General features: G+C 34.8%; 5 protein-coding genes across 5 annotated transcripts; 4 read left to right on the plus strand and 1 right to left on the minus strand.

Annotated features, from left to right (window-relative positions):
- The first annotated feature begins 18,152 nt into the window (after window positions 1-18,152).
- On the plus strand, window positions 18,153-28,261 carry LOC110373327 (tektin-B1). The gene is made up of 7 exons (XM_021330569.3): window positions 18,153-18,343; window positions 22,000-22,124; window positions 22,502-22,718; window positions 23,914-24,128; window positions 25,161-25,383; window positions 26,800-27,023; window positions 27,636-28,261. Exons 1-7 carry the CDS (start codon window positions 18,263-18,265, stop codon window positions 27,829-27,831), a joined length of 1,281 nt encoding a protein of 426 aa, XP_021186244.1. The 5' UTR covers window positions 18,153-18,262; the 3' UTR covers window positions 27,832-28,261.
- A 4,708-nt stretch (window positions 28,262-32,969) lies between these two features.
- LOC110373310 (eclosion hormone) lies at window positions 32,970-38,120 on the plus strand. The gene is made up of 3 exons (XM_021330546.3): window positions 32,970-33,140; window positions 33,991-34,090; window positions 37,432-38,120. The coding sequence occupies exons 2-3, from the start codon at window positions 34,000-34,002 to the stop codon at window positions 37,605-37,607; spliced, it is 267 nt and encodes an 88-aa protein (XP_021186221.1). The 5' UTR covers window positions 32,970-33,140; window positions 33,991-33,999; the 3' UTR covers window positions 37,608-38,120.
- LOC110373309 (chromobox protein homolog 1) lies at window positions 38,104-49,876 on the minus strand. Its single transcript, XM_021330545.3, has 7 exons — window positions 49,720-49,876; window positions 49,273-49,501; window positions 48,705-48,936; window positions 48,287-48,393; window positions 40,238-40,379; window positions 39,790-39,868; window positions 38,104-39,330 (listed from the first exon to the last, which is right to left on the minus strand). The coding sequence occupies exons 2-7, from the start codon at window positions 49,491-49,493 to the stop codon at window positions 39,257-39,259; spliced, it is 855 nt and encodes a 284-aa protein (XP_021186220.3). The 5' UTR covers window positions 49,494-49,501; window positions 49,720-49,876; the 3' UTR covers window positions 38,104-39,256.
- A 917-nt stretch (window positions 49,877-50,793) lies between these two features.
- On the plus strand, window positions 50,794-53,986 carry LOC110373307 (DNA-directed RNA polymerase I subunit RPA12). Its single transcript, XM_064037891.1, has 4 exons — window positions 50,794-51,093; window positions 51,789-51,918; window positions 53,265-53,475; window positions 53,904-53,986. The coding sequence occupies exons 2-4, from the start codon at window positions 51,792-51,794 to the stop codon at window positions 53,926-53,928; spliced, it is 363 nt and encodes a 120-aa protein (XP_063893961.1). The 5' UTR covers window positions 50,794-51,093; window positions 51,789-51,791; the 3' UTR covers window positions 53,929-53,986.
- A 1,129-nt stretch (window positions 53,987-55,115) lies between these two features.
- LOC110373313 (uncharacterized) lies at window positions 55,116-119,574 on the plus strand. The gene is made up of 12 exons (XM_049837175.2): window positions 55,116-55,289; window positions 70,324-70,501; window positions 80,404-80,479; window positions 102,516-102,663; window positions 105,410-105,508; window positions 109,678-109,854; window positions 111,219-111,341; window positions 117,288-117,396; window positions 117,668-117,892; window positions 118,385-118,595; window positions 118,839-119,120; window positions 119,282-119,574. The coding sequence occupies exons 2-12, from the start codon at window positions 70,452-70,454 to the stop codon at window positions 119,519-119,521; spliced, it is 1,740 nt and encodes a 579-aa protein (XP_049693132.1). The 5' UTR covers window positions 55,116-55,289; window positions 70,324-70,451; the 3' UTR covers window positions 119,522-119,574.
- Window positions 119,575-121,896: the final 2,322 nt, after the last annotated feature.

Genomic DNA, 121,896 nt, shown 5'->3' on the forward strand with positions numbered 1-121,896 from the left:
ATGGAATGCTGGAAGATCATGACTTGACTGTGATTTATATGCAGATTGTTAATACAGATACATAATTATTTCCACACACGCGCAGCTATGTAACTTTGTCGGTCTTGTGGCCTTCGGTTCTCTATGCAATTTAATAGCATCATCATCTGCCTAGCCTTTTCCCAACTATGTTAGGGTCGGCTTCCAGTCTAACCTGAGACAGCTGAGGGTATACAATATTACATGGCAAAGTATTTACAGTGATACTTCTTCCTCCTGGCCTGTTCCCAATTTTATTTGGGGTCGGCGCAATATGCTCTTGCATTTTCCCCTGTCACTCACACTCACACTTCAGGCAATCCATCCATCTTGTCTTAGGTCTTCCTCTTCCTCTCCATCCATCTACATTCATACTTAGCACACACTTACTATACTATATAGTTACTATACTATTTTCATAAAATAATTATTTCTGTTCTAATAAAACTTTCGGGATGTAACTAAAATAGAGTCACAAAATTCTATTCAAATAGAATTTCATCATCCAACTTTTAGTGGAAGCTTGCAGCTATGAAGGTATTCGTAATGAAAATTTTGCATGAGAATGAATCATCCTTTCATGTTGAAATTCAAGAAAAATGTCCCTTTGTTCCCAGTCTTCCTGTTTGTCAAAACATTATTCATTTGATTTCATAATACTGGTTCATTTTTAGGTCACAGATACTAACAATATTTAAGAAAACTTTTTCATGGTAATAAAAAAAAATATATTTTTACTACTTTTGCTTTTAGATATCTGCAGTAACAAAATGTTCTGTAAGTGCACAATCATCCAAGTGACAAAGCTTAATAATAGAGGTAGTTTCGAATAAAACCTATATATATGTTATGGACCAAGTGATAAATTGGGCAGTATACATAATGCCCGGTCATTATGAATAATGCCCAATATGAGAGTGCAATTTGATAATAATTATTCAAACAATCAAATTGACCGGGCACTATACATATTGCCCGTGACCTTTTGGGCAAAGTAATACAAACATATTCACACATCCCATATCAATTGACAGAGCATAGAAGTAAGCATGCAACATGCAGCAAGCATGGCTTCTGTCACGGCTCCGGCGCTGCGGGGCTCCGGCGGTCCCATGCGAGCTTATCGTCGCAGATGGTTTTCACGCTCACCGCCGCAGCTTCGGCTAGCTGGCCGGCTGGGCCGGCCAGCCTCAGCCGCGGCGGCGAGCGTTTCAACTATCTACGCCTCAGCTCGCAGGCCGCCTCGCCCCTCCGTGCCTACGCGGTTTTGAATTGCACTCTAGGGGTAGGGCAGACAAGACTACGTGGAGTCGGTTTTGCAGCGATTCGTTTTCGTCACTAAGTTCAGTTTTTAATACAATGTTTTGAATCCAAATTAAATTCTACCATAAAATAAACCGGCCAAGTGCGAGTCGGACTCGCGCACCGAGGGTTCCGTACAAATCCTGTATAGATAAAAAGTGAGTCTCGCGCCAACCGCAACTTTCCACATAGATAGGTTTTGACTGCCATTGTGGGATCGATAGCAAAGATAAGTTATGGGAACTCCTTTACAATTTATAACGTAACCTTGTGTTGGAGCTTATTTTATTTTAGGTGATAAGAATTCAGTACTAATGGGATCTTTAATTTTTGAGAGATTAATCACCTAACGAGCCCCAGTTTCAGGTTTTTTTCGAAACTGCCGGACGACTTGTAACTGTCGAATTGTAACAACGACTGCTAGAGAGTAGGATTCGGGGCTGCTGGCTTTATGTTTCTAGAGCGTTGACAAAAGTGTAATTCTGTCCCTTTCTTTGTTTTATAAAGTCGGCTTTATTTTATTTTGTAGCATTTTACAAACAAATCCAACTTCAAACATATAAAAAAGCAACAAGAAAACAAAAGCAAGAAAGAAATTAAAAAGATGTTAAGTGCATCGGTCTAGAAGTCGGTGTCTAGAGGATGCATCTATATTTATTTAACCACCGAGATCTAGACCGATGCATATAAACAGTTTTCTTGTTGTTTTTAGTAGTTGTTTTTTTTTGTAAAACGTTTTTATTTTTAACTTTTGTGAAAAGTTCTCGTCAATACGAATAATATAAGCCCAAACACGACGTTACTAAATCATACCGTTGAGGAGTTCTCTCGACTTTCTCACGTCTCCATCATCAAGTAAGCTCTAAGCCTTCACTGTTTGATAGTATCACCAGACATACATCTAAGAATCAAGTTTTAATCCTATGCATGCCTACAATTTCTGATAGTTGCCCTCGATTTCTCAGGATTTCCATCATCAGATCCTGACCTGATGACAATGGAAATAAACGGCGAGTATACTCTTTTACTACAAAGAAATTATTTCTCAAATCCGTCAAACTTGGTCGTTTAAATTCCCCATTGAAATGAGGAAAATATTTGATTTGATTTGATAATATTTTAATATTTTATGTAACTTCAAATTTATCATTTTTTCACTGCCTAAAGGGACAATAGACCTAGGTATTTGGTATAAATTTCAATTTGATACCTTTATTCGTTCGTGAGAAATAAGGTAGTAAGTTTCATTTTATTAAAATATTTTTTTTTACATTATATAACTAAAAAAATGAGATTTTCGTAATTTTTCCTATATTTGCATTATATGACAATACTTCATGCCAAATTTCAAGACTCTGAGTTTACGGGAAGTATCCTGTAGGTTTTGATTCCTTTGCGAGTGTCGAAAATTTGTTGAAAATATCGACATAATCGGCTGTATCTTTTGATTGGCTTGGCTTAGAAGTTTGATATTTTCACAGCTTAAAGGGACAATAGACCTGAGTATTTCATGTGAATTTCAGCTTGATACGTCCACGCGTTCTTGAGATAAAAGGTCTTGACAGACAGACAGACAGACAGACAGACAGACAGACAGACGGACAACAAAGTGATCCTATAAGGGTTCCGTTTTTTCCTTTTGAGGTACGGAACCCTAAAAACGAGCCAAGAAAAATGAGATCAAGAAAAACGAGGCCGAGTTGGTAAATTAGATGACAATTGTCCATAATTTTCTGGCTAGACTTATAATTTCCCATTAAAATAGAACATTAAATTTAAAACAATAATCATAAAATATGTAGCAAGTAACAGGATTTATTTATTAGAACAACTGCCACCCTCGCACCGCATAAAATATAGCTTTATTATCAAATTGCCCAACTATCATGTAGCAATATAATAATGCCCTTGCCAAGTGATAAATAATGAAATTAAGATAGTTATTAATCATGTGGCCCGATAAAGCTAGACATTATTCATAATGCTCGGGCATTATAAATAATGCCCGAATTAATCACATGGTCCATAACATATAAACTCTTTTGCAAAAAAAGCGGGCACCTATGCGAAATCTGAGTTTTAAGGACTTTACGTGTATTTCGAAGGGTTTTAATGATTGTAGTATGTTTCTAGCATCAAAAGGGTTAGCCAAGCATGCGTGAGAGTGTATTCTAAATTTGAATTTTGTACAATTGCTAAGAAATTGGTTAAACCTTGTTTTGGACTAATTGCTGGCATAAAGTTCGTCGGTGTTTTGAAAAGTTTTTGAAGTGATTTTCAGAAAACTGATAATGCAGTTTTAATTAATGATTAATGTACTTTTTTGTTAGATAAAACATTTTTGAAAAACTATGCGTATTTGATAACATTTTCACCTGCTCTAAATGGACTATACTGATGATTGATGGCAATGTTAAGAGTTTCGGTATTTTAGTGTAAAGCGTTCTACTGTTTAGATATTGTACCCACGTGTTTTAAAATATCGCTTTTTCATAATTAAACACTATTTAGAGGTGTATCAGTACATTGGGCTGCGACAAAACCAATTTAAAGTAAGCAGTGCCGATCACAACTCGTCTCCTTTCGGACTTTAACATTTTAAAATCTTGAAATTCTACAAAATACAGAAAATAGCGCATAGACTGTGAGCACGAGGTCTTAAGGTCTCGTAACCACTAATTTTCAAACAACCTCGTCTCTTGGGAAACTCCGTAGACCTCCGAAGATCTATGAGTCTGAGCGTTCAAATAGCGTGTTTTCAGCCCACTAACATTTTATTAAATAAACTTGCCTGCACCGAGATTTTCTAGCATCTACAGCACTTTCCTGCTTAAATCATAACAATAATTGGCTATCTGCTCATTTCTTAAGAAACATACGTTTGGTCAATACTTTTGAATTCTTGTTTCGCTTTCAGCGAAATCATCGTTTAGTAACCCGATACCTATGGAGTTATAGACAGCTTCAACGCGGCAATAATTAGACTTTTTGGATAGCTTTAAGTCTTCTCATAATTTTTCATGTGGTTAATTTTAACATTTATCACAAAATTTGGTATTTTTTTATGTCAAAGTCCGATATGAGACGAGTTGCGATCGGCACTGCTTACTTTAAATTGGTTTTGTCGCAGCCCAATGTACTGATACTCCTCTAAATAGTGTTTAATTATGGAAAAACGATATTTTAAAACACGTGGGTACAATATCTAAACAGTAGAACGCATTACACTAAAATACCGAAACTCTTAACATTGCCATCAATCATCAGTATAGCCCATTTAGAGCAGGTGAAAATTTTATCAAATACGCATAGTTTTTCAAAAATGTTTTATCTAAAAAAAAGGTACATTAATCATTAATTAAAACTGCATTATCAGTTTTATGAAAATCACTTCAAAAACTTTTCAAAACACCGACGAACTTTCTGCCAGCAATTAGTCCAAAACAAGGTTTAACCAATTTCTTAGCAATTGTACAAAATTCAAATTTAGAATACACTCTCACGCATGCTTGGCTAACCTTTTTGATGCTAGAAACATACTACAATCATTAAAACCCTTCGAAATACATGTAAAGTCCTTAAAACTCAGATTTCGCATAGGTGCCCGCTTTTTTTGCAAAAGAGTGTATATACTTAAAGCTACCTACATAGATTAATTCAGCTTTGTAATAAAAATATGATGACTGAGGAATGAGCTTCCTTTAAGGAAGCTATTACGATATACTAATTTCTAGGACATGATAATCCAGAATAACAGTTCCCACAAATTCATCCAGTTATAGCTGCAATTGCTAGAATAATGCTTCTAACAATAATACTCTTGATTGGAACAATGTAGTAAGTAACAACCCTGATGAAGTAAAATAGACTTTAAAACAACTGAATAAAGTTTAAAATAAACGTTCCATTTTATATAACCATACATAAGTAGGTACAACTTAATAAGACTAATTAATTGTTTGCGAAGTTCCGGGATGTGTTACGAGCTTCTTGTCGCTTTGATTTCAAAGGATTAATTTAACTTGATACAGGGATAAGAAATTGCTCTGCGTAAACATGGCTATAAATAGACTTAAGTATTTGAGACATGAAATTAAATTAAAAGTCAATACATATTTGCAAAGCTGTAAATATCGATAAAATATCAAACTTTGATGATCATTAACTTCGGCATGTTAATGAAAAAAAAAAGAAAAATTAAATTATGCAGACGCAGAAAGAAATAAACTAATCGCCAAGGGCTTCATCAAACAACAAAAACAAACTTCTGAAACTCAAAACGAAGTTCAGAAAATCAGACAAGAATTTGAAGGTACAAAAATATTTGCAGGAAAACAAGAACTAATCAATGTTAGAAAAGTTTAGCGAACTTATTTAAAAAGTTGTCGGAATATTAATCATTCCTTTAAAACGGGCGTAATTAAGATCGTCAGTCTATTCGTCCGAGAAAAGTGTTAATTCTAAGAAAATCCTAATCAAGCTGAAGTTTCTTAACTGTACGGTAAGAGTACCCACCTAACTTCATCAGTACATTTTACAAGTCTTCTTAATGAAAAGTCTTGTCTACAGCAGTGCATATTTGGTTTCAAAAAAAGATTTTAAGTGTTTTCTGAACACTGAAAATATATTCACTCTTGGCCTGATAGCCTTTAACTTTACGGTGTAGGTATCTTTATTTGTATCTAAGTTACGAAACGAACCTAGTGTTATTATTCCAGTTATGATAAACAGAAACTCTGATACAAGACACAGCACAGATTCCAGCTTTAAATAGGAACAACAGTGCTGTTTATTTAATACAAAACTTAAGCATACTTATCTAAAGGATTCCACCGCTAAACATGAAGTTTATAGGTAATACTAAAAGCTAAAACCAAAAACTTTATACACTTATAATTCAGTCCATTAAAGCGGAGTACTTTTATATTACGTAAATAGTTCGTCAATTTCAAAGCTTGCCACTCATCAATTATGCATTCATTTAATGTTAACAAATAGCAGTGTTGCCATAGTCAAAATTTGAAAAAAATATTTATTTTTTCGAATTCATTGCAGTATTTAAGTGGATTATTTGTCGAGCCTTTCAATTCGTATATTCGGCGAAAGATATTACTCTCGTAATAAATACTTCACGCTGGAACTTAATTAAGAAAAACGACTCGATTGCACTGCGAAATCCGAATGAATAAATGCTTGTTAAAACTTCAGTTCGTATACTGCTCACGTTCTCCAAAAAAAAATTGTAAAATCGCATCAATCACAATATACCTATAGATGATCAAATAAATCCATTGCAATGACTGTATGTAACAAGATCAGGCATTATTAGGTTAGTTGAAATACTTACTGTATTTTTCCTCTCGTTTCCTCTGAAGCCTGTTTGTGTCGTTTGTCCTAACTCCCATAAAAATAAACAGCTTACCTCTTAAGCTCCAACTTCCAGTGCAAAGCTGCCATAATGTGGCAACACTAATAAATAAGTACTAACACCGTGACGTCATCTCTCGAGTTCTTTATGAGCTTGAATACGTTCACTAATTGCTGATTAGATGTGGGAATTGGGGAAAAGTTGCCAGTTGAAATATGTAAAATCTCGCGCATGGCACTTAGGCAGGAATCCTCCAGCGTGCGATTGCACAACTGAGATATTGTTAAATTGGCTAAATTTTATTCATGGCAACACTAGGTCAGAGATACATACAAAGTAATGATGAGTATTTTGTTCTACTGTAGAGTGGCAATCAGTTATTTATTTTTAAGCAGGAATATTACAACATTTTTAAATAATTTCGTCATGAGAGAATATACATTTAAATTACATGTAGATACGCATTTATACTTAAAACACACTTGTGGATTTATTACAAGTATGAAAATGTAGGATAGTTTTAAAAGGCTAAATTATTGAAACCACCACATGTTCTGAGAAGCCCCGAATTATATCCGTATTGAATATTTGCGTCAGTTCAAAACATTTCTCACACGTTAAATCTTGCTTCATGTCTAGCATTTCCTCAAAAGATTTTACACTTTAAAAGCTTGTGATAAATGGTATACTGTCCGAAAATTGCTCAGTATATCTCACTCGCCTTTTGGTCCCCTGGTTACGAATAAACCAACTTAGTTCATCCTGTGGGTGTAGTTTGGTAAAATATTTTAGATGAAATGAAATAGAATGAGCAACCTTGGACACTACTCTGGGCTGCAATGACCCTCTCCTGGACAAAGGCCTTCTCATTTCGTCTACACACCGACCAAAAATAAAACTATTTATGAACGTGAAAATTCTTGTACATGCAACTTATAATGAAAATCTATCTATCATTATTGCCTGTAAACTACATACTATAAACAATCTATATTCTCTCAAATCAACGTCGATGACCCAATCTTTGTTTGAATATCACTCTAAATTCTAAATGCAATCTTTTACCTACTTCATTTACCCCAGACCACCCAACCATTTCACCCTATTCAATTAGCCCGCAAAACTTTAAAAACCCCACACTCCAAAGAGCCAAAAACAAAAGAGAAACTAAAAGCAAACACATCCGCAGAACGAGACACTAGTATGCACCCAGCGTACTAATTTATTCCAGCAATTAGCAGTAGAATGTATTTTTCTCCCCAGAGTACTGGGTCCTACAAAATATACATAGTGTACAAGATTTTACGTTATGCTCCTACATTATAAATTGGATCTTCCGTAGCATCCCCTAGGGAGCATAGCACCGAAAGCTATGTTTCGACCATTATTCTACAGATATGCGAATCTTGGTTACAGAAATGTTTTGATAAGAGTGAGTTATGTGGTTTGTGCGTAGTCTTGAAGACAAAAGAATGGAATCTTTTGGTGTTTGCTGTGTGGTTGAATTAATGGGCCCGCATTGCGTCTAGCACGCTCGGTCACACTGCTGGAAATTTTTAATGAATAATTGGGAAATAAGTTAGTATACAATGAGCATGAATTAGGCTAGATTTGCTCCAATATTTACCTTATTATAATTATATTTATTAGTACCTATAATTTACTTAGAAATAAATCGGATTAATTCAACTGTATTGTATGTACTACTCGATACAATGGCTATAATATCAATTTGATGCTTAGAAGTCGCAGCTTCTAATAAAGAAGGTAGTATTATCATATCTTCTAACCCAACCGTCACAGAAAATAGGTTATGTTTTCGTCAAACTCAATTTGGGCTAATTACAAACAGAAAGATTTGTTAGGCATTCTTGCATCAAAACAAACAAGAACAGCCAACGTTATTTATGTCTTGCTCCCCGAGAATTCATGCCTGCCAAGTTAAGCCTTGTCTTTAACCGATTTCGTGGTACACTACGTATCAAGCTTCGCGTCAGTCTTGTGGCCACTGAAGGCATTCTGTGAGACGGACTGTGTACTGATTCTTGTGAACGATGCATACGGATTTGTCGTGTGTGACACGGATTTTGTAGGACGAAATTGTGGAATTCTTCTTTAGTTTGATGGGTTTGGGAATTTTGTGCTGTAGGGTTCTCTGGTTGGGAATTGAAAAGGGCTAGACAAAGAGGTGTATTTTTGACTAAGATTTCAATCTTCTTTTTCGGGAAATGGAGCTGGAGTTGAAAGGTTTGATATGCATAAAAATAGCATCATGAGCGTTCAAATTTCTATCGGGTACATTTCTGCCCATAGATACAAAAATACTAACTTGATCACGAAAAGGGGTAACTGAAAAAAGAAACAAAAGCCTACCAACATCGCAACTCTATAGACGGTCTCACCTAACAACTGTTACACTAGCTAGCACCAATCAATCAAATCACAATAATCATTACGAGAACGAATCCAAAGAAACTGCGAAGAATTAATCATGTTACGTAATGACAGCTAAGCATAACATGATGATACAAGCCAAGAGTCATCATAAACTGAATGCAGTAACTTTACCTCTAATAACTCAACTTTGCCGAACTATATTGGGGAGAAGGGAGGAAGGGGAATGGCTATTGCACAGATATTAGCTAAGTTCGCTCGTCTACGTCCACTAATTACGGGAGTGTCAATCTTGATCGTTGTAAGTCTATACATGTGCACATGACTTTTGTACAAGTTATGGTCGGGATGTTAGGATGATGGTAGAAAATTTTGTCTTATGTTTGGTCGTAATGAAGGGGTTATAAAATTATCCAACTTTTTCAAATCGATTAAACTGTTGGTCTGTCTGGCTTATAGTTTCTACTACTACTAATTTATTATGGTTTATCACGTTCAATATCGGAAGTTGTTTTGAGAAAAGTAGACGCTTATGTTGACGATGAACGTGGGCCTGAATGAACTATATCAGTTCAATCCAAAAAAAAGTCCCTCAAAGAAGAAGTTCCGCTGATGTTAGTGTAGCTATACCTACATAATACTAAGCAACTTTGTCTACAAAGTAAGAACTTTATCCAAAACTAAACTCACCGCGATGAGACTCGTGAAACTGATTAATTATTCAACTGTTAGACGGTAACGATACAAAGTAGGTACAATCTTAACTTATGTCCCCGAAGACTGAGGGTTATCAAGTTATTTCCCTTTTTGACAAATTACTTAGAAGTGAGGTAGTGACTAGGTACAAACTAGGTTTTCGAAACGTTATTAATTATATCAAAAACTGATATTTTTTTATATATTATGGACAGTAAGCAAAAAGCTAACATAAACACATGAAGCCCAAAAGTGGGCTCTTACCTAGCTCAAACTATCGAGCCAAATTCAACTGAATCGAATTAAAACTAACAAATTTTTTTTTGATAATAAAAAAAATAAAAGAAAGGAACAGGAACCCAACATGTCAACATTTATTGTCACTTACTGCGTGACGGAAATCTTGTGAGAAATCGTTCAAGGTCTTATCCCACCTGAACGAATAAGGAGTCCAAAAGACGAGACACGTGCCCCGAATTCACCAGATAAATTTACAACTTAAGTCATCTCTCCACCGCGCCATAAAAGTAAGTCCCCTTAACTTGAACATAAAATATCAACGAAATAATATTCCGCTTCTTCAGGACAACAAAAGAATATGAGATTTCTCAATTTGTCGTTTCAATTGTTGTGTGTCTAATAATAAACGTATGAATTTAGGAGAGGACTATATTTGCAAGTTGATTCTCGTCTCGAAAATTACAGATCCCTACTTATATCAGACGAGTATTTGGCAGTGGTGTTTATTTTTCCAACAGATAATGAAACATGAGATAGAATATAAATAGATAGGTGTCTATCTATGAAAGGATACGAACAGAACTTAAATGAACCAGTTAGCAGATCAAGAGATAAAGAGACCATCCAACTTCTAAAATTAGTTGTATCGAACTTCGATATACAACCGATTTATTTATATTTAATATTTAATATAGCTGTAGGTGTATATTTTGAGCACTTTTTAAATCGACTAGCTTTCAATGCAATTCAGATTGCATTATTTATCTTCCTTTAGTGAGAACCTACTGAGAACGAATCCAATTGTTCGCTTGTCCTCCCACATAGCATCGTTCCTTTGGTTAACGTTAGCCCTCCGAGAAATGCAGATGTCTTGCACGCCTTTTGTGCTACGAATTGATATACTTGAATGACTTTACAGAATTCATGAAGAAATTCATAATCTTGTGTGTGCTACTTGATGAATTACTTATTTCCATAATATTATTATAAATCACTACACATACTATAAAACAAAGTCGCTTTTTCTCGTGTCCCTTTGTACGTTTAAAACTTCAAATCTACGCGGGTCGCTAGTAAAAGATATAATAACTCCGTCTGCCTATAATACACAGGCATATATAGCCTGTATATTTGCAATTTGCCTGTATATTTCATGCTTAAATCGCTGAGCTGATTAAGATAAAATTGTAGACTCGAGCTTGAGGAAAAACATGGCTACTTTTTATCTAAATGTTGTAAATTCTTTCTTCGGGGACCTGAAGAATCTTCTAGGAAAAACATAAGACAGGAATGTCTAATACCAATAACGTTCTCCAAACGATTTAGAAATGTATTACCTAAATACACAATTATATTTTTAACGGGATGGTGGTTAAATAATGTTTATCGAATTTTTATGAATATTTATCGAACGGATAAAATGTTTGTAGACAAACTAATCTGGGATATTCATTATTTTTATATTTAGTGTACTTAATGTCTGACAAATATGGATTTAATATGATTGTAAATGGCCGTAACGACACTGTTTGAATAGATATTCCTCTATAATCCAACTCACGACGTGATTTCTAAAATAAGTTTTTAATACATCAATGACACAAAACAACTTAACCAAAACATATAAATAATGACTACTTCTGATAGTACTAAATAAAAAATGGATTCAGATTCTTTAAAATGTCTCAGTTCTCAAACTTGGGATCCAAACCTGTTTACTATGTATGAAACGTTAAATCATAAATTGAATACAAAATATTCAGTTTAAAGCAGAACATATTTTTCTCAAATATTTATCCGAGATTAGATATAATCTCTATGATTCTGATGACATAAAGTATTTCTGCAAATAAATCTTCTCTAAGCAAAGTGCATCTTAGATCGTTTTTTTGCCGAACCGTTTAGCAATATTGAAAGGATTCTATTTAATTTGAGAGCACTAAGGATCATATTGAGTTCAAAGATAAGTCGTATAAATGGCAGTAGGTAATTAACTTTTTGTTTGCGGTTGAGTTAATATGAAGATGATCGTCTTTTTTATATTTTATTTAAGAACTTCTGTCGTTAATTGATTGGTTACTTCTAGATGATCTATTTAATCGTAATTATTTATTTACACCTAATTAAGTTTTTATTAAAGAATGTTGTCATTCAACTGTCTTCAAATCAAGAGTGACTAGCTTACTTGTAGGCAAGTATGCACTATCATATGAGATAGTGGTCCAATGAACGCAATGCACGCTTAATCAATACAAAACGTTTTGGTAAGTTTTTTATTGACAAATAAGGCTCAAGTTTTCCCCTTTTTTCTCACCCTAACTAACCTACTAAGTAGTCCTTATAGGTTCGACACTATTTAATTACTTTGCGAAGTTCCTCCTGGTTTCCTAACTAGATACAAAACTAGTAAGTCGTCTTTAGAGTAAAGGACAAAGTGAATAAAACAGGTAAGTAAAGGATTAAGACTTTGAGGATGAAGGTAGACTACTGGTATTGATTTGTATTAGCTCTTGTCACACGGAATTATAAATACCGTTCCTCTATTGAAGTTATATTTTACATCTACGATTGAGTGGAATAAATGAAAAATCATTAATGAAAAAGTGGAAATCCGATTAATAAATATTACAAGCATTAATGCTGAAATGCATGTCATCTAATTTTGACTGGTTGGTTTTTATTATCCGTCTTAAAAAATTGCGCGATTCACTAGAAGTTCTGTGTCCCATTTCTATGGGACAGTTTCAGGTCGAAAAGAAAAAAAAACAAAAAAAATATAATACCTGCTAAAATAATACAGGTTCTATTGCCAGTTTGTGTGTATGTGGGACACAGGTCTTTCTACCACCACGTGTAAAATACTCGAGAATTTGTATAAAAAACTCAATGTTCTATCTATTTCAAACGTTATCGAGACACACTCATCAAATATTGAAAGGGTGTAGAAAAAGAGATATTCAAATTACGAATACAAAATGAAACTCGTGGCGTGTAATAATGAAATGCCATTTCGCTGTGTTTATTCTTTTCTGAAGAGAAATGAAAGGTGAAATAGACTCATATGATCGAGTTTTATACGTGTAGACTTTTGTATTCAAATGTTGATATCGAATATTGATTTATGATAATATTCTTGCTATCGTTCTCTACTGCAGTAAGTTTAAGTTGTTCATAGCTACTTTGAATCTTTAACTGCTCGATATAAAGATTAGAGAATAGAATTGGTGGCACATTTGCAATAATCAAAACTAAAGGAAAGTTATTCTAACCTGAATGACACTCCTCGATTTTCAGAAAAAATAAATCACAAGGATGGTGTAGGTATCTACAAATTATATTATTAAGCAGATCAATTTACAAACCCTATAGCATTTTGTATATCAATGCCCTATACTTAGTGTATTTTTCGTTACACCTACATTCGATTATAATAAGAATTATCAAAAACGAAGCAATCTCAAGCCTGATCCATAAACTAGACACACTAACCTCTACTGATCCATAGAATTCAATAGTTTGAGCATAAACTAACACAACTTGTTCACAGCCCTTAATCAGAGACCCCTTTGACTTTGAATACTGGAATACTGGCCGTGTTTTGAATTTGGAACGACCGGGACTTTGGGTACGGAACTGTCATGAATTTAGTAAAGGCTGTTGCCATATCCGAATGAATGTCGTATATCTTTGGGTCTATTGTGGTGTACCGGGATGTTTTATTGTGAGTCCACCTTTCTGGTTGCTAATTTTCTCTTTGAAGGATTTGCCGTGTTTTTGTATTTTTTGGCTGTGGAATTTTTGGGCAGTCTTCCTATTGACCATTAACAAAATGTAGCTTACCTACATGGCAAAAGTGAAATAGTATTTCTGCATTTTTGAGGTATCATCCTGACTGTTCTTTTTGTGTCATATAGGTATGTCAGGAACAGGAACTATGACTCATTGTTCCCTCTTTACACCATATTCTATCATGTTAATAAAGCCCAACGTCGTCGTCTTCCGAGCGTTTTCCCAACTATATTTCGATCGGTGACGTATTGGCCACATGACCGTAAATTACGAATGCCGCCGCGCCGTGGTTAAAAAGAAAACACCTACAATAGTAAGAAATTATTCCTGAAACGTTTACCCAACTTAGTACTTACCCACTAATCGCAATAGACCAAAAGCAAAAGCCACAAAGGCAAATGCAGCCTCGAAACAAAGCCCAACGCCGATCAATATTAATAGTTGAGCATCTACATGTAATATAACTGTTGGCAGGACGCCAGAACGCGTCAGCGAGGAACTGGCGAGGAAATTTATAGTTACGCACGATGCTGAAGGCGTTTCTACTGTGAGTGGACGGCCGCAAAGTTTCCTCAAAGGGAAAAGTTGGATGGGATTGGAGTATGAATACGGGAAGGTATTATGTTGGTGTGTGGGTGCCTCAGGTAATTTACTCTTCAATGAGTGTCAACGAAGGCCGGTGGGACCAGAGCCAAAGACTGCAGGGCTGCGGACCTCATGCTACAGCCACAGCGGGAGGGGTGATTTGGTGATTTCTCATAAAACAAGGTAATTTGTGATGTGTTCTGTCATACTCCTCCTGGCGAATTTCTCTATCGCTCTAGTGGTATTTAGCGGTTTGTTGTTAGAGAACCCAACTGTTTTGTGTACATTATCTTTCACTTCTTTCAGACGTGTATGTGTTGAGAATATTTTTTTGTGCAATGTCCAAAGGAGTCACATAGCTGTTTTAATTATCATATTTAATTCATTTATTGAAATTGAAAATATTGAGCGCTCTACACCACTTCACATCCCAAAGTAAGGGTGATAACACTCGTGACCATATCGGCTGTAAACACGGGTTAACTGTTATACCGTCCGAACTGTTGGCGGCGAGTTTATCTCTGTTTTTTGTAGATAAGGACCCAAGTTTACTTGCAGTCCGTGTATAGTTTGTTTTTCAGATAAATGGGAAAGTTTCAGCGTTTATTTGGTTAGCTATAAGTCTGAGATATTGAGGTATATTCCGTTTTGGTCTTGAACTACTTACATAAAAGTACAATATTTTTTGCTGTTTAATTAAAGTAAAAAAACAACAACCCTGTTTAAAAAAAAATGAAAGACCTAAACAAATATTAGCTGCTTCCAAAAGACAAAACAAAAAATAGGTTTAACAAAAAACATTTCAAAATAAATAAATCTTTGATTAGGACTCGCCCGAATTTCATCTTTATCATATTAAAAAGTTAGTATACAAGGACCAATTTTTTTTGTAAACCAATTTCCTCTCCCTTTCAAGGCTTCATTGCGAAAGTTCAAAAGCAGCCATTGATTAACTTGGAACGTGCAAATAGCTGTTTGAAATCTGTTTTGTTGAACCCCGATTGGTCACTTTGTAACTCGAATGAGTTTTCATTGGCTCGATACAATTATTTATAATTGTGGGGGGAAATATCAAGTTCATTATGAACCTTTGGAATTTGTAGTTAGGTATAGTCGTTTGAAAGGTTTATTATGACGGATTGTGAATTAGTAATTTGATATCATAGATCGAACCGTTACAGTCTCTGTGTAGTTTTAATAAACAAATAAATATCCAATATTTTTTTTTAATAAAAATAAACAAAAACTGAAACTAAAAATGAATAAATTGTTAGAATCCTTTTAAAAGCATAAAAGCTTTGTTTAAACACGCGGTTGTTTATAGACTATAGATTATTCTGAATCAAATAAAAAAAAATTGCATCGAAATAAAAATTAACTAACGAGTTCTAAAAAAATGCCTGATTTTATATTAAAAAAAAAAATATTTCTCAGGTCGGATCGAAGGACCAATTAATAACCTGCTGGTCCTAAGTTCTTCACCAAAAGTATACCAATACACTGCTAGATAGTTCATTCGTAAAGTGATAGGAGTAGATAGACATGCATGCGTTCCTAGAAAATGTCATCATTACAACTTTAAAGTATTTTCCTTTGTAGAAAAGTATGAGTATTATTAAAAGCAGTGCATCTTCAGCATTATCGAGTACTTCTGAGAAAACAGTGTAATGTTACAAAGAGAAAATGTTAATGATTCTGTCGGTGAACGGTAATGTCGTTTTCTATCACTATATTTTACTATTCAATTGTAAAATGGATTAATGCGGTCTAGGTATATCGGGTTTGTCGTACCTTATTACATTAAATTGAATAATATACTGGTTAATATATGTTGATCAGCACAAAGAAATAAATAAAATACGCAAAAATAAAAAATATATTTTTCAAACAAAGTAAATAGAATACAAATGTGCGAGAATTAGATTGATATGTGGATTCGAGGAAAAAGCTCAAATTCAAAAATATTGTAACCCAATTTTTATATATTGAAAATCATTTACCTATTTATTTGAACAATTTACCAACATTCTGTTAGGCAGGTAAACCTAATAATGCAGCTATTGAAATATTAATAACGATTCCTTAAATTGTCCAACTTAACTATAAAACTGTCTTCGAGAACAAAATTGCTCTAACCGCCTCTTTGTTAAATAAATTCACATACAAAGTAATGTATGCAAGCCATTATTAATCAAATAGGACGTGATCTCTATATTGTGGATACCACTGCGATGTAATGATTAAAACGCACTAGGTATACCAAACGCGCGACAAAAAACGCTTGTAACAATATCAGTTTTCAAACATAATACAATCGGTCAAAAATATGGATCACAACCCTACGAGACATTCATTCGAACGCCATGAAATAAAAATGTCGATTTCCCCTTATTCTCTGTTTGCAAAGTGAACCATGACGATAGTAATATATCACTGTCGATTGTACTCCATATGCATGTAATGTCCAATTTCTCTGTACAATAAGTTTCAGCATACCTTTCTCGATATCTTCTGAATCGGTAGAACTATAAAACGTTCAAAGAATAAAAGTATATAATTTCATTTGCTGTGATACAAAAGAAAATATTCTTCTCCGTTTAACAAAAACAGTTGTCAAATTCTACTATACAAAAACATACATAGATACTCCCTTTTGGAGAGTCGGATAAAAACTGCCGTTACCGACTTCTAACCGCAGCAGAAAACTTACCTAGTGCGTGTCTTACCCCACATCTTCGCATCCCAGTAAATTAATTAAACAAACGCCTTACAAACTGAATTGACACACATAACTGAATAACGAGTTCATAAGTCTAAGCGCCATAAATCTTGTTTAGAAACCCGTTTCTATTGTAATCAGTGATTTAACCGCAGCGTACTGCAGTTAGATGGATAGAACTGTTAAGTAAGCTGTGTAAAGAGCTACTGGTGGGACGAATTGATTAATTTTCTTTGTAAGAATAGACTTCACCTATTTCACTAAAAAGCAAGTAAGAGATCACTTTGTCAGTTTTCTTTAAATACATCAAGTATGTTTAGTGTGACATATGTATATGTGCAAAGGCTCGAATGCTAACCACGTGTTATAGATATAATTTAATAGGTAATTCAACCTTACGGCGATCTTAAAAAAAAACCTTTATTACTATCTGGTCTTAGAATTTTATACTCCGTAAAAACCGATAAGAAAAACCCTTTATTTTTTATCATTTAATGGTATTAAGTCTAGCCTCAAACCTTTTGTAACTTAATGTACTGACCGCCTCAGTCATATAGCAAAACAGACTTAAGACCTAATCTATTAAATCTGTATTACGGTTTGTATGTTTTTTTCGCCCTTTGGCCCTCAAACAAGTTCTTTGTAAGGTTCTTAAAGGATTTTCAACGGGCATTAGGCCTTGTAAATGGGGGATTCGGGTTGCTCAAATTGTTATTACGAGGTTTACCTTTGAAATTACAGTGTTGTTAACTCGATAATGTGATTGCTTAGTTTGCATATGTGATAGCAAAGGATAGCTTTTAGTTTAATTGTTTGTGAATATATCTTGTGTTTGGTGATTCTTGATTTAATTATGATATTATTCACGTTTATAACGAAACAACGTTTAACACGAGTCTAAAGCATAATCTTTAAATGAAAGTAGTTTTTTTTTTTTGTAAAGGAGGATTTAAATAAATCATAAACATTGTCACGTCTCTTTTACAACTGGCCGAAAATAAAAATAAATTTTGAAATGAGAACGTCAAATCTAATGTGACTTCATTTGACGGTTAGACATTGCGAAATTGACATAGCTAAATGCTTATTTTAAAATTATATAAACTTCTTTACCGTTTATTTCCATCTGAATGAATTTATACTGATTCAATATGCAGTCCGTTGTAACGTTTGAAAAACCTTTGCCGCATCTTAGCTTGGCCGATTGGGATGCAAGACTCTATGGCTTACAGGTAAGAAAACAACAAATTCTAGTATGTTAAGTAACTAGTAAGTAGATAAATAATAAGAGCCATTTGCATTTAATTATAACGATAACCAAATCCTAAAACGACTTACTGACCAAACCATACCGAGCTGTGTTCGGTATTCTTGCCTTCCATTGACAACTACACATGGTTTACTTGTAGTTAAATGGTACAACTCACTGTAAGACGGTACTTAAATTAGACGTAAGTATAGTACATAAAAATATCAATAATTTAGTACCTAATTAAAATGTCTGCACTATATTTGAAATAAGACAAGAAATAAATCAGAATTTCGGTCCTATTGTCGATGAATTCAACCGTCACACAGCAATATCAGTTTATATTCACAAACCGAACCAAACTATAATTTGATTCAACCGTCCCCATTGTCGAAAATCAGTCATAATGTAATAGTACTGAGTAAACTGTGGAACGCCTATTTGATTTATGGGCTGTTTTGTTTCAATAGAATACGTGATTACTATCAACAATCCAATGTTGTGTAAATGAACATTCAATCACTATATTTTTAATTTATTTTTTTGTATTTTTGTTAGAAATTGCAAAATTGATTGGTGATATGTGAACTTTAGCTTTCCTTAATAGTGCATCCGGCCGTGCTCTCGCTGTGGCGGCCTATTGGGCTTACAAAGTGTAGTCTCACTATAAGACATGTCATCGACACGAAAGAAGAAGAATAGTACTTTTGTATATAAGAAACTATAAGGTGATTTTTTACGCGTTCACGCTAACGCTAACCTTGGCTATTTTGGTACCAATTAAACTACTATTTGACATAAATAGTGTTAGGTACAGCGTTATTATAAGCTAAATTTTTGTCCTAGTTATGTTTCTTAGTAACGCGGTTGAAGCTGTAGAAAACAGTTTGTAACATACTAGAATATTCTATATAGGAATACCATCGATGTTGGAATATTTCATAGCGGTAGCTACCCAAATTAGAAAAGTTTTATTGTCTCCGCTGCGGTAGCTACAGAAACTTTGGACGTCTGTACAGAATCGGGAACAATCAAATACCTATCGAGGAACTGTTCCGAAATGGGCACTTAACTGTTTTATTTACCTTTCATATTGGTTGTTGTAGTTCGGCGGCAATCGACGGAATGAGGTTTTATAGTTTTATGTATTGGTTGGAAGTTTTCACGGTTTCCTTGTCAAAAAGTCTGATAAAAATTTAAGTTTCCTTCGTCTATGTCTGTGCCACTTTTCTACTTCTTCATCCCTTTCTTCTTCATCAGCGTAGCAGTTCAGCCATAGTCACGTAATTTTTCTCAATTACATCTATTGTTTCTTTGGTCGTCTCTTTCTTCCATACACTAGTTATACATATACTTGTACTTACCAACTATGTACCTACTTTTTTTCAAGTTTCATATCTACTGAGAAAATAAGAACTACACACATCAAGAGCTTAGAATTCTAGATAGATGTGAAAGTACCCATCAGTGTATAATAAAATTATGTACCTAAGTAAAACAAGGCCACCCTTTTCGTTGATGTACAGACTGAACGAGAATAATACGCACCGCAGAGAACAGTCGCATTGCAGCTTTATAGGACTTAGGCAAAGGATATACAGCTGTAGATACCCAGTGTTCTGTGTGAACCTCGTCAGAGTATTTACTATGCGTTCTGTAGTAAGACCTAGTGTGATATTGGCCTTATTCATCGCGTCATTAGGAAATACGAAAATTACCAGTTAGTGCACACTAAAGTTCATTTATTTTTAAGGAATGTGTCTGTTTTATAGCAAATGATATCAGCTGTGATTATTGATTAGTCATTTAGTACTTAAATTATATAATTTATATGATGATTAGATGAGGAATTAGAAGTTAACTATTCTAATTGGCGACGTTTAAGGGATTTACACAGTTCATGGAAATACTTATTTATATTCAGGCCACGTAATTGAATGTGATTTCCTTAGTTGTTTTTTCGGTTAAATGAGTAAAGGGACGGATTACCCTGTGAAGTTCTCCTTGGGTATTAGCTAATGAGGAAGGAAGGTTAGGGTAACATAAAAGTTAGCGGTAACTAGATCACGGTATATAAAATAAATAGATAATCGTTCTCAACGTTTAAAAACTGTTCAACTAAAATTACAATCATTCACATTAAACAAATATTTATTACGTAACAATTATTGCAATTCATCATCTGCCTTCCTAGCCTTTTAACAACTATATTGAGGTTGGCTTACTTACAGTCTAAACAGATGCAGCTGAGTACCAGTGTTTTACAAGGAGCGACTGCCTATCTGGCTTCAATAACAATTATTTCCCCTAACAAAAACAAAACACCATCACACATTCACGCACAACGTTGCTATAAAAAACTCCGCAGGCGTTTCATTCATCTTTTGTCACGACGAGGGGTCCAGCCATGCTTTTAACCAGGAAATGAGCGTAGGAGGGGTTGCTTGACCGATGGCTTGTGCACGTCATCCCTAGTTCCATTTCCCAGTGTCAGGAGACGTCAAACTTTAGGGTTGTAACTCTGATGTTATAGGGGCACGGAGATTTCGCATTTATTACTCGAACATAAGTTTAGGCTGTTGTAAGCGTTTGGGGAACTTGCATAGTTTGTTCGGTGTGGTGCGTTGGTTGGTTAATTATTTAGTAAAATATAAGAATATGGAACTTTGAGTAAAATATCCCTTATTTTTTATAAAAAGCAGGTAAGTGGATATATATATATATATAAATATTTTATCGTTTAAAGTAATATCAGAGTCAGCATATCGATGCCATTTAAATAAATTAGTTTTCTTTATAGAAGCTTTTTTTGGAATAACTCAAATACAAGAGTTTAAAAATATTGCCTATACTTAAACTATTATTAATTTTATTCGAATCAATGATCACAAAGAAAACTAATTCGATTTCGCGTTGAAGTTTTGAATAATCTTTTATTGAAATTCATTTAAATTCAAAAGATTTGGTACAAACTAAAATGTAAATAAGCCCATTGAATATTTTTATTGTCTATCTAAAAGATAATGTAATTTTTAAATAGATATTTTACTTCAGCTTAAATTGCATAAGTAATACAGATACATTAAATTGAAACATTTAAGCGATAAATGGACTCATTCGTATTTTTGTAAGTGTTCTTGGAACATTGTAGCGAATTTTCTTGATAGGCATTTATTTTCAGGATTCCTCAGAATCAGGATGGGTGTTATAGCATGTTCATTCCATAAATAACCCGCTTTCTGAGCGTCGATAAATAATTAAACATTTAAGTTCTGAAATCATTGAATATTCTTCGAATTTGCCTTCGCATCGTTAAAAGAGCATTTAATATTAAATGTTCTTTTTAAGAGATATGTTTCAAATACGGACACCAAGAAGAATTGAGCCCTCAACACTACAATACTAACTAATACCTACAGTATTTGTCACTCATTTTAATCTAATTTCAAACAACAACAACCTGACACATTATTTGATGTACCACAAAGATTTAGTAACTTAATCTCGTAACCAGTTTACGAAGACCCAACACAGACACTGCACCTTTTGTCAATTCACCCCTCAATACAACACGACGCTAGTATAGTCTCTGCTGTAGTTAGATCTCGTCACGCATCTTAATCTAATTTCAAACAACAGGTCCTGTCGGACACCAGACGGGCTGACGCTTTCGATCTACGTCACAGCGCGCATCAGTTGAGGAACGAAACCCGGATCAAGACGGAATGGGACAGCTATCACAACAACAACCGTCTGCGAGCCAGGTGAGGCTAATCGAATATAGGAGCTTTGTGAGACTTGGTACACGTAATCTGTTTAACAAGCCTGTGTTGTGGATAATATGATTTGATTGTTGATAGGTTTGGTGTGTTACAATTTGGGTTTATGACGCTTTGGTTCAAAGGGTATTTGCTTTTCAAGCCGTGTCAATGTAGTGTTATAGTTTTCTGACATATTCTTGAGGTGGACCTATGAATCTTTCGATGTCATAATGGAGTCATATTGACTTGATTTCATGTCTGACATAATAGTAAGTTTGTTCCGCTAAACAGTGGGTAATATTTAATAAGTTTAGATTAATGCGTAATGTTTGAATAAAATCTTAATGCACCTATATATTGTATGTTTATCTTCTATCCAGAGTCTACGAGATCGAGCAATGGAGGTCCACGCTCCAAGAACTCCTAGATCTTCTGGACCGCGAGATGGCCAGTCTGAAGGAAGAGAAGGCATCCACCGAGAGGGAGTTGGAACAACTGAACCTTCCTCTACTCGTGTGCTCCGAATGTCTGTCGAACAGAGATGGGAGACGAAGCACGGAGTTGACTTACGATCTTGCTGATACCGAGTTGAAGAAGGTAATTTATTATTGCTTGTTTTAGTTTTGATTCTTTTGGAGTTTTAGTGCAAAAAATCTATACGCTCCAAAATTATAAAACTGACAAATATATTTGCTTGAACGTGTCAATCTCGGGGATTAGCTATCTACCAGACCGATTTCAAAAATTATTCCAGTTTTTAGCCTATTTATCGAGGAAGGTTGTGGGTTTTTTATCTGGGTGTGCGAAGATGTTCCTACAGTAAGTGGGTGAAGTCGATAGTGAAAGCTCGTATTTTATATTATGGAGCTGCTAAGTAACGGAAAGATTTAAGGGCTCTTTAGGAAAATATCTCAATTTGGGAATTGGCCAAATGGATCTTTAAATGTCAAGGGTCGTCCAATAAAGAGCAGGTAAGTGTGTAGGTATTAAAAACGCTGAACGCTACTTAACATAGCTTTGTATTAGTATACTTGTATGTCCATTTATGTCCCGAACACCCGAATAAATGAAACAAAAAAAGGTTCATCATCATTATCCTCATTAGAAACAAAACTTTCAACTAAGGATGTTCAACTAGCATTCCATTTTAATTGCTTAGGGTAAAATACAAGTTACTATATTTACTGATTGCTAAGTCCACTTGTCACCCCGTCTGGCAGCTGTATACTTGGCTTAACTAGTTACAATATAATATGCAGTTGCATTTGCTCTGACTGGGATTTCATTGTCATTTTGTAGACTGAATTGTATAATATGCTTAGTATATTATATCTGATAATATGCATATATTATGGAAGAATATTTGGTTTCTTTATTAATTACTTTAGAACTACTATGGTTCCTAAAGAAATCTTATTATTCAAAAGAACGTGAAAGTTTCATATAATATTTTTCGAGCGCTTTGAGTGTAAGCGCGTTGCATTAAAAGACACAAAGTTTCTTTTAATAATATGTAAATTTCACGTGTTTAAAGCATGGTCTTATAACTGTTTTCCTAGAATTTTGCCAGCTTATATTAAAACAGGAATTAATATTGATATTTACATTTATGAGCAATTCGTTTATCAATTTTTAATCGTCGATCTGGCAAGGGATATGAATACACGCATTTTGTTTCATTATCGTCACCATCCGTATTCAAAGACAAATTACAGACAAAACACACTCGAATCAAACCGCTTTTTACACAGTGAAAAATATCAATTTCCAATTTCTAAACCAACATTTTCAGGAGCTCTGTGTAACAGAAAGCAACAAGAAAATGTTGATAGACAGATGCCAGTCGGCCTGGGAGAAAATCAACAAGCTAGAAGTAGTGAAGTTCAAGCTCCAATTAGATCTGAACGACAAGAATGAGGCTCTCCAGATTGATAAGGACATGCTCAACTTGGATAAGGACTGCGCCAATATCACTTACAAGACTGACTCCTTGAAAACTCCGAAGAGGTGAGTTTCTGTTCTTTATATTGGGGTGGGTTTTTTTGTGTAGGAAAGGTGCGTCAAGATAATGAAAAGGATGTTGTGCTATTTTTGTAGCGTTTTGTCATTTTAATGAATAGGATTTCTTCGGGATATTTTTGATATTAAAAAATAATAATACTCTATAATTTGGGCACTAAAATAAATTGAACTTGTATCTAACCGAAGCCCAATATATCTACCTAATAGATTAGGTAGGTAGGTATTTTGACACGGTTTCACAAGCGTCCTCATGGAACTGATTACTTCCAGTACCTGATGGGAACGAAACTACCTCATATCCTTTTCTGTGTGATAAGCTACCTCGGTACAAACATTCAGCCAAATCGGTGCAGCCATTCTTGAGTTATAAGAAGTGTTATTAACTCTACATTCGTTTAGAAGGCGGTCGTTTTTTTAAAATTAAATCAATTTAAAATCTCTACCACATGTTAGCTTAAGAGCTACATAACTAACAAGACACACAGCCGCCTTGAGAACAACCTAAAAGGAACTTTAAACTTGTAAACAATTAAATTTGTTGCGAGTTATGATACTCCCTCGCGAGTTGCTGCACCTGAGGCTAAGTTAAAAGGCTCAGAACATTCTAGTCTCATTAATAAGAGAAGATATGAGCAGTTTCTAAGCGACGCTGTTTAACAGTCATTAGCGTTTTTCTTGTAGGCGTAAATAATGGTTCTTTGCTCGGAATACTTATTTGCCTTGAAAGTTGTCCACTACTTACGGCTTAAATTTTTATAACTTTATTTTCAAGATGTGAAACGTTTTTGGATTTTCGCAGTTTTTCAGTGTATTATACCTAAAAGTAAAACTCATAATTTTCAATTTATTTCGAAGAATTATAAAATGTTTCATCGTAAAATTTAGTAACGTTGCATTTTCAATAATCAAATATATTTGCGTATCGAAAATGCAACAAAAATAAAATTAATTTTGATAATCCAATGAATTTGCATAATTTATTTCCAATGAACTATATTCCCAATTTCTATTCCATAGAATGATAACCAACCAGCAATGGCAAGACAAATGCGAAGCCACAAAACAGATGGCAATACTCGAGCTTCAAGACACACTGCGACTTCGAGAATCTCTCTTCGTGGCTCGAGGTCGAGCAAGGAATGCCCTGAGAGCGCAGACTGACGTCACGAACTACATGCTGCGAAGACGCATTTATGATACGCAGCGAGCTCGGAATGAACTTGATTGGCAGAAGTTGAAGGTATGTAATATGTGATATGTTTTTTCGGTGGTTAGATTTTTTCGTCAAATTCTGGTACCTTGATAGCTTTTGCACGTGCTTCCTCTTCGAGAGAGTAAGAGCCGTCTAGGTAATCATGAGACAATTCGTTGTGAGGGAGAATTGAATACACAAACTGTTCACTCGGGCTAAGGCCCTGCCATTTAATAAATTTATGTATTTTTAATTAAAATAAAATGTTATATATGCATTAACAAATATATAGGGAAATTTTCGTTCAAAATATGTTTTCACCTTTGTCAAAACATTCATAATAATCATGAGAACTTGCAAATCCAAATCCCATTTGTAGGTCCTCTATTAACAGTAACTGCGTATTTACAATAATACTTAGTGTGTTTAATCCAGATTGGTATTTGTACAAAATGCTCTTTAATGATTGATTTATCGCAGCAGTATTTGCCAATAAACAATTTCCTAGGAAACTGGTAGAATTGGAATGTAATGGCGATGCATTTGACGTTTAATATGTTTCAAATTTTGATTGAACAGGACAGTAATTATTGTTGGGATTACCTATATTTGACACAGGAATTTGGGATTATAAGCATACAGAAGTATAGCTACTTTGTTATTATAGTAGATAGTCAACAAAATAATAGTTAGTTAAAAAATAACTGAAAGGGGTTGCAGATGTAACTCCGATCCTTCAAAGAAAAAAAATGCCTATTGTAAATACCTACTCATATTATAATTTTTACAAATGGCAGAATCGATTGATACATAATTATACTAGGAGAACGTTGGTATCCTGGAGATCGAAATAAGCTAGTTCTCCTGAAACGCAGACGAAGTCGTAAGCAAAATCTAGTGAACCATTTTTGTTTTGTCTTGTTGCTTTAACTGGTTGTCTGATAATAATGAGAATGGTGACGTAAATAGGTCCTAGGCCACACGATGAAAATTGTTGTGTCTGTAGGTCATGTTCCGCACGGGACAAGTTAAGTGGCTTGAGACCCGATATTGTCTCCTACATAAAACTTTATTCATATACCCCGTCCAAGAGAACAAAGTAAAAAGTTTCTCAATAATGTCATATCTGATGTAATAGAGACATAGACATTGTGTGCAGTGTTACATTATCCTTTAGGCCTCTTAGAATTTGTGGTACGTCCAATTATGATTGAATCTAGTGTAAACAATCGAAAATGTGTAGGAGTATCCTTCCGTAGGAGTATACGCAAATTAAAATATAATTTATTTTGCAAAAGATTACGTCTTCAAACAAGCTTTTTTCATACCAAACTGCCGAACCTGAGGTCCCGAGTTTTAACATGGGCTAATCGATCGTGTGTAAAAAAGTGTCCCGATATATTAACAAGAACCAAGAAGTCTCCTTTAACAAGATACAATAGCTTAAAATACTTTTCTTTCCAGATGGAAGAAAACATGGATAAACTAGCAACGGAATTAAAAACTATGGGCGAACAGTTTGCCGATAAGGTGAACGCGTTGAAAGTGGCTGAAACCCGCTTGGAGACGCGCGGATATCGGCCGGGCTATGAGCTTGCGGCTGATGAGGCTGATATAGGACTGAAGGATGAAGTGCGAAGCCTGAGAGAAACTATACGGCAGCTACAAGAGAAACTGGACTGTGCCAAGTGAGTAAAAGATATGTATAAGCCTAAACCATTTTTTCAACACAAGTGCGTTATGTGGAGTAGCTTCCTTTTTTTTTCTTATCCAAACCTGACCCAGTTAGCTGGGCAATACACTGTCCTGAGTATCACATGATCTAAAGTACCAGTAACAACTGTCATTAATAGACAAATGACAGTTATACGAAACACTGTCTTATGAAGTAGATGGTCACCCATTCACGAATCCACAGAGCGTAACGTTGCTTTAACTTGGAAAACCGTGTTGTTATTTTAGTCATGAGGTCCACTTAAACTATTTGACCTTCTAAGAAAAAAATAAGTTTCAAAATATTTGACATTTTGAAAATTGGCTCTTACAATGTCTTGTGAGCAAATATTTAAATCCTTTTCTCGTCTGATAAATGATGAAACTTGATGGAATATGCTCAGACGATACAGACTTTGTTTATCAACTTTAGATAAAATACGTACATTTTTTACATTAAATCAAGACAGACTGACATGAGCGGTCAACCCAAAATTTGAACATATTAGATTTAAATATGAGAGAATTTAATATTGCAGTGTTTATTTACAAGACAACAGAAAGATTAATGAATTCATCTCTTTCAGAGCAACATACAATGCGTTAGAAGCAGCTTCAATCAAGATAGGCATTGATTTGAACGACAAGAATCAATCTTTGGAGACAGACACCCGAGCCCTTGAAATGAGAGCGGCCTTAGAACCAAAGAGACCTACGGGCCTTAGCAAGAACCTTGTTCTGGCCAGTATGGCTGATGAAGTTCCCAAAATGGAAGCTTTCTAGACGCTACTAGAATCTTCTAGAAACACACAAAAAATAGCAAAATTGCGCGTCGGGTAGGAACTTATTCTGAATTTGTTTGTCACGAAGAATTATCAGGTTTCGTTCACGTTGTTGGTTTTACAAAATTAAATTCTATAATCACTCGTATATTGTTCGGTAAACGAACAATGTTGTTTTTCATTGTAATCGTGCGTAATTAACATTTTTTGGTTGAGATCTTCCAAATTAATATTTGGTTAGTCAACAGTACCGCTACAGGAAATTAAAATAATTTTAATAACTAGATTTAATTTAATATTTTTGTCCATTTCATTTTATCATATTCATAGTTAATATACTAATTTATGAACAAGTTTAATTTACGATTAATTTTATTGATATGATGTAACTTTAGATAACTTTTCTGTGATTAGTGCTAATACAGATTTAAAATCTATTTCTTCTTTCATTTACCTAAGCAAATAATCCTTTCAGTTCTTATTTGGTAAGTAAGAGACACTTGAAACGAACGCTTCAAAAATTATATCTTTAATGAGGGAAGTTTTTTTATATTTAAGGCATAATTAAACTTAATTCGGGCTCCACCAAAGTTAACCAAAATCGGAAACTTAAGTAATTTATCAGGTAATTAACGGCCACCGGACCCTCTAGTCAACAACGCTCAGCGAGCCCTTATTTTTTCTGAAAATTTCGCGTTTATTTTTGAGCGTATTTTTAGTCTTGCCATTTTACTTCCGATGAGGTTCATGATAGGGCATTCTGTCGCTTCGGAAGTGACTGGCCCCAAAATGATAGGTGGTAAATGGTGATCGATTGAGGCTCTGAAAATACGAATATTGTGGCTGATTGCCAAAATGATGAACATGTACTATAGATAGGTTGTGTAGGGTTGGAGTTTCTATTGTGGAGTATGCATCACATTGTTATTTTGTGTGTATTCGTGTTGTTACTTACTTCTTCACGCTTAAACGGCTTGATCCTTCTCCGTGTGAGAGGAGGCCTGTGCCCAACAGTGGGACGATAAAAAAAGGCTGTAACTGTAAATGACAGATAAAGGTAGTTATTTTAGGAAGTGATATAATGGCGGGTTTAATATAACGAATTATTGTTTCACCTGTTTTAATATTTATTTATCTATAAGGTAAGATATCCGCTTAATAAATACAATACAGTGTACGAAAGTATGCAATCAAAGTTAAGAAATATTAATCTCGCTCGTTTCCCAGAAACAATTACAACCCAAAAAGAAAAACAAGACTTGAAATCGCTCCCAAATTGTAGTCTTTATGAAACCCTTTGGGATTACAAAAGATTGGGGGAGGCCTACCGGTTACGTGGTAGTTAAAAAGCTTAGGACCACTTAAAGTAATTACTAGGGACGGAAAAAAACTTCTAATAAAATCTACAAGGCCAGTATTCATTACAAACTCAAGAAATATTAGCTGAATGTTAGAAATACAAATAAAAAATTCCGCTAGAAATGTTTTGTACAACCGAGAGGAAAAATACCTAATTAGGGCTTCCGTATAAAGCTGGTTAGCAAAAACAATATTGGATTATAATGATAAATTTTCCAAAGCTCTAATTTATTAGTAGATTAATTGAGGTATTTCACGGAATAAAATACAAAAGCTTTTACGCAAATCTGCGGTTTATTTCGCTAATTGCAACAATCATTGTTCATGTTGTATTAAATAGGTAAATATGTATAGACAATTGGGTGAATTTTGTGAAATTAACTGTAATAATTCCTGGACATAACAGAATTTAAATGATTTTTCATAGTTCATGCCAGTGGCATTTCACCATAGGTCAGGCAGAGAGACAAGTCCAATGCCAAAATGACTAAGCAGCATTTGTACATAGAAATTCTGTATTAGAAGAATTAATTAATTTAGAAAATGTTAATGACGGTGTGTGATTGAGCAATTGGTTTCTCTGTTGCGTTTAGTATTAGACTTCACGAATATAGGAGTTTGTAAAGAAAATTTTTGAAGGTCAATCCCGTTCTCGAAGACAGTCCTATCCATAAACTTGCCGTGGCGACTTTACTTCAATAATCTCTTCTTAATACGTAAAAATACAAAAGTTACTGAACCGATTTCAATTCAATTTGGTATAAATAATCTGGAGCCTGAGAAGGAACATAGGCTACTTTTTATCTAGGTGTGGGAAGTGTTTTCTGATGATCCTGATGGATACGGGTGGAACCGCAGGAATCAGCTAGTAATAGATAAACAAACAACTAAAGCCTTTACCTCACAAATCGATTAACCACCCCAATTATCAAAGCGCCCACAAACCAATTTCATCTGCGAACAACTCCACTAAAACTTTCAGAACTTATATCTAAGAACATAGATAGAACACATTAGCCAAATCTAATTATCAGATCCATATAGATAATGGAAGTGTCCCGTTGTCCCGACATGGTTGGGTACCCTGCCTGCTTCAGTTTTCGTATAAAAGCGCAGGATTCAGGATCAGTCTTCACATTCAATCATTCAGTTCTTCTTCTTGTCTTCGTCTACACTTCCAGAAAATCTTCCAAGTGAGTATTCTTTGTTTATAAAAATGTCTTTGTATTTTGTTTTATTTTATGATTTGTTATATGATATTCGGTTTACTGTGTCTTGTCCAAAAACTGTATCTTCCGTTGCTATTTTTGCATCGATCTGTTGCACTAACCGAAAAAAAAACGAAGCGCAACTTATAGATTTTAACAGAAGAAAAAAGCTGCTCGATTATTAACATCCCTTTAAGTTTTTTGCCATAATTTTTTGTTATGTGTAATTCTACCGTCACATCATGAGACTCAATACAAAAATAAACACAATACAATACAAAGACACAATACAAAGACACCCAATACAAAGACCCAATACAAAGACACAATAGAAAAAATTTGGACCTTTCAAAACGTCATCATTATCAGCATCATCGACAAATCCGCACTCCGGATATTTTGCTCACGTTCTTATGCTAAACATTAAACACGAGACATGATGGGCAGAACCAACCACAAGTCAGACTCAAAATTATCATACCCTAATCCCGTTTTAGACGTCATCCATTTCCATACAAAACTCGAATATCTTGTCAGCATGATTTCATACGCGGAAACGTAAGTTTTTTTCGGAGCTTCGAACATTAGAGCATCAATCACGACATCTCGTATCCGGCAGGATTGAGAATTCATAATTTTAAGTTTAGGAAGTTGTATTAACAATAATTGAGATTTAAACCGATAATGTGATAACGAGATCCGCTTCCTAAAAGCTGTAGCGTACATTCGAAGTTAATTTTCATCTAGACAATTTCCATTGCTTGGTAATTGGGCACGAGTTTATATCTCGCTACGTTTAAGGAGCTATGTAAAGTTGTTAACGATAATATCGGTGCCTATCAGCTACTTAGTACACGAACCGTGTCTAGAGGTTATTTACATTTGACTTTTGTTCGTCGGCGCGGAAGTAAAATGCTTTTGTCCTAAATGGTGGTTCATTCTGCAACGCGTACCTACGTGTATAAAGATGACATGTTTGCGTCACGCACTTCGCTTCTCGTGTAGTATGCAAGATTTGATAAAGCTTTCAATAAACCTGTTATAACTCAGTATTTTTTTAAAGCTTAAAATCCACCATCATTCTGAATCTCTTATAAATTAAATAAAAAACATACATCTAAATTACATCATAAACATTCACTGTGCATCCAAGCTGACCATAGCTTACCAAGCTCTCCCGCGCAAGACCACAAACAATCAGTCTCCCGACCGCAAATTATTTCACAAACCAAATTAATTCCATGAATAAGTCAGTGTAGGATTATTGAATGGCCCCAAAAGTATCATCCACGTACAAACATTCTGGCGCCCCGGGCTACCGCTGAAGGCAAGCAGCTTCGCTCGTAAGACAGCTTAGCGTGGACATGCTCCGAAAATGTAGTAAAAATACACCCGGATGGAGAGTTTTTTTTACTAACTCACTATGGATGTAACTGGTCCGAAATAAATCGTTTTTTTTTTCTTCAAGTACCTAATAATGTAATTTGGACTATTTACTAAGCGATGGTATGCAACATAAACCTTAAAATAAGTTGCTTAGTATTCAAAACAGAGCTTTTACATGTGAAAAAAAGTAATGTCATCCAAAACGGATTCGCACAAACCAAATCGGAAAACGTAACCATTCAGTTTACGCAATGATGATTCATACTTTCCTTGAAAGAAATCAAGCAATAGTTTCGCTATCAAACGAATATCGCACCTTGGGCCACTTAGATATTACATAAATCCCATGTGCGGATTTCCAATGACCTTGTCTGTTTTTTCTAACAGCATTTTTTTTAATGTTTTGTATTCATGCGGAAGAAATTGGCAAATAGATTTATTATGCAACCTGTTTGGACCGGTTAAATATTTATGATAATATTATGAGACAATTATGATCATTTTGCTCTTTGTTTAAATGCATAAACCTTTATAAGGTACGCCGGTCTGTGTCTACGTCACAGATTTGGAATAACTTTATCGATGATTAATGGGATTTAAATATTACTTGGTCTCCTTCTAATTTAGTCATTTTTGTCTTAAGATATTTCTAGACCTTTTCGATTTTGTAAAATATAGATAGTTTTTTGTTGCCGATCACAAGGCTAACAACTTGTTAGCTGTCACATTTATTTCCAAATGTTACATTGCTTGCTAGGTAGTTATAGCTATGAAGTTTTCTAATATGTGTTCAACATATTACATGGTCTACAAAAGTACCTCTAAATATATCATAGTAATTTCTGTCATAAATGTGCAGTCTAAATACCTACATATTTGAAGAAGTTTTAGGTTAACATCTTCACGTTACAAAGATATAAAAGTAACTTACTACTTAATCTACAAATATTATGCAATACTTGAAAAAAATTTCAGTTACCAAATTAACTTAATCCACATTAACATCAACGTCAACTCATCGACTTCCTACTTAGAACTTTCGTCTTTCGCAAAGGTACCTACAGCACAGATCCGTTTCCTGGGATATCCCTTATGCGCACGAGTCTCCCCACCTCACTTGCAGCCATAGTTAAGTGGTTACATATTTAAACAAGTTCCATTTACACGCGGTCGTTGGCCAGAATTTTCCGTTATTAAAAATTATTCGAATTCAAATTTTGTTCTCGAATCGTGATCGTTGGCAATTGTTTTGTGTGTATCGCTGCGTTTGCGCAGACGAAATGAGATTTGGTAGTGTTGTGCCCCAATTAGTTTGTCCAAATGTCGCACCTTGAAGTTTCAGTGATTTGTGAATGAGGTAAGTTTTGCTCTTCTGTTAAGAAAGGAGGGTGCATTTGAATTGACAAATAATTAAGTAAATACCACGTAAAGCTTACGTATCTACGTAGGAAAAGAACGATACTAGTTCTTATCTAATGTATCAAGTGAATTGAATGCTGAAGTTTATTAACTTGCAATAGCAATAAATATTTAAGCAATGACTTTATTTACATGTTCAATTCGATTAAGTATCGATGCATATCATGCCAATAAGTAGAAAATACTTAATAACAATAATTTAGAATAAAACTTCAGGTTAAAGAAACATATAAATGTGTAAAGCAAACAATTTCACGTCACTATTACTTTGTTAATCAGTAAACAGAATTTCAGCAAAGGCTTGTCAGTGTATCCCAGGTTAATTATTAACTATAAACTTGGAAGAGCCATTACAGTTTCATAATAAGTTCCGGGAAATAAGCTCTTAGGTACTTATACGATTATATAGTGTCACGACAAGAATAACTTTCCACTATCCAAAAGCATCTATATGGGACAGGCAATAAGTTAGGTATAATTACTACGATCTTTATACTTTGAAAATTAGTGCATATAAATGTGTACCCAATTTCATGAACTATTTACTATTTAATCTATCCAAAAAAATATTGGATTAACCCATTCAACGATAAAAATGAACAAAAACGCATATTATTTTTTAATAATTCAAAGTATTATATTTTACAATTACAGTAGAATTTAGTCCATAAACTCAAAAGTTCTTAAACATCTGATGATCCTAATAAATAACAAATCTTATCAATATCTCCGACTACACCAACAGCCATCTTTGTCCATCATTATTAAAAATATTCAACTTTTTTCAGATACTTAAAATGGCCGGCAAGATCACCGCTGCTTTCATCGTTTTCGTCACCATTGCATTCCTCGCCAACTTCGGTCATGTCGCCTGCAACCCTGCTATCGGTAAATAAAACAATATGCATATGACATTATTCTACAGATTACACTAGATATTACTAGATCCAAGAAGATAGGCCCAAACTTGTAGTTGATTAAACTTTAGATATTGTCTTACCTACGATTACCTACCAATTACCATAAGTAAAATTAAAAATAATTGTGTGACTGTGTTTACCAAAGGTCCTGGGTTGTTTACACCACAAAAAGGCAACAGAAATAATCGTAAACCAGAACTACATACAAAACAATTGACAAGTAACCCTTTTATGTTCGAGAAAACGTCAATCTTCCCACTTTGTTTCGTCTAGCATATTATTTTATATTTTCCTCATATGTACTTTGTATGCGGAGTATATTATCGCCATTCTAAATACGGTACTCGTAACATTTCGCAAGACTCGCATTTTTGACTCGCGAAAATGTTCGCACGTGTCTTTTTGTGCTAACCCAAGTAAATAGATTTTCTTATTTTTCTATTTCGTGGTTGTTTTTTGGACAGTTTAACTTGGCGGTTTACATTCTGGCCTTTTGTGTTTTCAGTTGAAAAATCTTTATCTTCTCAATTTGTTTTGGTCAAAACATGCAGCTTAATCAAACAATGCAACATACTAAGTTTGCACAAATCAACAAAAGCAGTTCTAAAAAAAAATGAAAAAAACTTTACTTCAGTACAAAAAACGCACAAAGCAGCACATAAAATAAAGCTCTATTTCGCCGTACTGTTGGTCGACGTCAATATCAATATTGCAGTGACAATCGGTATAATAAACTTGGATATTCTCCATAGCCTCTTTTTCTAATAGTTTCTTAAAGTTCCTGCTTTTTCCATTACGCACCTGTCATTATCAGAATATTGGTCCTATACAAAAAAATACGTAGAAAGAATTTAGTTTCAGCGTCAGTCAACACTCATGAGTTTGACATTCGTTCCATTGACCTGAAAAGTCTTTAGAACCCAGTTTTCTCAAGGGAGATGTCCAAGAAAATCTAATATTTGGCTTCCAATCGTTAGTTGGAAAATTATTTCATTTGCACAGTTGATTAACTTTCTCTCTCTGTTTTTTTTTTTATGAAAAAGGGTGTGTGAACAAGTAAATACTTAGAAGGGTTGTTTGTACAAAATCTTCGTTTTTCAAGAGGGCATTCTGGCTGTATAGACACCACGTATCTTTTTAAATGTCTGTATCTCGTCACACGTGCTAAACTTTAAATTCATAAGGACAAAGTGGACTATAAAGACCAAACGTGACTATCAAACAGTATGTTTAAACAATGTCTTTGTGTTGGCATCTTAATTGAATCTAAGATAACGTTCTAGAATTTAAACTGAGTCTAGTAAAATTAACTAAATATGATAGTGACTCCACAAATAAGACCAGCTCACGTGTCTGTTATTGTCTTATCCATATTATTATTTCGGCTTAAAGCGCGGTTACTACAGGAGACGTTAGAAAAAAATATAAACAAAACAAAATTAAATTATAATTCCTCATTAGGTATGTCTGCTTTCAGCGGTTATCTCACCCATATAAGCGTATGTGAACATTTTATTCTCTGAAATTATTCTTGTAAGTACGTAAAACAACATCTCATTCCTACACTTTAGTTCGTGCCTAGTTTCTTTGCTTAGCAAAAAATCTAAGCTTTCCAAGAAAACCTAACCTTATCCCCCAAAAACGAGGTCTCTAGCCATTCCACCATCTAGTTTATATTCTCATCTCAACACGAGAGATGTCTGATGTATTCAGCGTCCGATCGCACAGACAATGACCCCAATCCGCCATTTGGACACCTCACTTTCGCCGAAGTTACGCAATTTCACCTTAGCCGCTTACACTTGACCCCGTAACGACTGTGCATTTGGACCGTGGTCCGTGTTATATGGACATTATTCTGTTAGAGTCAGGTGTTCGGAAAATTGCGACAGTCACTTGTCACGTGAGCGAAGTTTAGCACTCTTATCAGTTTGTGGTTAAGCTACCGATTTTTGAATATCGTTAAGTAAAAGCTTAGAAGGATTCAAATACTGAAAATCTTTTGAAAACGGTGCTGAATGAAAATTATGGTGACGTAAGAGCAGCAACTCAATTGTCAGAGGATGTGAATGGTTTTTAAATTTAATGAAATGCTTTACTGAATACATTTAAATATTATACACACACACACATTAACCTAGTCCAAGAACTTAGTAAGCTCAACTCTTCTAAGTACCAAATTAAGAATGGCACACATAACCCAATTACATTCTAGAGACACATTCAATTCAAACGTTACAGAAAAGTTTATATCGTTCCGCGGGGACACTTCACCGTTTCATTTCCTCGCATCTGCAGTCGAGTACTTAGTAAGTTTAAATGCGTTAAGCACCTCCCAAGTTGCAAGTCAACATTAATATCTTAATACGTAGAACAAGGGGCTTGTATTTTAAGACCCCACATTGTAGACTAAACTGTCAGCAACAAAATACTTAAATTTTCTAATTAAATAAAATAATTTAAAGAATTACAGTTAAAATCTTTATTTTCTATATTAATTTACTATCTTCTGACAGCGGTTTCATCCGCGTCCTGTGGGAATTTCTCCTCCACGACCCTCCACTGATAAAAAATGCCTATAGCCTTCATCGATATCTAACACTGAAATCTTTTTTCAAATCGGACCAGAGGTCCTGATATAAGCGCGTTCAAGCAAACAAAATATTCAGTACCTAGTAAGTACAGATTTTGTCTGAAAAAATAATTAAAACGATACAATCTGTCCAATTACACAGACTAAACAGTAGGGTTGCTACGTAATTAAGTACTATACTTCCGAAGTGTTGTTAACTACAAACGCTAACAATCACGATACATCATAATCACTCATACGAGATAGTAAGCCGGAGCTGCACTGTCACATTATACGTGATGAATTTAATCCCAAGGTAATATGGTAATAGCAACGAGCTTTTTAGGACATTAATATGTCTTTCTGTATACATAGGTACCTACCGGATTGGGTAATCTCGGGGCCCAAAGGAAAAATAGATCGGGGCCCTTAACTTCTGATAAGTGGTATGGTAACTGATCACTGGACAGCAAAATAACGAAAATAATAAGTCTTTCAGTCAAAAAATAATTTTGTCATTCATTACTCTTCTAAACATAGGTATTTGTTCCATTTCGACTACTTCTGTGTCGTTAATATGTTTACCAAACTCCCCAATATTTTAGTTTACTTTAAAATAATGTTTACTTTAAATTATTTATGTGCCTTCAAATTAAAGTACTCCCCAAGTAATCTCCTAAATGAGCCCCTAAAACGAGGCAGTACCTAATGAGATATTTTTATATTTTTCTCCCTAGCAACTGGCTACGATCCCATGGAGGTTTGCATCGAGAACTGCGCACAATGCAAGAAAATGCTCGGCGCCTGGTTCGAAGGCCCCCTCTGCGCAGAATCCTGCATCACCTTCAAAGGAAAGCTGATCCCCGAGTGCGAAAACTTCGCGTCCATCTCGCCTTTCCTAAACAAACTTTAAGTTTTTAACGAACCTACAGATTTGAGCGGCGTTTTGTAGTGAAATGAGGTTAGAATTTTGTTGCCAGTGCAAAAAAATGATTTGGCTTCTGGTAGATTTTTCAGACGCAAATGGGTCTATAAAAAGTCTAGTCATTTAGTTCTATCTAGATATTGAGTTCTATGTTAAAACTACTTCTTAAAAAGGAGGAAGATTTTAGTTCAACTAATTTTATTTCATCGCCATTGTTCCCAGTTTGGAATTTCTAAATTACTTTTTTGAACAGTATTACATCATAAGCATCAAATCTCAAGTATGATTAATACCTCGGGTACATATTTCATTACGATTCGCGGCTCAGGAATCCATACATTTGAGATGTTTAACATTGCAACCGACGACATGCCAAAGCATTTGATACTCTATATGAATTAGCTTTAAGACGAATTTTGTTTGTAAGTTTTATACTCGTTTTATATACAGGGATTAATATAAGATTATAATTGAAAAATAAATGAATGATTTGAAAATTTATTTCTTTGTATTATTTACAAATTCACGTTCTTTACCAAATTGGTAAGTATACATACACATTTCTATTATAAAGTTTAGCATTTTGTTCAACTTAACTCAAAACAAACATTTTCGATCATAAGATAGAAGTTGTACTGCGAAAATATGCTATGTTTAATTAAGTCAAGATATACCAGCAAATAGTAACGTTAAATTCAACTACAGAACTTATTGCAGGCATCACTGATTTTATAACTATATAGCTCTTACATATTTATTATGTAAAGTAAATTGCATTCATATAATTTGTACACAATCTACTAAAAGAAATCTTAAAATTTTTAATTTTGTTTATTATTAATTTTGTTTCACAAACCAATAAAAATTTATTGTTAAGCCATCGTAATTCTTACTTGCTAGTAATTAGTATAAATCGTAATTTACTTATATTAGACACAACATTATTTTGTTCACATAGCTTATAATTTATATTAAAAAAATCATCTATATTTATAAAGACTATAGCTATATTGGCTTTGTATACGGAGCAACTTATATTTGTATATGAAGCAATTATCAACGTTTCGGAAGTAAAGTTGCTTTGAATGCGTCATCCCATTTGAAAATATGAAAAAAGGTAGTGTCCTAGGTTCTGTCTATTTTCATAGTTTCATCTAAAAACTAGTTTTTTTTAAACATCAAATTGGATTACGCATTAATAGTAACTTCCTATATAGGCCTCCTTCTTCATTCATTCAGAACCCAAAAAGTTTGATAGCTGGTTCAACTGAAGTTGCTTCGTGAACAAAGCGCCTTCAAATATAAACAATCTATACCATTTCTTACACAAAAGTAATCCATGATACACTTATTTAACACTGATGTATAAAAAATACAAAATAAAAAGCGCTGAATATCATTTTGGTTTTAAACAAACGTTTTCTCAGGTTTCATTTTAAACCTGGTATTTACCTCACGGGCAAAGCCAAAATGAAATATTCGTACTATTGTCGGAAGTTTGCTGGTTGTTCTGTACTCCATTAAAGTTATTATCTAAATCTAGTTGCAAAAAAATATTATTATAGATTAGTAGAAAGTTCATATAATCACAGTTGTCACGATCAGTAGTCGCTACTGCTCGCGTTGTAGAACGATGGTCAGTTGACTGGTACTTCTATAGGCTGGGATTCCTGTGGGATTTCTGTGGGTAGATGCGGCGTTTCTGTAGGTGCTGAAAAGATAAAAATATGTATAAGATACATCATCTGTAGTCATCACAGTCTCAGACCGTCAGTTGCAGAAAGATCCATTAAAATTAAAGCTTAATTTAATCTATTGCTAATAATTTTTATCTTCTTGATAAAGAAAGTGTCAGCAATAGATTTAAAGAAACTAACTATAATGGATCTCTCTGCAACTGACTGTTAGTCAGTCTGTAGTCTTTCATTGTACCTATTAAATAAAATCGGCCTACTTTTCCCCAATTGTGTTGGGGAAGTATCTAGTCAAACCCGATACCCCTTGATAAAACTGGATGTTAGACTCTGACTTTTGATACTACGGAATGACTGGCAAAGATGTTCGTATGACTGCCAGGACCAATTAAGGTGCCTTCCGAAAGATGAAGGAACTCTTCATGACAGACTGTCGCTTTATTAAGTATAAATTTATATAAAATCCAAATATTTACCTTCAGTGGGTAGAGTTGGTACCTCCGTTGATACATCCATTGGCTCAGATGGCGGCGGCGCTGGCGCCTCGGCTGGCAACTGTTGAAGAGAACAGAAATATATATCAGGGCAATCAAGAAAATGAAATGACAGAATGAGTATATTAAACTTTTACTGTCGAAAGATTGAACCGATAGTGGTGAAATAAGTGAGAAAGTAGGTGCATAAGTAGAGTAGTAGATTTCATAATAATTGAAAATAAGTTATTTATTGGTAGTTCATAAATTCATAATCCCCTAGAGAGTATTATTAGTTTATTTTTTGTTAAGACAACAGCACTTTAATAAGGCACAATAAGATATATTTTATCATACTATCTTTTACGCTCATCTAACGTAATCCAATCCTTAGGCAATCCCTAGGGTTAATAAAATGCAGAAAAGTTCTAAGCATAATAAATAAACTTACTTCTGGAGCAATCCTCATAATTTTTCCGATCTTATGTCTAACACTGAACGGGGCGCAGGACTCATAGTAATTGATGACAAAGTCAGGATATGCTTCACCTAAGTCATGACCAGGCACCACGTCGAAATCTGTACAACCATGCCTGTAAGAATAAAAGACAATTTTTGTATTTATATCTGTTCAATGATATAGGAATGTTGAAGGATTTTTTTTTATACCTAAGTCTATTAAGTAATGAAATACTGAATTTTATCAAGACATAATTACTAAATACAAAAATATTAATTTTATGGAGCGCCATTTTAGGTAAACTGCTTGTTTCCCGTAGTTTGAGATATGTCTCGAGAGAATGAATTCCCACAAAGGGGTAAGAAGTAGCTTGAACTACTCTTTTAGGCTAGGCGTCTTTTAGGCTTCAAAGTATCTGTGAAACCAATTTCATTTAAATCAACAGACAAAAAGACACAGTTACTTTTGCTTTTATAACATTAGCAAGGATTTTATAATCTATACTAATATTATAAAGAGGAAAACTTTGTTTGCTTGTTTGGTTGTAATGGATAAACTCAAAAACTACTGGACCGATTTTAAATATTCTTTCACCATTATTTATTTATTTATTTATTTATTTAAGCTTTATTTGTCTTCATAACAGTACATTTGTTATAGAATTTCACATTTTTAATTGTTTATTTGTTGCTGTTATGTAGTCCCTCTAGGGTAAAAGCCTCCTCCAGCTTAAGCCGCTTGTCCCGGTCTTTGGCAGTTAGCATCCATTCATCTCCTGCTATACTCTTGATGTCATCTACCCATCGCTTTCTTGGTCGACCTTTGCTCCTCTTTCCTATAGGGCCTTTCCACTTTGTAGTAGTATAGGTCCATCTTCTGTCCTGGTATCTAGCTATGTGTCCTGCCCATTTCCATTTTTGTCTAAGACTGTGCTGTAGTGCGTCTGTTATTTTTGTTCTATCTCGGATGTCTGTGTTCCGTGTTTTCTGGATTTTCCTTAATTTTAAGATGCTTCTTTCCATGGCATGTTGGCAGGACTGAATTTTGTTTTTCACCTTTTCTGTGTAGACCCAGGTTTGGCTTGCATAAGTTAGGCTTGGGAGAATGCATGAATCCATTATTATTTTTTTCATCTGTAGACTGCATTTCCCCTTAAGGATTTCCTTTTGTGACCAGTATTTCCTCCATGCGATATTTATTCTTCTATCTATTTCATTTTCATTACAGTTTGATTCGAAAGAAATCTGTTTTCCTAAGTATACATAGTCTTTTACATATTCTATGGGTTTGCCTTCTATTTCTATTTCTTTCATGGAGCTGTTAGTCATAATTTTGGTTTTCTGTGCATTCATTTCAAGTCCCACTTTCTTACTTTCGATGTTCAGGCTATGTAGCAGGTTCTTTAGTTCTGTTGCAGATTCGCTGAAAAGGACTATGTCATCCGCAAATCGCAGGTGTGTTAGTCTTGTGTTTAGTATCCATATGCCTTTGTTTTTCCACTCTAGGTTCTGGAATATGTTTTCGAGGACAGCTATAAATAGTTTGGGTGAGAGAGGATCCCCTTGTCTCACTCCTCTACCAATTTTGAACTCCTCTCCTTGCCTGTCTAGTTTTATTTGGCTTGTACCCTTTTCATAGATATTTTTCAGCACATTAATATATTTTTCGTTGATGTTGTTCTTGCGCAAGGTCTTCCATATGTACGAGTGCTGTAATAATAGACGTCAGTGCTTGACAACAACTGATTTATTCATATAAAAACTCATTACACAACAACTCCCCTTTTAAGAACATAACACACATACACTTCCCCCCTTAAAATAACATAAATCTTTAATAACATAAATCTTAAAATTCTCAGGGAACAAAAACCTAACACAATTAATTGAGAGAAAATTAAAATGAAACAAGATTCTAAAATAAAGATTCAATACTAGTAAATAGTTTAGCTTTTGCCCTAGTCAATGGACCAGGCGGGATTCCGCTCGAGGTTACTGAAGGACCTGCTGCATCTTTCTCATTAGGTTGAATACCTCTTTCCTGATCAGAGGAAGCAGGTGCCACATCGATTGCCACCGGGATTGGCTCACATTTTATCAAATGTCGTCGGTTGCGCCTTACTTTATTGCCACAGCTTGTCTCAACAAAATAAGAACGAGGAAATCCCGCTTGCCCTATAACTTTACATCTTGTTCTTTCATTTTTCCCATTTAAACAAATAGCTTCGTCTCCACATTTTAGTTCCGGAAGAACTTTAGTGTTTCTATCGAACCACCTTTTAGAAATAATTTGCTTCTGCAACATTGTTTCATGTTCCTCAACTACTTTTGGTTTTAACATATTAACACTAACTGGTAACTTACATCTTAACTGACGGCTCATTAGTAACTGTGATGGGGAACTAAGACCATCTCTTGGAGTATTCCTATAATTAAGTAAGGCCAGCTGAAAGTCACTGTTATCTCTTAAACATTTAATCAGCATTGACTTGACAGTCTGAACTGCGCGCTCACTTTTCCCATTTGATTGGGGATAGTTAGGAGATGATGTTATGTGAGTAAACCCCCACTCCCGTGCAAATCGTCTAAACTCGCGACTGCAGTACTGTGTGCCATTATCTGTGACAAGTAGTTCAGGAATGCCATGCCTCGCAAATATTTGCTTAATTTCTTTTATAATGCTTGCCGACGTTATATTCGGTAACTCACAAACTTCCACATAGCTAGAATAATAATCCACAATCAAAAGAAAATACTTTCTCTTCCATTCAAAATATCAGATGCAACTTTATTCCACGGAATCGATGGAATCTCCACAGGTAATAATGGTTCCTTGGCAGGCGAATTTAAACATTCCTGGCATATAGAACAACGTTTAACAAATAACTCAATGTCACGAGAAATGTTTGGCCAAAATATTGCTTGCGCGCTCGGCGCTTACAGCGGTCTATACCCTGGTGGCCCTCATGAACGACCCGTAACATTTCACCCCGTAAAGAAGAAGGTATTAAAATTATATCGTTTTAAACACCACACCATCAACTTCATACAATTCCTCTTTCATCGACCAAAGGGCTTAATAATATCCTCTACTTTACATTTGTGCTCCGGCCAACCCGAGTTAATGCACTTGATAAGCTCGCTTATTTCTCTATCATCGCGAGATGCCTTTTTTATTTCACATAGTTTATTGCATGAAATAGGAATGTTATTAACAATCATCGCTACCTGATACATTATATTTTTACTCATTATATTATCCTCATATAAATCAGGCAACGGTGCACGCGACAGTGTATCGGGAATAAACATGTACTTTCCCGGTTTATAGCTCACAATTAAATCATACCCTTGTATTCTTAACATCATTCTTTGTAAGCGTGCTGGAACGGACATCAACGGCTTTTTAAAAATACTCTCCAATGGCTTATGATCGGATTCAACAACAACACGTTTCTTCCCAAAATATATTGATGGAACCTCTCACATGCACAATGGCAATGGAGCTCCTTCTCAACCTGCGCGTACCGGCGCTGCGTGTCGGTGAGCGTGCGTGACGCGAACTCGACGGGGCGGCCCGCCTGCATGAGCACTGCGCCCAGCGCGTGCGCGCTCGCGTCCACCGACACCAGCACCGGCGCGCTCACGTCGTACAGCGCCAGCACCGGCGCGCTGCTCACCGCTCGACACAAACTCTGAAATGCACTGCGCTCAGCGCACTCCCACAACCACTCCGTGTCTTTACGAAGGAGGTTAGTTAGTGGTAATGCCAATTCAGAATATTTTGGTATAAACTTAGACAAGTAATTGACGGCACCCAAAAACCGTTCTAAACTTTTTCTGTCCGTAGGCTCTGGCATTTCCGTTATAGCCTTTACTTTATTGGAATCCGGCCTCATGCCGTTCCGATCAAATATATGCCCTAAATATGTTACCTCCTGAACTCCTATCTTACACTTAGCTTTATTAAATTTTAAATTTATCTCACGAGCCCTATTTAATAAAGCATCAAGTCTTCTGTCGTGCTCCTCTTTATCTTTTCCCCAGACTATAATATCATCAATAAAACTGTCAACGCCCTCCAAATCTTCTAGAAGCTGGCGTATCTTACCATGAAACACTTCCGAAGCGCAATTTATTCCGAATGGTAAGCGTAAGAACTGGTACCTCCCGAATGGGCTGATAAACGTGCATAAGTCAGCACTCTCCTGATCAAGCTGCACCGCCCAGAAACCGGAGTTAGCGTCCAGCACGGAGAAGTGCGTGGCGCCGTGCAGGCGTGCCGCCAGCTCGGTCACGGTGGGCAGCTGAGTGTGCGCGCCGAACTGCGCGATTCAGCTCCCGCGGGTCTAGACAAACACGAATGGTATTATTTTTCTTAGCGACTATGACCAAAGGATGCACCCAGTCAGTTGGATGTGTGACCTTTCTGATCACCCCATATCTTTCCATTCGCTTGAGCTCTTCCGCCAACTGGTCCCGTAAACTCAGTGGTATTTTCCTCGCTGCTGAGATGACAGGCCGTACTGACTTATCTATCACAATGTGATATTTACCAGGCAAACATCCTATACCATCGAACAAGTCATCATATTGAGACAAATTTAATGAATGAATCCGCTTAATCAAATTCAATTGTATGCACGATATCCGTCCCAACACACTCTGACATTTCATATCGGCTATAGCAAATTTCAGTTCATATTGTTTACCTTTATAAACACAAGCTATATAGCACGTTCCTTTACCGGTATTACATCGCCACTGTAAGATTGTAACTTTATAACTTTATTACATTTCAAAATGCTAACATCTAAACCTAATTCTAAAAATCTCTCAAATGACATAACATTTATGTCGGCACCAGTGTCAAGTTTGAACTTCTCGGTACCACTGCCACACGATAATATTTCAAACCACTCACCTAGTCGTTTGTTTCCCTCAATCATGGAAATAAAAAATGAATCACCATCATCCGACTCTGACTCACTTCGGTGTTTAATGTCGCATACGCGCGCTGTACCACCACCTTTATAAAACGCATTCGCTTTGCACACCTTCGCAAAGTGACCACGATTTCCACACACGAAACACGTGCATTGATTCGCTGGACAATTTCCAGCCTGACAGCGCGGTGACAGGCCCCCGCAGCGAGCACATAGATGCGGGCTGGGCGCTGCGCCCCTGCGCGCGCCTCGCCGGCCGCCACCGGCACTCCGCGACCTCGTCGCTGCGCGCCAACCACGTCCACCTGCGCCACTCCCGAACTCGTGCCAACAGCATCCATCTGCTGCTCGGATTCCTGGATATTTCCTCGGCTTGGCATAGTTTTACAGCTTTGTCGAGATTCAGATCCTCACATCTCAACAGCCGATCTCTCACCCTTAAACTTCGAATGCCACACACAATTCTATCTTTGATCAATTCGTCCTCAAGCTCTTTGAAGTTACAATTTTTCGAAAGGAGGCGTAACGCAGTAACATACTGTTGGATTGATTCGCCTTCCTCTTGGTTCCGAGTGAAAAATTTGTATCGAATTAGTGTAATATTTAATTTTGAAACAAAGAAACTATCGAACTTCTCAAGTAAAATTCTGATATCATCTCGATCCTCCTCCTTATCGAACGTAAATGTTTGGTATATGTCAAAACCTTCCGGACCAATTAAATTTACCAGTAGACTCGCCTGAACCCCAGCAGTCTCTGTATAGGCACCCGAAGCTTTCAGGAACAGCGTGAGTTGTTGTCGCCACCGTTTCCACGCCTCTGCGCGGCTTGCAGGACCGCCGTCCAAACTCAACTCGGATGGTGGGCGAGCGTGTTCCATTATTTTTGTCGATAAAATTGCACCAAAATACGTATTTTATAATAAATTTTGAAAAAATTTTCATCACCGCTGTCACCATGTAATAATAGACGTCAGTGCTTGACAACAACTGATTTATTCATATAAAAACTCATTACACAACAAGTGCGATATGCTGTCGAAGGCTTTGGAGTAGTCCACAAATGCTATGTACAATGGCATATTGTATTCCTTGTATTTTTCTATGATTTGTTCTGTAGCATGAATGTGGTCCATTGTAGAGTAGTGTGCACGAAAACCCGCCTGCTCCATTGGTTGATTTCTCTCTATGTCTGGGTTGATTCTACTTAGAATGATTGAGGAGAACAGTTTATAGATAGTAGATAGTAAACTTATGGGTCTGTAATTGTTAATGTCCATCGGGTTCCCTTTTTTATATAGCAATATTATGTCTGAGCAGCACCATTGTTTAGGTATTTGTTCCTGTTCTATAATTAGGTTAAAGAGCTTTGTCAGATAGGTTACCAGAGCAGGTGCTCCAAGTTTCAAGGCTTCGTTGGGGATACTATCTGGTCCTGGACTTTTTTCAACCTTTAATTTCTTTATATGTAAGTCTGTTTCCCTTTCGGTTATACTTTCCAAGGCAGGTTGAGATTCTGTTGTAGTATTAGTTTCTGTTTCCTCATTCTCATCTTCTTGGTCTCTTTCTGTGGCTGGGCTTCTATAGAGATCTGAGTAGAAAACAGTGGCTCGGTGGATTATATCTGCTCTGTCCTTTGTTTCGCCTTTTTCGTCTGTTAGGCCCTGTATCCAGTTTTTATGTGTTGTAAGTTCTTTAAAAGCTCTTTTTGAGCTTCTGAATGTAGTCATATTCCTTTCTATGACATTCCTTCTGTGGATTTCGTAGTCTTTCTTGATTGCTTTGTTAGTTTTTTTGTAGAGTTCCGTTAATTCGCGCCTCATTGCTTTAGATTTTCCTTTTGTGGATAGGAGTTCTGTGCGTCTAGCAATTAGTTTCAACGTTTGGTCACTTACAATTTTGGATTCTTTTTTCCTGGTTTCTTTTCCCATATTTAGACTATTTATGATTGTTTTCTCTAATTCGTTGCTCAGAACTTGTATATCTTCTATGTGTTTAGTGGTTTCATATAGTGTTTTTGCATTTTCTTTAAGGTTTCTCACATATGTTTCTTTTTCTTTAGTTGACTTAAGTATGTTGTTTGAGGATTTAAATGACTTTCTGTTAATTTTTGGCATCTGAATATTTATAGAGCACCTTACCATTCTATGGTCCGATGGGAAGCTTATTTTGTTGAGCACCTCTAAGTTTGTGACTATTTTAGGGTTTTTGCTTAGTATGAAGTCTATTTCATTTCTTGTTTTGTGATCGGGGGATATCCAGGTCCATTTTCGAGACTGTTTTTTCTTGAAGTATGTATTCATCACTGACAATTTGTTTTCATAGGCATATTGTATCAGTCGTTCGCCGCTTGCGTTTCTTTGCCCATAACCATGTTGTCCCATTATTAGATTTTCTTCAAGTTTAGGCTGGCCGATTTTTGCATTAAAGTCTCCTATTACTAATAGCATCTTATCTGCTTGTTCTTGTGCTTTTTGTATGTCCATGTAGAATTTCTCCCTATCCTCATCACTATAGCTCTCTGTAGGGGCATAAACTTGTATAATTGACATGGGCACATTATTAAATATCAGCTTTAACAAACCGACTCTTTCTGATACACCAATAAAACTTACGATATTTGCTTTCCATTTCTTATTTACTAAGAATCCTACGCCATGGAGTCCCGCTGTTTCACCTATGTAACAAAAAATGTACTTTTCATGTTCTTCTATATGGTATCCATTTCTTTTAACTTCAGCGAGTCCTATTATGTCCCAATTAATGTTCTCTATTGCGTTGTTTAATTCTAACATTCTTGTTTCTGATGATAATGATCTTATGTTATAGGTGCATATTTTTAAGTTATGTAGTTCATTATTTTCTTTTTTAGAGTTTCCATAATGCCTGTTGTGTTTTTGTTGTTCTCTTTCACCATTAGAAAGCTATATTATCTGCAAGTAACATAGGCTATATTTTATCCCGGTGCGGGAAGTAGCTCCCGCGGGACGCGGGTGAAACCACGGAAAAACGGCTAGTTTTAAGAAGACACCCTAATTTCATAGTATCATAAATTATCTGCAAGTGGATAAGTTAGTTACAAATGTGGTTTCTTACCATTTAACCAAGAAGAACAATGATCCATGAAACAGTTGTCCAGCTAGAATCTTCTCGGGAGCCAGGCCGCGGGCCAAACCTCGTGGCTTTTCTATCTCTTGTAAGGCCTAGATAAAAAAGACATTTTAGACATGAGTATATAACTCAAATGTATTAAAAGATACAATAAAGTTTTCTAAATTAACCAAAATAGTCTGTCTTGTTATCTTTTAATGTTGATTGATATATTTTTCTTCTTTAACGCTAAATCCTTCCCTTTTTGAGAGGAGGCCTGTGCCCAGCAGTAGGGTGATAAAAAGGGTACATAAAATCAGTTTACTAAATGAAAAACTTTGAAAATTATAGGCCTTAATCGTCGCTATACTATTACTTGTCATTACAGACATTAACAAAGAAAAAAACTGCTAATTTAACTCACTTCATTCTTCTTCTTCTTCTCCCGCCTACTCCTCTTACGACTAGCCAAGCTCTCTTCAATAGGATCTATTACTGTTGAAGCTGCAGCCGTTGCAGCAGCGGCGGCAGCAGCAGCAGCAGCAGCAGCAGCCGCAGCCGCAGCTTCCTTCTCCCTCTTCATGCGAGCTTCCTCGTAAGCGGAGATCAGTTCCGGACAGTCTAGATTGTCTTCAGGCTCCCATGTATTGTCATCGCTGGAGATTGGTGATTTTTTTATGAGTACATAATACATGCAGTGAAGTTAATTTCATCAATATCATCATAGCAGGCTATTGCCATCCACGGCTTAACATAGGCCTCCCCCAATTGACGCCAAACTGAGCTTATTTATTTATATTTACAATGTATAGATGCTATCTATATTTGGTAAAGTTTTGTGCAAATTATTATACAGCTTAACGCAATTATGACTCTGTTTAGACATTCAGATCTGCTTTAATATTACTTTTATTCTTGTACCAATCCTAAGACGACCCACTGACCAATGATTTACTTAATACTTTTAACAGTTTAGAAAAAATACTACTTACTGTGAATAACCTTTCCACTTCAACAAGAACTCGACTTTTCCGTTCTTAATCCTGCGATCTAGAACTTTCTCCACAGAGAATTCTTCATGTCTACCGCTCATAGGACCTGATGACGGCGCCATAGAAGACATAGTTGGAGCAGTTTCCATAGGCTGGCTCGGCGGGATTGATTGCGAAAATCCCAAATCGGGTTGTGCCAACGATTCCATAGATTCATCCATCGTGAATTCTAAAATTAAAATGTTTTCAAACAAAGAAAAGAGGTAGGTTTTACGTCTATTGTAAAATAAATAAGGTTTTAGTAATGAGAAGGAATTGTTTTGGTTATTTTTTTGCAATGTTTTGCTGAGCGTCGGCCGTGTTTGTTGTTGTTGTGAAACCGGCTTCTGTAGACGTTCTTGGATGAATCGTGTGGCAGGAAAAGCAGGATAATAGTCTTGTACTCACCTCAAACTATTCAGAACTTCAAGATTTCTCCCAAATTCACTAATCCGAAGTATTTTTTTTGCAGGAATTTACACAAGTTTGTTGTGTTGACTGACAGACAATGACGGATCACGGATAATGGCCGACCAGAGAAAAAAAATGACCAAAAATCCAAAATTCCTCTTAACGAACTGGAACGCTACTCAATGTTGTTAGAGCTCAAAATTAGACTACCCATCTTTTTAACCGACATCCCAGAAACTAACAAGGAGGACAACTAACATCGATTTGGATTTTTGTATCCAAGTGAACAATACGATCTTTATGTAATATACCTATGTTTTAAAAATAAATAATCTTATTCTGAGAACTTTTGTTTAAAAGAGTGAACTTCTCGCATGCTCCAGTTGTCACTGATGATGGAAATCGTGAAAAATCGAACACTTCTCTGGAAAATTGCTAAATTCTTATTTTATTTCTATTCTAATATATAAAAAATACAATAATAATTCTATTCTTAATCCATTTTTTTTGTTTTATTAACTGTAATTGGCTATATCCTACTTATAATAATTACCATTGTATTACCTAGCTGTAAGTTTTCCTAAAAATGTAAAATAAAACTAATAAAAATATTTATTATTATTTATTTATTTGTAGCTGCAATACATAGAACGTGCGCGCGCCGCAACAGCGGCGCGCAGCATTTATTATTATTTATTTTAATTTACAAAGGTAGCCATCTTATAAGCTAAGCCCCACAAAACCGTTGTAATGGTTTGACTGTGGGGTCAGTGAGTATCTTTAATAACAATTAAAACTTATAACTAAATACTATATAGATAATGACAAATATAATAAAATAAATAAATATTCTGGTATCTGTTATGATTCCTTTAATGGAGCCGGGAAAGTGTCGCTAGCCTGCTTAGCACATTATTTTTCTGCTTAAGTTATTTTACCCCTTGACATAATCGGTTACTTGATCCCCATGATTAAGGACTTGATGCGTTTAGATTGGCAACACTGCTTATAAGGCGTTCCAGGTCTCTCCGCTTAATAGTTGTTTGTTTATTTGAAGCATGAAACAAATAAAGTAAAAATTGCTTCATTTTAAAAATATTAGCTATTCACTCCAATTTTTGGATTATTTCAGATTTTTTAGGTGATATTATTCTCGTAGATAGTAGTTTCTGCCTGAAATTATTTTATGCAAAAATCTACATCTTCATAACTTTGTACAAGCATGAAGCATGTCAAGCATGAAATTGACAGAAAGAAAAATTCACAAACATAACCTCAAAAAGCGTAATTTGTTTTGAAAATATCATTATTATTTTATAAACCATTTATTTTAGTTTGTGTTCACACTACCACGATCCTTTCTAGTAAACGGTAAGTCATTGTAATAATTACTATTCCGGTAGCAAGCACATATATTAACTGCAAGTTTTTGTACATTAAATATTTCATAAAAGAGCATCGTTGTGCTGATAGAAGTCCAATCTCATCTTAATTCTCTATCAGCGATATAAAATCTGCTTGTATTGCTTAGAGACGAAATCTTGAAAGCTTTGATGCTCTGGTCAGTGATTCAGCTGGATTTCTCTATGTTAGATTGACCTTCAGTGCTCATTTTCAAGTGAACCGTTGGTCCTAGGCAAAAGTTGCCCAGATGGTTTTCGTCTTATTTTTAAGTATTCTATAGGATAGAAATGAAAAACTAGGCATTTTCAGAAATTTTCATTTTTCAAGTCCCAAAAGCCTTGCACACCCTTTGCTACACTCCAACCCTTGTAGAAACATTTAAGATTTAAGAGAAATCCAGCTGAATCACTGACCCAAAAGCCTTGCACACCCTTTGCTACACACTAACCGAATATGTTATTCTGTTAAAGAACCTAGCACGTAGACTATAAATAAATAGGCAATTTAATGTTCTTACCTCCACTTATATATTTCATTTACCACTAAAGGTGCTTAGAAACAGGCCTTGAATACCAATATTTAACCTATATTTTTATCAGCCTCTTTTCATAACTGTGGTCTATGCTGAATCAATCTCTATAGAGTTCCACACATTCTTACAGACAATGGCAGAGTCAGGACCGTTTTCAACCAGTACAGCCTTTTGTGCCCGATGTGGTTCCATTCTGCCACTGCTCAATGAGTTCGGCTCTGTGAGGTGTTATGCCTGTAAAACCTCTTATGACGCTGACAGTAAGTAAATATGATGGTAATTAGAATTGTTTTAGAACACATTGTTCTATTTATTAAAAAATTAAAACAAATTGCACCTAAATATAGTTTCACCCGCTGACTGTGGATCAGTGTTGGGCAAATCAACTAATTTATTCAATCAATTGATCAATCATGATTGATCTAATCATGATTATTTTAGTCATGACTAATTTAATCATAACTAACGAGATCAATCATTAGTATGACTAAATTCGTTAATCGCAAATCATCAATCATTAGTTTTAATCATGAATGTATGACTAAGCTCGATGCACAGGTGTTGGTACACTACACATACAGGGTGTAAGGATCAGCTGACCGAAGTCTCAGACCATCATCTTGAGTAAAGTACCTACAGAAGGAATCAGGTTCAGGTAAAATATTAAAGTCGGCTGCTAATTTTGTAAAGAAGGGCCAATTTTTTTTCTTTTCTGAGAAAAAAAATCCTTCAGTACGTTACTTAGGATGATGGTCTGAGTCCATGGTTTTAGTTTGGTAAGCCATCCTTTATACCCTATATTATATAGCTTTCTTAAAATATATTATTTGTGTTTATAAAGTTCAATTCAGTTACGCTGACATGATAAATAAATAAATAAAATAATACAAGTATAATTTAGTTAGTCTTATAATCGTTAAAGCAATACGATAACAGTAACGTTTTGTGTGCAATTCAATATTTTTTAAGATGCAGAAAAATATTTTACTTTACCCGGTATGAAAAAATATCAATCATAAATAAATAATCATGATTATTTGATTAAGATTAAAACTAATCAATCGTTAGTCATCACCTCGTGATTAAACTAAATAATCATTAGTCTTCAATCATAACTAACACATTCAATCATTAGTCATCAATCATTAGTTTACTAAATTTTGCCCAACACTGCTGTGGATGCATCTCTGCAATAAAAAGTAACTTATAGCCTTCCTTGATAAATTGAATTGATCAATAAAGGACCATGTAATTCCTGAGATTATTGTCTTAAAGCAAACAAATATTCAGCTTCAGCATTACAATACTTGTAATATGTATACTTTAATGTGTTAGCATAAAGCCATGTATTCACTGGGAAACAATGTTTCAGATACACAGTTTCTGAAACATCACCTAGATGTTTCCAGCGACAATGTTTCGGAAACTCTGCCGACCACATTGTCCACAGAAACAAAATTATTTGTTTCAGAAACACGTAGATATTGTTTCTGAAACAGTGATTATAAACAGTTGTTTCTCAGTGAATACATGGCTTAATGAAATAGATTAATACCTATATTTGAGGTCATCATAACATGAACTCATATTTTTCTTTTAATTTCAGATTTCAGCGACTTAAAATTTGACTACACAATACATTTCAACACGGTATCAGTTGTTACACATGAGAACATACTGAGTACGGACGGGCCCGAGGGTCCTGTAGTTGAGAGAAAATGTCCTAAGTGTGGTAATGATAGGATGTCTTATGCTACCCTGCAGTTGAGGTCCGCTGATGAAGGGCAGACGGTCTTCTATACGTGTATATCTTGCAAGTGAGTTATTTTATAAATATTATAAAAAGACAATGTTACATTCATTAAAATTATGTACAGTATCTCCTATAAGTAGTTGAATCTCTCAGAAACTATTCTCATTATGGACGGCACAAGCTTTCGAGGGGAGTTCATTGGCTATTGTTTATTTTGGACAAATAATGAGTCAAATGCTCCCAGTAAAGGAAAACCATTACATTTCTTTGTAGAGATAGTAGACCCTAAGGTATACTTGCAATGAGGTAGGTATGCTCAATGTTCATACTTAATTTCATCTTAATCAGTTAAGCGTCTTTCCCGCAAAAATATAGACGGAGTCACTTTTAAAAACCTTAGTAATTTTTGTCAATAACAGAACTTTTTCGTTTATTCAAATACCTATACCTATATATATTTTAATTCTAATGTAAATTTTTCATTATTTACAGATACAAGGAGACAGAAAATTCCTGAATAATTATCTATCAATGTTATTTAATCTGTAAGCCTAAAGTAAATTTTTATTCTACTACTTAAATTTTTTATCGACCTTTTTTCCTTCCTCTCATCTCCCATCCCTACTGTTTGAAATGCTAAGATCTCGGATACGTTGAGTTAAAGCCACCACTTAGCTAGTCGGCCTACATATTTTCTTAAATACTAGTCATTACCCACATTGGCCGATTCATTCAAGCCACAGGTGAAACTTACAGTTTCACATTTAGCACGCGCTGTTGCGAAGAATCTAAGCATTTTTTTTATAAAGTAAGAGAAGGAAATATACTCTTGTGGCAGTGCGAGAAAGAAAGGTGATAGTTTTTGATCGAGAGCGTTGCGGAGTCGAGATGAGACGGTAATTAATTTGATCAGTACGTTGCTTACGTATGGGTAGTGATGGGCCGTGTCGATGATTTTTTTCGATAGTTAGTTTTTTAATTTTTATGTCGTCGATTTATCAATTCATTTGCGAATAGTTACTTGAATTCTTACTTCATTGTTTATGTTTAATTCAAACGGAAGAACTTTTTCCTAAGAAATAATACTAGTATCTTACTCAATCTATATTTATTTATAGAAAGACACTAACGGAACATGTATCTGGCCGCCCGTTGTGACCCTAACTGAACTGACAGCTATCTCAACACCCACGCTCTTGTTTATGTGGTTGAAGCTATGAAATAAACTGAAGTATGTCTTTAAAGATACTGTGTTAAGGTAAAACCTCTTTTGTGGTATTGTTTCCTTATTTCCCATTCTGTTAGAAAATGTGTACTACTTGTTTCTAGTTATTACTATTTTTGCTTAATGATGATGTGAATGTAAGCTTTTGATTCATGAGATGAACTAAATAGACCTATATATCTATGTGGTTAAGTCAGTAGTAGTGTCCAAGACTAAGAAAAATATTGTAGTTGAAATTAGGCTACCGTAAAAAGTATGAAAAACTAGTAATTTGATGATGATATTCGTTTTCTCCTTCAACATATTATGTACTTAGATAAGAGTCTCAATAACAATTTTCTTACATATAAAACCAGACACAATCAGTAGCTTACTTACTTCAATCAGTTTTAGGCAATTCTCGTCGGCTATAGCGTATCGATATCGATGTAGTCGGCACCTGTCACTATAGCGGGGGCCGGGCGGCAGGTGCGGCAGACGCGGCGGCGCGCCAGTCTCCCGCGGACCTCGCCCCGGACACACGTCGCGACAAACATCGACAATACCCACACGTGCGTGGCGCAACCCTATTCTTGTTGTTCTATATACTACATACAAAACTGTGCTGTGTTAACCCCTGTATTATACCACCTGGAATTCTTTCATTTTCAAAGGTAAGAAAGATTTTTTTTTTATTAGTAAAACTTTCGAAGTTTTTAGAGGTATTTGGGTTATGTTTTGGTTTCAGTGTGATAATTCAGTAATGCGTTACCAATTGGCACTATAACGTGTTTTGAACGGTGAAAATCCGCTTTTCGCTTCGCTTTTAAGTGTGTCAGTGTGTTAGCATTTTCTTCGGTGAAGAAAAAAGTCTAAAATGTTTCATCGATTTAGATAGACTTTCATTCTGATAGCGCCAAAATCTGCGATAGCGCATGCATTTGTTATTACAACCAATTAAGCCGTCCCACATTCTCGATACAAGGTTTTTTACACACGAAAAAAGTGTATTGTTAAGAGATATGCCGCGGCGGGCGGAATGAAACATTTTGTAAAGATAGAAGATAACACCGGGAGGGAAAACAAGTCATGTTTAAGGCCGCATACAAAAGACATCAACGCGCCACGCGTGCGCAAGCGCAGGGGCTTGGTGTCAGCGGCAACAGTTTTGTACAGAAGTCGTAACATGGAAACACAATGCTCGGTTTGTTATACGGACTACTGATCGTAATTATGATCATGGTAATCGAGATAATTTGTTGATCTGGGAATGGGAGAAAATCGTCTTAATTGTTTGGTAGTTTTTTTTTTGGTTTACGGTATGAACTTTTATTCAAATGAGTAGCTATTAAAATTGTAATGACAGACTATGATTGTCCGAATGTAGAGCAAAAACAAGAGTTTCACAGAGAATAGTGTGCCTCACATACGAACTTTCTCAGGCAAATCCGTGATTTTTAATTCTTTCTTGAATAATTTTGTTTTGCCAACTGTACTGTACTGTTGTTTGTGGACTGTCAGCTTCACCTATCTTTAAACCTATAGTACCTAGTTAGGTACTAATAATATGGCTAATCTAGGTTTTCTAAAAAAAATAAGCTATCCTTGACCATTGATGTTCACGTCCTGTCCTAACATATTCAACAGTAGGTACCAATAACTTAAGCTTCACCTCTGAAAATATAATATCTAAATGAAGTTTATAATAACGTATCCTAAAGTTCAAAATAACGCATCCAAGTTCAAAACTCACATTTTACATAAAACGCGGAAAACTGCTCAATCAACAGTAAAATCGATTCCCTTAATCGATTGAAAATAATCGATTGACTGTTAATTGAATTAATCAAGCGTTTGAAAAGCGAAGGCTGTGGTATTGAATATCTGGTTTACTCGATTAGACTAGACCAGTTGGTATTATGTGCCTTTCATGAGAAATAGTCGTAAAGTGTAGGTTTTAGTACTTAGTAGGATTGTAAGGTTGTAGACTTTAAGCATGAAAGAGAAATCATTTATTTGCGAAAAATGGGAACATTTTCACATATCCATCTTCTCAAGGTAGGATTAGTATAGTTTCAAGATCTAGCAGTGCCTAGCATTGAGACCTTTTCTTAATAATTTTAACATAAGGTCTAGACTCCATCACAGCTTAACGGAGTGGAGAAGTTTTTTTAACAACTAATAGAATTTCGTTATTCAAAGTACCTATTTTGTCTACGTATACCTCAGTAGTAGTAGGTGTCCCTGAGTGGAGAAATTCTATTGATTGTTTAAAACTTCTCCGGTTTGGTGGGGACTGGGCCTAACGCAAGTGTGAGCTAGAATATTTGAATATCCAATTAAAGACTTCAAACAGTATTTAGCAACATAGCTACTAATCATTCTACATTCTGCTTCAGCCTTACCTGGTGTTCTATCTTCAAATGCATCTGGCAACTTCTGCTTCGAAACACAGCTTACTAACAACTCATAAACCTTCTCAAACATTTCTAACTTGCTCTAAACTAACTGTATACTATAACTCATATGTTTAAATTGTTCTAGTTTTTACAAACATGCTCGTTTTCCACGTACGAATTAACGGCTTATAAGTTACCCAAATCTAATTAAATAATTATGAGTTTTAATAATTATATGTATATTCATTTAGATGTTTATCTTATCTTCTGATCCGTTATTTGGCAGGTGTGTAACTAAAATGAGTAGAAGTGTATGTGTTGTATAATTTTGAAAATTATTCAGTAATAAAAATGTTCGGTATAATTTCTAATAGGCATTTACTTTAATTTAAATGTTACAAATGTCATATATTGGAAATATCATGTTGGATTAGTGAAATTGAATTCATTAGTGAAACGCATATCTATGGCTTTCTATAAAAATAGTTATTGACATAATTTCTTAAGATTATTAAAATTTTGGTATTCTGTAACTATACGCTTTAAAATAAACTTTTAAGAACAGTTTTATTTTTACAATATTCTACCACTTTTAAGTATCTCTTAGAAACTGGAAATGCTATCAAGTAAAACGATTAACGCCTTGTTGTACTAAATTATTTATTGCTACTGGTAATTACTGCTTTCACTAATACTTTACTTACCTTTACTGAAAGTGAATTAAAACTCGCTTGCATTAAAACTCTTATGACCATAAATTAAATGTTAACTACATTTAATGTTAAATAAATAATCCTTTTTTATAAACACTGTGAATGAGCGAATATTATGTAAACTTAACACTTGATGTAATATAAAATATTAGCCGTTTTCACGCGGTTTCACCCGCGTCCCGTGGTAACTACTGCCCGTACCAGGATAAAATATAGCCTATGTCACTCGTGGATAATGTAGCTTTCGAATAGTGAAAGAATTTTTAAAAACGGTCCAGTAGTTTTTGAGCCTATTCACTACAACCAAACAAACAAAGTTTTCCTCTTTAAAATATTAGTATAGACATACAAAAAGTACCTATTATTATAATATGGTCATTGGAATGTCAATTCTTCTGCAAATATAATTAGCGTACAATTTTATTTCTGCAGAGGAATCATCAATAATACAAAATAAATAATTACTTAAATGATGTAATTCAGTTAAAAAATAAATAGACACAAACAATCAAAGATAATTCGCACAAAACGAAGGAAAAATTTAGCTGTCTGCGGTAAAATGTTCAGTAAGTACCTTAAGCACAAAAAATAAACCAATTTGATGTTCAACAAATATGTATAATTTAAACAATAAGAACACAGGTAATCTGCAAGTTGCTGTTAATACTACTAGTGTTCTAACTCTCACTCGTAGGTAAAGTCAGACAGAGATAATATAAGTCGGGTTCCGTAGAATATGGTCTACAGTACTAATGCCGAATTTTGTTAATTTAGTTTTTTGCTACAAATTGGACACTTTTAAATTCACTCGGGTGCTGTTTAAACAGATTCTCGATGTGAAATCTGTCCTTATTTTACTTCAAATCTTATCAGGAAAATTGTGTACAATCTCAGATAGGTAGAAGTTAACTTACAAAAGACGAACAACAGACTTATATTTTTGTATGTCATGGGAATTCGGCAAGCCCAAATTGTGCCTATTACGGCTCATTCACAAAAACCACCTAATACATATAACTGGTATCTTTATATCAACAAGCCAAAAACAACCAAAAATATACTTTCTAATACGTGACTCACATCAAACATTTTCAATATCTGCATAATAAACGTACCTACCTATAATATGATTTCCCCATTCAAGAAATATTGCGGTGTCGGAGCGAGCTAGCGAAATTCCATAAAATAATTATTAATTTATCAATTTTGATACGTGACTCATATCAAACATTTCCCAATATCTGCGTACTATAACGTATTTCCTAAAAAACTAAATTACAAAAAATAATAAAAAACCACGGGCCCCTAAATATTGCGGTGTCGGAGCGAGCTAGCGGAATTCCATAAAATCATGATTAATTTATTAATGTTATACTGCTCATCGCCGCTCTCTCCTCTAAATGGGGCTTACGCTTCGGTGGCCCGCCGTATCCTCGTAAGAAAACTGTTACTGTGTTATTAGTTTTCTGATTATATTTTTCTTGAAGCTGCGGATTTGGGATTTGAAGTTGGGGTTGTGTATTTTGAGTTGCGTCTTTATTTTGAGACGTATTTTTTTATGGTCTGGTAAACGAAAATTAACGATCATTTGAGGGACAGTAATATTGCAGTTAGTGGCTCCATTTGAGAAATATTTAATATTAATTTCATTTTTGATAGACCACAATTTATATTGTTCGATTACACTTTACATTACGTAGGTACTGTACATTCTATTAATCTATTTCTGTTATAGCAACTCCCTAAAAAGACTATTTCACCTCCTTAAATTTCGAAACTACCAAACCCATAATCGTATCGTCAATAAGGTAACAAACCTCCAAATATCACCAAAAGCCATTTAAGATACCGTCACAGAACTTTACCGTAGCGAGTAAACCACGTTCTCGCAAGTAAACATTTCACAACACCATTTCTCGTACGGTAACCGCTACTGAACGGAATGAGGCGTACGCGTCGAAACTAGCGGGACAAGAGAATAATTAGTAGACATTATACTAAAACATGACACGTGTTGTGTGTTGCCAGCTGAATTTTGATTAATTGTATGTAGACGTTTAATGTGGGGTATATCCTTTTCAGGTTCTGTGTAATTTTGTATGGCCGAGTAGGGTTTGAACATTGAGTGAATCTGAGTTTGATGACAGACAATAATTAAAAATATTGTCTGTTCTATATTACGCGATAACATTATAGTTTTAAATATTTTCAGTTCAAAGAAATTGCAAAATATATTACAAAGAAGCTAAATTTTAGTGTTTTTGTGCTCCGTTTACTACTTTTTTTTTACACAAAATTCAAGATAGAAACCTCCCATATTTGATGCCTCAATTAATTTTCAGCCTATCGATCAACATGCAAATCTAGATGATCAATCTCGATCGTCATTTTATGCGATTTCGCTGTTCTTACAAACTGTAACGGGCGAATGATTTGCTTAGTTTTCACCCATTTGGGTAGCAGCTCAAGCATGATCAGATCGTGTGAGTTTTCCTATAAAGTTTCTCACATTACTATTGATTGTTGACGGGAGATGAAAATGGTTATGTAATTATACATTTACTTGCTGTAGGTTAGTAATTGTAAATTAATTGGAGATAGCGTTGTATTAGTGTTTTGTTACTCCTCTCTAGATGCTTATCTTCGATATCTGCATATCGAACTGTTGCTTACAACTACAACACTTATAAAAAATGTTATTTTTGAAGAAATAAGTTTACACTCTCCAACTTACCAAATAACCCAATTACCCACAAAAACAGTTACGGAAAAACGCATTCCTCCAACTTAAAGACCAGAACTGATTTGTCAAATCGTAACAAAATGTCTTTAAAACAAATCGTCGAATCCGTAAAATTTGTTACGAGGCGTGTGTCTTGCGACTGATCGCAACCGCGTATGATGCACGCGAGTCGCAAGCTGCACAAATGTACCGTAAGTCTGTAACTAGAGAACTTCTAGAAGCGGCACGGGTCAAATATGTCACGTGCTTTATTGCATCAAAACATCTGATAAGCAAATGTACAACAAATCTACGCATTACTAAGTCTGTTATCTGTTTATCGATATATCTGCATGCACCCTTCTTGTTTTGTTTATCTGTGTTGCGAACATTCCGATCAGCATGGAGTAAGTATGGAAATCCTGGTCATCGAGGAAACATTCATAGTTATTTATTTGTAAATTATTCTATAAGATATGCTAGAAATGTTGACAGCGTTTTAAATTTACGTTCAGAGTCAAGTTTCATAACGATTATTTCACAAAAACATTCCTATTTGCTGCGTTTACATTGTAGGAGAAATCGAATGGTCCATAACAATCAAGGTATGATTAATTTATACACGCCACTGGTTAATACAATGGTAATGAATTGAACACGTAAACACAAAATCTACAAAAAGTTGCCGACGATTTCAATGTGTTTTTCTGTGTGAACTCATTAATATAGCTACCTTTATCGCTAATGACGATAAATTGCGATTCTTGGTCTAGAATGGATGAAGAACTGTTTTTTTTGTTGAATTTTTTGCTACCAATTATGTCATTATGGGATCCTGTCACGCGATTTTCCTTCTGACAAAGGGTGAACTACTTCATATAAATTATGGTTATCAACTGTGAAAGTAATTAATTATCTGTTTGATTGCTTTATAACTATAATGTACTGCTATCTGAAACTGATTGATGATGTTTTACATTTTATATCTTACTTTTTATTCAGAGTTATAAAATGTTATCTTTTAATTTACATTAATACTGACATACTGCCAGGTCTATTCCACACATAGCCCACGAGTTCGACAGACCAGCACATTTGAAATTAAAAATTATAACGGCGCAGTGTGATCTTTCTAAACAATTGCTCTGATTTCCTTCAAACATTAATGCTACGTGTTCCCATTACCGACCAAGTTTAGAGCTTTTTATGATGTCTCTAAAACAAATTATATGCCGTCTAGTGGGTAAATTGTTTTAAAACACTTTTGAATAGGCAATGCAGTTTGTTATAATTGTGAGAAAAACAGGCTATAATAAAAATAAATTCTGTTGCTGGGGCTTCATGTCATCGGGTCATTTCGTATGACTTTTATCATAAAATGGATTATTTAGCACATGCTTACATTTTGCCGACTCCGATCGCTCTGAATTTATGTTTGTGCTTATCAACCACTTTTTCTGTACATAGGTCTTCATATAGGTATCACAACAAAATGTCCTTTGCCCACTTATTGCTCCTGGAATAATGAACTTACACAGACATTTTTCACACACGAACTTTGTGAATTTTATTCAAAACTGTATAGCAACAAAATCCACCACTTTATACCGTTTCCAACAAATTAAGAACCGCCAAACCGATGTAAAACAGAAGCACATCAGACATTCACGACAGACGCCAATATTTTCGGGGCCGCATGCATTATGTATTCGTATTATAACTGTAAAACAATGGTTTAAACTTCCAATGTCTCCGCATGATCGATTCAGCCATGTTGTGAAATAAATACGTCTTGTTTCGAACTTTTGTTGGAGCCTGTCGTGACTTTCGGTAGAATCTTGGGCTGAGATCAATATGCGACATGCAATGTTACAAAATAACCTTTTAGACGGAACGTGTGTTAGAGAAAGTGTAAAAAGGTCCTTATAACAAAATTCTAAACTGATGTTCTATTTTGAACTTTATATTCTGGCAAATAAAGTTCAAAATTGTTCATCTATTGTTGAGGTCTTGCAGATCATTAAGTTTATAATGTCTTCACCTCGGTATTGGAGCGTTTGCTTTGTTATCTTACTAATGGTAACTAGTGGTGCAATTTTTCATTCGTGTTATGTTTTTGTATTGTTCACCTTGATTGGTTAGGGCGGTACTATAGAGAACGCTGAAGAGTTAGCGTTTTGACTGATGTATGATATTAGGAACTGTTGGTGATGCTGAAGTTCTTGTATTGGTGATTACTGGATCCTGACAGATCTTATATAGCATTCGTTTACGGCGCACCTACTTTCTGGTGTCAAGCGAAATAATATACCGATCTAAAGTACCTTGCTGGTATACTACCTATACATACTACCTACTAAAACTTTAACTTATCTTCATCTGAGCTTTGGTGTTATATTACAAAGTGGATTAGATCCCTATCAACAGATACCACTGGCTAATTATAGATTCAAACGTTATGGTATCGATAGATATATCGATTACTATGGTATTAATAGTCGATAAAAGAGTTCGAACTCACGTATAAATAAAAAAAGTCGTAACTTCAGATCGCTCTCTTAGTTATCTATTATACTTTTGAATATTAAGTAGGGATCTTACGTACTTCATAGAAAAATTGAATAGACATTTCCGCCGTCGCTATTTATGGAACCAAGCCCAGGTTATTTTGCCTCCAGCATATCTAAATTAAGAAATTAATCATAATTAACAAAGCTACGAATAATAAATTGAAAATCATTAATTTTTTAATTGAAACTTTGTCTTCTTAATGATGTTGGAATCAATCATGAGACATACTGCTGTGGGAAAATATTCATTGTTCTTAATTAAAAATATGTCATACTCCTACAAGTTTTGTAATAATTCATGAATCGAGATGAAAGAAAGATGAATGAATTGTACCTTTCAAGTATTGGACATAATATTTCATCAACTAATCCTGTATGTCTGTCTACACAGCGCTTTTCAATATATCTGCTGAACAGATTTGGATATCTTTTAATAGGTACGGATAAAATGAAACACGAAGAAAGACACATTCGGTTTATCTGTGTATTTGGTAGGTCGAAGTAACACTGCCAAGATGCATTGCTGCAGTATTTTTAACATGACATAGCAAGAATTTACTAACCATACAAGAACTTGCAACTTAAAACCAAAATATATGTGTATACTGCCACAGATACTGCAAAATAATAACAGTCCACGTTACCTATTACAAATCATTACGTCCTAAATAGACAGGTTCAATGTCATACATGTTACTAGGCTACCATTAATAGCCCGAGGTGTTTCATATATAACCAGTATAATAAGACCCTCGCTTCTCCTTAACTAAAGAAAGAATACCCTAATTCGAACAGAATCAGGGGTCATTAAAACCGGTTATGGTTGATGATTGTAGCTCAAAGCTCTTGTAACGAAATTCTATACGTAAAAGTTTTTTTTCGAAATTGATCTCTATTCTTAAGAGGTTAAGGTTCCCAGGGAATAGCAACACCTACGCCCAGGTGTTTGATGAGAAAAAAAAGTAAAATGAGATATGATGATTAAATATTTTTTTAATGTTCTATGAACGAAAATTTTTACTATAATGCGTAAGTAAATTATGTTTCTCAGCGTTAGCTACAGAGTTTCTAAGAAACATTTTACTGTACAAGTTAACATTTTATTGATTTGATTAAAAAAGTAATAAATTCTAATAAAAGTAATGGCTTTTTTTTCGTTGTTCTAAAACTACTTTTTTTTGTCAAGATTGACTGATTGACTAGGACGGTCAGTGATGTAATTTCTATTTTTAGTTTATGTTAATTGAGGTATAGATAGTCGTTTGAAAATGTATCATGTTAATACAAGATAGTCTAGTGGACTGAGAACCTTAGGTATATCTCTGCGTTCTCAACACCCATTTATGACTTACAAACTTTGCTTAACCTTGAGCTATATATTATCCACCCATGCATTAGGTACTTAGCATATAACCCTCCTTAACCACTAGTACCTACTGTAGTTAGTACATACAATTTACACAACACACAGAGTAAAAGATCTACCAATGTAGTTGTACTACTCCCAACTTTCGCAGCATTATCCTACATTGTTAAACTGTCTACAACTAGGCTGTTCACTTACATGGGGTCCGTTTACAATCAGCTTAGCAAATAGCTTTAACATTTTGTGGGAAATGAAGCAATAACATGTACTCTTCTGTGGTTTGAAGACATGTAGCCATGGTGTATTTAATTATTTAATAGTTACAGCTGCTGTTTGTGGCCAGTTCGCTGACCGCGCGAAAAGTTTAAAGTTTCCACGCAACGTTTAGCGGACCGGAGCGCTGGTTTACATGATGATACGGGAAATAAGACTGTATGTGTAGTCATTTAAAGTCTATTCTTTGAAAGCTATTCAATATGTCAAGAGTATTTTCAAGGGAATTTTCGCTACAAAATTGCTAGCAGCATAAATGTACCTACGCAATTGGTGTGGTCTTCAATTAACACAAAAGAAGATTCAAATAAAGATTGTATTCTATTTACAATACTCACTAATCTAACAGTCATAATTAGTGTAGCATCCATTATCATCTGTCAAATATATATCACAACTTCCGTACCTTCAGGGTAGGTCCACAATCAGAACCATCTATTCCATGTTACCCTAAGGCGCGCCACAAACTATTGTCTGGTACGTTGAGCATGGCCCCGATTGATTCGTAAATATCCGCACACCATAATTATCGTGTGTAGTAATCATAATCAATGAGTAGTTTGTACTTCAAAGATTAAGTGTGCAGATGGCACGGTTGGCAAAAACATAAGTAGGCTGTATGTTTTTTGCGTGTTCATTCGTTTTCGGTTACAAGGTGAATATAACTTCAAGTGGGGAGTGATACTTGAAACCAATTTTGGATATTAAATTACGAATGTACTTGTCTGAAAAAAGCGGTAGTCTCGCACTTAGATACGTAAGTAGTTATTGAGTCATTAAATTTTGAACTGCCCAAAAGTTTATTTCAGCTTGTATTTTAAGCATCTCGTAAGTCTTTAAAGAGTATTTTTTGAAGAAGACCAGGTATAGCAGAAATGAGGACCATTCTTAATAAGAAATTACAATAGGAAAGGGAAGGGCAGGGAAATAATGAAATTGACGATAAAACAAATAACAAAACAGCCTGGGTGGTATCCTAATCGTTATTAACATTAAGGGTGCATAAAGTTTGGTTTATGTGTTCCTTTGACTCTAAGGTTCATTGCAATTTGTCATTGTTGTTCTAGCCATAATTCTACAAACCATATTGCCTCAGCAATAAATATTAGTTAGTATAATGAGTAGTTAAAAGACCGCTGAGCAATTAAGCCTGTCACTAGGCTTAAAATAATCATTATTAAATAAAGTAAATATTACCTTTGTTCAACTTATCGCTGGCGCTTCGCTGCGGGCTTGAACAAATTAATTCTTAAACTTTATCAATAACGATAAATATCAATTGTCTTCTCTGTAGCTTCAGTACTGATCTATAGCTCACATCTTCGCCCGCAGAAACGATCGCAATCAAATAAAGTGAAACAAGAGAATAACGAACTTGCTCTGAATTCAGCACAATACTATTTACTTAAAGTTTTATGTACATTACTGTTTTAGTTCAAACAATAGACAATGTAATCGTGTAAAACTGGTAATGGATATCTGACAAAGATATTGATACAGATCGTGATACAAAACCTTTATTGATAATGTTCGTAATGGAATTTTATTATTATAATTTATATCGTTGTAAGCGATTCGTGATTTACGAATTAGGTGTAATTGTATAGTTGATGAGCAGTTCAAATTAATCTTTGTGGTTTTGGCTGTTAGGGAGAAGGTAGAAAGTGATTATTTTAAGAGGTTGAACTGTTTAGGACAGTTTATAAATGAGTCTTTAATGTGCTTTAAAAGCATTGATAGATTAAGTATTCGTGTTTAATGTAGAAGGTGCAAACGACTTATCATGTTTTTTGCTAAAATAATGTAAGTACACAATCCTTTTTTTAAATCTTGCCAAGCATGACCAAATTACAGATTGTCGTAATACTTCTATGCTGTTTATTTGTTGTTTGTCTGTAGGTACTTACTCATTGTATTGAAAATTGGTTTTTCATTCAAGTACGAGATTATCAATGGGTAAGCAGGCTCTGCTATTTTCCACCATGCCCATACTATCGTACCTAGGCATTTTCATTCAGCCATTTAATTTAATATGTCTTGGGCGGACGTTATAAAACTCCCGTTACGATAGTAAACACATGTTCCTAGTTAAAGCATACTTTATTTGATTAAAACAATAGAAGCATGAACAATATGTGGACACCTTATAGGTGCTTAAGATAATGTTTATTATTTTTTGTTATGGCAATTTATCTGAATTGTATGCTCATAAAGCTTACGTCTTCCTGGCTGATTCATGTGTCTTTCTTTGATAACTGAGACCTTTGAAACCACCATAATATCATTTAACACTTAGACACGTTTGCTGTTTTTTTTTGAGGATCAAAAATTGCCTCGTGGGAAGCTACAATAAAAGGCATTTAAAACTTACGTGTGGAGCAATATCATGAAGTACAAGTCCGATTTGAAAAAAAATAACAGTGTTAGCTTGCCCATAGATCTATGAAGGCTATAAAACATTATTTTTATGAGGGTGGCCAAGTAATTCTCACGGGACGCGTGTGAAACAGCTTGTTGTCACACGGAAATTAATTTGAGGTCAGTTAGATTAATATTTTTCTGTAGATGTTCACTTATTTACTTGAGTAAATCGCCTTCACTTCAACTTTCTTTATCCTAGACATGACCACATCATTTCAAACAATGACTGGCGTACATTTCACGGTGATACGAGAAAGCAGACTGTCATATGTTTCTTGTGGGAGTGTAATCTAAGTGGTTAAACTATTTGTATAAGATGTAGAAGTCTAGGTTGTAGAAATCAATATAGTGTTTGAGGTCTCAGTTTGTGTTGGTCGCGGTTTCCAATTTCTTCCAATTTTATGTTGAACCAAGTAATTTGAATCGCTGTAAATAAAGTTATCACGTTTGTTGACATTTTGAAAATCTAGAAAATAAATAGGTTGAGGCATCTGGTTTTAGTATGACTGTCATTTTATCTTAAACCCCATCCTCCTGAAATGGAATTATAGCTGCAAACAGCCCTTTAAACTCCTAAAAGGTAACTTGATACCTAAATAGCCCTTGCAACCTGATACCCCTTACGGAATACCTTATTATGATAGCCATAGAATCTGATAGTGTAGCTTACGTGTTATCTTATCGAAATAAAATGTGCATCTTATTGGCTAAATGAAATAATTTAAGAATACGGGAAATCAAGCGTAGATCTCTATATAAATTAACAGTCTGCTAACCGTAGATCTACGGAGAAACTCTACTAACATAGTAAAACACTGTATAGGATTATAGCCTTTGTGCTAATGAAATTAGAGCTTATAATTCCGTGTTAATTATTGACCGATTGTAAGAATCTGTGTGGAACGTATGAATATATTTCACGCTAAGATATTGGGGACTGGGGCGGTATATACCGTTTATTACTGTATGCTCAGTAACCATTATACCTGTTAATATAATAAAAATATTTTGCAGAGAACTTCGTTTTCTTTTGTAAAATCACGAGGTGGAAAATAATTTGCTTGTACAAATTGCTGAAGCTTGCATGGTTAATTGAAAATTGCCACGGTTAGAGATTGGATTATGCTAATATTTCACTAGCAGCTAGATATTAAAGTCGTTTATACAAACTAACACCAGTCACGGGCGGTCATAGTTTGAGAAGCTTGAACTTTGGGAGTAATAATTATATTAATAGATAATTATATTAAAAGAATAAGAAGCAGAGATATTCATAAGAAACTCTAGTTCAGTATATAACGCATAACCTCTAAGCCGACACATATTTTCCACCCCCGTTGTTCAGAAAACTCTATACTTCTTTCTAGAAGTTTCCCAACCCCTATGATCTCTGCTCACCTCCTCACAAAAGTCGTGTTATCCCGTATGTAAGTCACAGCGTACCGTAGTGTTGTCGTCATATATCCCGTTAGCGTCCACGGCGCGGTCGCGCTCTTTCTCACTGCATGGGCGACGGCGACGCGTCAATACGATGACAACACCATTTTTTCGAATACTCGATACGTTTTCATATCGATATCATGTATCGATACTTTTTTGTTCCTTAAATTGGGTGCTAAAAAGAGTTTGGTGTGGTCGATTGCGATCTATGCGATCAGAAATTCAATTCATTCCTAGAGATCCAATCCTTATTAGAGACAAGCGTTGGAAATATTATATGCATCGGTATTCAAGAAATTTTCTCTAGATTAGTGGTTAGGTGACAAAAGGCAAAAGGTCAGACAGAATAATTAAATCATAAAATACGCAAATTCATATGCCAACAGAGACCTGCAATTGAGATTTTACAATGCAATTGTCTTGGCCTGTCAAGTTGGTTGTTGTTTAACCAGCTTAAATACAGTACCAGTTATAAAGTTGCCGCCAATAACACTTACGCCTTGTTTCATATGTTCATACCTTAGGTCTGGCTTGTTACAAACCGTTCGTTCGCATACAAAAATGTCTGAATGGTCCATTGTTGCCTACTTACAACATATTAACGTGTTTGGTGCTAATGTATGTGCGTTCCCGGGTAATGAGGACGTCACCCTTACAACGTTTCTTAAGTAGCTGGTAATGGGAAATGTTCTCGAAGCTTTCGATACTGTCGATGTAAGAGAAGTAATAATGTAAAACAGGCAGGCCAGCTAGATAGTTAAGATTCATGATTTTTCATTGCAACATGTAGTAGAACATGGATGGGTACCCATTTTACCGAGATGTCTATAATCGAATAGACAAATCGAAATATTAATCTCGAGTGCCATAATCAACAAACTTTCAACAAAACGAGATTCTCTCACGAATTCGGTCAATCGATAATCGGTATCAATATATCTTTGTTTACCTTATATCGATTTCCTGAGAATTAGAAAATTGTAGCGATAACTATTGTATTACACGCAGTTGAACTTAGTACCGCTATGTAAAAATTGATGATTATCTGAAAAGGAATTTTGCCAATTAATTTAGACCTCAGATAAGTTGTGATCGATCAAAGAAAATTTCTTCCGTGTAATGTAACTCAGGACGATAGGTCAAAGAGCCGATGTTGCATAATTGAAATCATCCTATCGTAGATTAAAATTTTGCCTTAATTGATTCTTTGACTGCCCCGTTTGATTCCTAGAAATCTCCACAAGCGATTAGTTCCTCCTTGTATTGTTGTGTTCCTAGTCTTATACGAAAGTTAATCTGCGAGACATTTGCCGGCACGATATGATTTCTTTTATATTTATTTTTAAGATAATGTACTGAGGTGACCCAAAAAATTGTCTTATGAATAACTTGAATTTTCAATAAGTTTCCCTTAATTATGGCAACACATGTTTTTCGCGTTGTTTGAGAACGCATGGAGAAGACCAGTTACGACTTTATATATGTCACCGTAAGATTACAAACATCGTTAGATTACAATCTATCTCGAGAGAGTTTGTTAGATTGTAATCTAACGATGTTTGTAATCTTACGGTGACATATACTTACTCCTGGTACTTCGAAATCAGTTTTCTTTCTGAATTGAAGATACACCTTTGCGGTAACGGTTCTGTGATAGACTCGAATTCGGGCTGGCATTCGCACTAACAGATTACACGCGGCATCAAACAACCTTCACGCAGCAATTTTAATTACCTCATTACCAAAAGAACATTCGATGTCGTACTTAATCAGTATTTTAATAATTTCCTTATACTTGTTCCAGGTATCGAAAGCCATTCGGACGGTGTGTAGTGAGTACAAAGATAGTATGTGCAGTGACGGTTCACAGTTGTATGTGAGGGACAGCCGGTGACAATTGTGTAGTGGCTACATGTGAGTGAATTGTGGACAATGATCGTTTGGCGTACGAAGAACACTAGTCGTCGGAAATACGGGGGCTGGTGAGTGACAGTCATTAATCATTTTTGTTGTAAAAAAGTTGGGAGTGTTTTAATGAGGAATGGAGGAGTAGGCGCGTATACTTATACATAAATACATACTTATTAATAATGTGCTGTGTACAATGTTATGCACAGTAAGCAGTTTTTCCGTAACACAAACCTCGGGCATTTTTAATCCGTTTTTTTTTATTAGGCACTAGTCCTGTTCTAAGCAATTTTGTGATATTGTGCAGAATCGAATAAAAAAATAACGGTACGCCTTTATTAATATTCTTTGACATCAAATACCTACATTTTCAAGAAACCGCTTCTGGGCATCTCTAGGTGGACTATCGATAGTGCAACACGACGGATACAGCTCAGCCGTAATTACAACAATAATTAGTGCCGTTCAAGTATGCCGTTCAGTTCCCAGTAGCAGCACTAGAATAGGAACTCGCCATCCTTTCCCACGATTTGCCGCTAAGGAAATATTACTGGAAAATTCGTAAAATTTATCTGAAGAGAAATTTCCTGTTAATTGATTTTGAAATCGGCCCTTTGAAATTTCTTCCTGCCGTTAGCAATTGCGTCTCTAATTGACCTGCGGAAAATTCTCAACAGTCATAAGCAAGTTCGTAAAGTTCTTTAGTTAATGATAACAATATCCTCATCAAAGTGTATTGATGGGGAGCTAGGTATATGTATTATGTCACCAAAAGAAAATAAAGTGGACTTCACAGCAGCAGCTATCGGTAACAATCCCAGAATCAGTAATTCGGCATGAACATAACCAAATACTTTCCTGAAAATAGTATCTATATAAGTACAGGAACTTAACGCAATCAATTCACCGACAAATAAAATTCGTTCCGCATTCAAACGACACTCAATTCAATCTAGCAAATAAAATAACTTCACAGATAAACTTGCCACAGGATGTTGTAATTGACTAGGAAATAATCCGACATGCTTCTCGGTATAAACATAAACCTAATTAACCAATTGAAAATAATCTTTCAATGTGAATCGTTAGATAAATTGTTAATGCACTCCGTATCTTTATTACACTGCCTTATTAGTTTACACGAGGTACAAAACGGATGCGAAATGGAAATGGATCGACTGTATGATAGTTTTGATTAAACGTGTCTCGTGTTTATGCAGTTTGTAAGCAATCACCGTAAACGTGGGCTTTGAAGATAAGCATACGTTTTTGGCTGACTCATAGGTTAACTTGCCATCGAATATTTTTGGATAGTACGAATTGCGTCCAGAAAAACTTGGCCAATCTGAAGTTAGTCTATTAAGAAAGACTGCAAAGTAGACGACTATTTTCCTGAATCTACAGCGCAGCCAAAAATCGAGAAAATTTTATTGTATTGTGTCTTGTACGCATGCAATGTAAGTCTATCAAGAAAATCAAAAAGATATACCATTATTTTATTTTTTGGCTTATAACTTATTCTGAAAGTCTCGCTCATCTTGAGAAATGTACTAAAAGTAATGAAGTTACTCAAACTGCCATCTCACTAACGGACTAATATTTTACATGCCATGATCTAATTTGTGCCGACACGAGAGAGATCTTTTGAGTAATTTATTGTGACTATAAATGTGGTTTCAATTGCAAACTGATTGGTTGCACTATAACTCAATTAAAACTAGAAGCCATGGGTAGATAGATAGGTTTATTAACTGGGAGGAACATAAGTCCTGAATTGACTACATCAACGATTTTAATTAGTACGCGTCGCTAGGTATTTAAAAGATTAATATTCCCTACATTTCCTGACAATAAATTCTATAATGATCGCATTTAATATTGGTTATTACTCGAAGAGATACATTCAATCACGTCAGCACCCACATTCTACATTATGAAAGGTCCATTTCTATTTCTATTTAGTTACACTTATACCTCCATCTTTGCTATACCGCCGCGGGGAGTCATCTTAGTCATCTCAGCTATCTTGTATGATACGGAATCACGCGCCGTATCGCAGGAGGCCCAACATCTCGACACGATCCCATGGGTACTTACACTTATATTATAACAAGAATTCCTAATTTCCTGCTCTCTCCGAATGTCTCGAATGCTTTTCCGATGTCATGTTACTTTGCTTTACAATTTCATTGGAGGTAGTTCAATGTTGAGTCTGATACCCTTGCGAAATGTTTCACGCTGGTTTTGTGGCAAGAATTATGTTTTGATATTTTGTGTTGGATGGGAAATGTACAGTCGGGTACAGCGTCTGTATCTAGAGTCACGTTGTTTTCTTGTTTTGATTCTTTTAAAGCCAATATGATATGGGGATGTTAGTTCTATAGTGTCTTAGGTATGAAAAGATGCCTTTGACAAGCCTTTTTTGCAACGGTCTTTGCTATATCTTTACTTTTTTATATTATAAAGTTGAAGAGTTTGTTTGTTAAATATTTCAACGCTCTAATCTCAGGTAAGAGTTGGACCAATTCCTAAATGTTTTCAGTGACAGCCAATTTCTCGAGGAAGGCTTTTGAGGTGCGTGAAGTAGTAGACATATCAATAAATTTTGTTACTAATTAAACACAGTTAGTTACTTAAACACACAATAGTGCTTATAATAATGCCTCGCACCAACTATTGTTGCTTATACAAATCCAACGTCTTACTAAGCACAATGTTTTATTAAGTCTCTCGTCTTGCGGTAGTCAGATTGTTTAATGCGCTAGACTTGCAGCCACGGCTTCGGTTCGCTAAGTAAAATGAGGTACTGTTATGTTGGGGACAGGTTATCAATGTTCTATGTTCAGATAAAGTTGGCGCGTTATGACATTGCCAAGATTTTATAAATAGTTATTCGCTTCCGCCAGCAGTTTTACCCGCGTCTCTTATAATATTTGTAATATTACTTAGTATAGATTTTTTGAAACGTTTTATTAGGGCTGCTTGTAGGTATGAAATGGGAGCTTTAGAATTTAATCCTATGATTTTATAAGAGCCCGCGAGATGCAGAAGAAAACGAGACGAAAGATCGAACAAAATATGATCAATCTTTTCAAGTAATTCAGTTTGACATTTTTATTGCATCTTATCACTCAGCTTTAGTGATAGATAAAGTTCTATCACAGGTTATATGCTCAGATAAGATACACTAATACAGCTCTAGCCTGATAGCCCTTTTGGATTTATGCTAGGCATAAATCTATAGCCCCATTGATAGCAATAGCAGTGAGTTTATTGCAATTAACTGTTGATAGCAATAGTCTATAAAATGAAACTAAACAATGAATGAGAAGACTAAAGGCCCAAGTTCAACGACTCTATGAGTTCTTTAAACAATTGTTTACTACGAATTTTTGTATTCAGTCAATGAAAATTGTTGTTTAAAGTTATGGTTATGTTTTATGTGTACGTTTATATGTTATTATTGATGAACTTGGGCTTAAGAGTCCTCATTCATTGTTTAGTTTAATTTTATAGTACGTTCTCTGGCTATGTACAGTACATACATACTATAAATGTACTGTAATGTGTAGTGATCGCAATAACTTAGAAGCTGGTAAGAAGCGCTAACTTACGTATAAACACCTACTCGTCATCATCTCCCGAACCTTTTCCCAACTATGTATATTGAGGTCGGCTTTCATTCTCACCTGATTCAGCTAAGTAGGTACCAGTGTTTTACAAGGAGCGACTGCCTATCTGACCTCAACCCAGTTACTCAAGCAACGAATAAGTTACAAAAATATTGGTGTTTCTTTAATCCCTGATTAAAAAACTGGCAAGATTTTAACCGCAAGCTTGTACACAGGATTCCGAAAACTGGTGAATACCACATCATTCATGTGAGGTATCATTAATACGGGTGGAGCACGTGTTGCGGTCGCCACTAACGGGTAGGTGCGGTTAGGCCGTTCACACACGCGGATGCATCAACGTATGCAGCGTGGATTCTGCAATTATATTGTTTAAATATTGATAGGTTTAAAACCGTAAATGGGGCTTTTTATTTGTAAGATTTTTGATTGGGGAACCATTTCGTTTGATAGTAGAATTAGGAGCGGGGAACTGGGTTGAGGGACTTAGATAGGCAGTCGTTCCTTGTAAAATAGTGGTACTCAGCTGCGTCAGGTTAGACTGGAAGACAACCCGAACATAGTTGGGGAAAGGCTAGGTCGATGATGATGATGATGAGTAAAATTAGATGGTAATACAGTTAGTGTACTGATTTTTTGGGTGGCAATAGCAAGATATTTGAGCTTATGGATAGTTCATGTTTCAATCTAACTTTCGTATGGCAAGTAGGTATTCGCAAGAAACGTATTCTTATTTATGGACTTTTTATCGAGTGTCGTGATTGTACGTACATATTTATAAATTACCGCTTTTAAGGCGCACGATAATTACTACCATAAGAATATTTATTCATTCATTAGCATTAGCCATCACCGCAATAAAGATTATTTTTAGAATCGTTTCCCCGATAAAAGGGCTATCTAATACTAAAATGATGTTTTTTTCAAATCGGGCTAGCAATTTCTGGATTAGCGCAAACAAACATGCTTAGCCGCATATAACATTATTATACATAGATTAATATATTTTTGAAGAGGAAAGGTTCAAATCATTGAACTTATATTGTTCGTTAAAATTCGAGTTAAGATTCCAGTTGAACTGTGAGAGAACCGCCTTTATACTTGTCGGCGTTCACGTAAATTTGATTGATGAAAACGTTCCACATACCTCGCACCGAACTTAATAATTCAAGGAAGAAGTTGAAAAAAAAGTCTGTTACTGTATGATGCCACTGGGTTCCGTAAAGTAATTGATTTATTATTATTTTATTACTGTTTTTTTGGGGATTTTTCTTGGGTTGTCGTAATTGAAATTATTTTGGACACGTTTGTAAGTCTTTTTGGCTTTATTGAATTTATCTTGAACAAGTTTTACACAAAAATATTTAGCACTACTTGTCGCAGTATTGTTCCATAATTATGTTTTTTAACTTATCTATATTCCCGTACCTAAAGTATAGTTCTCGTGTAGAATAGCAAATTAATAGAAACAACATAACCGGTACTTCCATTTAAGTTTAACAGTAATTATCAAAGGTTAAATATAGAATACTCAGCTAATTAATGTTTATGTACACTTTAATCTGTATGCATAAAATTTTAATAGCAATTTTGCATAGGCATGTGACTTATCGAGTAAAATTTCCTTGCGAACACCAATTACCGATATATTTTGCGTTGATGAAGCCTGTAGATAATATCTCGATGTTTTCCACGAGAATTGCAGTCAGGGTCCAAAGGTCTTATGGCACTCGTTTCGGTTAGTAGGCCAGATATGGTCGTAAGCTTTTGCTTGATACCGTGATATGAATTTCAATGGAGTTTGTTTTAAAAAGCTGCTTTTACGTCAAGTTTTTGTTGGGATGGACAGTTACCTAAATCACTGTGCACGTATCGTATAACACATACCTACAATGTGGTTTTGGGCCGTTATTTATACCCACGTTTAAACTAAAAAAAAATGCAATATAAATAAATATCTCTTACTTTCCAAGGAAATGTAGAATTGTCTGTACAATCACTAAAAGTTTATTCTTTATTTTTTTATAATTATTGAAATCGTGAATGAACCCTAAATAACGCGGCTCTCAAAGGCGCCCCACAACCGATATAAGGTTGGCTCTCTGCCCCCAAAACTGTATAAATAATAATTTATACAAAAACCCGGTACGGTCTTTACTCTTATACATTGGAACAACCCAGTTATTAAGCCTTGCTTATTACATATTACTGTGGATAAATTATCGCCGTACATTTAATACATTAAAATATTTTGAGGCGCAACGTGCAAGTATTGTGTTCTCTGAAAATCCTCTTAGCCTTTTTGGTCAATAAATTGAGGAATTCCGCAACACAATATTGGCATTAAAATGACGCAATTTATGTGCTTTTGCGAGTATTAATTCTATTTTTTATGACTCTGTCTGTGGAAGAATGCAAGGGATTGTTTTAAGACACTTGATATTGCAACCAGACAAACCAAAATAATATCTTACAATTTATGATTCAATGTCGATACTCGATAAAGGTAAAAAGTTGCAAAATCTGATATTGTTCTCTTGCTTACAATCCATAAATCCCATTCATCTTACTAGCACTGAATATTTACTTAGCACTGAGCAAAAACTACATTGTACAACAATTTATGAGCCACGATTTATGTAAAGCACCATTCTATATTCCACGATTTTTAAATCGATGTCACGCGCGATCATATTGCAATACACACTGGTACATATCAGTGCTCGAATATTATTAGGGGAAATCGGATCAATATATTCGATATTGAGATCTAATCGAGTCGGCGCGTGCGACTCGATTGCAGCACGCATGTTCACGGAGGCATGATGACGCACTTTCGTATCGAGAAAAAATTATGTGATGAGCTTTTTGAAAATTGATGCTGGGAAAATTGTTGATTGGTTTATTATTGAGAATCATCTACGTTACAGCCTATCTCGATCTGTAACATGTATCTGCATGTAATCATAAAAAGTCATTATTTTTATTTTAAGACTGAGGAATGTGTCCAAATATCTCTACTCATTAAAAAGCGAACAGGATACCTTAACCAAATACACAGACAACAAATCTCTACAAATATTTGTACGACCGATAGTCAAAACGCACTCAAACCGTTAACTTCGCATGTTGGCCAAACCTATTTGGCATGTACACCAACTATTTGCCAAGAACTGATATTTGATATAACCATCACTTACAGTACCGGCCTTTACTTATTATAATGTCGCGGAAACGGGGAGGGACACACACATAGTATTTGTGTGGCCGCCTATTACACCGTCTTGTAACTACTTGTCAAGAATTTTCTGTATGTCAGTCTTGTTATATGCAAACACCAGTTATTAGTGTTGCCGTGACCATACTTTGTGTAATTTTAATACCGTGATTAGCAGTGTAAAGGACGTTCAGATTTTCTACAGTCATGAAGATGAAAATTTGTTCGCGTTTCCGTCGTTCGAAAGTTACTGTTAATTGAAATACTTGTATTAGTGCGGTAGCTTCAATAGCAGCAATATCTTTGAAGCTGTATGTGACAACATAATCTTTACCGTTTGCAGTCCACGACATTTTTAGTGTCACAAAAATTGCCTTTTCCTTCTATCTACCTCAACACTCATTTTCCATATACCTCCGAATATTTTAATTGCTGTATATAAAATAAATATTTATCTTTCATGTATAATTGTTACACTGCATTCTGACAAATAGAAAATTCGTATTATAGCAAACTTCATGGTCCGCTAAGAAAATTCTGCCTTAACGAGTTGGCCAATGAAGACATTATTCTATAGGTAACCGTTTATTATGCTAACTCCCACTTTGTACTGTCAGTCTTAAGTTTAACTCCAGTCTGTTTGACCATAAACTGAGTAAGTATGATTTTGTATTTCAAGACGTTTATTTATTTTAGTTTTGTAATAGTAAATTCGTAGGCGTTCTGTCACATTTTAGTAGGATTTATTTTGTCTCCAATAATTTTACAAAGACGATATCTTGTGACGATTGACCATAAATGGAAAAACATATAATAGTCACCCATTAATTATTGGGATATCCAATTATTTGAAGTATTATCACATTGTAATAAATCTGTGTAATTGACAGCTTTGGTTCCGCAGGGCGAGAAATAATTAATAGTTTTAATTTCTCAATAATTTATCTTGATGCAATGGAATTTACGATTAATGTCGACAGGTGTCTTTCTAATTGAATGTAAATGTGTGTACTTTGTCTTTTTGTTGAAGAAGATTTTTTTCAATTGAAGGTTTAGAGTGCTGTTGTATATTTATGGAAGTTAAATGACAGACCCTTTTATTTATAGATATTTGGTGATAAGATTCGTAGATAAAGGGTGATTTATGTTTTAAAAAGCGTCGCTGGTGTTAATTGAAATGAAAAATTATAGGTACGTAATCTTTTAAAAATAATCTAATTACACATCCTACATAAATATAATCCTCTAAAACTATCTAATTAAAAAATATACACTAACAAAACAGAATAAGGTATTCTTTCGATTGACTTAGGTACACTTGTAAATCTTAGAAAGATACCAATCTAAGATGGTTCACACCCGTTATATTATAATCGCATCTCGTATTCAAATACACAAATAAGATGTAAAAACAACTCAGAACACGATATTATTCAATACTGGCATTGGCCGTGAATGAATAAAAGAAAGTTTATTTTAAACAGTGTTAATTTATTTCGCGCTTATTCAGTTCCGTTTGTGTTTTGATGTAAAGAAATAAAAACGTGTTCAAATAATTTATTGGAATATAAAAAGCTGTGTCTGTCACAAGATGATGACAGATAGACATAAGCAAACAATATTTAATTAATCTCAATAATTTTTCGCAATGTTATTTCATTTTCATTCATTTTAAACAAGCTACACAATGTACGCACCTATAATAAAGTTAATTGAGAAAAATTTGTACCCACAATAAAATGGTCGTACTTAAACCAGACTTGTTAAAATATCAGCCATTAAATAAAAGAAATGAGACATATCGAGAGTTTGATCTGCCGCATGCCGGTGGCATTTACCGAAAGTGATGATTTACGTAAAAAGAAAGCTTATCATTATATTTTATGTCATAAACGCAGATCCGCTTCCGCGATAATACTTATTGATTGCGTCCGATATTTCTTCATTCAAAGCTTGGACAAACAATTTTCCATTAAAACGGAACGGGTATTTAAACTAAACAGCCGTTCGAAGTGGATGGATAATCTTATCATTCTGTACATGAAAGACCGACATCGGACTGACTCTATAGCTGTCAGTATCCAATCTAATAACTATATTCTGTGTAGATCCGCAGCGACAAACACAGCAGATTATCCGTCGCCGACACTGACCGAGATCGTTTTCTACGAGAAAGCAAATTGTGCCGTCGTCAATACGCGCCAACTAAAAACTAGTTTAGACATCTATTCATATATTTTCACTTATGTAAATTATATAAATTCTCTTGCTCCTGTGAACTATTCGTCCGTTAGAAATGCATTAGCAGTCAAATGTTTTATGGTTTTGTTGAAATGTCAAAATATATAGGCGACGGCTGGGTGGAGTTGGTTTTATGAATATCTTATTCATGGGCACGTTGGTTACGTTACGGTGTGCATCTTAAATCTTTTATGGTATGATAATTCTTTAATTAAATTATATTTTTTTTAATTGAGCGCTGTGAAATTTAACACGTATAATGATCCCATATATAAAAGTACATTATAGGTAATCATAATCAACGATGTATTCGATTTTAAAGTCTACATTTCAGTGCCATAAAAGCGATTTGGGCTCAGAATCAGCCAACAAAACTCTACGGAAATTCTTGATAGATATAAAGAAGGTTTCTAGATTGTGACTCCAATCGTTTAACTCGTCCTTATATAGTAACAGTTGAGACAAGGAAAGTAATAGCGGAGACCAAAAGTTCAGAGAAAGGATTCCGGATGAAATCGTGAAACTCCCGATAGCTCGTACAATTATCGGTGCGATGTTAGTGAGATTAAATGGCGAAATAAATTGGATTTAAATATGGCTGTCGTGTGCTTACGTTGACTGGTTTACTCGACCGTTTATATCACGATTATGTTGGCTATTTCTTTCAGTTCACCGTTGCTCTTGTTATTTAGGATATTTTAGCTATATAAAGTGGCAGGTTCAGCTATTCAGATACATTTTATTGACTGCCATAACGCCTTGGAAAGCTTTTAATATTTATTTTTAGCGCCATGTTTTGTTGAAGAAATGTAGTTTTGATTTCGTTGTGTATATTTATTTTGCTATATTTTTATTTAAATTAATTTTGTGTTTTATATCTTTCCAGGTCCAAAATGGCATCAGATGTCGCGTCACATATAAGGAAATCAACAGTTTTATGGCTAATTTTGGCCTTAACGAATGTAAGTTTTTGAAAATTATTATAAGAACAATTTCTAGTTAAATAGAAAGGTTGTATTTATCGATGTTTTTTAGAAAAATATTTGGTTTTCACAAACTTTTGAATTCTTTAAGCGTAGAATCACTTTTTCTAAGTGATTCCTTTACGATCTGTTAAGCGAAATGACACATAGGAAATTTAAAGATCTTCTTTAACCCTCTGACTTCCTTTCGAATACGACACAAGTAGGTAAGGATGTACTTACTTGTCTGGCACCTACTGTAATCGAGTAAAACACGCTCTAAAGGATTGGACTCACTTGCAATGTATTTTACGACACCATTTAAGGGAGTTCCTTAAACTCAAGTGGTTGGTAAAGGACTCATTTATTGCTGTTTAGACCTTTTCTTTTTTTTTCGAATTGAATTCTGGGTAGCTACTGGCTGTTTTGTTTTAGCTACGATTTTGATGCAAATGTGACTGCGTACTATCAAAAATGGAATTTAATTTAAACCAGGAGACTTGTCATTTGATTCATGCGTGAGAAAAGTAAATAATAGTGTTTAATGAACATTTGTTTACAGAGAAGTACTTACATAAAAACCAGTAGGTACAAGTAAATAAAAAAGCTGATTTTACATTGAAGAATCCATAAATACCTAATAAACTGTCATGAAATCAATATATTTGGTACTTGATTAAATATAAAACCTCATTATTGCTTACCTGTCTAGACTTTTAGAAATCTGCTTTTTGTTAAGTCCGTACAAAAAACAGGAAATATGTACATTGAAATTATTGTACTGTTCATGAATTGACGTGTAAACTCTGACATCGATAAGATTTTTATTCGAAACATCGATAAAGTTAATCGTACTCGTATACGTATCGATATCACGCTTTCATTTTCTATTTGTGGCGTTAGAAATTATTGGATTTTAAATGCTGTATTAAAAGTAAGATTGGAACAAATCGCGGATTATATTAGAGTTGAGTTATTTTTTATAGGTTTTGATTCTGATTAATGATTGTTATTGATTGAAGTTCAATTGAACATATTACTCGTTACTGTACATATATAAATTGGTTTACGACTATTTAATTGATGCATTATGTATTTTTATACCGTCTGAATATGATATATTGGGAACAAATTAATCTTGTGGAATTTACTCGGGAGAGTCGGTACCAATTTGAAGTTTAATTTTCCGTTCAAAATATTTCTGTAATTTGCAACATTCTTGCCCTAGTGTGATGCATTCCGTTTTGTTATTCTCGATAATCGATTTCGTATCGATTGTAATTGTTTCTTTAGTGTAAAAAATCGAATAGGTACAAAATTCAAAACTGGAAGCTCAGAAGCTCCGTTTACAACAAAAACCCGACCTAGACCATTGAGTAAGCAGAATCGAAACGCCGTCCTTGGCGAGGTCGATGGTTTTACGCGGCCAAATGCCGTAGCCTTACCACTTAGTACGGTAACACGTGAGCTTGTAGCTTTCACATTTGGTCGGGTAGCTATGCGCAGTGTCCGCTCCATTTGACGCGACGGCGCATGCGTCCGGCGACATACATAGCTTACATATCGCACGCCAACTAGACCAAGTTAGTAAAAACATACGGATAGAGTAAGTACTGTTCGCAGAAGTAGAAGCGAGGATCAATTAATTTTCAATTGGAATGTTTGCTTGTTTTCAGTTGGCTGTTTTCTGTGGGTTATTCTTAGTTAAGTGCCGTAATATTCTCTTAATAAAGCTGTAGGTAATAGATGACTTTTAAACGGTTTTCAATATTTAGGTCACTCTTTTTATGTTCTATGAACAGTTTTTGCCTTATTATATAGTATAATATTGGTTTAAAATTAATTCAGCAATATGAAAATTTGACCTTAATTTGCTACATTTTTGCATATTCGTTAAAGCTACAAAATATACTGTTTTGTTATTGCTATCCTTAAGAACCATTTTAAAATCCTGTCTCTAAAGCGCATTTTACGATAAGTCCTTAATAATTAATATGAATTCTAAAAATCACCTCAAATTAATTAATTTATTCTTTATTTAATTTAAAAATATTTCAGTTATTTTTCTGCCAGTACAGTAGTCAGTAGGCAACCGTTCCGCATTGCAAGCAATAACACTAAATAGATAATTGCTTCTTACTCGAACTCAAGTTCTTTCTTGCCATTACACATATTATATTCTTACATACAATCATACATAATTCCAGACACAAGACAGGTAAAAGCTACTTACAAAATGTCAAATTGCATATAAGTACGATGTGCATCACATACACAAACTCTTAACAATACACTCAAAACACTAAACACACTTCACTTTTATTTTATTTTATTTTTTTTTTTCATCTCTTTCTTTTATACAGTAGTAAATAAAGACTTGTCTATTTTAAAATTTTTTAATATCTTCTATTTTTATTTTTTGTTTGTTAATGTTACACCGACACTGTTTTAATTGTTTTAGTACTCGCTATCGAATGTCATATTATTATAAATTTTGTTACCTTATAGCTGAACCCTATCTCTTAAGATACAGGTTAGACCTAGTTTAAGGGATAGAGTTGTGTATATTGTGCTGATAATATGATATTGTTTATATTAATGCTTTATCTTGTATACAGTGTGAAATAAATAAATTATTATTATTATGTCTCTTTTTGACCTCGGGACTACAGAGTCCCGGATTTTTGGGAGGCGAACGTGGGGCCGAAGCCAACACGCTGAAGCCCTTTTGAGACAACTTTATTATTATAAGTACAATAGTCAATTAATCAGAAGCTCGCGGTGTTCATATAATTGGCATTTTTGCATCTTTGACAAATACCTCTATTTTCTTACTCTTACTTTCAATATTTTCAGATTTACAATTAAATATCGCAGTTCTACATTAATATGATGACGTTTTGTGATACATACCAACATAAACACATAGGCTGGGATACACAGTTATACAACATTTTAATTTCAGCAGGATTTATTTATTTTTTCCTTTGCAGTCACCTAGTTCCCAGTATCAAGTTCTTATGCCATTTTCATGTCTCCGTCAAAAGCACCTTGAAGGCAGATTACAGAGATACACCCTTCAGCTGTAACATTTTCAGCCATTTAAGTCTAAAATTAAAGGAAACAATAGAATTTGAGGCCGGATAGCCGTCAGCGATAAGACATAATAGTGTGTAATGAGGCCGTATCAGTTGCAACAGAATTGCATCCATAACGCGAAGTGTACTTTAGACTGTACAGGCTCTTTGGTAGGGTTACTGCTTTTGCATATGGATTAAACTTATTTGAGGGTAACAGGGCTTGCAGAAATTGTGTAAGTACATGGTCTGTAAAGATAAAATAAAAAAAATGCTCAAAATCTAACGTAAGTATCTTATATTTCTGGCCATGATCCTGTAATAATGCTGAACTAAAGCTACTTACTTTGTTCTGTAGTAAAAATTTGAAAATCCTTCTCCGTGTGAGAGGAGGCCTGTGCCCAGCAGTGGGACGATAAAAAGGCTGTAACTGTAACTGTAAAAATTTGAAAAATGCAATATCAGCCCACTAAAAGCAATTTTCTGTTCTGTAGCTTATAAATTCAAGCAGAGGAATTTTGTCACCTTCACACCACCCGCCACATAATATGCATCATCTATGCTAATTGCATTCCCTATCAATTAGTAATTTCACGCTAATTATACATGTCTCGTTACCGTAAAGGATGACAGCCATGTTATAAAGCAACTAGCTGATAATATACGGCTTTTCGCCTTAGAATTTTAACACCTGCCTATAAAAAATGTATTACAATATATTTAAATAAGTACGTGTGAGTTATTGCGGCTATTTAAATGACTGAATGACTTACAATCATTATTGATCTTTCCTTAAGCAACATGTTTATTGTTGAACATTTTCCCAAGCGTTACTGTTAGAATAACATTCTTTTTGACAGTAAAAATGAATGGAAGGGTTTATTCAAAATTCGAAGCTTCATCAGCCATATTTAAATTATTGTGCCTATTCATAATATTGACAGGCTTTGTGGGTTCGAAATTTGAATTCAAATAAACGCTTGTGGCCTCCACTTTCCTTTACTTAAAAAGGAACACCTAAAGAGGTCTTATTTTTAAACCAAATAAAATATAACAGTTTTTATTTATTCATTGGTTTTTAATCAAGGCCATAAATTGAAGCGATGATTGAACAGATAGCTGTTGAATTGATATCAAAATACAGTTGTAATGACTTAGGTCAATACGGCTCAAGATTAGTGTATGATACGTCGACATGTTGACTGATGATAAAGGTAACGGATAAAGACTTTCCGAAATAAGCTGCTGATTGCTGTTGGGTAAATTAATGTAATCGGTAATGTGGAAGAGAGTGATGGCATATCAATGCTTACGTATCTGTATAGTTTAAAAATTGTATTGCTGCGCCATGACAGTGTGTCATGTATCTACCTCTTCATTTTATAACACCTAAGTATCACTCATGATCGCAATAATTATTTGAAGGACGTTTCGTTGGGCATCATCATTATTGTCTGAGCTATATAGGTCATTTAAATTACGAATTAAGGTAGGTTTTGCTCATTAGCTTGAACAAATTTTATTAAGACATAAAAAAATCCCAAATAAATCTCCCAAAAAAATATTCTCCAAAGAATTTCACGTGTAGGTACTATCAACAAATCTTGATGCAAGCGATATTCCTAACAAACTGCATTACCCAGCCCTGCGCCCGCGTCACGTTCGCCGTCAAATGTCCGTCACAACACGTCCTGGCATACGTAATGGTTTGTGAAAGCCGTGTGAACTTACATGTGACCTTAGAGGGTTTAACTAACTGGATACGCCCACTCCCTTCTGCCAAAAGTACTAGCAACTCACTATCATATATCGTATGTGTACATAATACAGGTGAAATTGTGCTCAAAAAGTTGTAACTCACAACAAAATTAACTACTGATAGTTAAGTTACCTATATCTTGGGCACCAATGATTGAGTCAAGGTGAAGAAAAACATCTCTAGCAAAAGCATAATAAAGGTCACCAACCCGCATTGAGCAAGCGAGGTGATTAAACCCAATCTTTTCCTGTGTGAGAAGAGACCTGTGTCCAGCATTGGAACAGTAAAAAAGTTGATGATGACCTATCACTATTTGTTGAATTACTCGTCCTGACTGCAAATTGGCAGAGTGTTTCGCCTGATTTGTGCCCATGGCAGCTCCAGTATGTTAAACGCTCTAAGCATGTGACCCATTGTACCCGTACGATCACCTCGATTATCCACAAGTCTACAACTAATTACTCAACGACATACTTACAATACCAGTAGCTCCCTGATAATTGGCGAAGCTTCGACATGATCGATTAATTTTCTTTTCTAACAAATGAGTTAATTATCCAACAATTTCCTTTAATACGGCGTTGTTGATAGGATTTTTGTTGAGGTGTTAATAAGCTATAATAAATGGTATACTAGACAGGGAGTAGAACGACTTTTGCAAACTCATGTTTGTGATTTGGGAAATAAACGAATTTGCTCTCAGTTTATTATAATGTGATAGAAATATTCCAATGCCACACAAAACATAGACATGAAATTGTAAAGCACAGCGATTGTAGTAAAATGAGCCAATAATTTTAAATCAATCACCACTTCATAGCTTCTAAACTTGGCTGCATGCCTTCAGCTTTCTTCACGTGCATCGTAGAATGGATTTCTCTACAAGTTAATTAGTTTACAGCTTGTAATGAAGCAGGACCTGCAATTGCACTGCAGTTACCATGAATAAAAGATTAGAGAGTCAGGTGAACAATAAGGAGCAGACACGTGTTTCGAATGACAGAATCGTAACGGTCACAAAATTTGCCTATCCGTGGATTCTGTTGAATATGCAGAAGTTGGTAGCATGACGCCTCGTCGAGGAATGCTAACGGTTGGTACACTTCGACAATGAATCTTGTCACATAGGTTTTACTATCGAAAGTAATATGGAGCCGGTTTTTGAAGATGAGCGCACGCGCGGTTCGTGGCGAGCGCATAAATGTGAACACGTGAGGAGGCATTGATGTGATCCCACATTCTTGGTGGAGCATGAAGGTTGCGCTTGAGACTTTAATCCACGTAACCAATAGATTTCATATTTCCTTTCATATGTTTCGCTTCATAGTTATCCGTGCCAGCTGTGGCTTACTAGAATGATGTGTATGAAGTTCTCATAACTCACGGGATATAAGTTGAACTTGGACCCTCATCGACAGCGGCCACCGCCTCTGGGCCTATTGTCGGCCATATCTTAACATCTCAGAAGATATTACAACTCATAAATACGTCAGCTGTCTACAATTTATTAATTAATTTATAATTTATTTCATATTGTATGAGATTATCTGGTAAAGGGAATGCTTAGAGGATAATTGCCTTGATAGAAAACTTACATACCTACTTATTGTAATTTCTATATATTTCAATGGAAATTATTTAAGCAAGTTTTGGTAAACTGTTCGAAATTTTTATAGATGTTCTCTTAATGACTATTATAATAGGTGCAATCATTAAAAGACACTTTAATTTCAAAGATAAAACTCGAGGGTGACTTGCAAATACTTATAGTTTTTAGGCATTTCACTGAACATAAACGATTACTTTTTATTGATATTACAATAAACTGGATTAAATTCCGGTTGCTAGGTTTAATGCCGTGTGAAACTCAGGATTACCTATTTTACATCATATTATTTCAATAGTGCCAAAATTGGTCCTTTTATCCGCATATAAATCAGACGAATAAAAAATTAGGCTAATACAACACAAATATAAACAACATTATTTTAATTTAGCAAGACGCATAGAATCATCAAAACTGGGTTATTCAAACACAAATCTAATTTTATATTTTAACAGGAAAAAAACTTAAAATTCAGAAGCCACCGCTGAGACATCAAAACATTTCAAAGCGAGTTCTAAAAAAGTCTATCGACATCGCACCGAGAGTGCCACCGTCAAGTGTGAATTGACACTAATTGTTCATGAGTCTAAGCTTTCCTTTCTGTCGCGATGTTATCTCAGATCTCGCACTAGCGTACACGCGGCTTCACTCGCTTCTTATAGCTATCCGTTTTGTTATCTCCACGGCTAATGGCGTAGGCTTAATTAGGAAGATAGACCGGATTTCTATTATAATTTCTTCTATGATATTTAAATGTTCCGCTACGATCTGTCGCTGGTTTAATTTATGGCTGTAGTGTCTACACGAATTTAAATAAGACGATTTATTTTATCAATTATTTATTTTGAATGAATTATTGTCTTGCATTAGACTGAACTTGTAAAATATGTATCTTATTGAGGACTTTTTCATTGCAATTTTGCCATATTGAGAACTTTAATTTGCATGAAATCTCATACCTAAAATATCTTCAAAATTTTACAAAAATACCGGTAATATGACCACCGCTAGTATCGCTACTGTATCATAACATCGTCAAAAGAGCCGCGGTAGACGGTCAAACAGGTTTGCATAATAGTTGAAAAATGTATGTAAGCTACCACTTCATAATACAACATTAATTCTACTATCCAATGACAGTTGCGCCATTGATATTTCATACAAGCACGTTGATGGATCGTCTACTCAGGTCTTAATAATTATATTCGTTTACTTTTCCTTACTATTTATGATGTATATGTAAATATTCAACATTTACCACCTGCAGAGTAATTTGTAATTATGACTTTTAACACGGAACGTATAACAGATGAAAAATTGTGTTGTGTGGGAAAATACAAACTAGCTATAAGTAGGAAGTTGCTGTTCAGATTTTGACGGTGTTGCATTATCTTGATACGTTTTAACGTAAAACTTATTTCATTTCTTTACAGTCTTTCTTTCTTTTTACAAGCATCATCCTCCGAGCCTTTTTCCCAAACTACGTTGGGGTCGGCTTCCAGTCTAACCGGATGTAGCTGAGTACCAGTGCTTTACAAGGAGCGACTGCCCTATCTGACCCCCTCAACCCAGTTACCCGGGCAACCCAATACCCCTTGGTTAGACTGGTGTCAGACTTACTGGCTTCTGACTACCCGTAACGACTGCCAAGGATGTTCAATGACAGCCGGGACCTACAGTTTAACGTGCCATCCGAAACACAGTCATTGGCGGCTAAGATATACTTAGAAAGTACATACAAACTTAGAAAAGTTGCATTGGTACTTGCCTGCACTGCTTGCTTTCTTTTCACAAGCGAAAATTTAAAAAGAATACTGCGATATCTTTACCCGATCTCTCCGGTCAAACACAATTTTATAATTAGATTCCAACTGCATATTTACACATTCCTGTTTCCTATTCAAATAACCCTTTAAGGCAATCATAAATACATATTAATCGCTCCTATCTCAAGCCTACAGTAATTAGCTGCCCTGCAATGAACTTATACAAGATTAATTCTAAGTACACCAGTTTCGTTTAAAACGTCAGCGAGTAACATTGTAACCATGTAATGGTAATCAATGATCAATTGAAACGTATTTATTGATTCATTCATACAAGATAAAGTCTAGTTTATGTGGTAGGTAGCGGCGACATAGGGTCCGTTCACACAGACCTGCTCGGAGAGAAGAGCAAATTCTTAACATGTTGAAAATCGAGTACTTAGTATATTTTTGGATGTGCACTGCTTTGGTCATCAAGAATGCTCGAAGGCGCTCGGTGTGAAGAATAATAAGAGGAGCCGACCGGCTCCGATCGCGTACTTTTTCTTGACGTTTGGCTCCGATTGATACTCTTTAATGCTCGCGCAGCCAATCGGCTCCGGTCTGTGTGAAAAGAAAAATGCGAGCCGACGCTCTCCGAGCCGGTCTGTTTGAACGAACCCTTAGGTACTGGAAACTTGGACCATTTCGTATCAAATTCCAGCAATTTCTAGAAGGCGCCCAATAAAGAACGACATTGTAATTGGTGTTGTAAATTACGGAATTGTGGTTGGAATTAGCTTTGAGAATAAAACTGATGTTTATTTGTTTTTTTTTTGTAGTGCTGCTATTGATTCTTATAATAGCACTGATCAGTCCAATTGGAGAATCTAGAATGCAGTATTTTTTTTTTTTTAATATTGTGCACACCGTCAAAACATCTTTAAGTTAGCATTATTGGATAGCCGCATCCCGGGGGGACCCACAATAAAAATTAACCTTCTTCGATTAATGGGCTCTCTGATGCTTAAATAATTTTTCAAAACGAGCGAGTAGATCTTGAAATAAGTACGTAACAAACTTTTTATCTTTATAATATTAAGTACAAGGTTTCTAGTCACGTCGAAGCAATGAAGCGAGACTATCATAATGACCTGGGTTGGGTGTTAGAAGTTTCTACATTGTGCAGTCGAGTGCATTAGTGTACAGGATCTGACGGGAACAGACCACGGTAATGGATACCAAGTGCCTGTACGAGTATTTACTTGGTGACCTAGTCGCTCAACCATTATAGTACTAACGATAGATCAACCAATTGTAAAAGTATTGGAGGGGAGACATATGTGGGTATGGTAGTAATGAGGAATGTTTTAATTTAAATGGCATATGTACAATTACATATACTGATAATATGGAGCTAATTAGTTTGTATGTGTCTTTGATTGAACTCGATAATCTGTTTTGATTTGAAAAAAACTTTCATTGTAAAGTAGCCTACAGGTACTTTTCATCCGGATGCGTGCAGTAGCCACAGGTAATAGATAGAACAGTTCCTCAACAATGTTTACCATATGACCAAACTATTCAAATCTCCGTATCTATTTACTTAACCTTACCAGGATACGTGTTTTACTAATGAAGTGCCTACTTGCGACTCTTTAAAATAATTGTGAACACTTGACCGAGACGCACCTCCCACGTAGCCTACACTTGTAACTCGATTAACTTTGTTTGTACTACAATCAAATGTAGCTCTCTCTTAATTTGTTCTCTTTGAATTGGACTAAACTTACGTAGGTGTATTGAATTATTAACTGTTGGAAAATTGTTGGTATTTTGGGTGACGTTGAATATGATAATTCACCTTCTCGCTCTCATGTCTCTATACCCAGGTAAATGGTTCAAGTTTGCAACTGGTTTTATCAAAATATTATTTTCTACACCATTTTTAGGGTGTTTCTCTGCATTAGGATGCTTGCTTATAGATTTTTATTTGTTCTATTGCATGCTATAGTATATAGTTATGGGCGCAATGTTTAGCTTTGGTATGCATAAATAAGTAGATGCAACAACAACAGTACTATTACAGAATTTACTCCTTACAACATTGATGTCGCAATGTAGGCCAAACCCAAGACCAAAACATCCAACAAACACCAATCTAATCCCATAGAAGACAATAACAAGCAATTTTCTCAGCCTCACGTACTTAGCGGCAAATCTTCGAAAGCCCAGCCATCAATGGGCCAATGAAACCCATAATAAATACCAACGCGAGAAAATTTGATACAAGAGACATTCCTGAACCTTCAATTAGTACATCATTACTGGCAATGGAGAGATAAGACAGATGTTCGGCTGCAAACGTGTAATTTACAACTCATAACATAGGCCGAAGTATGGCGGCTTGGTGTAAGTAGAAGAAATAGAATGGTAATCATCAAATTATACCTTTGAATTATAGCGAACGAGAAGCAAGTAAATGGCGGTTGACATTTTTGAAATTTTCTTGGTAGTTTTTTTAGTTTTAGCAACTCTGTGGCATGAGCTTTCAGAGCATTTCAAATATCATCGTCATGTGCTTAACATTTTCACAACTAGGTATATTGATTGGGGTGGGTTTCCAACCTTACTAAATGCAGCTGAACACTAGGGTTTTACATGGAGTGACTGCCTATCTATCTAACTTACTCAATCCAGAGCAACTTCATACTCCTTAACAAGACTCCATTTTCAAAACATGTTATACTATTCTAGATATCCATACTGCTTCGCCAGTATCTTCTTATCGGAGGAAATGTCAGCAGACTCAATCTTTTCCCATAGGACTGTTTTACAAATGACTGTCGTCAATTGTTGAGGTCAATAGTTGAAAAGTAAAGTTCTTTTGTACAATAAATCCGCATTATTGCTTCGAAATACTTTCACTGCTTAAAGAATTAAAATATAAATGCTGTTTCATCTATGCATTTAGACTAAGTGCTTAGTAAGCTTAGTGTTCATTGAAATCTTAGTTTTGTTTAAAGAAAAGAACTCGATTATCACTTCAAAAGATGATGCGATTCTTCCATTGAATTAATAAACAAATAAAAAATCTAAAAATAGAAAAGGTAGGTCTATCGACAAAACTTTCGTTTGCTACCTCATTATCATAACGTCCAATCTTTTCCATAACTCTATGGAAATTAACACAAACAACCAATTTGAGTTCGAAATGATAGAAAATGTCGGCTCCAAATGGTTATGAAAATGTTTTCTTGTAAATAACTATAATCTTCATTGACTCATCAACGTTGATAACTACAGTTTCAACACCGAACTTAGCTCATTATTTTGGTTGGAGTCGGTTAAGTGATAAGATCACGAATAGTACTGTAGTAGTGATCAATTGAATAACTATGATCCCATACATTTGAAAGCATACATACATATATACTTTACTTTTAAAGCTTACCTAATTAGAGTTTGGACCATACGATTTTGGAATAATTCTTGGTAAGATACAAGGATAATTATATTATGTAGTTCGTTTTAGTAACTAGGGTTGACTAGCCAATCATTGAATGTCCTTTTTCCCAATTTTACCATAGCTAGCATGTACTTGTATATATGTAGGTATGTATTCCTAGGTATCCCTACATTCGTGAGAAATATCATGTCAGCATATATTTATCTTCTTCTCATAAACCCAGCTCATTTAACTTTCTCGCGGCACCTCCGTCATCACATTCTCACATTATAACAAACGATTTCTACACAATATAGCGAACATCAACGCAATGTCACTTTCAGTGTGTTAATGACCAACCTTCATTAGTCATGTATATCAGTTCTCGTCAGATAACTTTACCACTCCGATATTAGCACTTAGTGACGTCACGATAGTCAAAATGCATGAACGGAACTGTGTATAGCTGACTTCAGAAAGGCTAAGATATTTGATGAGTAGATACCGTAGGTATAACATAATTTTAGATGCTTGAGTTCATTCGAACCCAGCGATTCATTAGTCCCATCAATTATTCTGATTCACAATTAACAGACGTCAAACAATAAGCGGTCCCATTCACTGTCCATCTCCAAAACATTTCGGACACGCGATTTTTTGTCGTTTAACAGTAAAATAATTATCTCTTGTATTCAATTAGCGCGGTGAGAAAATGACATGTCTATCGGTGTATGGGCCAACCTATCATTATCATTATGATACGGCGACGGATGTAGAGTGTGACTAGATGTGCTATCAAGATGAATCGAGTGAATGTGCGCGTATAAAGAAAATGTGGGTTTCATTGTAGTAAAACTTGGTGTAGCAGTGTTTCTTAACTGAAAAGTTTAATGAAAGTTTTATAATCTTTTTGTTTATCAAAGATAACTGTTGTTTAACTTAGTGGTATTTTAATTCAGTACACAGCTTTGGCAAATACTCATAGTGACCTAAGCATATAGACAGGCTTATTAGCCAATTTAACAGCCATTGCCCGCCTGGTAAACTGTATAAAATACGGCATTTAGAATTTATGTGATTCTGTGGCGTAAAACCAATTTTAAATTCATGACATTTATACTAAGCACGTTTGCTAGTTTATACTTATTGCATGCCTCTCAATACTAGATTCAGTATTTGACATCCACAGATTTAGAACTAAATAAGCAAGAACTCCGTTTACAAATGTGAGATAGCCTTAGGTGCCTTATCGGTAAACAAAACATTGCTACGTAAAAAAAAAAACAACTGCGCTTTGCCAATGTAAGTACACTTTCCACATCTCTAATTCCTCGTCAATACCCACCTGGTGGGATGCCATTGAACCTGACCCGTAGTACCGGCGACACCCGTGCCAAAAAACTTGATACACACGCGAGTCGCGATTACATACAACCGGCTATTAGTTGTAGCCAACATTTTTCGTACAGACTTTTATGAGTGTTGATTGTGTGGGTTTATATTGGATGTATTAAAGGGAAGTACGTGTGCTGTTGATGTGTGAAGTTCGTATTGATGAAGAGTTTATGAGCTATTACTTTTAGCTGCGTCTTGAAGAATCTTCTTCACATGTCGTCACAGCATGAAATGTCCACTGTTGGACAAAGGCCTCCACCAAGCTGGGGTGATTTACCCATACTCACCACGCTGGGTATTTAGCGTTAGTGAACTCCTTCACACACTGTATAAAAAGCTTATAACCAACTCCCAGTCCTCGTTCATTAACATGTCTGTCTACAGAATGATAGACAGAAATACCAACTACTATTAACACAATAGGCTACCCAATTAACAACCTACGCATGATAATTACGCGTACACGGAACGCTTCATTCATTTTTGTTCAACACATTTAGGTGTGTCAAAATGTATGGAAAGTGACGTCACAAGACACTAAGAACAGCTGCTCACAGGTGGCCAAGATAACTTGATTTCGCGAGACATACGCAGTTTAAACACAATATACATAGAACAGAAGGATCATTTATACCTAATGAGTAATAGTTGAACAAAGTTAGAGGAAAAATAATTTGACAGTAAATAAGCTTGATATGGTCATAAAATATAAAGTGACTCATGTAAAACTTTCTCAGATTACGTATAACTTTCATTAGCAGGCCTTACCAGGAATTTTGTTTTCTATTTTATTTTTATGTAAATATTTGTCACTGGCCAATTAAAGGATCGAAATGAAGAATCGTGTATTCATCGTATGGTCTTCAAGTAAACAAGGTCTTCCTCGTTTTCATTTTATTTCACACGTTTATCATTTGGCATGAGTAAATTTTTGATTAAATCATCCAAAGTGACGTCTTTGGTTTTTTATATAATAAGGAAAATTCTTACAGTAACTAGTGCACCTTCTGCATACTATTTCCTAGTGTCACAGACTTCTCTACGTTGTTGCTAAGCCGAATAGGCGTTTATTTCCGTTTATTATAAATCATTAGATGTGCCGCATTAAAGACTCACTCAAACTGGTTTCAAAAGCTAGTAACTACTAGTAAGCACTATGACCTGTTGAATTTTGATGACTGAAATAAAATCGCAATCCAAAAATCTATATTAAGCTGTCTGAGGTGGTGTTGTCAAGCAAGGTTTAATCATTAATCAACAAAAACTCGGTTTTATTAAGAAGCGTTATATTTTTTGCTATATAATTTTACCAATAATATAATTTAAAAACGGAGTAAAGCAGAAGAAAGATCAAAGTGTAAATTAGTAGGCATAATATAAAGAGAAGCAAAAATAAATAATGGAATGCCTACGGATGACGAAGACTAAGGTCAGGTCACAGAAATAAATTTAATACCCCACCAGCTTCCTACAAACAATTTAGTCGTTGAAACCAATGTTTTATGAGAGAAATTAAGCTACCAACCTTTGTACGATTTCCTTAAGAATCCGTTGTTCCGGAAGAAATTCGCATACTTGACATTCCTCAGTAGGCAGGCCGTATTTAAAACCTTATTTAACCGTGACTCATGCGCATAAATCGCTTTCTTCTTCGACTTCGTGTTTTTCACAACTTCATTAATTTGGATTTAGCGTGACTCGTTACTTGATTGTGTTATTATTATTTTTTGTTATAGTCGACTTTTAAGATGACTCTGTAATATTATTTTAAAAGTTTTATTGTTATTTTTTTGCGATCTTTGATAGTTTAATAAGGTGAGCTGATGAAGTTAATTCAACGAGTAACGTTTGTGGATGTCTATTATTTTATATTGAGGTCTCTATTACCTTTAACAATGCCATCAAAAGAAAATCAAGTCTTAGTAACGTTTACTCAGCAAACCAATATGAAAATATACTTAACTTACTGACCTTTCACAAATCTAAAGTTAAAGACCCATTTAACACAGAGCTCGTAAAATACTTATACAAACAGTAATGACAAACCCAAGAATGTGTTGTAAAGACCAAAATACTTTAAATACCCGACCCAACCTTACTTTAAACTGAATGACACGAGTATTTCTCATATGCTAATAGACATGAGTTACGTAGACGGTGAAAGTGGGCCCGGCGTTGATTAGGAACTTTTTTTAGAAACCGTTTTATAGAGAGGACAGTAGAGGACGGCTTGTTCCCATTTACTCCAAACCCCATTGTTTTCCGTTAGCAAAGTTTTCTTCTTCTTCGAATTGAGTTCAAAGATGAAACAAATAAAATAAAATATACCTTTTTTCCGATGTGAAATCATCAAATGATCCTCCCGCTGTGGGTTAGTAGCGGTGAGGGAGTGTCAAACTTACTGACTAAAACACATCATGTTCCTTCGTAGGCTTTTTATGTACCAGGGCCGCGGTAACTCTTCCTTCGTGAAATATATCTTACCAAATTACTTCCTCATGACTCTACAAAATGTTGTGTATTATCTGTAACATATCAAAATTAACGTAGGTTACTTCAATTCTTTTGGAGCTCGGGGGCAGGATTTTATTATTTTTAAATAATTGATTTTGTTTTTGCTTTGGACTCGTTGGGAACGAATTTGTGGAACAGGTGGGAACAAGCCGAGAGGGAGAGGACAATTATCGCGTTTACTGGGAATAGAATGTCGGACCTTTGAAGATGGAGTTGATTGTGTTTTGTTTGCAGTCGTTTATGTGGTTTCGAGTTAGTGTCAGTAGTGTTGAGCTTGGAAGCACAATAGCTACTTGATGGGTTGACAGTAGACACCATTTTATTTGTGAGAATGTTTTCGGTAAATATTTTTGAGATTCTTTTGGTGTTCTACGTCAATTATTATCTTTTCATTACATATTATTTGAAAAATGTTGTACTCATAGATTCAATATTGGCTATCTTATGTATGTAACTTTTATAAAGTGTTATTTTGCGCTTTAATAACGTAACGTTAAGTAAACAAACCGAAGTAATCATTTATAACACTAAACAAACTACTACACATCCATCTTAACACACCATTCCCCATTAAACTCCTCCCTGACTAATGCAAAATGATAACAATTATAAGCCAGTAATCATTACTTGTCTTTGCATAACCTTTTGAACTGCCCATTACACGGACGCAGCAATGAACACCGTTTTCGCGTATACCATCTTCAAGCTGTCAGCTCTTATCTCGCAAACTTACAATTTGCGTTGAAATTACATTAAAATAAACGGAATTAAACTGTACATTTATTTTTGTAATAACTTTCGAAGTACAGGAAATTGTTAAAGGGATCTCAGATTTGACTAGCGGTATATAGGAGGATGAAATGCATGCCAATTAATAGTGTTAGTCATGTTTTTGCATAAAGACGTATGATATGAGTTTCCTGCACTTAACCTATGGTTTACGTGTTAATGTTTATTTAGAAAATTAATATCTTTGAAGAAAATAAGCTTCACATAATAATGTGTAGCTGTAGATATTTTAAACCTGTAACGTAAGTTAGTCGGAAAATCGACTAAGACTTTTCTCGATCACAAAAATCGACTAACGGCCAGTGAAACTAAAAGAAACGCGTATCTAATGGTACACATCTCCTGGCGTAATGACAGTCGATACAAACAGCTGTGCACTGATTGCTGTATATTTTCTATACGATACGATGCATCATTACTCTAATAGTGTGCACGCGTTCGCTTAGAACTAGTGATGTGAACAACTTACTATTTTAATTAGTCGATTGTTTTATTTTGAGTGCGTCATATTTTTAACCAACTTATTTTGCTTTATATAAATTCAGAATAGAAACTGCAAATAATTAAATTAAATGACTGGGTACGTTCTTTGTTATAGTTTTATTTTGTTTTCAGGATTTTTTGTGATACATACGCAGCTCACTGTATCGCAGATGACAGTTAACGAGTATCATATTTTTGTTAACAACCCTAATTAGTCAAGAATTAAACCAACTTAATTTTTCCTCTTTATTACATTTTCTCACTATATAAAATAAAAAAAAAATATTTTGTGAAATCACTACAATACCCATCTCCAAAGCAGTGCTTCACACAATTCTGCCACAAGCAACTGAGTGAGACAATCAGGTTAGTCAAACGGGTATCTTCAATACAAGCACGTCATTACTGTAATGGTGCGCACGCGACGATGCTGCATCTAATGGCGCTCTAACATTAATAGTGACAATTTAATTTGTCAACAACGAATAGGCTTCGATATGGATTTACTTGGCAGATTAATGGTGTGATTTTTTAAAATGAAATCTATGTATACCTCCCTGCAGAGTGCAGAACAATATACATAGGTTGGGATTTTTGGTAGGGGTTGGTATAAAATATAAACCAAATTGTTTGCCTAATATACATACACATATATTAATGTTAAAAACTCTAGATAAAAAACGTATTATTGAATACTTCAGTGTCTATCGATACTTTATTTACACATCATGAGAAACAAACCATCATTTTTTATGACAGCCGTCGTAACTGTCACAATGATCCCAACACTAGTGATTTGAGCGTGCCACAGTCGCGTGCGCAGACTACCAACTGCTCAACATTAGAGAATAATAGAAAAACAAATTGAATTAACGAGATTTTCTCGTACCGCATAGAAATTATGTCGACCGCAACGCGTATTGTTATTATGATAATTTTGTACGTCACGTCAAGGTGTGCGCGGGTGTTTGCCGTTGAAAAAGGGTGATTCTTTCACTTTTCTGGTTTTTAACTAGTATAATAGGTATCTGAAGAATTATGAAAATGGATTGTAATTTTGATACTTTAAAAATGTTTTCAGATTCAAGTATTTATATGTATGTAGATACGCTATGACATAATACGTCGTGTAAGATCAATAATGGTATGCAATAAATTGTGATTCATTTGATAATATTAGGTATTGGTTTTGCAAGGAACATAGCATTTAATGTTACCTTTATCTAAGTAAGAAAAGTAATCACATAGGTACATCATCTATTTTCCATTACGCTATTCAAAAGAAACCGCTTCAAATCTATTAAAATACTATCGCTCTCGAAAGTATTCAAATAACTGTAAACAAGATGGAATGAACCCTTTTAGATTACTCATAATTATCCTTACTAAAAATAAAAGGGATTCCTCTACGATATCTCATCCTATTATCTTAAAGGTGCGTACACATGATACGAAGGGTCATACCGTATCATATTCCGTTTCGATTAAGTACATAATAATTTTACTAGATATAAAATGTTTATGCCTATCGAATAAAATTTTATGTTTCTATTGATCAGCTATTGAATGACATTAGTGAAACCGAATCCGATACTAGATTTCACTGAGATTTCCATAACATTACTTACTCATAAATAGATCTAAAATATGAATATTCATTATTTAGCCTCTTTTCACACTTATGCTTACTTACTTGTTAACTTTCAAATAAGTTATGAAAAACACCATACTTATAGCCTAACTGAATTCTTAATTTATACATTACTTTTAGAACAATATAATTTCCATTAATTCAACATCAAGAAAAAATCATAAGAATTGTAATATTAAGTGTGGGCACACCTTAACAATACGCATTAGTACGCACCTCAAAGGATGCAACGATTATAATACCAACGTATTATTACCGACGCGTATCGTCGGCGATCGTATTATTTTCTCTAATACGTTTAATGTGTTCCGAGCCTAACGATGGACGATTTCGTCTAACGAGTGAGTTACTTATTAGAATGAATATTGTAGTTATTATTTATATCTTGTTAGGCGTTTAAGTACTGGGAACTTATGTTGTATGGTTTGGTATCTAGATCTTGGATTCTTCTATTTTAATTGAGTTATTATATCTGATATTTACACCTGCTTAGCCGCAGGTATATCTAGGATTGTATAACTGTGCCTTTTTACTCTCGTAATAAAACTTACTCTTTGTCACATTTAATTTTCTGCTAGGTGGTTGGTTGGTTAACCCGTTGTATGCCGGAGCCCAGATATATACAAAACCCAAATTGATTTTCTATTGTTTTATAGTTAGCGACATACAAACAATTAATGGTGATAAGGTGACCTTTTACACAGAAACTCATAAAACCGACCTACTTACCGTATTTTCACAGATATTAAGTTTGAAGATCATGCACCATATAGCTACAAATATAAAGCTTTATTTAATAAACCTATCATTCAAATTATCTGTAAAATGCAACAGGACAACACATAAACAATATATATTAACAAGCTACGGACTATTCATCATAGAAACAGTCGTATTACCGATAATTTCAGCTTAAGACCACACATGATAAATACTGCTCTTAATGACAGCAAAACTAAATCCATGCTTAAGATTTACGACAGCGTATATGATCCTGCGGCTGTAACGCGTACAGTATGTTCCGTTTTTTTAATGTTAGTTTATTTATGAAATACGAGTACTTATATGATTATTGTAATGTATATTTACCGAATTGATGTGTCAAAATGGAGCGCAATGAAAAGTGATTTTTGAAATCAGTTCGTGGCCTTTTGAGGTAAAATACATTATGAAGCATGCCATTTCGTGTTTGAGATTTTCCTTGTCCATAGCTCACTCCGAAATAAATAAAAATTCATAATGCACGCGTTAGCTTTATCCTAATTTCGGAAACTACTAGACCAATTTCCGAAAGCTTTCAGAGGTAGATATTCCAATTATGGAGAAAGGCTAACCATAGGATTTTCATCCGGGTGCATGAAGTATTATATTATATTATATTTTCATTCCTGCGCAACGTGGGAGATAGATGGAGTTAGTTAATAAAGTACGTATAGTTTTCAACCAAAACTCGTGTGCGTTCAGAAATATGTCTGTAATATTAAACCAATCAAAGGCTAGTAATTGCATTATTATCTAGTTACTCGGTTCTCTAGCATGTTTCGTCTTGATTTGAACGGCTTCTAGATAAGGGTTAATTTTCTTCATACGTGCCTCGAATTATAATGGTTACCATTCCGATTACGAGGAAAGATGGAAGTAAAGGTCTGCCCACTTAAATGTATACAATGGCTACATAGGTGTATTTTTTTAATATGAAATGCGAATCCTAACAAATGATTGACATTATCCAATTGAATATCAATTGATAATTAATTGAAACACTAACAAAGAAAAATCGAATCTAAAAATACTTAATCAACACAAGAATTCAATCGCGGCTTTCACTAATATGGAAATATTATGAATGTACGCAAATGCATAAATTATAAAGCATCTAGACAGCGTTCGATTAATAACATCAATGACGTTTACTGCTAGAGAAATTCATAGATTTATAAATCACGGATTGATTAAAATGATGCTCTTCGTTCTTTGACGTTATTCTATCGTTACGAGAGAGTATGATATGTTATAAATAGAAGTATATCTTGGTTGATTGATTTCGAAATTGTAGTCAAAATAATAGAAGAGCGCCGACTATCCTGGTTTGTGAGGTCCAAAGTCACTTATTTTTCTATTTATTAGTTCACGTTGTTTCTTTTTCAAATCGGTGTTTTATCGTGCGAAGGAGAAGTGGAAGTGGGTAGAATTGTGCTTTTTCCTCATTTAACCAGCCGGTTAAATACCATTTAAATAGGATCAAGAAAGTCGAAAGCGACCATCGTTTACAAAAATAATCAGAATCGCATTTCATTTTGATTATTTAAAGGCTGTTAACAAAAATGAAAATTGCATCGCACTTGAAAAACTTTATACTACTATCCTTTTTACTCCTATACATTTTCGTATATGTCTGTCTCGTTTCGCAAATTCCTGGTAGACGCGTGGGAACGTAATGCGCCCGCGTCGTTCCTGGAACGTGCGCTCGCGATTCATCAAATCGTTTTTGTTCAAAGATTAGTCAATGCAATTGTGCAGATGTGATTTATTCTGTGAGTTTTCTTGAACTTTAAAAGTGGCTCTTTTTATTGGCTGCAAGAATGGGTAATTAATTTATGTCGTTGTTATATCAAAGAAGAGGAGTTATTAAACAAATGGTCTGCAATTAATAAATGTGATTAAAAAGTCGGAAAAGAAAATTACGTTATGATTGCTACAAGAAAAATATATTGTGACTTTCAGTTTCTTATATGTATATATTTTTAATTATAGCAAGCTTCCCTAAAAACTTACAATCCTTATTTCCTCATATGTAAATTGTACATGTCTTATCTGTATTTACTCTTTGGTATCCATCAACATGCGCCAAGCCGCCAATCATCCAATTTTGGCGTAAACTCACCGAACAAAAATTATTCTTTGGCCATTTATTATGTTTACACTGCTCTCTTTCGTGGAAACCTCTCGTTACATGTCCTCGGCTCGTTGGGAACTGAACAGGAAATGCAAACTTACATTTGCTATGCGAACATTAAATGATGGCGTAAAATGAATCTTATGATTACGTATTAAGGTACATGAGATGGTTTGCTGGTGACAATGTATATTGGTTTCTATGAAAGGAATAATTATTCACTTTTTGCATAAAGCTTTTAATTGATGTTGACGGAAAATTCAATGTTATTGTTTTGTTTTGTCATGAGATGATTGCGATTGTGAGTTACTGTTGTTTACTAGGAATTGGTATCTCATAGAAATATTGATTGCAATCAACTAATAGAGTTATTAGTTGTACAATTTTGCTGTTAATTTGCTACGTGTGAAGTTTTCAAATAGGCTTTTAGTTTTAATGACCAATTAGATCTGCAAATACAACGAAGTAATATTTTATGTTCATTCATTTCAAGAAATAATGTATTTAATATGATACTAATGATGACAACTAACAGATAAATTAATTATATGTTTAATAAGTATTTCTTTAGCAAAGAGGCATGTTTCATCCAACTGGCACAATTCACTCAATCTTCCTCTTTATTTTTGGCAATGTGGCACGTTTCATTCAACTGGCATTTTTCACTCCACAGACGCGAGCGCGGGCGGGCGAACTATGGCCAATGGAGCGACCAGACGGGATGCCAGTCATACAGTCACTAGAAGTCATGTGCGGGAAGGATCACATGGATGTCCACCTCACGTTCTCTCACCCCTTCGAGGGCATTGTCTCGTCAAAAGGTACTTATTGTCCGTCTGTTTTAGTTACGACGATTTGTTTCTGTTGTGAGTTGTGAATAGCTATTAAAGACAATAGGGAGATAAATCAATCGATGGAATTGATTTATTGGTTATCGTTATAAAGTAAATATGTAGGTACCTATTCACTGTTAATTTGAGGGTGGATTGTACCAAGTAACTTAACTAATAATAACCAGACCATAATCAGCTGTCAAATCGCCAATTTATATTTACTGGTACATTTATAGCTTCATATGGAAACCCACCCTTAACCTTTCACTAACTTTATTTAGCTCAGCTCACATTAAAAGATAATCGAATAAAACTCATCACAAGCCGTCAATACGATCTCCCCCCAACACACAACACTAGAAGAAAATGTTAGAAACCAGTGTATTCAGACCGCCACTAATTGTAGCTTTAATTGCTAAGGTTTCACTCACAATTATGACGGCCACATACTTAGTGAATTATTAATAACATACGCTCCAGTTGGTGAGCTTTTAGTTCGCGGTACTGTTATATACTGTACTTGGATTTTGTTTAATTCAATTTGTTGTTACTATGGTATATGGGCTTCATTTTGCCTTTGTAGGTCCATAGTTTACCACCATTCATAGTCATAATGAATATACTGCAACGTGTTATATTTTTCATATTAAAATTACGAATCTTACCAAAACGGTAAGATACCAAGACTTTATGCCAAATATCAATGCATTTTTGATGTTAGCTATTTGGGCCCTTGCATATTTGTTTGTAAAGATATTGTCGAGAAGTTGGCTTCTATTTCAGAAATGCAAAGATAGCGAACTGTACCTATGTAGTGGTAATCTAAAGGTATATAAGAATGTGGTCAAATCAGAAATAGTATTCAAAATTATTCACAAATCCATAGACTACCTAGAATTAGAAACACGAAACGATTTACTTTTTCTAGATTAAAATGTTAAAGAATGTGGTAAAACACGGTATGGTAAACCTGCCGTTACGTAAAAGTAGTTTAAGTTAACGATAAAAATAACTGTTTGATCATAACGTGTCTAGATCTCTACATAGATGTCTTCATGTGTGGTTATTTTATTTTAAATATTTTTTCGCTTACTGTACCTATTTTGGGTCACTGTCTAGTTCGTAGGTAGGTATATAGGTAGGTAGGTAATAGGTGGGTATGGTTAACTATAAAACCGTAAAAAATATAATATTGAACGTCATCTATATAATACTAATATAAAAGGATAACTTTTTTATTTGTTTGTAGCCTAAAGGGTCCGAAACTATTGAACCGAAAGCTACGCTCTTCCCGATTAACATAGGCTGTATTTATCCCGGTACTTGTAGTAGTTCCCAAAGGACGTCGGTGATAGCGCGGGAAAATGGCTAGTGTCTTTATAAAAAGAATAATGTTTGTACGAAAAATTAACAGTAAAACATGAGTTGGCATCTCCAACAATATTCTTAAACAATAAATTCAACAATGTATGAAGAAGAGTCAAAAAATTAACATATCACTTTCGTTCCTTTGTCGAGTAAAAGACTTCATTTCACACTTTCATGTCAATCTTAACAACAATAGAATTAGCATTCCTCATATTCATGTAAGTTTGTGGGCGTTCACTTACCTCCGCTTTGAGTTATTGAAATTATGGGTTTTGACTATTACAACATAATGACTTTTAATAAAAATTCTTTACATTGTATTGTCTATACTAATATGGTAAAGAGGAAATATTTTTTTGTTTGTTTGTTTGTACCCTTAAGGCTCCGAAACTACTGAACCGATTTGTAAAATTCTTGCACTTCTGGCAATCTTCACTCTTCTCGAGTAGCATAGGCTATATTTTATTCCGATACGTGCAGGTAGTTCCCACGGGACAGGTGAACCGCGGAAAAACGGCTAGTTATTAATATTATTTTCTTCCTACTTTGAATTTATTTTGTCTTGAAATTACTCCTCAAACAATACAATTCAATGTTGATAGTTTCTCGATATCGTGAAACGTAAATACCTCTACAACACTCAAACCTGATTCAATAAAATCGATTAAACTCGATATGCAGCTCGAATCGATTCATTAATCAATCGATTGTTCTACAAGTTTATTTCACTTACACAGGTTCTTCTACTTTTATCGTAGAGTTTTACTCAGAGCCCATTAGAGCAGTTTATCTTGACAGCGATATTGCAATTAATCTAGTTAAAGTGTGTGCAGGCACGTAATTAACAATTAACATAAAGCGAGCCTTTAATTAAGTGTGCTTTCTATTTGTTTGTTAAGCATTTAAGTAAATACTAAGTACACTTATGTAGTTTTCTTCATTTTGATATGTCGGACATTTTACGCACGGAAATTTTTGGCCATTTTCTCAAAAAAATACCTAAATTTAGGGATCCCTAAGAGCATATAGAGAACACTTACGAATTTAGTTTTCACCAAAGTTTAAGTATACCTTATAACCTTTAAGTATTGGGGGAGCCCTTATTGTAAGTGACACTTAGTTAGGGAAACGTTAAGAGATTGTTGGTTTAAACGGGAATTAGTCTACTATCTTTGGTATTATATAAAAACTTTTGTCAGACAATCCTAACACCGAACCTATATTTTCTCTAGCCTCATTTTCTTTAAAATTGTTTAAACTTAGCTCGCTCTTTCCATTGCAACAATAATTTAAAACAGTACCTATCTAATTAATTATTTTTATTGCAGTATGGTATTATTTATTAATAATTTGTATATATTCTCAGGTCAGCACGGTGACCCCCGATGTGTCTACGTACCGCCTTCGACGGGCCAGACGTACTTCTCATTTCGGATCGCATACGCCAAGTGTGGCACTAAACCAGGTAATTATATTATTACTTAAATAGTTTATAACATAAATCTATGAGAAATAAAAGGTAAGTAAGGGAATATTGGAGTATGAATTGGGATAGGCGGAGAGTCAAAAATGTTATTGCAAATATACATTCGAGTAGGTGTCGAAAAAGTTAAAATTTAAAAATAAACGCAATTATTTCTTTTCTACAAATTATTTTTGAATAGTTTATAGTGGGAATTTAATAAAAAATCTTTTCTATAATTCATTTATATTAATTTTATGACTCAATTTCACAATCGAACTTGGCAAAGGTATAGAAATCATCAAGATAAGGCAAAATCTACACTGTAAAAGTAATTAAATCTCGTCTCGGTTGGTTTAGTATAAATGGACCGTGAGTACTGGCGTGAAATCAATAAATATATCCGATGCCTAATGATGCGAACTCGGACAATTAGTCGATATAATAAATCGTTTAAAGTAATCGATTGATCGTATATTGTGCGGGATTCTTTGTGCTTGTCCTTTACTTGTACAGTCAACTTCAGGTCAGTGGTAACAGTTTTATAGGAAAATCGTACTTATTACTATTGAGTTAAGGTGCATGATAGTTACCACTAATGTGCAGTTTACTGTACAAAACGATTGATAAGTACAGCACGACAAATTGAATTGATGCTTTTTGTGACCCGATAAGCCTATAGATACTTTATTTGAGTACGTACTTAAACTAAGGACACAAACATGACGTGACCTTTTATTTAAAAACTCGACTATTCAATAAAATGCGGCTAAACATCAACGAAGATATAAAAATAACACACAAATACTTAATAAATAGAATATCAGCATATGTTTAATATTTATTTCCGTCAAAAGTCTTATCAACACTGTTCCTACCTTTAATCTACTCAAATGTAGTATAGGTGTATGTTAGGAAGATGTGATTATTAAAACATTTTTTCAACTTTTAAGATAAATTAAAATAATAAGAGAATCTTTACAATACTGAACAAAATTCTATGACTAACAATTGACTAAAAATAGTCTCTAGCAACAAAGCGAAAGTGAAGAAGATTTTGGCGCAAACACGTCAGATTTCACGCTGTTCAAAAATAGCCAATGAATACTAGAATAGCTAGCTTATTCTAAATGTTTTAAATTAATACTCTGTCATTAGTTCAGTACGTAATATTAAAATTCAAAGTATAATCCATTAGCTTATTGAAAGCTTTTACGATCTTAATTAAAAACGTCTGTTCTATGTATTATTTATTTGCATTTAAGATTTATGATACTATTAATTTTATGTTATGCAAAACATGCAAACTAATATTGCCTTCTTGTATGCAATTTACAATTGATTTCTCCATTAACAGTACTTTGCTTTCAATTAACTTGTATAATAATTATTTAGCATTGTTCGTTTTGCTTCTGATTTTCATTCTTGCTGCTCATTTTCATTTTTGCTGGATGATTTAAGAAGGAAATAAATCAAAAATCTTTTGAATAGTCAATACTTATAATTTTAACTTTCAAGAGTTGACTCATGCCTATCACAACTTTTGTATGAGGTTACATCCCTGAATAAAACTCACCTATGTTAAGATTCTTTTTATCGATGGTTACGGATAGATAAAATAAAGGTTCACTGAAACGATGATACTTTGTAGAACGAAGTGGGATCATAAAGTCAAAATCAAAGGTTTTCATTTTATTTACGTATAGGTAGTGTAGACCTATTCCAGGCTATTACGACAGTACAACAGCAAAGTGCACGGTTCGAAAGAATGGGTCTTATGGAGAAGAACCGACAAGAAACTCCATGGAAGACACTCTTTAAACAAAATAATAAAGATAGCAAACGATGTCAGGCTCGTTAATCCCGTCTTTCTATATCTAATTACTTGTTTACACTTGAGTGCAAAATCACAATCCGTCACGATAATCGGCAGAACTTGGCAATTCTTTTAGTAAATCATCCGATAGTATGATGCGTGGTCATTTTATGAGCAAATAACCGTTATAATTATTCTTCACCTATATATGGATTTTGCAGAATTTTTATTACTTGTAGGCTTTACTTGTGTAACGTCTTTTATTGTGAAGAAATGTTTCTGATGAAGCAAATTCGATGATTAGTTGCTATGTATATGGAAAATTTGATTTGATTGGCACATTTTCAACGGGTTATAAATCATTGGGTTTTGTGGTTATTTAAGAGAATGTCAAATGTGGCCTGGTACACAAACTTGGCGTAAAAGAACTACCTATTTTAAATGTTACTAGGACAAATAAACTACACATCCAGGATGAGGTTAAAACTACGAGGCTTTAGTACCCATTAAGAGAAGGCCTTCTTTTCCCTTGAAATGAGGTCAAGGCTCAAAGTCAAGGTCATTCCGTAATGGCCGAGAGTCGTAATTCTATCTTGATTAACCCTTACTCCTTAGAGAAATCGCATAAAAGTTTAGATTGAGTCGTTAAACCTTATTATGACTTAAGGCTGGTGCACAAAGTATTCAGGACCTGGAAAAGTAAATGAGGTCATTTTATACAAAGGTTTCAAAGTAAAATGTAATTTTTCATCATAGCATGGAGATCATTAGGATATGTATCCAAAGTAATAAATATTTCAGTTGTAAGTAAAACAAATCGCGAATTTTCATTATATATCTTTCGAAGCCATTATGGTAGGTTGGCTCAGCTTATGGAATGGTCGCATTTTGTAGTAAAGCAACCTGTATACAGTCGGTTTATATAATTGGGTTTGAAATGAAACCCGCGATATTTCAAGAAATGGTCAAGCATTTTCAAAGTGAGCATAATCTACAATATGTCTACGACATAATCCATTGAAAATCCCCACTGAATAATACTGATATTATCAAATAAAAGGACATAACTGAGACAGCCAACTATTCAAGCTGTCAAACGATACTGTCTGTGAGGACGAAGTTATCACCGGGGAAAGGTTTACACCCACTGAAGGTACTAACAGTTTGCAATATGTTTTAAGACGCATGTTAACCTGTAGGTCATTAGGAGTGGGAGAGATATACGTGAAACGAAACGTTGTGACCAATTGGTCTATTTGGAGGCCAAGGGGTTTTAATTTTAGCTTACTTGTATGGTACACACTTCATACTTTAAAGACAGATATAAAATAATTTTTACGCCATTAACGCCTTTTTTATTTACTGTTAGTAGAATATAACTGAGCGGAAAGGAAACAACATCGAACGTCAAAGAATAAACGTTTTGAATGGTTGTCAGTTTATCGGGATTTACAGCTGTGTTAAGCCTTATAAAGAAAATCCTCTTTGTCCTCACAAATTAACACTACATCCAAACGAAGCTCCATCGGTAATAGATCACCATATACCGTCAAACCCAATCTCTCGTATCGCATTTAGATTCCCAGTAACTATCGGTAATTCGTAACAATTTCGCAATAAATCGCCAGCATTCAAGTTTTACGGCACATCGGTCCCATTTCAACAAAGTCAGTGAGTTTTTCTCATGCCGATTCCTAGGCGCGTCCACTATGGGTAGTGTGGAGTAACGGACGAAGCATGCGTCCCGCTCCTTCTGCGAACATTGCGCGCGCATTGTTTCTCGGAATCGCCACCCGCCGGACCACATAACACCGCGCTTAAGGTTCATTTTACCTTACAAACAAGGCTCAAAGACGCCATCCCTCAATCCACTACTTTCAAGTGTATTTCCTTCCAGCTATGACGTAGTATTTTCGACTTTAAGTTCTGCAAGCGAAAAGTATTGCGGGTGACAATGTGAAAACGATTTTAAACCGTATGAGATAGAGTCTGAATATGTCAGATGCGTGTAAACTTGGAAGATTAATGTCCTAATGGATTGCTGTACTGAAAGGGAGTTAGCTAGAAGTCTTTAGGGGTCAGTTTTGCTTGTGCGGTGTCGACCCGAGACTACTGGCACGATCCGCGTTCTTCGGGCGACCACTTTTTGCGTGAGTACATCCGTGTAGGTAAAGCCCTAGCAATAATCAGGATTTCAAAATTAAATGTTTAATGTATAAAAACTCGTATTACGTACACTAAAAATATCATATGTTTTCCAAAAGTAATTTCTTACATCAAAAAAAAATATTTTGGTGACAAGAAAATATCTCCAATTTCAAAGTTGTGTTATTCATGTTAAAACTCCTTATTCCAGATCTTCACGGGCAGTTCTACGAGAACACGGTGGTTGTGCAATACGACAAGGACCTGCTTGAAGTGTGGGACGAAGCGAAGAGGCTGCGGTGCGAATGGTTCAACGATTACGAGAAAACCGCCTCCAAACCTCCCATGGTTATCGCCGATTTGGATGTAGTGCAGTTGGATTTTAGAGGTAAGAAATTTTATATAACTAGTTATTTTTAAAATGATCTGTTAAAGTAGTAAAGCTGCGCGAATGAACATTTTTGCGATTCGTGTATTGTGAGACCGAAGTGACATTATACAATATTAATAAGCAAAGTTATCAACTAATATTTTTTAATGCATAAAGTCCGTTAAAACAGAAAGTGCTTGCAAGTGAAAATAGTTTACTTTGGATTTGTAATATATCCTTAGAGCCTATATCTTTTATCCTTTTCTTTTTTAACCCCCGACGCAAAAACGACGGGGTGTTATAAGTTTGACGTGTCTGTGTGTGTGTGTGTGTGTGTGTGTGTGTGTGTGTGTGTGTGTGTATGTGGCATCGTAGCTCCCAAACGGATGATCCGATTGTAATGCGGTTTTTTTTGTTTAAAAGGTATGTCAGTCGGGAGTGTTCTTAGCTATGTTTGGTGGAAATCGGTTCAGGTCTTCAAGGTCATCAGCTCGTTTGCTAGATGTGATAGGAATGTTACACGCTCAGTTTACTTGCAAGTATATGTGGGATCTGAAATTTGAAACACTAATGTCTTTTGGAACCACTGAGCTGGTCTGCTGTTAGGGTACGAAGGTAGGAGACGTAACCCTGAACTGCCTTTTAGTAAACCCATCGAGTTTGGCCTCGTTGAATTTGTCTTAACGAGTTCTCTTCATGTTTCTGATTGACGAGAACCTGATGCTGGAAATGGGATGTGGCGGATGAAACCCTGGAATGCCGGAATGAAACGGATAAACCGATTTATATTTTTGCTGAAAATCTAGAATGTCCAAAGGTTAATCTTTATTGTTTCTCGACATCGCGACATCTCATATAGCGACCCCATCTTAAGATAAAATAAATTAAATGAAAGAAGGAAAAATTAAGGAGCTCCTTTAAAAAGCATGAAATAAAATTAAATTATAAATTTAAAAAAACCCCCGACCCAAAAAAAGTACGCAATAATTATGACAAAAGGTTAAAAACGCTAAACCCTATAAAAAGCAAAAAATAACTTTTATCACTACGTAAAGTAAATTTTGACGTGTCGGGGGACCGCTTTTTACCTTCATAAATACTTACATAAATCAAATGATACCTACCTAATTACAACATTCGTTTAAAAAAAACCACGTATCTAAAGTAATGAATTAGAGCGGTCCCCCGACACGACAAAATTTAGTTTACGTAGTGATAAAAGTTATTTTTTGCTTTTTATAGGGTTTAGCGTTTTTAACCTTTTGTCATAATTATTGCGTACTTTTTTTGGGTCGGGGGTTTTTTTAAATTTATAATTTTTTATTTTGCTCGCTGCAAAAATTTTGTGCAATATTCATTTTATATATTCTGTTTATTTATAGGGGACAATGTGGACTGTTGGATGGAGATTCAAGCTGGAAAGGGACCGTGGGCGGCTCCGGTGTCAGGGATAGTCCCTTTAGGGTCCACCCTCACACTGGTTGTCGCCATCAACGATTATCGAGGTAAGACACTCTATTTAATACGTCCCTTATTTATACAATTGGATGAAGCGATAATTTTGTCAACGATGCTAGTGCAGTATTGTGTGGATTTAATATATTGTTGTATACCATAAATGGGTTACTTTACAAAGCATATAAAACTTTTATTACTTACGAGTAAGTACTTACTCTTCTTCAAAATAGCGCGCTCATAATTTCTCCGCGAACCGTGTCAAAATTATCGCAATCAAAATGTAACTGTTACTCTTTAATAACCATACATTTGTGCAGTTCATAATTACCCGCAAGTTGTAAAGGAACCGTGTCTAGAATAGCCTATTGTTTTCTTAGGAAACGCAAAAATTATATTTCTCTAATATTATTCATCAATTTTTTATAGCTGTCGTTTCCGTGGTGCGTGTAACTTTGGCTCGTTAGCTTTTCTAGTGCGTGGGATCGTAAACTCATGCGCATATGAGGTATTTCACCAAATATGGTTATATGACGTAGAACTGAGATATTAAGGGAAACTCACAAAAACTTTTTTGGTAATTTTACGTCGAAAATATAACGGAGTGTCTAATTTTTATTATTTGTTAGCTATTTTGACAACTGATTGGCTGTAATCGTGATGAACTATAAAACTTTTATTTGGTATACAAACACTGCTAGCCAGGTCGTTAAAAATACATAATATTTTTATGTCCAAATATGACATTTTTATGGAGCTACAACAAGTGCATAAAGTGAGCAATAAAATTCGTCAACAGTTTGTTGAAAAATGTTTTGACTGTTTTGGAGTTTATTATAGAGGAACACAAAATGTATAGCTTTCTTCATAGAAAATCATACAGTCAATTATCGACTAATACAAGCCTCAAATAAAATTAAAAGTACTAAGTTCCCAAAGTGTTTATTTCTGCTAGCGTTAGTTTAGCCATAATACTCGTACTTACGTACAGCAAAGTAGAAACTCCGCTTTTAATTTAAATGGCTGTAATACGCACATTAACGTACAATAAACATTAAAAACACAATTAAACAAACTTCTAAAGTTAATGCGTAAAAGAAAGTGTAACTTTAACATAAAACATAAAGTTAGTTTATGAGTACCTTTTTAACTACTTTGTGGGGAAACTAATCATCAAACTTAACGGTTTTCTTTGCCAATGCCAATATGAAATTAATACAAATTCCGAAAATGAAATTCCACCGGTGTGCGGTACTGTGATGCACACAAATATTTCTATTGGTCTACTCGCTCTAGCAAACAGTAATACATTGCGAGCGCACATACCTAAAATACCCGTGAAATTGCAACCTTTCGTGATTATATAATCCATGTGTTCGTATACTATACCGTAAAAAGTGGATATCGTCTACTTACCGTTTGTAATTTTCTTTATAAATAGAAATAAAAATTCCATGTAAATAGAAATAACATGCAGATAGCCGATACAAATCATAAAACCAATTTCCAATACTATTCAATACTAGAAGCGGCATCATAAAAAAATATTCTGTCTGACGACAGGCCTCTATAAAAAACAATTTTCCCTTACAAAGTGCGAGAATCTTTCAAGACTATTGACATTATATTGGTTTCGCCCACGTTCTAGAGTCACAAAGGTCGTCCGTGAATATGATAACGGTTTCCTGATAGACGAAGAAATACGAACTTACGTTATTAATTTGTTTTATGATGAGGTTGTTAATGACGTCAAAACTTGATTAGAACATTTATGAATGAAGACGAGAATCCAATTGGGAGGTATAATTACACGCTTTTTATTAGCTTCACCTGTATGTTTGTATGTTTGTAGGTTTGTTTGTAACCGACTTCTTTGGGCGCGATTTTGACCCACTTCAAACGGCCAGATTTCGTTCAAACTTTGTAGATTTATTGAGGACCGATGACAATACACTAATTTGATAAAATTATTCCATTTTTAACCGACTTCCCAAAAAGGAGGAGGTTACACATACACATCGATTACTCCGAGGTTTATAGACCGATTTACGTGATTCTTTTTTTGTTCGACTCGGAATAGCTGCCAGTTGGTCCCATAGTCATCAGGTCAGGATCTGATGATGGAAACCCTGAGAAATCGAGGGCAACCTTCGAAAGTTGTAGGCATACATAGGGTAAAAACTTGACACTCAGGTGTGCGCCTAAAAGCACTATTCAACTGTGAAGATTTGGAGCTGACCTGATGATGGAGACCAGAGAGGGTCCAGGGAACTCGACAACTGAATATGTAAACTACCTCGTGTTTGGGCTTAAATTATTTGTATTGACAAGACCTATGCAACAGTGAAGGTTGGGAGCTGACCTGATGATGGAGACCAGAGAAAGTCGAGGGAACTCGACAACTGAATATGTAAAATACCTCGTTTGGACTTATATTCTTTGTATTGGTGAGAACTTTCCACTTGTATGGATAGTGACAACTATTCGTATCATTGAAAAGCTTTAAACAAAAAAACTAAAAAGTAGAAAATAAATAATAGTTTTAAAAAACTAAAAATACGCTTTTTATAGAAAACCGAAAAAAAAATAGAAAATAAATTTAAATTAAGAAAATAGTGTTCAAAATTTCAATGAATATAAATTAATAATAGTGAGAATACAAAAAATATATTTAAAAAAAAGCGTGGGGTGCATGGTGTCAATAGTTATAAATATTTTATTGACAGATATGAGTAGAGTGATTTTCATTTCGATAATACCTTAAAAAGCACCCCACGCTTTTTTAAAATATATTTTTTGTATTCACACTATTATTAATTTATATTCATTGAAATTTTGAACACTATTTTCTTAATTTAAATTTATTTTCTATTTTTTTTTCGGTTTTCTATAAAAAGCGTATTTTTAGTTTTTTAAAACTATTATTTATATGATTTTGATTGAAAAAGTTGTGATATTGACCCCAAAAATATTTAAACTTCCTCAACTTGATCAAACAACAAAGGCAAACTTCCTTCGACATACAAACGTATGAGACAAGTTAACACCAAAACTCGTAAATTCACTAGCAGGGTAATGACGGTGTTTACACGACCTAACGGTACGAGGTAATTGTAAAAAGTGAACTCGACAAATATGTACGAATGAGTTTGTTTAACGGGCCTGCAACTATGGGACTCAAGACTGGATCCACCTCATGGATCACTTTTAAACGACGTTCAAGTATATTTTATATATAGACGCTATAGAACTCAGAGGCGTTTGTCGTATTCCTTGGTTTGTGATGAATTTTAAAGGAGATATAAAGTTATATCAGTAGTTTTATATAATCGATTCCAAAATCTTAAACACACACTTAATTCTCTAGATTATATGAATTTGAAACAGTTAATTAAAATAATGCAATCATTAATTTAATGGACAATCAAACTGCAGCAGTAGATAAATGCAAGACGTGTATAAATTAACGTTTTCAAAAAGTTATTATCAATAGGTATTTTAACTGACTTAAATGTAGTATCTATTCAATTAATGTTCACGGTCGAGACATAAACATTGATTCAGCGTACGAAACTCATAAAGTTAAATGAATCGGACTCTATTCAAGCGTAGATATTTACGTAAATATTCAAATTTTATGCTGCTATGTATATTTTATCTTTTCTCTCGGCTAGCTTGTAGGGTCAAGGGTTAACTGGACGGACACCACTCGACTTATAAAGTGCCCATCTACGTTAGCTTTAGTAGCTTCGGCACGGTTGTTTTTAATGAAAATAGTCGGTTTCATATCCAGAAGAACGGTCATAAAATCACTGACTCTCTGAACATTGACAGTTAGTTTGAATTTGTTTTCGCCTTCTCTGCTACTATCACCAATTTCAATATTAACAATCCTCAATTCAACATTTTGAACTCTCAATAAAACGGTAAGTTTTCAAGCAACCAAATCATCATGCTTAGTAAAAAGATTTTGGAAGACAAATAAACTACTTTTAGCTTTAACATTTACCGTTGTATCAAAATCCGTTTCTACAACATTTCTGCGATCCCACTGATGAACAATGGTCATTTCACAATGGGAATCCATTAATTTCGTTTCAATTGAATCAATAGCAGTTCGCATTCGTGCGTTATGAGTTCTTTTATTTAATTGACAATGATTAATGGTTCTAATGTAATCTTGTACTTACTTAGACAATTAGTTTTAGGATCTACGCGTGGTTCTTTTACATTGTTTATGTCGGTATCTGTTCTTGTGATGCGATGGCTTCTATTACCAGGTTTATATCTTCCAAATGAATAACGTTATTTTGTTGCCTTTGTGTTTATAAATATTAATTTGAACACCACTAAGTTTATTGGATGACAACAAACGCTAATGCATCAATTCATTCTTGTTTCCGTCTGACAGTGTGGGTGGGTTTTTAAGATGTCATTACGTTGCGTTGGTTCAAAAACATTTTGATCAATGTACACTATTATGACTTGGCGATTGAGACTGTCTTTATCTCTATTTCTGTTCGTGACTAATAGTCGTTATTGTCGTATAAGTTATCGCCATATTATGCGCTTTTCACACAATGTTACGTGAAACGCGCTTTGTGAATCAAGCCTTATACGGCCGAATCTTGATTTCGCGCCGAGTTTAATTACTTCACCTCCATTAACTACACTATTTAGCACATGAATGAAGCATTCGAGCAATTTGTGGAAAATCTCAGTTACTTCCTTTATGATGACCTTTTATGGTCATCAATTCACGTATAACCATCAAATATATTTATCGTAATGTCTAAAACTTTAATGGTCATATTTTAATTTCAGTTTAATTTAAATAAGTTTATGAAAGGTTATTTTGAACAGTGAAAATGATCTTTATTATTTGAGCTAAATCTTAAAAGCGATCTGCTAAAGCTTCTAAAAGTTGTTTTTGAAAATTTAAAGCTTTAAATCCTAGAAGCCATTATCTGCTTCTAATGCGTCTTTCGTAGGTATTATCATCATATTACCGTTGTATGTCCAAATTCACCAGACTTTATTTAAAAACATTTTTCATCAATAAATAAAATTCATACATTTATAAAGTAAAATTAGCAATCCAAACTAATATTATAAATGCGAAAGTAACTCTGTCTGTCTGTCTGTCTTTTCTTCACGCCTAAACTACTGAACCGATTTGTGTGAAATTTGGTACAGACATAGTTTGAAACTTGAGAAAGGACATAGGATAGTTTATATTACAAAAAAATAAAAATAAAATTATTCCGGACATATAGCGCCATCTATTGGTCAAATCAAAAATCTGCTGGTAGTCACTATTCCACGCGAACGAAGTTGCGGGCAAAAGCTAGTGTAAAATATTTGCGAAATATTTTAAGGTCGTTTGAGTACGTGCGAAGCTTTCTTCGTTTAATGGATTATCTGTTGACTCACCAAGTGTTTGCTAATCCTTTAGGTTAAACGATCTCTGTTTATGTTCGTTGTTTAGACTCCACTTACAAGTATTATGTTAGGAATTTGTATATTTGCTGTCTAGTGTTAGTATGTTATTATGCGAAGTACGTACTTGGGTGCTCAGGCCTTGCATTTTGATAGCGGCAGAGAACTTTCATGCTTCTCTTGTACTAATGTATTGTGGTGTACTTTACCTAGTCTTTGGGGATCTTGAATACCTTATTGTCTTTAATTTTGTTTTGCAGTTTATTAACGAATATTTGAAACAATAATAAGATAGTAAGTTTTATTGATATGTACTAAACGTTTCCTGCAGTCATTGGAATTATTACTATGTAGGTACTACCACCCCTCAATCTCGTCTTTGGCAACTAAATATGCAACATTCAACTATTCTCAAGTACCGATAACTCCCTCAGCACATCAAGCACACACAATAAACGATAATTCTAACCAACACCAGCAAACAAGGCAGTCCCATCAATTGTACCCAATAAGTGAGAACTAAACAGTTTCTAAGGGCACATTTCCTTATCTTCCAGGTGAATTCGACATGCGAGTGAAGTCGTGTGCTGCGTCAGACGGCTCCGGCCATGTGATTCAACTGTCAGATGAATATGGATGCGTGCTGCGGCCTAAGATGATATCAAGGTACGAGGCTAATGTATGAAGGTCTTATCTAGGTTTTCACATCGGTGTCATTGGAGAGTTCGTTGGAAAGATGCAACGTTGAAGTTGGTGCTTTTAGTGATACAAGTTAAGATTTTACTAAAACTTTGACTAATTTACTTCGTGGACAAAGCGAGGAGCATTGTCTTGATCTGATCTGGCGTATAATAATAATTTAGTAACTTTTCATGCAGCTTTTAAATCAAATACTTATACGGCCTTAACTATAGTGTCGAAATAATTTCCATTCCAGATTCCTGAAAGCCAAAGCAGTAGACGAACGCGCCACCGTCATCACGTACGCATTCTTCCACGCCTTCAAGTTCCCCGATGCCCTCAGCGTCCACATCAGGTGTAAGGTGGAAATCTGCAGGCACGGCTGTTTGGATCACTGTCAGTTGGCCGGAGTTACTCCTCAAAGACACGGCGCCTTGGACAGAAAAGACGATAGGACTCATCAAGATCACAACGAGATAAAGTAAGTTCAAGCTGATGTATGCCTTATAGTGATCGGAATAAAGTTGAAAATATGTTTAGTCGCTTAGATGTAGCTAATCATAAATTGCAAAAACCAAAATACGCATTCTAATCTTGATGAGCCATCTCATCTCTTAATTATTAGCTAGAAAACTAATCACAGGCAGGTTAAGAAATGACAGTAATTTTATGCAAGTCAGTCAAGTCCTTTAATTAGCCCGTTTCCTATGCATATGCATGCATAGCTGCATGTCACATGGAAAGAGATATCCATTTACGTATAATTTATGTTCACTTTAAACCTAGACAAGTAGCACTTAAGTATTTAAATCATTATAATAAATCAAAATAAATTATATGCCTCGCAAATCTTCTCTAAACGGAGGATTGTAAATCATAAATTATGTTTTAATTCTATTAAGAAAAGAGAAACTAATATGTGCATAAAATTAACGGCAACATTCCTGTTAATAATTTCGAAATGTTTTCACAGTGATTCATCAGCTGAAGATGGTGGTTTATCGGACATATCAGACGAAGCCCGTCTTCCTTTAGAAGAAGCGTTTGGCGATGAAGTATCAGGCGATGTGGTGCTGGCTCCAGCCCCGCTACCACAGAGAGCTCCGGCGCCTGTTATTGAACCTGAAAGTGATCATATGTCTGCTGTGGAAGAATTAGTTGAAGCTCTCGCTAGACCTTTTACTGTAAGCACTCTTGAATTACTTGGTACTGAAAAGTCTTGAAATGATGAATTCTTACCTAATATTTCCCGCAGTTGTACCAGCGTCACTCGAAGTTAAAAAATCTTTTTTATGTGCACTTGCTTCTAAACGTTACACGCGAAAAATTATATGCTTCTAGACTTAGCAATATCATCTAAGCGCATGATCGATAAGTTAGTCTGTCTTTTTCCTTCATATAAACTGAATATATATTTTTATTTCCAGGACCGTCCCTCGAACATCGATCGCGAACGCTTCCCTCACGGACCTCGTAACCTTGGCAACCAAGTTCCCGAACCATCAGGCGATGGTGTAGTCCCAGCCAAGGCACCAGGCCCTGCCGTAGCTGGTCCCAGGTCTCTTCGCAAACGAAGAACAGTCCGCGATGCTAGATCCGCTGATGTCGGCGTTTCGGGAATATATGAAGTTGTGTCTGAAGCCGATTTGGCTTTTGGACCTTCAAGAACCGAACCTGTCACTGTGTTTAGCGGAAGGATTCGTGAAGAGGTAATTGTAGATTGAATTGTATATGCAACTCTATTTTTTATGGCATATATTTAAAAAAGGCTGAAAAGCTGAATCATCAAAAAAGTCTTATGATTTTGAACTTTATATCATTCTAATTTACTTTAACTGTGGTCTTAATTATATATTTCTATCCGTTCCAGGTCGTTTACGGGATCTGTATGGGAGCAGTTAGCTTCGGTGCCCTGTTCGCGTCAGCGGCCGGCGCCGCCGCGGGTGCAGCTCTGGCCGCGGCAGTCATGCTGCAGAAACTTCGATCTCGAATGGCTGTCCAACCTCCCATTCCCGTGTCTCCTGCCCCAGCGTCACATTCCCTTGCTGCGTGGATGGCTTTAAGACTCCTTGGATCACAACCTCATCCACATCATTCCCGTGATGGTTGATACCAACCTAATAGAATCCTACCGAAGACTGTTCTTAGATGCTAAATATTAAATTTTTATTTCCTGCCCCTTTGTATTTTGTAACATTCCTTCCCTTCCCTGTAGTAATCAAATCCTACCGAAGACTGTTCTTAGATGCTTAATATTCAATTTTATTTCCTTTGTGTTTAATATTATGTTAGCATTCCTTGTCTTCTTTGTCATCTGTGTATAATATCGAAGAAATAATTTCTTCTAATTAGAGTTAGATACCTGAATTTAGAATTTTACCCTCAATTGGAATCGAAAGGTCAGTTGCATCCATGTATTAGATGTTAGACTCGCAGAAAATTATTTAAAGTATGCTTATAATTTATGTTATAGTTAATAAGTAAAGTTTCTAGATCGCCTTAAATAATGGTGCTAGGTCGTGCTACGGACTAAGTCCTGAGAACCTGATATTGAATTTTTCACTTTTGTGAATATTATACATGTTTATACCGATAAGTTTTGTACAGAATTTTTCTACGTTTTTATTGACTAACTTATTATCATTGTCGTGTTCTTTAGTGTCTAGAGGATAAGAATAAACGTCGAGTCATGCCATTAGAATAAGTTTTAGTTAATTTCAATTCGATAGCGAGTTTTATCCAGTTTAGCACAATTACGTATCGTGTCTAAAGGAGCTCCTACATTAAAAATAACACTGATTTCGATAATTTCGGAATCATTGTTATTTGTTATATCTTTAGGTACTGAAACCTGTGAGGCTTTAGGCATACTACATCAGTAGGTACCTGCTCAATCTTTACGATTTAATAATTTGATTAACTTAAAGTTATTTTATCAAATACATTTGGCTTTACAATATCAAGTTGATGTAAATTTCTAGCATCAGTTTTTGTTTCTATTTAAATAATAGGATCAATATTCATCAATTAATAATTTATATTCAATTTTCGAGTTGAACTGGTTTCATTAAATAAAATAATAGTTATGCCGACTACTGTGCTTTACTGTTATATATGTCTAGTTGTAATAACGGTTAAACCAACTTCGGTATGCAGAATTTCCCCAACATCGTCTAAACTGCGTTCTAAGTTGGTAAAATCGTTTAAATTTAAGAGATATTTTATATAATTTGTATATTTACAATATTTCAGATTTAGGTTAACGACATTACTGTATCATACGTTTGTTCAGACACCAATGAGTTCTATGTAATAGATTCTTAATTTCAAATGAAAATTTTGCATTTATTTAAGCATTTATATTAATATTGCTCAATATTAATTGTATCCATCTTTAGCTATGAATAGATAGGTTTAGATAAGTTTTTAGCTAGATTGAGAAATGGTTATAGAGATCGACTTGATGGTGTTTATTTAATTATGTTACAAAACTGTGTGTATATCCATAGACCGGCATTTTTTTAATGATACTGGCAGTAGTAACATTTTCAGTAATACCTATTGTGGTACATATACAGATACTTAGACACATAAAAGACATGTATACGTAATATAATGCAAGCATGCATAGCCTTGCTTGTTCTTGGAATTCCAATGAATGCACGCACATTTATATATTTTGAATTTTGCGTCGTAACACTCGAAACCCAACTCATAGTCGATCTCGCAACCATAATAAAATATGACATGCCACCCAAAAATCTTGCATTTATTATAGAAAAACTATTATTATATAAGTTGAATAGGGTTTTCATTCGAAAACTGTCTCCCTAAGTGCAATTTTACTTTTTATTATTAATTAAATGTATTTGTATTGTTTCTTTTTATTTGAATATTTCTGCGGTAATGGTACTTCTTGGTGTAAAGTCTCTTGTGGCACTATTTCTTTTATAAATAATATTCTGGGGAGTATTTATAACTTACGAACAAAATGTTTTTAGTTTCACTGTATGGATGCGGTGACGATGTGTTTTACGCGTAAGCACCTGTTAATTTGTTTAATGGATTAAAAATTATGTTGAAACATATTCTATGTATTTATTTCGTCTACCTGGAAATAAATATCACTTTTTAAGAAATCATTATTAAAAACCTAACTTTAAAACAACCGAGCTTACTTTGTTTTATACATGTCTAAGAACCAACGCTGGAAGATCAGTTTCTTTCTAAAATAAATCTAATCAAATTCATCCGTCTGTACAGGCAGACACACAAATGCGGTCAAACTTATGACTGCATTTTGTATCTTCTTGCGTCAAGATTTAGGTAAAGTAACATATTATACATTTTCTCATACCCAGGTCTAAGTGCATATTGCGACGTAGGTGACTGTACAGGTACTTCAATACAGGACAAATGGGGCAGACATAGGACGCGAGTGTAGCTATGTATCACGACATTCGCGCCCTAGCGTGAAGGTCGAGT

Source organism: Helicoverpa armigera, chromosome 14 (assembly GCF_030705265.1).
Source record: "Helicoverpa armigera isolate CAAS_96S chromosome 14, ASM3070526v1, whole genome shotgun sequence".
Classification (NCBI taxonomy): Eukaryota; Metazoa; Arthropoda; class Insecta; order Lepidoptera; family Noctuidae; genus Helicoverpa; species Helicoverpa armigera.

Bases quoted from the DNA above. Each gene is read 5' to 3' on its own strand.
- LOC110373327 (XM_021330569.3), top strand. From the start codon at position 18,263: ATGCAGTCCGTTGTAACGTTTGAAAAACCTTTGCCGCATCTTAGCTTG. The intron at 18,344-21,999 runs GTAAGAAAACAA...TTCAAACAACAG, and splicing joins CAAGACTCTATGGCTTACAG to GTCCTGTCGGACACCAGACG. The intron at 24,129-25,160 runs GTGAGTTTCTGT...TCTATTCCATAG, and splicing joins TCCTTGAAAACTCCGAAGAG to AATGATAACCAACCAGCAAT.
- LOC110373310 (XM_021330546.3), top strand. From the start codon at position 34,000: ATGGCCGGCAAGATCACCGCTGCTTTCATCGTTTTCGTCACCATTGCA. The intron at 34,091-37,431 runs GTAAATAAAACA...TTTTCTCCCTAG, and splicing joins CGCCTGCAACCCTGCTATCG to CAACTGGCTACGATCCCATG.
- LOC110373309 (XM_021330545.3), bottom strand. From the start codon at position 49,493: ATGGATGAATCTATGGAATCGTTGGCACAACCCGATTTGGGATTTTCG. The intron at 48,394-48,704 runs GTGAGTTAAATT...TTTTTTATCTAG, and splicing joins AGAAGAAGAAGAAGAATGAA to GCCTTACAAGAGATAGAAAA. The intron at 39,331-39,789 runs GTAAATATTTGG...TTATCTTTTCAG, and splicing joins ACCAACTCTACCCACTGAAG to CACCTACAGAAACGCCGCAT.
- LOC110373307 (XM_064037891.1), top strand. From the start codon at position 51,792: ATGGCAGAGTCAGGACCGTTTTCAACCAGTACAGCCTTTTGTGCCCGA. The intron at 51,919-53,264 runs GTAAGTAAATAT...TTTTAATTTCAG, and splicing joins AACCTCTTATGACGCTGACA to ATTTCAGCGACTTAAAATTT. The intron at 53,476-53,903 runs GTGAGTTATTTT...CATTATTTACAG, and splicing joins TATACGTGTATATCTTGCAA to ATACAAGGAGACAGAAAATT.
- LOC110373313 (XM_049837175.2), top strand. From the start codon at position 70,452: ATGATCGTTTGGCGTACGAAGAACACTAGTCGTCGGAAATACGGGGGC. The intron at 105,509-109,677 runs GTAATTATATTA...TCCTTATTCCAG, and splicing joins CAAGTGTGGCACTAAACCAG to ATCTTCACGGGCAGTTCTAC. The intron at 119,121-119,281 runs GTAATTGTAGAT...TATCCGTTCCAG, and splicing joins GCGGAAGGATTCGTGAAGAG to GTCGTTTACGGGATCTGTAT.